The sequence below is a fragment of the Cucurbita maxima genome, unplaced genomic scaffold (assembly GCF_002738345.1).
Source record: "Cucurbita maxima cultivar Rimu unplaced genomic scaffold, Cmax_1.0 Cma_Scf00025, whole genome shotgun sequence".
Taxonomy (NCBI): Eukaryota; Viridiplantae; Streptophyta; class Magnoliopsida; order Cucurbitales; family Cucurbitaceae; genus Cucurbita; species Cucurbita maxima.
In genome coordinates, this window is record NW_019272041.1 from 768,399 (window position 1) to 892,774 (window position 124,376).

The following is a 124,376-nucleotide window of genomic DNA, read 5'->3' on the forward strand; positions in this document are numbered from 1 at the left end:
CAAAGTCTCTCCTACTTTTTTTTGCTGGAAAGTTCTTCTTCTTTGCATGATGTCATGTCGTTTCCTTGTATTTGGTGTCTTCTTGGTCAGTTAGTAACGTTTTACGTTATTGACGTGAACAACAGGGCTAGTCCACATCCATGGGAGAAATTGGATTCTATATGATGCCTTCTCGACCTTGTGGATAACTTTGACTGACACATAGAATTTTTACACAAGCTTTTTATTCTTGTTACTTTGACCTCAACTTGATCAGGACTTTTTCTCCATCTTGGAATAATCGTGGTCGATGCTTCTAATCGACCCTTCTTTTCATCCCTCTAGATGATACTTGTGAGTAAACATGTGTTGCTTTAGAGGTTTGTCTCGGTCTCCCTCCTTCAAGGGAGATGTTGGCTTGGTGTCTATCCCGAGTTGAAACTCCTCAATCATTAGAGAGAGGAAATGGGTTTAATCCAACTAGCAAAATGACTTCTAGAGATATTTTGATGGTGAATAATTGATAATTGTTTAAAAGTAGAGTCATATCAAGTCTTTTTGTATTTAATATGACACTCTTATTCCCTATTTTCTTATTATTTACCCTATTTATTCTACTTAGTGAACATGAAATCATTTATTGTAGTCCAACATGAAAGAAAAAAAAATATGATTTGGCATAAATCGATCTTAAGTGTACATTTAATTGAGTTATGTAGTAAAATTTCAGACATTTATGCTCAACCATGAGGGAGTAGCAAATCTGGAAATAAAGGGGGATGATATGGAAATTTTAAATCCACATCAGCAGCAGTCCAAGTGGGTCTTTGATTACCCAATGAGGAACATCCTATGTGCACAACTTATTCCTTTTTAGTCCTAAAGGGGAACCCATGCTCAATATAAAAGGAAAAGGAAGACCAAGAGGAAGGGATACACTTTTTGGGAGAAAAATCGAATTACACAGCAGCAGCCAGTGAACGGCTGTGAAACCAAAGAAGAAGAAGAAAACCCTAATCCAGCAGTTGTTGACAGCAGAAGGAAAAGGAGACCAACAATGATTGATTAGGGTAAAGAGGTGGACGTGAGAGCTCAAGAGAAGGGAACTTCCCTTGACGAACGACAACAAACCGAGATAACTCTCTATTTCCTTATTTTCTTTCCTTATTCCATCAATTTTACATGATGAAGATGCGAATTCCTCTGTTTAATTCAGATTGTATGGAGAGCTAAACTTAACAGGGGAGGCGAGAGAGTTTTATATAGTTTAAGTATGTTGACGGTATGATTTTAGTTTATTAAAGAGTTGTTGTTAATGATTTACATGTATGTTTAATTAGCTACTTCACATACATAGTTTTTCTCTTATTCGATAGTTGTTCTCTTATTCGGGAGAAGAGAGGGAGCAATGAAATCCTCTTTAATACTCTAGTTCCATAGCAAGGAGACTTGAAAGGTAATAGAAGGGTTAGGAATAATTCTCCTCCTATAGCCTTGTTAATAGAAATTACAACTATTATGAAAATAATCACCATTCATGACCCTCCAAAGTCGGCTTGAGAACCTATTAAAAGTAACTAAAATCTACCACAAAATTCAACAACTTATCTATTTAATCTCTCTTAGCCGAACTTTCCTCATTATAGTTGATTTTCAACAAGGACACTCTATTTTAGTTTTGTTTAAATAGTTAAAATCTCCAACACTCCATTCGAATGTTACTGAAAAACTCACTAATTTTCAGCGATAAAATTAACCAAAACGATAGGTTCCTGTGGAATCGATAATTTACTTATTACTTGCTACTTGTAATAGTGTATACTTGCACTTATTCTTGTCAATTTTACATCATTTTATTATATACATCCACAAGCGATCAATATTTAGGTCACGGACCATGAGAAGCTACGAGTTGGTCCCATTTTCTTCCTTAAGACGTCCTCTATAATTTTCATGAAGTGATCGGGGCCACAAATGCAACGTACAAGACTGTGGAGGAATTCTTTTCAGAGTTATCGAGCCACAAAAATTCGTCATCTTTCCCGACTGAAGGTTGAAGATGATGACGTAGCTAGTTCAATGAAATTAACCTCTTTGTAGAATCATTCCTTTTGCTTTCTAAAAGACTCCCTTAGGGTTCTGCTTACAAATATTTGGAGCAATTCGAATAAAAAAAAGCTCGAGAACAAAGATCTCGAATGTCACTCAATGAGGTAAGTAGCCATTTTGGTATTTTCATAGAAATCACTTGGAATTGAACTAGTAGCTTAAGATAACTAAGATTTAAAAGAATGTGGAAGGTTTAAGTACTAAAACATAATGTTTAGCTCAAGAATCTTTAGAATAACCCACTTTTTGCCCCTCATGAAAATTTAATAGAATGCCTAATATGACATAATATGGTTACCTATGAAATTGAGTGATTAAATATGACATAATATGGTTACCTATGAAATTGAGTGATTATAAATTAAGTCAAGAGAATAAACTAAAAGATAGGTGTAAAATGACCAAAATTCTTTTACCCGTTACCATGTAAGTCACTCATTTCAAGACCTAAATGAATTTTTTTACGTAAGTGACTATGAAAGGTTTCAAGACAATTGGAGCTTGTTTAGGGCCTACCAAGACTCGGGTGGTAAATGACTAAATTACCTTTATTAGAACTTTAACATATTTTAAAAATCATAAAGAATTTCAAATGATATGAAACTTTACAAGGGACTCATTTATGATATTAAGGGTGTTATGCAAGATTTCAAAGGCATTAGGACATATTTAGAGTAGAAACCAAGCATCTTTCCAATATTGGCTCTTTGATCAGTGATTCATTGGCCACTCAGAAGAGTCTCTTTCCAAAAGCTGAAATCATTAACGGGGAGAGATTTAAAGGAAAAATGAGAAATTTAAAGGAAAAATGATGAAATTATTCCTAATATAAGAATATATGGTTTTCATAAACTCCAAGTGACCCGATATGTTACATTTGGTCAAATAATGATAATATGAGGAACCACATGATTATGAAAGTTTATATGCTATGACTCACATGTTGGGTTAGAGCTTACACGTTATAATCTATGCTTTGGTTGTGCTTAAGTCTTGAAGAAAAAATTCTTAAAAGATAGAACCTAAGATGACACGCTAAGAAGAAGAAGAACCATGCCAAGAAAGCACAACCCAAACCTTAAGCCTACCATAATACTAAGAATTTTAGGTACCACATGACAGGCCCGCCACAGGCTAGCAACTAATGCGTACAAATGAGAAAAATATAAAATAATTAAATATTGAAAATAAAGTAAAATATACCGTAAATCAAATCATAAATAAAGAATATTAAGATATAATATCTAAGATATATTCCATAAATAATATATACTCTAAACACTTACAACCAAAAACTTTAAGATGGTGAAATGTAGGTGGTCATTTGTAGAGTGTTTCAAATGATGTTTGTTAGATAACAATGGTGATGGTGTTCTATTTATAAGATAAACCACAGTTAAAATGCATTCTCCCCAAAAATTAAGTAGAACCAGAAAAAGAAAAGACCAAGCTAAATTTAGAATATGACAATGCTTACGTTCTACGACTTCATTTTGTTGTAGAGTATATACATAAGTGCGTTGAAATTCAATGCCACAAGAAGTAAAAAATGGTTGCAAAGATAGGAACTCAGTCTCATTGTCTGATCTAACTATCTTGATAGTAGTATGAAATTGAGTTTGAACGAATTTAACAAAGTTTACTAACAAATGGTGTAATTCTGATTTGTGTTGCATAAGAAAAACCCAAGTACATCGAATTAAATCATCAACAACAACAATAGTGAGAAAAAAACGCAAACCATAATGGGTTGAAATTTTATGTGGTCCCCAAACATCATAATGTAACCGGTCAAAGGCAGAATGAGTTTTTATTGATCTTTTTGGAAAAAACAACCTAGTTTGTTTTGCTAATAGGAAAATACTACAATTATGAGAAAGAGTAGCATTATTAAGATGACTGAGATACTTGATTTGCTGAAGATTTGATTGGAGATGAAGAAATATGATAGAGACCTCCGAATTGTTTACCCGAGCCAATCATCTTACCCGTAGCCAAGTCCTGCATAACACAAGAATCAGGATAAAAGTTCACATAACATTTCAAGTCATTGATAAGTTTGCTGATGGACATTAAGTTTAGATTGAATGAAGGCACACATAAAACATTGTTTAATTTAAGATCGAAAAGAGACCAATAGAATAGGTGAAATCAGGGACAGGATTGAATATGCTTTACCTTGTTCAATCATTTTTACGGTCTTGGCCTGAGTGATCTCTGATTAAAAGAAACATTGTCGGTATGTGACACATGTGTTGTCCCTTCATTAGGAAAATTTATTGTAGATATGGTGGTAGCCTTTGGGTCAATCATAACAGAAGCTTTGGATACTATATGATATATAGCTCCACTATCGAGAATCCATGGATTAGAACTCGTAGAGTTAATAGATAATGCAGATACTGGAAACAAACCTGCAACATTGATGTTATTATCAGAATTACCAAAAGGATAATGATTGAGTGCAGATAAGGCTTGTACAATCTATTGTAATTGCTCAGAAGAAAAATTTGGGATGGTACTAGGTGACTGTTTTTTTGTATTCAACTGAGAAACATCGATCATATTTGCAGATGATCGATATCCTCAATTGTTGCGTTGATTGATTTGTACTGTTCTTCTAGAATTATTTTTCTATTGACATCGATCTTCTGTATGTCTTCTTCTATCACAAAATTTACATTGAAACTTAATGGATCGACACTCATCAATTGTATGACCACTTTTATTCAGTGTTCACATGATTTATCCTTGGTGAATTTTGAATATGTTGTTTTCTTCTACACTGCTGATGCAATCGAAAAATTTTTAGTAGGTTCAGAAGTTACCTGACGCTGCATCTCTTCTTGTACAAGTAATGAATAGGTTTGCCTCACAACATTAGGTAATGGAGTCATCATCAATATGTTAGATCTCACCGTTTTATAAGACTCATTGAGTCCCATGAGTAGTTGCATCAACTTGTCTTCTTCGCGTTGATCAACATGTATTTGACGTTGATTATAGGTAAATGGTGTGTGGTATGCTTCCAATTCATCCCATAGTGCTTTGAGCTTGGTGAAATATACTGACAGTGTCATGGTTCCATGTGACATCATTGTTATAAACTTTTGTATCTAAAAAATTGCTGGAGCATTCTTTTGTGAGAATTGATTGTGAAGATCAACCCACACTTGATGAGCTGACTTGGCGTGAGTAATACCCTCAGCGATATCTGCTTCAACTGAATGAGTTAATCAAGATAGTATCATACTGTTGCAGTGATTCCATAGTTCAAATTCAATTGAATTTGCATCTTGAGACGGTTCTTCAATGAAGCCAATTTTCTTTTTGGCAATAAGAGCATGCATAACTGATTTACTCACGGATTGATAATTTGTTTCATTTAATTTGATTGGAACAAGTGAATATCCTGACTGATCAGAGTGATGAATATGATAAGGATGTGCTAAATCAACATCCGAAATTTTGAAACTGGATTTAGCTGATTCCGCCATAGGAAAAATTTTGATATTTAAGAATACTAAGATGGTGCTCTGATACCATTTTAAGAATGAGAAATAAAAATAGAATTGGGAAGGTGTTTATTCTCATTGATATTGATATTGATATCCTTTAAATATAATACACGCTAGGAAATGCATACAAACAAAGAAAATAAAAAATAATAAATAAATAATATTAGAATATAATATCTAAGATATATTCTATAAATAATATATAATCTAAATATTATATCTCAATAAACTATGAGTTGTTCGAATATAAGAGCAAATTTGGAGCAAGAGCGGTAGAGAGTCAATCCTAAGGAACCAGAGCCTCCAATGGTTCCTATTTGTTGTGTCATTTTAACCCTTTATTTTGTTTAAGAAAAAATTTAAGAGTCCGCGATGCAAATCTGTGCTTCAAATAATTTTATAAATTTGGTCGTAAATAGAGAAATTCTTGGAATATTAAAGACTAAACTTATAATTTTACCTTAATTTTAAGATTTTTTTTTCTCGAACTACAAAGACTAAAACTAGGCATTTGAAAGTACATTAGAGCGGAATAAAACCGAAATTATTATTTTAACAAAATAAATAATGTGGGTATTTTTTTACCATAATTGAGATCGAAAATTTCAAATCTTTAATCATATGTAAATAAATAATAACATTAATTCCACCAACCTACACGCAAGGAATAACACATAGGAAGTTAATATTAATTTAATGGGTAATTTATAAAATATAAATCGCCAATAAATGGAATAAAAAGACAAAAAGAAAAGTTGACTAAACACCTTTTTTTGCTCAATTTTCAACCACTTGTACACTTCATTTAATCACCCAAATTAGGTCGCTTTCAAAACCAAATAAAAATATTTTATAAAAAGAAATATTTAAATAAAAAATCAACAAAGAATTTAATTAATAGTTAAAAAATACGATATAATTTTTTAAATTAAAAAACGACATAAATTAATTTACTATGTTTACGTAATCCTTCAAACTTATAATTTAACTCAAAATAGGTTTTAAAGGTCAAAAAATTCGTTCTCCGGCCGCAACGACGTCGTTTTCATCTCCGCACTGCAATTCAGCTCGGCTTTGTTGTAATCGTTGACTAGGATCTCCTCCATTTTGCTCTTTTGCCAATGCTCCGACCTTCATTTCAATGTCGTAATTCATCTATAACACAGAAATTTCGAAATTCGGAAATTCTATGTTCGAAATCCGAGCAAAAGCCTCATAAATTTCCCCAGTCAACGCTCGTCTCGCCAGCCTTTGTCCCTGAATTCGTTACTCCGATCTCAGTCACCTGTAGTAGCATCTGGGTTCGGCAATTCTTTGCCATTTCTCAGATGGGTCGTAAGCAAATCGACCAAGAAGCCTCTCGTTTAACCCTACCGATCCTAATTTTGGTTAGTTTCATCTCCTGCGCCGCCGTGTACACGTTTCTCCCTTTTTTGTTCAGACTCAACGGCGGCGATCCTTCGAAACTTGAATCGTTCGCAGTGATTAGAGATGGTGACGCCGGAAATTTGGAAGGTGGAGCCGAGGAATGTTGCCGGGGAATCGAGAATTTGGAGTATTGGGGTCCGGCTGTGAAGTGGGGTTCTGAATTTAAGTTCAATTCCTCTGAGCTGTGTTGTAAGGCTTGTAAAGCTATGTGCAACGGCAATGATGGGCCTTGCTTGTGTGATACTTGGGTGTATTGTGGAAATCGAACGGAATGTGGTTCAAAATTTGGTGAAGTATGTTGAAATCTTGTCTAGTTTTTCACTTTTTTCTTCCAATCATTGCCTTAATCAGGTTTTTTTCTTAGATTACTTTCTATACATGTGTATTTGGTTTGATTAGATCCTTTATTTCATAGTTCTGTTCTTCAAATTCTGTGGTTTCCATGACAGATTTTAAGCTCTGTTGAATTCATGTATGATTTTACGTTTATATCAACAGTGCTGGTTGAAGAAACAGAAGGATACATTGGCTCCTGATCGGCAGGAAGGAGGGACAACAAGTATTTGGACTTCTGGGCTTATCTTTGGAAGAGGAGAGGTTTAAAATCTCTCAAACATAAAGTTTATGATTGTTTTAACAATTGTTTGTATTGTTTTCAATGTTCTATCCCAAATTTTGTAGGCTTTTCCAGAAGGAAATGGCCATTTGTTTGATCATTAACTCTTTATATATATATCTATGGTTATGATATCTTCAGCTTCTTGCCTATTGATGAGTCTTCAATGGTTTGTTTCCTAGGGAATCGTTGCGTTGGAGACCGACCATGGCACGCTTCATATCAAGGTAACTGTCCTTGCTTGTATGTGCTCTTAGTTACCTTCATAACTCGTGTTCTTAGGGGTGAGGAGACTCGTGTTCGTTATTTGTTTTAATGCTTCTTATTCTAAGGAAACTTTCGTCTGTTCGTATTCGTCGATTGCATGACCGAACTGTTGAATATCAGAATGTTCTTGACAATAGAAACTTCAAGATCTTACCTATATAACTGTTCAAGTTACATTATCAAGCATCTGAATTGAAAATGTCAAGAATGATGACTTACATTTTTGTGCATTCTGAGATGGTGTTTTTGGTTATACCCTGTTTATGGACTCTGATAGCGTTTAGAACGCCTCCCCTGTCGTTTTCACATGTCGTTATAATGCGAAAATTTGCCTCATCCACTCGTGCAGCATCTATTCTTAGCGTTTGTGACATATTTCTGAACTTATGCAGCTCTTCCCCGACTGTGCTCCCCATTCTGTTGCCTACATTCTTGAGTTGTTGGAATTACGACATTGCGCTGGTTGCCACTTCTACCGTGCCGAGGGTCGAGGCCAATCTTGGGACTCGAAAGGAAACCCCATAGAAAACGTAAGGATGTCTTTCATGTAGCTCCTTTTGCACACATTACACTTTTAAAATGATAACTTAGAGGATGAACTAGATATCCATATGAGGTGCAACAACCATGTTCTTATTCAAATTTCTATGAACCACTAGGCTCCTTTAGGTCCTCCTTTTGCACTTATTCAAGGAACACTGGAAACCCAAGGGGAACCATTTAAGAAAATTTCCCCTGAAGTTTGCCCATACATAAAGCGCGGTTCGGTAGCGTGGGTTGGTTCGGGACCCGAATTCTTCATTAGTCTTGCAAACCACCAAGAATGGAACAAAGTGTACACGGTGTTCGGTTCGGTTCTCCCAGAAGACATGGAAGTTGCAGAGAAAATTGCTGGACTTCCTACCAAGCCTGACGTTTGGAACAATGTCAATGTTTCGGTGTTGCAAGAACACGTTCCGTTGCGGTTGAAACGAATGAAGAAGAGTCATGGAGACTGAACTTGAAATCAGATTGATATTTTGGTTATACCACTTCTTTTTCACATAATGTTCTTGAGTTTCTTTAAGTTTACTTATTTTTCTTTTAGCTGTTTCACTCTTATATTCCATTTTGGACAGTTTTTGTTATGCCTCATAAAGCTATAGTAGTTTCTTACTCATAAGAAAAAGGAAAGAAAATCATTTCTATTCCTACTCGAATTTCTAGTGTTTAGTACCACACTTTTAACGGTTTAAGAAACACTTAGATAGTCATTTCAAACAAGCCGATATCTCTTCACGATGGTCTCGTGACTCATGGGGTTGCTTTGGTCACATGAACAAGGTGAACATTTCAAACAAGTAGTATCTTCTTTGTGGATAGTATTTTATTTGATTTAGAATGGCTTCTAACAAGGTGAAGTTGAGATTCAAATTCAAATCTTTGTAGCAAGTTCGTATTGTTGTAATCTGTGTGAACGAGAAACATGAGGAAACATAGCATAGTACTCCAATTTTTTTTAGTGATCATGATCACGTCCTAAGATATTTATATCGGGTATGTAATTAGAATTTTGTTTCGTGTTTTTAAATTCATTTTCTTTGAACCTTGTCAATTATCGAGCTTAAAGATATGAACTTAGTGTCATAGTAACTTAGAACAAGCGAGAGGGATGTTGGTAGTAAAGATTTGTCATGATCTGTTGGTTCATATAGAATCCATGTCCTATTGTGTATCAAAAAACATGATTTTTGTTAAGTTAATGTAATAAAATAGAGTGAAATGGTCCACCCTGAAACTAATGGGGTACTAACTAAGAGCACCTCCTCGTTCATACAAACTACTAGATACCTATGTGGTCCCTTGCCCATCATGTAGGCTAGTTTATGAAACAAGAGGCCTGTTGGGGTATCCTAGTTTGTTTCCACGTGCAATACTGACACATTCATATCTCATAGAGCTCTAGTCTAAGTTTATCTCATCATGTTCTAAGTTCACCAAATTCTGATATAAAGGCACTACTCTAAAAGGACTAATCTATGTCTACCCCATGGTGCACAAGAAGAGATCTACCAATCAAGGTAAGTTCACTATTAAGGTTAGTTAGCTAGTCTTAATAGTCCCTACATGCCACCGATAAGGAAAGAAGACTAACCTTAACTCCGTTCATGATTCTAATCTAGGCATAGTATAGTTTGGGATACTCTTAAGCTACGTGGTACTTGGCTCGATCTCTTAAGGCCTTTTGATGATTCATGCAAATCCATGTGTTCTACTTGATTCTTACTCGTATCCTACAACCTTATTCTAGCTAAGAACATCATGTAAGATACCAATCTTATTCCTTAACAAATAAACAAGTTCAAACATGCTACTAGGAAATTAAACGTTCAAACACGACAACTCGTTACAAACATATATGCCTTAAATGTACTCAAAGGTTCACAAACAAGCTTTTATCAAGCGTATAATTGTACTCGTATCATTCAAGCTTGCTTTTCCTTTGGTTGGAAACTCCAAAATTCCTGAAAATTTACTAGTATGTCCTAATTCAAATGAAATTAAGGTCAGTATCGAAATTAGAACGATAAACAGTCGAATAGATCAAAAAGTGACACTCATGCGCCTACACACGCACATAGACGCGCCTTAGAAGAGGGGATGTGAGCTCCCTACATGACATGTGGAGCATACATATACACATCTCTTGGTCGCAAGTGGATAGGTTCGTGAAGGGAATGAACTCTTCATCCACCTAGCGGAAGCATTGGGAACCGTTTTGATTTTTATTAAGAATTAAAACAAAGCAATAAAGAGAAAAGTAAGAACTCTACCTTAGTAGAAACTCTAGCTTGCAAAACTCTTCCAACCATGCAGAAGTTCTTCAACATTCCATAAAACCTTCTTTATTATGACTTGAACACAAGGTCAAGGCTCGTGGGAGCCTCTTGAAAAAAAATTCCAAAGGGATTTGAGAAATAATTTCGAGAATTCTCTCTAAATCCAATTTCATTCTCTAAAGTAAGTGAGAGAGATTGATCTATCTTTGGCTTAACACAAGGGTCATATTTATAGGAACTCTTAGAGAATATTTGCCAAATAATATATTTGTATATTTAATATATTATGATATTATACCTTATATAAATCATATTTAGATATTATAAGATATCCTAATATGTATTTAATTAATTTGAATCTCATTCCAATTTCAAATATATTTTTATTTAATGTATCAAAATACATTAATTGATTTAATATTTAATTGTATCAAATACAATAAATATATTTTTCCTTTTTAATATATCTAATATATTAAATATTAATTTAACCTTCACATTAATATGTTACCTGATTTAATATTTAATTGTATCAAACCGAAATCAAATTTAGGGAAGCATACAATAAATATATTTTTCCTTTTTAATATATTTAATATATTTAATATTAATTTAACCTTCAAATTAATATGTTTTTTCCATTTATAGGTAACATATCTAATATATTAAATATTAATGTGAATCTTTCAAATTAAATCTATTTTCTCTATTTATTAAATATTAATTTTTGATTTTTCAAATTAAATTTATTTTCTCCTTTATATTTAATATATATAATATATTAAATATGAATATAAACACTTCAAATTTTCTTTCAAATAAACTGAATCTTTTAGAGTTACTATGAGTTAGAAAGGGGACCTTATGAACCTACCGATTATAAGTCACTCCACTATAGACCTAGAGTTGCACTCTTATGCATGTAGGACAAGTTATGTTCATCAATATAATCATTACAAGCAAGTCGATCCTTCACGAGTTGTTCATAATTACAGTTGGGTCAAAAGTTCGTTTTACCCATGTAATTACATCTTTTACCTTAAGTACCACTGATTCTCTAATGAACAATTTGTTTGTGATCCAATCATAAACCAACTTAATAAGAACAATTCACCTACTTTCCTTATGTGGAAAGGAGGAATTCCATTCATGATATTATGTTCCCAACTCCCTATTTGGTCAACTCCCAAAATAGTAGGTATATTGAATCTAATAAAGTCATTCTCACTCATGTAAATTAAAGGACAATCCTCACAGGCAAAAGTTCATAACTCACTCAAGATTAAGATCGAGTAGCATATGATCATTATGTGAAATATTAATCTTCTCAATTAACGAATTTATAAAAAGAGATTAAATATTTCTTGGTCCAGTCTCATACAAACACATTGTATAGGATACCCACTTACATGTCTCCACATGAATGATTTTGATCAAATCATTTGTAACGATTACAAAGTGGGCCGTATCAATAGTGTTATCAGTATAAGACACCCAACCTTATCTATATACTATAGACTCTTTAAGTTATTACTTGAACACGATCCTCTTGTATGCCAACCATGTTCAAGATTACATTAATAACCTTGGATTTTCATATAATGGATAACAATTAAATTACAAATAAAATAATATAAATTATTGTTAAAACTAAATAATTAATTACGAGGCTTTAGGGCATAAATCCCAACAGTTAGCAAGTGTTGAACTATGTCACTCCTCAGTTCCTGAGTCCGACCATGGGTTGGTTCACGAGTGTGAGTCAAAACCAGGCGACACTTCAACTGGTGCTTGACGCACTGGCCGCCCCTCTGCCTAACATCTCCGCCCTTCATCGGCTAGGGCAATCAATTTTCCAAAATCGATCCGTTTCATGATTTCTTCATATTTAATTTTTATAAATTCTCATAAAAAAACATGAATCAATTTGGTTCCATCATCAAAGCTATAGAGCTTTAATTCATCTTTACAAATATATTTTTCTTGTAATTTATAATCAAGTACAAGAAGAACCAATTCCAAAGTCGGTATAAAATACATAACTTATACTTTCTTGAAATTCGTAAAAACTCCAATTTTCAATCTAATTCAACTCCAGTTTCCTTCACAAAATTTGTGTGAATTTTCTCGAAGAACAACATTTAAAATATTGGAACCAAAACTCTCGAATTTAAAAGAAAAATTAGAGGTATTTTTTATAATGTTTAAAAAATAAAGTTTAGATGTATATATTTTTTTTATATATAATTTAGTCGATAATAAGAAGGTTGGGCTATGTTTTGATCGAGTGAATTAGGGTTTTCTTATTTAAAAGGGCAAGATTGTCTTTTCACTATCCTAAAAGGCTTGCCGCATTTGCCTTATTTATTTACTATCTCCCAAGCCCTTGCGTTCAAATCAGTTTAGTCTCCCAACCCAATTTCTCGGCTCTACTTAAGCCTATCGTCGGTCGGCATAGCAGTTTATCGGCGACGCCTCCTCAGTTTTCCTCACAGTCGCCGGGAAGAGCTGCCAGCCGCCGCTAGTGGTGACTGTCCGCCCTTTGCTGTTTGCTCTGTAGCTATCTCTTTCTCGCACAAAACGCAGGTTCATCTGACTCTCTCTGCCTTTCAATCTCTCAATTTCTTTTTTTCCCTCTCTCGCTGTTTTTCGATTTCTTCTGAATTCATACGGAGAACTTTTTCTTTGCAGATAGAAGACGCGAAAGATGCGGCATGCTAGCAAGGATCTTTTGTGTTTGGAGCGGAAAGATTTGCCCTCTTCGTCTTTAGGTAATTTTATTGTTGATTTCTTCGTTTTAGCATATATTGAATGATAGGTATTAGTAAGACTATTTGTTTATTAATTATTTTTTTCCTTAAATCAGAATCCTCACTGCTAGTTTGTAAAAAGAACTCAACGTCCAAGGAACCCTGTCGGAATGAAAAACCCATTACAGAACCAGCTCCAAAAAGCCAAGGTACATACTTTTAAATTCAGTTGTTTATGTTGAAGATGGTTGGGAGGGAGTCACATTGGCTAATTTAGGGAATGATCATGAGTTTATAGGTAAGGAATACATTTCCATTGATATAAGGCCTTTTGGGGAGGTCCGAAAGCAAAGCTATGAGAGCTTATGCTCAAAGTGGACAATATCATACCATTGTGGAGAGTCATTATTCCTAACCGTTTGAAACTTGGACACGAGCTTAGCATTTTTAGTGCATTGACTTTTAGCAGGCTAAATGCAGACATGGATATGTTGTTCTCTGTCAAGAAAAAAGGTGTCCTGGAAATTTAGCATCCACCCATTAAATCATTGTGTCAACAGTCTTCCCTAGTTTGTGTTAAATTTCGTCTGGATTGTAAAGTTTATGAAAGATTTGGTTAGTCTAGAGCACAATTTTTTTTACCAAGGATCCTCTTCCCAAAGGATGATAATGAATTTTATTGTCAAATAAGAACTGTGCTTGTTGCAAGATCTATGGATGGACATCTATGCCTGATGGATGGATAGGAAATACTCACTAGTTGGTACCCAATCTTGGTTGTCTTGTAGGCTGGGAAATGTATTGGTTTTTCCAGTTGAAAAAATGTTAGCTTTTGCGAGTTGTGTTTTGTGTGCTCATATACAATTGACGAGATGGATTTTGATTTGCACGTTATTGCAATGTAGCAGTATAATGTAGTTGGATGTAACATAGAGTGGTTGGAGAATTACTGACTATGTAACATTGTAGCATTGTTACTAAATATTTCTAACTTATAGCATTATTATGAGATGAAATGTAGAGACTGTTTGTAGCACTGTTTCTAACAATTTAACACCATGCACTTTAGCTGGAAACTTACCTCCCCCTTTTATGTCATTTGAAGTAGACAAATTACTTCCTGACTACTACATTTAGAACAATAGAACATGTCTGCATTATATTTGAATATGTTACAGTGCTTGTTCCTTTGGAGTTGCAAACATCGCTCACTTCCTTCACTTGTTGCAGTATTGGGAAGAGTCAAAGACTTCTTAGGAGTATTATCAGAAGCTAATAAAAAGCTGCAATTGGATGCAAAGGTTTGCATGTTGACCAATTACCACCTAAATTTGAATCTGAACACAAACAACTTTCATAGTTCTTGACCTATACATTCTTGTTAATTGTCATAGGACGATGCTGAAAAATATGATATCGAAGCCCTTAATGGTAATGAATCAGAAGTCATTGAATTGGTAAGTCACTCTTCCTTGTAATGTACGTGGCTGTGGATGTGGGAGCTTGGTTTTTCATTGTTCATAATGTCTTAATTTGATTTAAACAGGATCTGATGTTGGGCATTGCTGATCTTCATACTCCTGAAGCTGTGGCTGCTGCTGAATCTGCAATAATTGGTAATCAGCCTGTGATTCCATTGAATTGTAGTAGTAGTAGTAGTAGTAGTGAATCAGAGTCTGAAGAGAGTAGTGATGATAGCATTACAAGTGACAACAATGACAATGACAATGAAAAGAGTGACACTCAGAATACTGACCGTGGGAATCGATTGTCAGTTAAACTCAAAAGATCGAAGTCTAGAAGAGCCAATTGTAGAAGTGAAAGCAGAGAAAAAGGTAAATCAAATAAGCGACCAAAGATTCTAGAGCTTTCTTAAGAGCCATCTTTTGATCGCATCTGATTCGATAAAATGGATGTGTCGCTATGTTTGAAAGTATATGAAGTTTCTGATGCTTGCACTGACAAAATCTTCAAGGTTGATTTGCCTGCCTAGTCCTTTAAGCTTTTGGGTAGGAAGCGATTTTGCTCAAGCTATTTCTTTCTTAGTTTAGTTCATGTGCTTTCTTGGAAGGGAAGGCGCTGTCTTTATGCATTTCTCTTATAGGAACTGAAATATAGTTAAGTTGGAATTATTCTTGATGAGATTACCAATGTTGGTTTGTATACATGATGTCGAACGTCAATACTTCAGAAATAGCCAAATTAAGATATTTTTTGTTCTATTTGGCCCCTCTTCTTTCTTTCACCAGTTCTCATATGTTGTCATGCTTTCTAAGGATAAATTCACTGGTTTTTGCTAGAGATTATGCATAGGATTCTTCTTATTAAGACAAGTTTTTTTCATTGTAAATTGTTTATCTGCAGAAATCGTTCAAATTTTCAGTGCATAGGATTCTTGCACTTTGTAGGCCTCATAATAGCGTTGTGGTCTTGGATGTTGAACATTAGATGCAGTAATTATGTCAAGAGAAAGAACTATACTTAGTTTTTTACAAAAATCAATCCTTTCCTTTAGGGATTTGTTGAATGTCAGTTTTTAAAATAATGTAACTTGATGAGTCTATGTATCACATTTATTATTAGTATCTAAAAACTATAGACTTTGACAATCTTTGTGGCATTTTAAGTACTCCTAGGTTACGTTGTGGGTATATAATACATCAAACATATAGCATTGCATGCATATAGTTTTGGGAATTACATGCTACTATAATCTTATGAACATGAATGTCAATATTATAAGTCTATGCTTGTGTGAATCGTGATTTAAGACAAAACTTAGACATATTTCGAGACTCTTAAGCATGCAAACAACTCTTAGAGAGGATAAATATGTTCAAAGATTATATGTGTGCAAGTATAGGCTACTCCTTGAAGAGAAACAAAATAATATTTTATTTAATCCTAAATAGAAAAAAGTATTATATGCCAAATTTTAATTTTCTACTAGAAATATCAAATGAAATGTCATAAACCTTCAATAGAGTGAAATAGTGTTAATAAGTTAATTCCAGTTTCACTAGACCGTTGACAATTTCCTAATCATGAATTGGGAAAATCTCATCGTAGCAGGGAAGTTATAAGATGACTCAACCCTTGCAAAAACTTAATTGAATGTCAAGTCGTTATGATAGATGATAAAGTTGAAGGCTTATTGTATTCGAATAGTAATAAGAAATGATTGAGGTCAAAATCGTGATTCCCGTGTAGATCTTCCTAATAAACTTATAAATGAATCTACAAAAATGTATAAATACGAAGATTCAGATCTTCCCAAATGGCAAAAAGTTCACCTTTCTGAGTTTGTAGCTATGATATGTCAGCCCGATCAAGCATATCAACCAATGTCATTCTCCGTGGGAACCGCGGTGGAAGCCTCAAGATCATGGCATCTTCAATCTTTATTGGAATATGTGTCGCTACAATAACAATTCCACCTTTCTTTCTATGCTCTGCAATGATGTATTCCAGCAGCTTCACCCCATCATCATCTAATGCAACTGAAGGCTCATCAAGCAGCCAAATTGGTCTGTCAAGGGCCAACAATCTTGCTAGCTGAAGTCGTTTCCGTTGCCCCATCGATAGCATTCTCGCCTTCTCTTTTGCCAATTTTCCAAGCCCCATCAATTGGAGGGAAGGCAATGACTTTCCGTGCTTCCCCTCGAGCACCTCAAACCATTGAACGTTGTCGATGACGGTGAAGTTCTCTTTAATGGCATCTTTTAGTGAGAGCCAATTCAGCTGAAGCTTGTATTGATGGAACACTCCTGATTCTGTAATGTCATGGCCATTCCATAGGATCTCACCTGCAGAAGGCCGAGAGAATCCAGCTAACATTCGTAGGAATGTTGTTTTACCTGAACCATTGGTCCCGGTTAACACGAGCGCACTGCCATCATGGATCGAGACGCTAACATTTCTAAGGATTTGTTGGGCATTCCGCATGCAAGAGACCTGGTTGAGTAGAAGGCGAGGAAGTGGTGGCTTCCTGAGAGACATTGGATGATAAATGCAAAACTACTATTACTATTCACTGCAAAACACTAGAATTCTCCAAACTGTGCTCAGTCTCATAAGAAACTACACACGCCAACACTTCCTGTGGTAGAAAAGAAAGCAAGACATAACCGCATTAAGTACAAATGAAATAGTTCTTTAAGAAGCAAAATAGATTAGAAGATCCTTTGATTTCTCTTGATCCAAATCTTCCAAAAGCAAGACGTAACCGCACTACATAAACAATAAAATAGTTCTTTAAGAAGTAAAATAACGATCCTAGAAGGGTCCAAACATGTTTGTAATGACTTTTTAAGTGCTTACAAGTATTTTTAAACGCTTAAACCTCTTTTTAAGCACTTGAAAAATCGATCCAAATAGCTCCAAATCAATAAATTGCCATACATTAAACAGTCCAGCAAAACAATCAGCCTTTCTCAGCAAGCAACGAACAATCAAACACCCTAAAATACATCATTCAGGACGCCCGAGTCAAGATCAAACAATTTTTCTGTATAGCAAAAGCTCGAATATTGGTGGAAACTTTTATAGAATGCAAAACTAGGAAACAAAATTAAGATTTTGTTTTTCCCTGTTGAGAAGCTATTAAAGATATTATCCAACTCACTGCAGGGTGAATATATGCAGATGGGCGATGCCAAAGATGTAGAGCCAACAGGGAAAATGAATGAACACATAGAATAGATGATTTCAAATGGTGGATACAAGATTTGGCTTCAATGGATTGCCTTGAAAATTTTCCAGTTATGTACTAAAAAGATATTAAATCTAAAATTATGAGACAGTTCATAAACTTATTTGACACCTTCAAACCTGAGATAACTATTTGATATAAAACTAAATGCTCGATGAACTATAAGATCCGATCTAAAAGTTAGGATCAATTAGAAATAAATAAGAAATTTGAGAGACCAAACTAGCTATTTAACCAAAATTATACAAATCATATGCATGAGTGCAACGGAAAAGGAAAGCAAACCAACAATTCTGCATCATTGATCCTTTCTAACAATCCCAATTATCCAGAGTAATACAGATAGATGTATTAAATCATCTTCAAAATGACGAAGGAGATGCAAAGATTACCTCAACGAAGTTCTTCTCTCACATAACCTTGAAGCAATTTCACGATAAATGGATTCCAAATTCTTCAAACGAATTTTGAAACAGTATTGAAGCTGATTAACTGGAAAACAATTGAGAAATCCCAAGTGAGGTTGGTCTCAACAGAGAAATGGCGATGAGTGCATCCAGCGATCCGCAACTGGAGACCGACGGCGGCGGCAGCGGCGGCGGAGAGGGATATAAGAGAGAGGAAAGAAATTAGAACAGCGTATGCAGCTGCAGAAAAGATGGGAGAGGGAGAAAGCGGAGAAAAAGAACAGAAGATTGGTCTCGAAAGGCCCACCAAACCGGCCCAGCCCATTTTATACAACAAAGATCAAACAAAGGAAATTTCTTTTGCCCTCGCCTTCTCTTCCCATTTTTCGAAAGCATCGCCTAAAATCCGCAGCGGCGTCGGCGCCGACCGTCATTTCTCTCGGCAATCGGCTAAAATCTGTAACAGTTCGAAAGAGGAGATTTGGTGCTATCAATCAAGATGCCTCTTTACGATTGTATGCTTTTGATGAAACCCCATGTGAGGAAGGAGGCATTGTTGGATTTGGTTGCTAGAGTGGGCAAGCATGTGTTCAGAAGAAATGGGGTTGTCACTGACGTTAAGTCGTTTGGAGTTGTTCAATTGGGTTATGGCATTAAGAAGCTTGATGGAAGATATTTTCAGGTGATCTTTGATTTCTGTTGTTTTCTTGTTGAAGCTTTTATCATACTCCGTTTGTTGTTCTTGTTAGCTGGATGGTTTCTGTAAATCTCATGAACACTGTGTTAACTGAGCATTGGATACCTTTAATTAGCTTGTTCGCGTATTCTAAGTGGCTATGGTTAATTTAGTTGAAGTTCCCAGTAAACCTTTGTACTTAAGAACTGCAAATCATTGAAATGGTGGCTGTATTTGCTCATGGTTAATGATGTAGAACCAGTTTACTCTCATAAATTAAGCCTATAAACACTGCTTTAATTCATGAATTTTGTTTTGGTTTTGTTATCTAATCTCTATCAATATGTTCAAAATTCAAGCTTAGTTGTGTGAGATTCCACATCGGTTAGAGGAGAACAAAACATTTTTTACAAGAGTGTGGAAACCTCTTCATAGCCGACGCGTTATAGAAATTGTTAGGGGAAGTCCAAAAGGGAAAGCCCAAAGAGGACAATATTTGTTATTAGTGGGCTAGGGCCGTTACAAATAGTATGAAAGTCTGATATCGGGCAATGTACCAACGAGGAGGCTAAGCCCTGAAGGGGGGTGGACACGAGGTGGTGTGCTAGCAACGATGCTAGGCCCCGAAGGGGGTGGATTGGGGTGGGGTCCCACATCGATTGAAGAAGGGAACGAGTGTCAGCGAGGACGTTGGACCTGAAGGGTGGTGGTTTGTGAATTCTCACATCGGTTGGAGGGGAGAACGAAACATTCTTTATAAGGGTGTAGAAACTTCTCCCTAGCAGATGCGTTTTAAGAACCTTGAGGGGGAAGCCCGAAGGGGAAAGTCCAAAAAGGACAATATCTGCTAGCTAGCTTGGGCTGTTACAAGATTTGTGAGCTAAAAAGAACGTTTTTTTTTTAATAAAAAAATGGATTTTTATGAAGAATTCCGTAAGAAATTACTAGAAAGCAAGCATAAATTTCAAAAATAGAAAACTAAAGACCAAATCGTTATAAAACTAGATAATAGCTTTTGGCTTTTGATATTGGAATGAAAGAAATGTCGTGATTTTGAGATTTCTTTTATTATGAAGAAGTAGGTGAGTTTCTTCAGTTTCAGGCTTTTGTATGTTAACTCTATCTGATGCTTTCCAATAGAGCAGTGACCCTAATAAGTCCTCTTAGTTATTACTTACTACACATATTTCTTATAAATTGTTCATAATTCAAGGGAATCATTATCTATTCTCTTAATATGAATGGGTCGTCCGACGTTACTACATCTAGTTGCCAAGATAACTCGTAGGATATTATATTATAAGTAGATGGTTTCCATAGCTTAAACTCAGAACCACAAACCTCCCATCTATGTAGTGAGTTCTTCCTTCATGATTGTCGTCACCTCAAATGAAGCTTCTGATATCGTAGCTTCAGTCATCTAGCCACCTTATTGGGGACCTCAACAATAGAAAAGAAGAAGGTTGGAATGCTTGAGAAGATTACTCAGACTAGGTTAATTGGTCTACTCTTAAGCGGTCGTAATTATGCTATGATATGGGTCAAAAAACATGCTTACAAACCTGCATGATTTAAATGTTAATCATCCCCTGAATATTGACTCCTGACCCTATGATCCTTGTATATAACTTGATGGCTATTAGACCCAACTAGCTGAATATGACTCAGTTGGAACTACCAAAAGTCGAAGTCGATACCCAAACTCTGTTGTGTGTCATGAACACAATATCTTAGGAGTTCTAACTGGAGCTTGTGTTCATCTGATGTATTGTCAAGTTTCGTGACGCTTTTGTGGGATCGACGAAAAAAATTTGATCTATTTATTTGTAGTGGATGTCTGAATCAATCAATGACATTGTTATTCTTTCTTGTATGGTAAAGGGGCAACTTATGCAGATGACGATGATGGCCACTCCGAACATGAACAAAGAGTTACATTACCTGAACAAGGAAGATCGGTTGTTGCGTTGGCTTTTAGTGAAGCATCGTGACACAAAATATGGCCTGGAATTCCTTAGCGAAGACGATGGAAAGAATGAACTTAACAAATTTCCTCGATTTAGCATGATTGGTGATGACGACGCAGATGAAGAAGACGACGATGACGACGATGACGACGTGGAGCAAGAAGGAGAGAGGAGAGAAGAGTGAATTTTGGTTGTCTCTATTATGATAGCGCAGGTATGAACTTAGTGAAGGGACCTCTGGTACCATTCTTGTGATATTGTAGGCAGACAAATAAAGAGATGGGTGGTTTCTTTAGTTTGTCCATATCATCTGATTCTCTGAAACAAAGATCCATAAGTGCCTTTTGCCTGTTTGGGGGATGTTTTTGTTGAGATGTCAGGTCTTGGGTTCGAACCTCTAGATGAAAAGTTTATGTAATGAATATCTCATCTTTTAAAACTTAAAGGTAATACATGCATTAACAACAATTTTATTTTAAGTAATATCAATTCAAATATAGTTCCGTGGTGTGTAATATTGCTGTGAGGGTGACGAAAATAAAGTTCAATTTATATAAATTTCGTTGTGTGTGCTCGAAGTAGAACTTTCGTATAAATAAGTTCTTTTCTTTTTAAGATGTAGACTATATGTTCCATAATAGGTTCCATTTCTCTACGGGAGTCCCATTTTCTACACTTTTCCAAGAGTGATAACTTTTCTGTCTTATTGATTCTCGACATTAAAAGTGTTTTCTCTCTTTAGTTTGAGACCTCCCATATATGTTATTTAAAGTTGAGTGTAACAACCCAGATCCACCGCTAGCAGATATTGTCCTCTTTGGGCTTTCCCTTTCGAGCTTCCCCTAAAGGCTTTAAAACGCATCTGCTAGAGGAAAGTTTTCACACCCTTATAAAGAGTGTTTTGTTCTCCTTCTCAATCAATGTGGGACAACACATATAACCCGCGCACAAATCAGGGCATATGCAACGACCAGTAAAGAGATGGGAACATCTAGCACCATGGTGATAGGTACGCTTTCTATACTATGACACTTCGCATTGACGTTGTTTGATTCAGGTTCTACCCATTCGTTTGTTTCTTTGCCATTTGTTAGTCAAGCAGGGTTCGTAGTAGAACCCTTAATGCATGTATTGTCGGTCGATACCCAGCAGAGGTAGACCTAGTCACGAATAATAGAGTAAAAGACATACAAGTGGTAATAGTTGGACGAACCATCCACGTAGACCTAAAAGTAGTAGATATGATGGATTTTGACGTCATACTAGGAATGAACTGGCTAGCCAAAAACTTTGCTAGACTGTCATAAGAAAGAAGTGGTATTCACATCTCCAAATGGACTTACCTTTAAATTTAAAGGAACCTTCACAGGCACCACCCAAAAATAATATCGATCATGAAAGCCAGACACATGGTACAACAAGGGGGGTGGGCGATTCTAGCATGTGCAGTAAATACAAAAGGAAAGGAGAAAACAATAGATACAGTACCCATAGTAAACAAATTCACAGATGTCTTTCCGGAGGACCTCTCGGGAATCCCTCCATCGCAAGCGGTAGACTTTGGAATAGAATTGGAACCAGGAATAGGACCCATCTCTAAAGCCTCATACAACATGGCCCCAGTAGAACTAAAAAGAACTTAAATCACAACTACAAGACCTATTAGATAAAGGCTTCATTCGACCGATACCACTTGACACAATTGCACTTTTGAAGGCAGCGGACTAGCGATTGTGCGGCACTCACTTTCCAACGACAAGTGAGCTAAGTCAATTTGTTCTTGCGTTGCCAACGGCCAAGCAACGTATGATCGAGCCTCTAGCCTCGGTTTTAAAAGAAGGTTTTTAGAAAACGAGGGCAGATAGAGATTTTAGAAAGAGAGATTTTAGAAAGAGACGTTATATAAGCACTAAACAATGAAGAACACAATTCCCACAACAAGCGAATTTTCGAGCCGTTAGTGTTCTACAATTGGTGCATGGTGATTTGTGTGGTCCAATTACTCCAACAACTCATGGAGGTAATAAATTCTTTTTGTTGTTGGTAGATGATTTTAGTAGATATATGTGGATTGAATTGCTTAAAAATAAATCTAATGCATTCTTGGGACTCAAACGTGTAAAAAATAAAATTGAAACTGAATCCAGAAAGAAATTGCAAGCGCTTAGAACTGATAGAGGTGGAGAATTTACAAGTATTGAGTTCAAAGAATATTGTGAGAGCAGTGGAATTAAAAGATATCTAACAGCACCCTATTCTCCGCAACAAAATGGTGTGGTTGAACGACGAAACCAAACTGTTATTGCAATGGTGCGAAGCATGTTGAAGTGCAAAAATTTGTCGATGTATTTCTGGACAGAAGCGGTGAAGACAGCTGTCTACATCCTTAATAGATCCCCAACGAAGAGTGTAATTGAAGCAACTCCTTAAGAGAAGTGGAGAGGAAGAAAGCCTAATGTAGAGCATTTTAGAGTGTTTAGAAGTCTGGCGTATGCAAGAAATACAACACCAAATTTAACCAAATTACAAGACCGAAGTGTGTCAATGATCTTTTGGGATATGAAGCAGGTTCAAAAGCTTATCGTTTGTATGATCCTAAAGCGAAAAGACTTCATATCAGCCAAGACGTCAAATTTCTAGAAGAAGAAGAATATAAATGGGATGTGCAACAATTGGAAGAAAATAAGAAGGAAGGTGATAAATTCGCGGTTCATTATGGTCCACAGGTCTATGTGAATGACGAGGACATTTTAGAAGAGCGGGGAGAATCATCAGGGACTCTATTGGAAGACGATTCATCACCAGCAAATGATTTATCACCAGAAAAATTTCGATCGTTAAGAGAAATTTACTCTAGTTCTATTGAGTAGAATGAAGAAGCTGGGATGTGTTTTCTTTCACTTGAGGAGCCAAATTCATATATGGAAGCAAGAGAAAATGAGAAATTGCAGCAAGCAATGCTAGAAGAGTTGTTTGTTATTGAAAAAATGGCACGTGGGAGTTCGCAAAACTACCAAAAGGACATCAAGCAATCGGGTTGAAATGGGTATATAAGTTGAAGAGAAATTCGGATGGGGAGATCGTGAGGTATAAAGCCCGTTTAGTCGCAAAGGGTTTTGCCCAGAAATATGGAACGGAGTTTGATAAGGTATTTGCACCTGTTGCAAGGCTTGAAACAGTGTGAGTCTTGATTGCTATAGCAGAGCAGAAGAGTTGGGAGATTCATCATATGGATGTCAAGTCTGCGTTTCTTAATGGTGAGTTGAAGGAAGAGGTTTATGTAGAACTACCAGAAGGATTTGCTGTGGAAGGTCATAAAGGAAAGCATTGTATGGCTTATGTCAAGCACCTCGTGCCTGGAATGCAAAACTGGATAATTACTTAGTCTCTTGGATTTCAAAAGTGTCCTTTAGAGCATGCTGTGTATACACGTTGGAAAGAAAATAAAATTCAGATGGTTGGAGTTTATGTTGATGATTTAATTATTGAGTCAAGCAAGGATGATATTTTGAGCTTCAAGAAACAAATGAAGAATTTGTTTGAAATGAGTGATTTAGGATTGTTGTCCTATTATTTGGGATTATAAGTTAAACAAGATGTTGATGGAATCAGGTTATCTCATTCGAGTTATGCGGCAAAGCTTTTGGTAAAACTTGGAATGATGGATTGTAATCCGTGTCATGTTCCGGAGCAGAAAACAAAGCTAAGCAAAGTGAGTAATTGTCCATCTGTTGATTCCACTCTTTATAAGAGTATTATCGGAAGTCTTCGTTATTTAGTGAAAACACGACCTGACTTATCATATTTTGTCGGAGTTATGAGTCGTTCTATGGAAGCTCCGACTATGGTTCATATGGCAACTGTAAAGCAGATACTCAGGTGCGTGAAAGGAACTATTGATATTGGATGTCATTATGTGAAGGCAAAGCAAGTAGAAAATTGCTTAATCGGATATAGTGATAGTGATCTTGCTGGAGATATAGATGATCGAAAGAGCACTACGGGGACATTGTTTTTCTTATATGGCAATCCAATTATATGGACTTCAAAGAAACAAAAGATGGTGGCACTTTCATCCTGTGAAGCGGAGTATATTGCGGCGACGTCAGCTGCTTGTCAAGGAATATGGTTAGGACGTTTACTGAAGGAATTACATGGGAAGGAAGTAAATCCAGTTCGTTTAAATATCGATAACAAGTCTGTTATAGCATTAGCGAAAAATCCAGTTCATCATGATCGCAGCAAACATATAGGCATGAGGTTCTATTTCATTTGTGAATATGTGTAAAAAAGGAGAGATTGGAGTGGGTCATGTAAAAACTGAGGATCAATTGGCTGATATACTTACGAAGCCATTAGGACGAGAAAAATTTGTGGAGCTTTGAGAAAGAATTGGTTTGAAGAATATAAGAATGTGAAGATCGAAATACAAGATTAAGGGGATGATTTGTTAGTTTATTTAATCTTGTATTAACCATAATTCATTTGTATTTACGGTTTGTATTTCAAATTATGTAAGTTAAGGGAAGTTTAGCGTTAAGTGAAGTTATTAGTTAACGAAAGTTATTAGCACTTAAGGGAAATTATTAGCGGTTAAGGGAAGTTATTGGCAGTTATTAATGTGTGGCTATTTTGTCTATATATGTATCGTGTAACAAGTTGAATAAATGAGGAAGTTGGTTTTGTTTATTTTAAAATTATTGTCTTTCTTAGTTGTATGAATGTATTAGGACACCAGTGTTCCTAAAAGTAGCTCCTATGAAAGGTGTTCTAAGATTTGGACGTAAAGGTAAGCTAATCCCCCACTTTATCGGACTATAAATTCTAGAAAGAATAGGTTCAGTAGCATACAAACTGGCCTTACCACTTTCACTCTCGAGCGTACACGATGTATTTCATGTGTTCATCTTGAGGAAATATATTACAAACCCTACGCATGTGATAGACTACAAACCCCTCGAGATCGAAGAAGACTTATGTTATCAGGAGAAACTGATTAAAATCCTAGCTCGAGAAGTGAAAGTCTTACGTAATAAAAACAAAGATTTCGTCAAAGTATTGTGGTGAAACCACCAAATCGAAGAAGCAACGTGGGAACAAGAGGAGGAAATAAAGGAAAAATATCCCAAATTGATCCAGGAGTTCGAGACTTTCCAGGATGAAAGTTATTTTTAGGAGTAGATAATGTAACGGATCAGATAAAAAAACAAAAAAAAAAGTTGGCGGTCGTCGGTAGGACCGAAAACTTTTGCACACGACCCACAAAGCGGGCCCAACATCGGGGTCACCACAAAAACCAAACCGACCTCCAGCCACCTCCAAGACACCTACAAGAAAGAAAAATAGTGAGAAAATCGACAAAGCTCCAGAAAAGACAAACCCTACGAAATCAACGTCGAAACCTCCAATTTACGTAACGAAAATAATCATAGAGACCTTTACACACACTAGGGATAGATTTCGACGTTGCTTACACGTCGTACACCATCAGGTAAGGGAGACAGAACGTCAGATTTCCGAACCCTCTCAAATTCGAGAGTGTTAGGCCCTTACAAACCAAACAAATACCATAAACGGGATTAGGGGAGGAGGAGACTCAAAAACGGAGGAAAAAAGACGTTGGAACGTGATCGAGGAGAGGGAGAGTGTCACCAAAAAAATTTGCTGGTAATCGAGCAAGGAAGACGAAGTCCGACCCGATCTCCAACCCGCGATCCAAAACCTCTCAGCCCACCGAAACAAACCGCGGCCCAATAGTAAAGTTCAGCCCAGCCCACCGCAACCAAAACCTTGCAGCCCGTCACAACCAGAACCCAAGTCTAGAGTTCGACCCGCCCGACAGCCCGCGCGCTTGACTCGACGACCCACGCCTCGACCCGAAACCACTGCACACGCATCGCTCTCTGGTTGTGCCATGTGGCACGTCTGCAGCACGACACCCCCTCGGCTCCAACGGCTTGATTGGCTCAGCGACGGCTTCTCGGCTCTGGTGGTTTATTCGACTCAAGAAACCTGCTTTCGACCTGTTTGGTAACGTTCCGACCCTCTCGTACTTGATTTCGACCCTGTTTAAGGTAAAATATATCATTTTAAGGCCGTATTTCACAAATTCAAAGTTGGAAATTAATTATGTTTGTGAAATACTAACGAAGGTGTCAAATGATCCAATAGGAACCAACCACCAATTGAAGCGTAGGACGGATATGAGGAGCTAGGAGCTTACGTTTATATTTTAGGGAGTACTTTGGCTAAGGCCTATCAAGTAAGTGGCTCACCCATCGTAGGTTACGCGTTGTATGTTGTATGTTGGCACATGCCCATGGATTCACACGTGTCATTAAATTGTATGCTAGCCTGTTATACTCGATTAAGTACGCTTGTGAAATGTGAATGTATGCTGTTTAAATTGATATGATGTGCTATGTTTATGACGTTTATGATGTGTCTTGATTATTCTGGCTGAATGGTACTATAATTCTGAATGTAAACAACATGTAATGTATGACATGAAATCACGATAAATTGCATGAAATGTAACCCCGTTAGGATTATGTATGATACTTAGACTGAAAAATGAGAAATGACATGTTAAGCATGAAAGATGATAGCGGGGTTATATTCATTAATGATAAAAGTAGAAATATTGGGGACCTCATGCATTATGTGTGCTCATGCATTGGGGGGATTCCCCTACTCCATCACGAGGGTATGGACAGTACATACAATGGCAAGACAACGATCGTTACGTTTTGCATAGCGCTGCCATGTCGGTTACTAGTTCTAACGGGTGTCCGGTCTAAGAAGCTCCCAAAGTATGCTCACTCAACAAGGAAAGTGGCCCAGCGGTGTGCGAACTGACTGGTGAGCCCATACTCGCACATCTGGGTTGTGTGTAGAGTATATGGTACACATCCAAATTACCCCTTAAGACAGCACCGTAGGAAGACAGATTGAAATATAGGTCTCATCATCCCATTTGCATGTGATTGTTGCATAACCCCGATAGGGGATCACTTACTGAGTATTCTAGAAATACTCAAGCCTCGTGCTACTATATTTTTCAGATAAAGGTAAGGCACCCATGTGTGATCGACAGCGGCATTGCACATCCCAGAATCGTGGCACATGCATAAGATAGTTATTTTCCATTTCGTAGTATAGATTAGTATAGGTTGAATATTATTTGCATTCATAGTATAGGTTAGTTTAGGTTGAATTCCAGTTTGCATCATTAGTATAGGTTAGTTATAGGTTGAATTATAATCACATAATAAATCATAGAGTAGTTAGTATAAGACATTTATAACTTATGTCGCATTTATGATAAGAGCCCATTTAAGGTAAATTCCTCATTTAAAGTATAGTAATGACCTTGGATTAAATAGGTAAAATTTAGGGTCGTTACAGTTGGTATCAGAGCCAGACACTAGATGATGTGTCAGCCTTCTCACTGTTCCCCGAAGAGGGGGTAAACATGAGGTTGTGTGCCAGTAAGGACGCTGGGCCCAAAATTGGTGGATTTGGTGGTGGTCCCACATCGATTGGAGAAAGGAATGAGTGCTAGTGAGAACGTTGGGCCCCGAAGGGGGTGGATTTTGATGTCCCACATTGGATGGGAGGAGAACAAAACACTCTTTATAAGGGTGTGGAAACCTTCCTTTAGCAGACGCGTTTTAAAGTCTTGAGGGGAAACCCGAAAGGGAAAGCCCAAAGAGGACAATATCTACTAGTGGTGGTCTAAGTTGTTACAAATGGTATCAGAGCCAGACACCAAACACCAGACAATGTGTCAACCTTCTCGTTGTTCCCCAAAGGGGGGTAGACACGAGGCGATGTGCCAATAAGAACGCTGGGCCACAAAGGGGGGGCGGGTGGATTATGATGTGTCCCACATCGATTCCCACATCAATTGGAGGAAGGAATGAGTGCTAGCGAGAACGTTGGCCTCAAAGGGGGGTGGATTATGATGTCCCACATTGGTCGGGAGGAGAACAAACCACCATTTATAAGGCTGTGGAAACCTTTCCCTAGCAAACGCGTTTTAATGCCTTGAGGGGAGGCTCGAAAGGGAAAGTCCAAAGAAGACAATATGGGAAAGCCTAAAGAGAACAATATCTGCTAGCGGTGAATCTGGGCCATTACAAATGGTATCAAACCTAGACACCGGATGATGTGCCAACCTTCTCACTGTTTCCCGAAGGGGGGTAGACACGAGGGAAGCTCGAAAGGGAAAGTCCAAAGAAGACAATATGGTCCCTAGAAGACGCGTTTTAATGCCTTGAGGGGAGGCTCGAAAGGGAAAGTCCAAAGAAGACAATATGAGAAAGCCTAAAGAGAACAATATCTGCTAGCGGTGGATCTGGGCCATTACAAATGGTATCAAACCTAGACACCGGATGATGTGCCAACCTTCTCACTGTTTCCCGAAGGGGGGTAGACACGAGGGAGGTTCGAAAGGGAAAGTCCAAAGAAGACAATATGGGAAAGCCTAAAGACGACAATATCTGCTAGCAGTGGATCTGTGCCGTTACAAATGGTATCAAACCTAGACACCAGATGATGTGCCAGCCTTCTCACTGTTTCCCGAAGGGGGGTAGACACGAGGGAGGCTCGAAAGGGAAAGTCCAAAGAAGACAATATGGGAAAGCCTAAAGATGACAATATCTGCTAGCGGTGGATCTGTGCCGTTACAAATGGTATCAAACCTAGACACCGGATGATGTGCCAGCCTTCTCACTGTTTCCCGAAGGGGGGTAGACAGAGGAAATTTTTCAAAATATTTTTATTAATATAATTACACGATTGGCCAGTTTAATTATTTTAAAAACTTAGGAAGAAAGATAATAAATAAACTAAAAAAAAGTAATAAAAAAAAATGTATATATACATGCAAATTGAGGTGGTCCCCAACAAATTTGATACACAGACGTAAAGCGAGCCCATTATCCAGCCAGCAACAAAACCGACTTCAGAGTTTACCGGCGACTGGAGATTCACAAACAAGGTAAAAAAATGATCATCTCCGCCTCCACAAATCTCCCTCCTCTTACTTCCTCCGCCGACCGTACAACTCCCACCACCAAATGTTTCCTCTTCAAACCTCATTTTCCCATCCCCAACGCCGCCAAATTCTGCCGGACCATTCCCTCCGCCGTTTCCTTTTCTTCTTCCACGCATTTCACTTCTGGATCCTCCAATTGGGCGCCTGATTCTTGGAAATCCAAGAAGGCCCTTCAGCTCCCTGAATATCCCGACCCTAAGGAGCTCGAGTCCGTTCTTCGCGTTCTCGAGTCCTTCCCGCCTATCGTCTTCGCTGGCGAGGCTCGCAAGCTCGAAGAGAGCCTCGCGAAGGCCGCCGTTGGCGAAGCGTTTCTGCTTCAAGGTGGGGATTGCGCTGAGAGCTTCAAGGAGTTTAATGGGAACAATATTAGGGATACCTTCAGGGTTTTGCTCCAGATGGGTATGGTTCTTACGTATGGCGCCCAAATGCCTATTATAAAGGTTGATTTCTGTTGGATTCTTGTCTCTTCCTTTTGGTTTCTGGTCAATTGCCTGGAACTTTGAATTTTATAGGATTATCTCTGATTATTTTATTCATATTTTATTTCACTGTTGATGACTTATTGTGATATGCATTATGTGATCTCAGTCCATGATTGTGTTACACCTACCCTGCATTTCTTGGTATCTCGTTTTTTGAATTCATATTCACATTGGGAAGATATTGCAAATACTCCATCTAGATCTGTTCACTATCTTATCCAAATTCAATCAGTCCATTGTTTTCAGATTCATTGAATTTCATGAATTCTGGGTATTGTTATTTGGTGTATCAATTTCTAAAAGCTGTATTTGGATTATCTTTAGATTCTGCAACCCTGGAAGTGAAGATTTTGAAAACAACATTAGCATGTTTTATGCTAAATTTGCTACCAAACACATATTCAAGAACCGAGTATACCAGTCTGTCGTCTATTAAATCCTTTCAAAGATGAGAAATGTTTGAGTTTGGAATTTCTTTGATATAAATTTGATCAACCAACTATGTTCACAGGTAGGAAGAATGGCAGGACAATTTGCTAAACCCAGGTCGGATTCGTTTGAGGTTAAAGATGGTGTAAAGCTCCCAAGTTATCGTGGAGATAACATCAATGCAGATGCTTTCGACGAGAAATCTCGAACCCCGGATCCTCAGAGATTGATTAGAGCATATCTCCAATCTGTAGGCACGTTGAATCTTCTTAGAGCATTTGCCACTGGAGGATATGCTGCAATGCAGAGAGTTTCTCAATGGAATCTCGACTTCGTTCAACACAGTGAGCAAGGAGACAGGTCACTGTCATTTTACAATTTATGCTCTTCAATAATTGCCTTGAACAGATCAGTCCTGTAGACTATACGTTGTACGGCTGCGTCCTTAAGTTCTAAATTTATGCTCTTCATTATGAACTCAGCCTCTCCATCTTCTCAAAATGAGAAAGAAAAAGCTTTTTCCCTATTTCAAAAGGAGTGTCCAATTTGTTGGTCTTTTAGCCTCTTAATGTACTGAATGACCCTGAGGAGTGGCTTGGTGATAAGCACTTGCAAGATTTTGAGATGCTTCTTAATGTCTTCCGTTCCAATATTTCTATCTTCTAGAGTTGGCCTTTGGGTTAGACAAAACCGAGTCTAGTGATCGGTGTCCCATGAGCACCTAGTGTAATAGCTAGACCATGGACTATCCTATGATGAAGATTATCTTATTGGGTGCAGGTATAATGAACTAAATGAAGATTTACCTATTGGTTACAGGTATAAAGAACTTGCTCAGAGAGTTGATGAAGCGCTGGGATTCATGGCAGCTGCTGGAATCACTATGGACCATCCTATAATGAACACAATTGATTTCTGGACCTCTCATGAGTGCCTTCACTTACCATATGAGCAAGCCTTGACGAGGGAGGACTCAACGACAGGCCTCTATTACGATTGTTCTGCTCACATGCTTTGGGTAGGTGAGAGGACTCGACAGTTGGATGGTGCACATGTTGAATTCCTGCGGGGCGTGTCGAATCCTCTCGGCATTAAGGTACCCAACAACAGCTGTTATTACTGGGATATATTCACTGTTTGCATCTAGATACGAAGTGCTTGATCAATTCAAAATCTGGGAGGTACTTCGCTAGAATGTGTTTGATCAAGTCAGTGGCTTTGTTATGTAGGTAAGTGACAAGATGGATCCAGCAGAGCTTGTTCAGTTATGTGAGATTTTGAATCCTCACAACAAACCTGGACGTCTTACGATAATCACCCGAATGGGAGCCGATAACATGCGAGTCAAGTTACCTCATCTCATTAGAGCCGTGCGTCAAGCCGGGCTTATTGTCACATGGGTTAGTGATCCTATGCACGGCAACACAATAAAGGCACCTTGTGGTCTCAAGACTCGTTCATTTGATTCAATAAGGGTAAAAGCCTGTCTACCAACAAGAATCCACATTGCATACTCACTGGAAATCTTGATAGATATTGATGTTATCTTTTCATTTGACTTAGGCCGAGTTGAGAGCTTTCTTCGATGTTCATGAACAAGAAGGGAGCTACCCTGGAGGAGTTCATCTAGAAATGACTGGACAAAATGTGACAGAGTGCGTCGGAGGGTCGAAGGAAGTGACTTTCGACGACCTGAATTCTCGGTACCATACCCACTGCGATCCGAGACTGAATGCTTCGCAGTCGCTGGAGTTGGCCTTTGCAATATCCCAAAGGTTGCGGAGGAAAAGGATGCATTCTAAGCCTGGCTCTAATGGGATGCTTGTAGAAAATGGGTCTGTTGCTTAAGAATCTTCCATAATGCGTTATTTGCTCTATAATAACAACTTGCAACTCCAAATATCTTTTCTGTTGAGGTAATAAATTTTCTCAGCTTTTGTTTGTGAGAATTCCTTGAAAGCGGTGTTAGGAACTTTGGGAGATGGTTAAGTGCTTTCTGCCATCGCAAAATAAATCAAAATTCAGTACTTTATTAGACTTTGTTTCACAAAGTCAAATGTTCCATTTTAAAAAAGGGTCTCCTAAAAGTGTGGAATGCACATGTAATTTCTAATTAATAAAATAAATTAAAAAGGACAAAGTTGCACACTGTGATCCAAAACCATTTAAAACTTAACTTGATGCCTATATTTTATTCCTCCAAAACAAATTATAATAATACAGTTTGTAAGGGTTCAAAAAGTCATTTTTTGGTCGAAAAAAGTCACCCAATTATGAATTAAATTGTAACACTCGCTCATGAGTCTCACGAGATACTACTGACATAGATAATTTACTTCGAAAACTAGTGATAAAACCAAAATATGTTCATATATAACAAGTAAAGCATATGTATCCGGTGCTTTTTATAATGCAAATTTTCAACTGCAAAAGCACATGTACTCTAGCCTGGTCTCATCTTCGTTTGGCCTGCATCATCCATATCAAAAAAGTTAAATAATCTTCTCAATTGTCCTGCCCTGCATCATCTCAAAAACAATAGTTAAATAATCTTGATAAGTAATCCGTTCATAAGTAGCTAACTTGTCATTTTCAAATTTATAATTAGTTCATAGGCAGCTAATTTGTCATTTTCAAATTTATAACTTAACATTTCTACTAACATAACATCTTATGCATACACTCATATATTTATAATGTTCGGTTCATAAAATATTTTATTAATTATTTATAGCAATCACAATGTACAACTAAATATTCATATCATCAATGCACATATTGCTATATTAAGCTCTTAATTATGTAATCAACATGCTCGTGTTGCAAAACAAGTTAAGAACTTGTTTGAGAAACTCGATATACTACTTACTTGTTTTTTGAACTCTTTTTTCCTTGTAGTGTACGCTTAAAAGGTAATTCAACACAATTTCTCCAATTAGACCTATATTTCACAATTTTTCAAGATAAGTATCAATCTTAATAGAACATGTCAAAAGAAGTTGAACAAAAGAAATTGGGAGCCAAGATGAGGCCTCCGGCCTCCAGCACCCACACATGCTCGGTGTGCTTATCCCACTCGCCTAGACTGCCCACACTCGCGGTCTTCATGCTATGAGTGTCTCCCTGTCTCCCTTGCGCTCGTCTTCAACCTCCCGTTTTTTCTGGTAGATTTTTCCAACTTTTCATTAATACCGATTGTGTCCCAAGCCATATTCCACCTCTACAATCCGACCTTCATCCCGATTTCTTCTACAACTTTATAGATCTTCTTATTATGAAGCCAACAAGCCTTATTTTAATAGTTACGATGATACATTAAGTTATCGAGATTTACAACTTCGAAAATTATTGGTTTTCTTTACCTTTGTTTAAACGCTTGATTCAGCTTGAAATCGCCCTTTTTCCTTCAAGAACTTCTCGGCAACAACCTTCTCCTTCCTATTCCTGATTATTAATGAAGTTTAATCGAGCTTTACTCACGTTCATCACCAAAATCTCAAAATCCCTTCTCTATTTTTATTTTTCGACTTTTCTTTTCCTTCTTTTCAATCCTCACTAAACTCTTATAATTTTTACTTTACCAACTCCCGTAAAAGATATGGAACGTTTAGGCTAATGGTACGTCCTACAACCCTTCAACTCACAAACTCCTACAACCCTTCAACACCCAAACACCTCCGGCCCATGTGTAACACTTTTATTTTTCTTCCATTATAGCCGCTGCTGAATTTTTTTTTTAAATTATTATTTTTATTTACTGATTTCTATTTATTATTATTTATAAATAAACACATAATCTTGAATTCCAAAATACAATATACATATATATTTTTAAGATCATTAATAAATAGACTATGAAATTTGCAACAAATATTTATTGTAAGCTTAACCTTAAAAACTTAATTCAATCAAAGGGGTCTGCAGGGGCAAATGCACTATTCCATTTCAACAATCTAAAATAAATCCTACCACTTCATTGTGTTCATACGATTGTTATCTTATAATGTTGCATCAACATACTACTTGTGATCGAGGGGGTCACGGTTCGTATCCTTGTACAACAGATAGCGACTTCGTGTTTTCCCGAGTGCAGCATACCTAAAAAGATCATATAATATAAACCCAAACCCAGTTAGTTTACACTATATTGTAATGAGGATGAATAAGAACAAGTATAACATATATGCATTTGACTAACCATTGCGGTACAAAGGGAGCCATCCAAATGACGTCACCAGATTGAACAGGGTACCTATAAGAACAGCAATAATAAGAACAAGTGCGAAGTCCATGAGAAATATTTTGAACAAGAACGAAAAATGAATTGTATTTCTTTGATTTTAGTCACATGTCATAAGAACCCTACAGATCTTACAAGATAAAAGCTATGCATATCTATCTTATATTTAAAATACATGTTCGTTTGCTGATTTATTTGTGATGAATGGATGATGTCCAGAAGAGTGGAGTAAACAAGGAGAGGGGCGGAGCAGGGGGCGCCTCTTAGTTCTAAATCTTGTCTCTAATTTGCCCTCCTAAATTTTTAAAACCAAAAGATTTCTATGTTTTTCAACTTCTAACTTCTCTCTTGGTTGAGGATAGATGTCTCTACCTTGTCTAGTTAACCAAATTTAAAAGATAAGTGCACGAGAGGTTCAAATAAAAAATTTATCCCACCCTAAGAAAGTTTCCAGCTCTGCCCAAGAAAATGTGAAACTAGTTTCAAGCTTATATATATATATATACATATGAAAAGGCGATCAACGCCGAGCAAGAGGAATGAAATATTTACCAGTTTTCGCCCAAACGATAAATGCCCTGGCCCTCTAAGAGCAACAAACCATGCTGATTATAATGAACCTCCTGTCAACCATTCAACAAAAACTATAATAAAGAGGTATAACATAGATCCAATTTAAAAGGAATGTATTTTTCCATTGAATAACGTATAAACCGAATAATTAGAAGGAAGTTTAAAACCAACCAAAGCTAAAAAATGTAAGATTTGAACTTCATGAAATTACCTTAACATTAAGAAACTCCCCAGGCTCAAAATCCATGATCTGATGGGAAAAGATATTCAATAGAACTATGAGAAAGCTCATGACAGAGACAAAAGAACTAATCTTTCAATTGCAACTCATAACTTACATGGACATTGAAATCGTACACCATGGACATGGGAAGGAGCTTCCTAAGTTGAAAGATCTGGTAATGTGATACAACACAAGGAATAACTTTCAAATATATTATAGGATGATGTAAGAACATATCTGTAAGATGTTCAGAAGAACCATTTGTTCCAAGGATAGTTTATTAGTTTTTGTAAGTTTAAATCTATAGCAGTTCTTACTGAGAACTTGCATCTTTACTCATAATTTGCATATTATCAATGAATATGTGTTTCCTTTTCCAAAAGAAACTTTCAACGTTCCTATGGCAAGGAGAAACATCCTCGCTTACCTCACCAGGAGTTTCGAGGAGGGGCTGCTTGTCTGTCGAACCAATGATCTGCTTGGGGTGATGATTCTCCAGAGAAGCATACCTGATTAAATGAGACAATTCGAAGTCATGAGAGGTGAACTGTTTATAAGCAAATTATTAGCAATGTTATTGAAGTATTTCCTATGATATATGTGACACTAGATATACTGAACAGTTTCATAATCATTTCTTAGAACATTGGTTTCAGGTGAAAGAACAAATACTTACATGATGCAAGTATTGATAAATGCTTATCATGAACTGGAGTGAAGATGACTGGTGCACAAATGTGAAGCCATTTCATGTATATTATAGTTAATAGGTGGAAACAAACCTTCTTTCAAAAACCACAAGGGTAGCAGAAGAGTCACACTTCATGGAATGGTCGAAGTTCGGAGGTAGATAAGCAAACGAATCAACCTTCATTTCACAGATTCATAAATATCATCAGACTTCTCGACTATTGATCGTATCACGGGAGCAGTTTCACTCCGCAAACAATCCAATTATCAACCATAACAAACAGTCTACATGTGCACAAATCACTGTTTCCATTGAATAAAAATGAATCTATTTAGATACTTGTATTTCAATGTTAGATCTATAAAATTCAGGGTGCTGTTCTTATCTGTGAACTTCACTAGCAAAAAATCATCGGCCTTCCTGCTAGCCAACCATTCAAACAGGACAATGAAAGAATATGATGAGGGAATTAGGTACTTCATTCAACACAAACCTTCTTGTATGAACTGATTTGCAGCCTTGAAAATATCAAATGAAATCCAAATGTATGAACTATGAAGAATGACTCTTATAGACATTTCTAGGAATTAAACCATTAAATCTTATTCTTAACTACAAAGAAAGCATCTGACACTGGAGAAAAAATATGAACAAGTAAATTGACAACTCTGTCTCACCGTAAGTCTTTCGCTTATGCCTGACGAATTGGTAAGTTTCACTGCTCCTTGAACGACAAATAAAAATCTAGTATGAAGACCATAGATGAAAAATTGAAATGTCAGTTGCATGATATAGGTATTAGGTACATATCAATTTCTCTGCAATGGGACAACATAAAGAAGGACAAAGAAAGTACACCTCTCAACATCATGTGGGGGCAATCCTGATATTGATTTCTCTGCAGCTCAATACAATAAAAGTAAATATGAATAAAATATTATGAAAAATACTCGTGTATACATGCGCATTATGTAAAGGTTCATGGCAAGTTTAACTAAACCTTGCATCTGCGCAAGATACATCACAAAATGTGCACCAAGTGCTGGTGTGATTAAATATGCGCCAAGTGTTTTAGTCCTGCAAAGGATAAAAAATAATACAGGCCTTGCAAAGAATCATTAACAAGAATGTTAAAAAGTAAGATGATGACCAAAGTTACCACCCGGGTAGAGGACTAAACACTTGACTTTCCGGTGTTATCAAGGCATGATCCCTTTTGTAAACACTGCGAGTGTAACCAGGCAAATCTGCAAATAAAAAACAAGTGAAGTCGAGATAGCAATACATAGTTATCATACTTTCATTGTAAATTATTCAAATCAAGTCCCCAAAAGTAGAAGTTCCGGTTTACTGTTACATTCTTGAAAAATAAAGATCATTTTTTTTCCTTAAATTTATGAATAACGAAACCCTCATGGAGAACAAATGAAAGAAAACAAGAATACAAGCCAATCTAAAAGGAAATTGGCCTCCGATCCACGACGCTTAATTTCTTAATGTCGTCATCAAAACATTGTTAAGAGTTTTAAGACATCTCTAGAGCTTTGGTAGGATCAGTTTCTACATTTCGTTTCACTTTAAAAAATGTTAATTAGTTTCAAGCAGTTTCCATCTCGTTCAAATAGTAACTACATTCTTCTTTATTTTCATTTTATCCTTCTTTTGAAATTTATGAGCATACCTTCACTGATCACACGAGAAAATCTTTGATTTCACAACATTTGGTTGTCAAGAAAACACGAGGTATTAAATTCTAGGTAGGTGGTTACCATGAATTGAACTCTCATCAAATTTTCATAAGGTGTAGATCAACTAGTGGGAAGATTCTAACATTATACTCCACATAAACTGTATCAGAAAAGCCAGAGGGTGGTTAATAAACTGGAAAGTTGCAACAGCATACTCCACATAAGATGAATTGAATACTCAATTTCACGCCAAGAACTAAGTACTTGATCAAACTAAATAAAAAAAATTGAAATGCCGAAATTCTGCAAAACCCACTTCATAACAAGAACAATTTCTCACCACGTCTTTGTAACTGTTCATTTGATCATAAAGCCCCATACAAAAATTACCAACCTTGCAGATGAGAAGGAGAAAGAGTAGGATTGGTCACTTTATAATACAAAGGCTTCGAATCGGCACCCGAATCGATAATGGAGGGCGCTGAACAAATCCCTTCTCCACCAAATGTAACTCCAAGCAAACCTGAAATAAATTACAGTAACATGAGTTTCAATTCGCCGCAATGCAATCGATAGAGAACGCATTTCCATCTTAGAAAACAAAAGATTCAATTCGCGATTCTTCAAAGTTGAATCGGGAATCAAATGGGGAAGATATAAAGAGATACAAGAGATGGTTTACTTGAAGTGGTGATGATAATTAGAAGAGATGCTCCATGGGAGTGCGCTGAGAAGCTCCACATATCAAAACGGGAGACGGATTTTATCTTCTGATTCTGTTTATTGAATTCCGATCGAACTTTTTTTCTTTTTGATCAGGACGAATTAGAATTGGTAGGAATAACAATCCATGGTGGCGCTTTTTATTGGATGCTCGAGGTGGAGAAATGGCAGCCGATGAGCGACAGAGGGCTTCACATTCACTGGTTGATTTGAAGTCACGTGATAATTTCTTGTTTTTTGACGATGGAATATTTTATATATCTTGTTTATTTAAATTTAAGGTTGTATCTTAGATGCTTTCAAATTTATTCTATTTAAATTTTCCATTTTTTAAAAGTTTTTTTTCCTCAAAATTTTTAAAATATCTATTTTAGTTTTTAAATTTAATTTAAACGCATTAACAACAACTTCAAAAATATAACAAACTTGAAAGTTTATGCAATCCACGAGAGTCCAATGCAAGAATTGCTGCCTGCCACATGTTACAACATGAACGCGAGTACATTGATTTTAGCACAACCCTGCCAAGCGGCGGAAGTACAATTACAGTCAAGTCAGGCTTAGGTATGATAGTGTAATACGTCGAGACAACCAAGTATCACTATCATGTGTGAAAAAGGCCAGGAGTCTCCCAAACAGGACATATGTGTCATAAACTCGTCTTGGAAGGGGTGTAAGACGATGTAGATAACCTAGTAGTTGGCCTAACACACGAGGGTTGCTCCCCCAAATTCAGAGCGACTCTATGGCCCAGTGAAAGGCTGCTAACTAACCTTTTATAGTTGATGTTTAGATCAGCAATATGTCATACTGTCCTAACAAATTTTATGAGGTAGCATATCAACTCCAGTTTTAAACCATCTATTGCGATGCAAGTTGACTAAATCTAATAACAGAAAATTAGTTTACCCTAAAAATGAGATTGGTCACCTAGAGGATTGGAAACCCCAAAAATGAATGAATCACCTCTAGACCAACGGTAGGTTTGTGATGGTTATAAGAAACACTCGAAACTTTGAGGCTTACCTAGAAACTCAGATAACTGTAAAATTAGGCCTGAACTTCATAGAACTTAAAGAAAAGCCGATGGATGCTTACTAGGTTAAGGTTGCAATAGGGGTCTACAAGTAGCTTAATAACATTTTGGTTCCTTTAATTACATGGTGCACTCTTGTTTTAGTCATCTTTCAGTAGCTCCTTTAATTACACGCGGTAAATTTTTATCGTCGAATAATGAGAAGTGGACTAATTCTAGAAAAATACACATTTCTTCGTCGTTAGGACCCAAAATCTTCATTGTAGTTTTGCTACACTACATACATGAATGACAGATGAAGTTGAAGCATATATGTAGGTGTATTCGTGCCAGTGAGACGTCAGCCATGATATCCATCACTATATTGAGTGAATCACGAGCATTCACATCTCGAGTATATATATATATATATATATATATATTACTATTAATACATAAGAAGCCTACATAATTTATACTTGGTCTAGAAGAGGGATTAAAAAGTAATAATTTGTGTTTGGTTTTTTCACCTTCCAAGAGAGAGGGAGAGAACAACCGGATGCAGAAGCAAAAACCCTAGGGTTTATGATTCCGACCGTTTGAATTGAAAGCATTTCCGGCAATTATAATTTAGGCATTAAATTTGATACCGATTATGAAAGTTTTTTAAGATTTTTTTCACTTTCAATTCATCATTTTTATTTTTATCTGGTTTAGTGGAAAATAAATTATTTTTAATATCGAGTTTTGACTGTTCTAATATCTACGATAGCTTCTAAATTAAAATATAGTAGATTTGGAAGAACTCTTATTATTTGAGAAGTTTTTAACCGTTAAAAAACACGGAAGAATTCTTATTATTATTTCAAATTCTAATATATTTATTATATAATTCCTATATATATAATATTTTTAGATAACTTTTTTATAGATAATTTAGAGTTAAACTAACCTAGTTAATGATTTCAATATAAATGTAAATAAATACTATTTAGAGAAATTTTTCTTCATAATTTCTTTTAACTAATTATTTTTTTCTTAATATTTTTCTTACTTGAGACGTAATAAGTTGGGATGAATTTGACACATATGTTGAATTAAAATACGAATCCTCGTGAAGACATTTAAATCATTACGTGAAAAAATTAAGTTTCTTCCGATATTATTCAAATAAAGAACGCTGAAGTTTGATGAATTTAACATATATATTGGGTTAAAATATGAAACTTAAGCACTCCCTCAGATTCAGAGTCAAATTCTAAAATTTGTTTAGATTTGTGTTTGTTTGTAAACTTTTAATATATTTTATTTAAAATTAGGTTTAATAATCATGAATTATGAATAAATAAATTATTTTAAAAATATTTTTTTTTGAGTAACTTGACAATTTTAAATTTTTTTTTGGATGGATCTAAAAAATTCTACCTATGTACCTCTTACTTGGGAATGCATTTTTAGGCGGAAAAAGAATTTTAGACAAAAAAAAAGAAAAAAAAAAGAAAAAAGAAATGGGCAGCAAAAGCAAAAACCCTAGGGTTTATGAATCGGACCGTTTGAATTGAAAGCATTTCTGGATATTGTCCAATTGTCGCGGAGATGTCGAACAACAAGAGTTTCTCGATGGCTTCTGTTTTCTGTTCACTATCAGAAAGCTTCCGGAGAGTGCCTCCAATGGCAGTTCCAGCTATTTTGGATTGCATTTTTGCTTCTACTGGGTTATCCCCATCCGAGCTTTTTGATTCGCTTCTTGAAAATTTTCCGAAAAATATTGATGTACTTCTCTGATACTCTCCACTTTATCTGCAGGCAAATACATATTATTTATGGGGTTGAATAACTTTCTATATGCATGTGCTATGTTTATTGCCTGCACGAAGCTCATCATGGAAACTGTACTCTATGTATTTATCCATGCACGTATGTAGCTTCTATATATGTTTTTGTTGAGTTTTACAGTAACGACTTCCTTTAACTCAATCTAGAGGATGGTTGAACTAGAAAAGAGATTTGATAACTCAAAAGTTGTTTAATAATGGGGAACGGGCAGAAAGATAATAAAAGTTGTTGTCTAAGCTGGGGTAATTGTTTTGAATAGGATGTCACCACGGAGGGAAAGCTTGATGCGGATCAATGTAATTACATCACATCTTTGGTGTGCGCGCTCTGCCACATACTTAAAAAAATTGGTCAGTCATCATCTTCACTCAATAGTTTTCCAAATGCTTTACCTTTTTAATCTGCATCAGAGGGTTCCGTGTTACAAACGAGGAATGTTAGTTATTTCTTATTTTATGGTTTATGCATTACATTCCACTAGTGACAACTCGACCATCAGAATCGAGTTGATTTGTTGGACCTCTGCCAGTATATTATCTTAGAAAAAAGGAAAGGAAAGAAGATTTACATGTCTCTATACTCTGTTAGAATGGAGGTTTGTCAACAATCTGTTAGGATTTCATTTGGGCCATAATGTTTGTTATTACTTCAGCAATTGGCATTAGCTGGATATAATGTTTTAGGTAGTAACGTGCTGTTAATCATATGGTCAACTGATTTAATCATTAGGTGCTGATCCTGATGCTTTGAAGTCATTTATATGGAAAAGTTTTGTTCCTTTGATAAATAAGGCGGCTACATTGAATCGGGAAATGCTTAACCAGGTACTATTTTATAAAAGCTAATCTCAGATGATAATTGTACCTGAAATTTCCAAGCATGCTTAACCTGTTGACTTGATTTCTTGATATTAGGTCTTTGGATCATTCATTGATGTTGTCACTGAGACGAACTCTTGGCCAATTGTTGAAGCAACTCTAATTCCGTTTTGTATAAGTTCAGCTATTTATTCCCCGAACGTGCTGCAAAATGAAGAGTTGAACACCTTTGAGGGTGATAGATGTTCTGTCATTTTGGACTCAACAATGAAAGCCTATGGCTTTCTTCAATTACCATTAGCGTGCCACGTGTTGGCTGTAATGTTAGATGCTGTCCTTGGTAATAGACAAGCACCACTAGCATCAGGTGTAGTGGTGTCAAATGGGAGCCAAAAAGCTGAGGAGTTTACTGTTAAACTTATTTGGGATATTTGCAATTTATCTGAACAAATGCTCTTACAAAGCTCGGATCATCGATCTTGTGCCATTCACTATCTTCTTCCAGTAATCTTTGAAGCACTTCTTTCTCACCACTCCTTAGAGGTCTCCATTCAAGGGCAGGCATGTAGTATCTCCAGGTTAGGCTTACATGTTCTTTGAACTTTATGGTCCAAACGTGTAGCATGTTCTAGTTTTAAGAATTCTGTTTCACCTCTTTATTTTCTTATTGCACATGATTGTCTTACAGGAGTCGTTTCCTCATGAAAATATGGAAATGTTGCAAAAAACTATTTTCATTTGGAACTTTGGAGAGAAGAGATGCCTATAGGATTTTCTCTCTTTATTTATGTTTTTTCCCTCACACTGAAGAGCTTGGAGTTGCTGGAATGTGTGATGATGGAGAAGAATCTGACATAGCTGATAAAGATTTATGGGAAGAAATTAAAAGAGGCTTGGTAGTCAAACATACCTTCGATTGTTTATTGTTGATTGAGATTCATTTACTTGTACAATTAGGGATTTTAGAATGACTTGTAACAATTTTATTTCATGTTTATTTGTTGTATTTATTTCATATTTGTGGTTAGGTTGATTATGTTTGTTTGCTGAGCCTGTGTAGGTGGACAAGGAGAGCTTGGTGAGGAAACAATCACTACATATATTGAAGAAAGCACTATTGATAGATGGAAGAGACAATGCATCAGCAATTCCAAATACAATTTCAAGTGAAAAAGATAGTAATGCTCGAGGTATTACAAAAAAGGAAAGATGGGCCAATAAGGAAGCAAAATCACTGGGTGTAGGGCAAATTTGCAGCCAACAGGAGCCTGTAACAAATAGCCGGCAGCAACAGTGGGAAGCATTCATACTTCTATATGAAATGCTTGAAGAATATGGTTCACACTTGGTTGACGCTGCTTGGAATCACCAGGTTCATTCACATTTAATGCTTTCTCAATATTCTTCATCAGTTTATTATTTTATTTTATTTATTTATTTTTTGTAGTTATCATTGTTTTTTTAACTTCCCCTCCCAGTCTTTTATTGAGATTCAGTCTTAGGAGGATGTCTAGTTCTCCACTTTTTTATACATCACCTTGTTTTTTTTTTCTAAAATTGATGTGTACTTCATGTTGTGTATGTATCTGCCATGTCCATGTGATATGTATTTTGTATGCTTGTATGCATGGTAGTATCACATCCATTCTTTTTCTTTGTTAATATTATAAATCAAACGAAGTCTCACTTTGACAAAACACTGTTTAGACGAGCTAATGTGGAGGAGGCAAATTTATTGTGTCAGTGCAAAAGGTAGTCAACATTAGCCAGTTTTTTTGGTCCAAGTTCAAACGATGGAATAATTTTTTATATTGTAAGGGGTGCGTAAATGCTTGATATGTGGATGAGTCAAAATTCATAGCCTTCTCCTTTCTCTGTGGAGGGTGAATACTTTAAGATGAATAAATATAAACTTAGTGGCTTTATCAGATATTCAAGGAAAACAATTTGTCTGGAGGGAGTCATTGAAATTAGAGGCAATTATTTTGCCTTTATCTCTGCTGTTATCAGATTAGAGAATGACAAAGGGAGTAAGTTTTTCCATTGCAATTAGTGGTCCCATTCCTTGCTCTGTTAATGGCTATTAGTGGTTTGCGCTTGGGGATGTTTCTTCTTTGAGGCAGCCATCAAACTCTATGATGAAGAAGAAAGTCCTTGCCTAATGGCAATGGGTACTAGATATTACATGTACTCGGTGGATAAAAGGCATGGGCACAATTTTTCTGGGTTGCCAGTACAATAGTACTTTGGATGCGCAGAAGACAAAGGACTGGTTAAGGAGGCAAGTGCTTGAGTTCCAATATTGTTCAAATTTTTGGCAGGAAGGAAAATGATAGCCGTTAAGTATGGTGGGCCCTGGAGCACTTGCAAATTGTAAGCCCATTACAGAAGCAAGAAGTTGAAACAACGAATATTCTGCTGAAAGGTTAATGAAGTCCACTAGCCCCGATGGTTTCAAGTCAAACCAAAGGAGTTAGACTGTTCAATAATCGAATGGGTAGTTCCATTGTAAGCATTTGTAGACTGAAGATTCAGAGGGGGTTTGAAAATGATGCAAGCGGAACACCATCCGTTTATTGTATGGTTTTATCTCCACGTGATTATCTTTTTTGGGTTAATGCTATCAAAGGTTTAATTTCAGAACTATGGTTTGAGGGAATCCAAAGGATTTTGAAGACAACTCTAAAGCTTGGATGCAAAAATTCATTATCACTATGTTCAAAGCATCTCATTGGAGTTCTCTACCTAATTTGTTTGCTAATTATTCCCATAGTGATATTTGTACGAATTGGGACATGTTTATTTTTCCTCACTACGTTTTAAGCTCAAGTTTACTCATGTTTTTATTTATTATTTATTTCATTCCCCTTGAAGTTTGTTTCTCTGAACATTTTTGTATTTTTTTCATTATTTTAATGAGAAGTTCATATTTTGTTCAAAAAGATATATATTTGAGGACAAGGGTATTGATGCTTTTGATCCCTTTCGCTTCATCCTCAGATATATCTCACTTTTCAAATTCTTCTATAATTTCCCTTTTCTTGTTTCATTTCAATTGGTGACGTTTGAATATCCTGTCTTTGGATGATGGAAGATGCCTTATCCTTCTCTATTGATTATTTCATACATGGAATTTCCTATATAAACAAGAATACTTTGGTGTATGAATGGAATGTATGATAGCCCCATCTAAGAAACGTAATGAGGCTTTCCCATCCCAAGAAACTTAATGTGGCTAAGGTGGGTGGTTTAGGCTTATGCTTACTTGTAGTTTTGGATTAGGTGTTTAACTATCTTATCATCAGCTCAAGAAAGTTTTGTTTTTACAACGGGTGTATATTCATTTCTAATTTATCTAATAAAAGGTATTGATTGCTTTAATAAATCGGTTCATTACATTTGCTCGTGTGCAATCTGACCATCCTCAAGCTAAACTATTTTTTCTTACCACATAGTCATTCCGATGGAAATAGAGGGATATTGTAATATTGTTCATTATCTAGATTAATTTTTAAATGTCAAAGTATTGATTATTTTTTATATGCTATTGTATTATATATTGTTTTAAATAAATCCAATCAATTTCTTTTCTTGTTGAAAAGTGAGAATAGTTATTTATTGTACAAGAGGTTAGATATTTTCTTGTCGATGTGCTATTAAAGTTTTTTCTGGTTTCTTTGAAAGGAGAAATTATAAATTCAACTCCTTAGAATTTGTGTGATCTTGTACAGCTCTTGGCCACTACATAAGTTCCTTTTAATTACTCTATTTTTACTCGTAAAAAACTCTATTCATACCATCTACTTAGATTTGGAGGGCTTTTGTTGGACCCTTCCAGCTTTGGAATTGGAACTCCTCTTCCCTTTGTTCTTTGTCTATTTTTAATGGATTCGTCTTGTTTAAAATAATAATTTTTTTTAAAAAAAATCAAGATAATTTAAAAGTTTTAAACGTGTGTAGTTTCCTCAGTGTTGTTTCTAACTACCAATGTTTGCTGGCAGATATCCTTGTTACTACAAGATCCGACATCTACTAATTTTGACAGCTTCACTAGTGGCTTTCATCAGAACCAAATCAAAATGTCTGGCGAAATCTTTAGTTGGATAACAATCTTGTGGGTTCGGGGATTCCACCATGAAAATCCTTTAGGTACCACCAATCTGTTCATTAGTTAATTGGATGGGTGGGAAAACTGGAACTCAGATGTCATGCATCTTTTTGGATTAAAATTTTAAGTGTTTTGTTCGATGAATTATGTCATTCCTTATTGTTTAATGCAGTTAGATGCTTGATCATGCAGTCCTTTTTAGCCATTGACTGGAAGAAACATGTACCCTGTTTAAAGTCATTGCCAGAATTTTTTATTATTGGACCTTTCATTGAAGCACTCAATGATCCTGTGCAGCACAAAGATTTCGGTCAGTCCATATTATATTGATGCCGTCTGGGCTATCTTCATGTTTTAAGTGGGCTGGAGCCTGTTATATTGAAACAATGGATTCTCGTTCCATCTAAATAAATAGTTCGCTCAAGACATTGTCCACATAAATAGAAATCTTGTTCGCAATTGGATGGGCAGTAATTTTGTGGTGGATGAAAATGGGGATGTCCAAATTTCGTAGTAATTATTTTAATGGTAGCATTATGGCCCCAATTGATATGATGACGTATATGTTTGTTCAGGTGTAAAAGGAGTTTACTCATCCAAGACAATTGAAGGTGCAGCCCATTTTATACGTCAATATGCAAATATTCTTGATGCAGGGTATGTATAATATTCTTTTCGGTTGGTAAGAGTTACTTTGTGGCAGAGTTATTTTGAGGGAACTGACTGACTGTGACAAAACATTGAGGCAGAGTCTTCCTCATGGTGTTCTCTCTTCAAGCCTGTTGCTTAGATTTCGTTATTTGTTATTATTTTATTTTGGCTTGCTTTTATTTTTTCTTTGTAATCTTTTCTTTATACATTCTTGTTTTTTATTACTCCCACCTGGAGTTCGCACCTTTGAGGCATATATATATATATATATATATATATTTTTTTTTTTAATGAAAAAGTTTTGTATCTCCTTAAGAAAGGATAAATCCCACCTAAAACTAGGACGAGTCAGAGGGACAAACAAAATTGTCATAACTAATGGTAATTTTTAAATTCAAGTCAAAATTTGAGCAAAATTACAAGTTAATGTTTGCATTCAGACCAAATCCTAATAACAGACGTTGTATTCTATTTTGCAAAATTCCTCATGATAATCAACCATTTGTTTGGGTATTTTTGTCACAAAGTTTGTTTTGAGATTTGATGTGATTGTTACATGTTTTATATTCAATATAAATGTAGGACGAGAGTGGTATTTTTGCAGCAGCTCACATCGTTGGCTAGGAAGAAATCACTTGGTCGAGTTGGGTTGATCAGCCTATCTGAATGCATTGCTTCAGCTGCTTCAATATTTGGATTCGACAACAATAGGGAAGGAGAGTGCTTTAATGGCTCTTCACTGTCAGCCCAAGGAGATTTGATAGATTCTCCGGGGTGCAAAATGGAATTGCTTGATGATCTGAGATTTGTGGTTGAGAGCAGCAAACAACACTTCAATCCTAGTTATCGCATTCAAGGTTTATGGTTATTTCATATGGTTAAATTGTCATTCATGTTTTTCCTTAATGGTTGAAAATTTAAACTCAAATCCGTAGATGGTCAAAGAGTGAATAACCATTTCACATTCATTGGTGTTAGTTTGTGCAAAAGCTCTGGAGGCTGCTGCTTCTGTCTTATGTACATCGGACTTGGCTTTTGAGGCTGTTCTGCATTTTATTTCAGCACTACCACGAGAGGCTACTGACTATGGAGGTGAGAGATAATTTCTTCATTTTATGTTTATATCTCTTCTGCTTAATTTCTTGTACCCATTCTTACTGTTATTCAGTGCTTCCTGTGATATTTGCTAGAATCAAACGTGTATGGTAAAATATGTTCTGTTATATGACTTCCTTTTTGGGTTTATATCCTTGTATACATTATTGCTTTTAAATTGAGCTTGCATTTATATGATAAAATCAAATATATATGGTAAAATCAGTAGTTTTATGTGCATTTCCTTGTTCATCTCAGTGTTGAGGACATTATAATTGTCTTTCATCTGCTTTTTGTGGCTTATTCTTATCTCTGTCCCTTTCTTTTCTAGGTTGCTTAAGGGGAAAAATGCAAAATTGGCTCTTAGGGTGTGGTAAGAAGTGCTGTAGTGGCAGTTGCTGCAGTACTGAGACAAAGTTTATGAAGAGTCTTATTGAGTTTCCTAAAAGATTTACTAGTCATAATCATTCATCCGATGCTTCTGTTACTTACGATGACGAAGAGTTGGAAGCATGGGAATCTGAGGCAAAACGATGGGCAAGAGTGGTTTTCCTTGCAGTCAAGGAGGGACATCAATTAATACATATACTGACGGTTCATCATTAATTTCTTTTTTCTATTATCTTTATAATGAATGAGTTTACTTTTGAGGTACATTTCTTAGGAACGTAGACATATAATACCTTTCAATGGAGAATAGGAAACCACTTGTTAATTGCGATGAGAAATTTATTCTAGAAGATCTAAAATAAAGAAATATATATTGTTATTATTATTATTTTTTTTTATAGTAAATGGAGAAAATTTGAGTTTATATGATGCCAGAACGGGCTTCATTCTTTTGTTTTTCTTTATAAGAAAGCTTAGAATATGTTTATTACTGACAAAAAGGAAAAAACTGCCTTGGGGCCAGGAGAAGAGGGATACTTCTCCCCAGAACAACTAAAAGAAAGCTTTCCAATTGTATCATGAAGCCACTTTTATTACAAAAGAATTTTGTGTCTAAAATACCTCCAAATATTTGCAACCGTTCTTTGATTTTTTTTTTTTGTGGATAATTTTAATAACAAAATTCATTGTAAATTCTTTTTCAGTCTAGTTGGAAGTAAATCTCATCTTCATAACTATAGTTAAACTTTGTGTTTTAAGATAATAGTGTTACTATACTGAATTACATTACTAAATGTTAGATTATCGTAAAAATATTGAGAGAGAAAGAAGGAAATCTGATCCTTTGAAGGTGCCTTATATATCCTCCTTTCTTGAAGTTGTATTTGCCTCTCGTAATTCTGCTTTGTACTTGTTCAATAGCCTTGCCTTTCACTGTTCTGCCCAGAGGCTCCTGTCTGTGTGCACCTGCTCATTGTTTTGTACTTACATTTCCTTTGTTGGATGAAAGTTTTGATGTCATCTGTATTATCTTGTGTAGTTTATTCTCAACCGTGGTGTAAATATTTGCAAACAGAAGAGTGATTTGGAAGGTATACGTGTGAAGTTTCTAATACTTATCATGAGCTTGGTTCAAGAACTTCAATTAGTTGAGGAGAAAATTTCTCATTGCAACTTCAAATATGAATCCAAGGATGAGTTTACCTTGTCTCAGCCAAGTGACTGTCGGAGTTATGCAGAACCAACTATCTTGATCCAAAAACTTCCCAACCTTTTTTCGTCTCTACAGGTATTGGAAGTCAGTTGCACTTATCTCAAGGGGTTTCCTTTGGCAGTTTGTATCTTTGAACACTTCCCTTTTCATTAATCAATAAGACTTTGTTTCTTGTTCAAAAATACCTCCGGGGTTTTCCTTTTATGGAGCAAAACCTACTAATTACTAAATGTATGTACTTTTTGGCTTTCAGGTAGAGTTGGTTTCTTTTGCTGCCGTGTCTTGTTCCATATTCTGGTCCGAAGTCAAGTCAGATGAGACAATTTTACCAGGTTCTGTGAAAGGGAAACTTGGAGGCCCCAGTCAACGTCGGTTACCATCCTCTATTGCTACTTCCGTTCTGCTAGCTGTATGATCTTCAATTCTCTTTAGCTCTTAAGTTGTGGATTTTATCCATTCTATTAATGTGGCTATCAGAATCTAATAAATAAGATTACAGGGTCTAGAGGCCTGGACATGCATGATGCAGTTACTTGATTATTGGGTCTACACCATTTCCATTTATGTGGACTTTGAACAAGAAAAAAACTTTTCATTGAATAAATGATCTGAGCTTAAACTTAGTTCTTTAGAGTTATTGTAGATTTTTTACACATGAAATCGTTGTATTCCTCTATAAATTATTGTACACTGATTAATACAGGCCTAGCTTTGATGGAGAGGATTTTGTTAGGTATCTAACCCCTATAATCTGTAATCATGTAGAAAAACACAAACAACTGATATATTTATAGTTCTTCAATATACAGTGGGGTTGCAGCCGATTGCATTACCAAGATTAAGAAACACAAGGAAAAATACATCCAAACACTAGCTGTTTGAGAGAGGTGGAGATCTTTCCTCTAGACACAATTGTCCACAAAATTCCACACTCCCAACAAAACACCAAAATCCCTACTAAAACCCGTCCCACCTTGACCATGCAACAGATGCACAATCCCTTACGGTCCCGTTCTAACTACATCTCCTTACTTTCCCTTTTGCCACTTTCTCTGATATGCATGCATAATAGGAGGTCCCCTGGGTCAAAAATACACGTTGTCCTCTAGGTGGAAATCTGAAAACAGTCATTTTATGAAATTCGGCTCTTCCCATGTAGCATCACACTGTTGCTGTCCTTTTCACTGCACAAGCCACTCTTCCTAGTATAAATCTGTGTTCCAATAAGTTAATTTCATTCATGGGCTCTACACTCCACTCAAAGCTATCAGACAGTATAGGGACTTGAGGTGCAATGATGTCCTGGTTCCCTAACATTCTTTTCAGTTGTGATACATGAACAACATCATGGATCATTCCCGGGGGGGGGGGGGGGGGGGGGGGGGGGGGGGGGGGGGGGGGGGGGGGGGGGGGGGGGGGGGGGGGGGGGGGGGGGGGGGGGGGGGGGGGGGGGGGGGTGTTTAAGTCGTTAAGCTATAGCCCCAACTCTTGCCAAGATCTTGGACCAAAGTACTTCGGAGCCAGGTCTTATTTGAAGCTTATTTCCATTCCGACACCTTGGAAAAAACAAAACATCCTGGACCTGATGGTTGTACAGCATAGTTCTATAAAAATATTGGAACATCTTTAAAAGAGACATGATGAGGGTCTACAAAAATATTGGAACATCTTTAAAAGAGACATGTGAGGATCTATAAAAATATTGGAACATCTTTAAAAGAGACATGTGAGGGTCTATAAAAATTGGAACATCTTTAAAAGAGACATGATGAGGGTCTATAAAAATATTGGAACATCTAAAAGAGACATGATGAGGGTGTTCCAATAGTTTTTTAAGACTGCTATTATAAATGCAAGCTTAAATGAAGCTTACATTTGTCTTTTCCTGAAGGTGGGTGCACATAAAGTTGGAGACTTTCGATCCATTAGCCTCATCTCTTGCCTTTAAAAAGTCAATGAATGAGTGCTATCTTAAAGGCTTAAAAATGTTATTCCTACCACGATTACTAAGTATCAATCCGCCTTTGTAGAAGGCAGACAGATTTTGGACACATCGTTGATTACGGATGAAATTGTGGAGCTATGTGCCAATAGGAAGAAAAAGGGCCTAATGGAATAAGCAACACCATGCTTGGAACCTTCACATGAGAAGAAACCTCAATGATGATGAATTAGAGGAATGGATTAGACTCATGAACCTTTTACATAGTATCCACCTTTATGCCTCAAAGGACCGATGGATCTGAAATTTGATTTCAGTATTTTCCCTTCATGAAGTGCCCACCTTTCTGCCTCTACCTCAAAGGACCGATTATGGTGGCTAGACCTAGACAGAAGCTCAGATGCACTCTTGCATCCCCTTCATGAAGCTATTTGGTCGGACTTTTATTCTAAGAAATAAAAAATTTCCTACGGAGCTTGGCCACAATGGCATCAATACCTATGAAAGATTGGAGAAAAGGTCTCCATATATGGCCCTTTCTCCTCATTTCTGCACGTCGTGTAAAGTTGATTCTGAATCTCAGAGCCATCTGTTCATCTTGTGCCATTTTGCTGCCAAGTTTTGGAAGGAGCTCTTCGCCTCCTGCCGTTGGTCTACTGCCTTTCCTAATGAGATCAACAACCTCCTTATTTATGTTTTCATTTGACATCCTTTTTTCCAACGATAAAAGTCTTATGGATGCATATCATTTGGGCTTGCTTAATTATCACTTGGAATGAAAGGAACAACCGTCTTTGCAAGGAAAAGGAAAGTTGTTTTGATCGTTTCTTTGAATAAATAATCTTTCTTGCTACGTCCTGGTGCAAATATTTTTCATTTTGTAGTTCTTACTGTCTCTCTACACATTTGACCAATTGAAATCCCTTTTTAACTCCTTTGGATTTGGGTTTTGTCCTTCGTTTGTAATTTCATACATCAATCAAATTTGTTTGATGATGAAATGCCATGCTCTTCTTTAACCATGATTGGCCATTATCACTCTGGTTCTTTATGATTTCTTCAACTATAGCCCCTAGAAGCCTTCTCTTAAGTAGCCTGCTTGGTAATTTCTTGCAGCACAGTGCACATTTTGATGCTCTTCTTTTCGTCATAGGGATGAAGAACATGGTTCCCAGGAGGCAACCAAAAAAGAAGATGCCTAAATTAAGACGTATATGATTTGTCAAAGAAGCAACAGTTGGCGATCCGATTAATTTGCTCTGGCATTCAGTTCTTAGGTGTACACATTTTCACCGTTGATACAAACAAGTTATTTACTTCTCTTGTAGTTCGCTGTTTCCTTTTTCTCGGATTTACTTTGACTTCATTGTTGTCTTCTGATTAACTATTATTCAAGTTGAGCTGCTGGATAATAGGTCTTTGTACTTGTGCTCCGAAGAAAAGAATTGGACTTCAATTGTTTGAATTAAGTTGGAGCTTCCTTCTGGGCTAAAAAAATGTGTTCCTTGTATTAAAAGTCCATTCCAGAAATGATTGAAGAAAATATTGCCCCGATCCAACACTACGGAGTAAGGGAACCGAGGAAGCGTTGCAATCTGATGAATAGTGCAACTACTTCTTTAGTTGAGAATGGATGTTTAGGAGTAAGGAAATGCCCATACATAATCGGAAGGCCCTCAATGAAATCCATAGTTCTGTCCTCCCAAACTCTATCCAGAGCTGGCAGTGGTTGTAATAACCCAGCAGAATACACAGATCGTGCCTTATTATGTTGACATACTGAGCATTTCTCAACATTGACCTTCATGTTTCTCCAAAATAACTTTCATGCGAGATTCTTGTAGGTACACAAAAATTCAGAATGCCCTCCCATTGCTGAATCATGAAAAGTAACGTAGAATAGTGGGAATGAGTGATTTTATCACCATTCTTCCTTTATATAACAATCGACCTTGCTGTACAGAATATTTGAAGTGGTTTTGGGATCAAGCTAAAACTCTTACACAATTTTCTTTAATTTGGCTTCATTTATATTTTCTTGCTGCAGTATGTTCACATCTATGATACTTGGTGTAATAGCCAAAAACTCAGCTCCATGGGATATTTGAGAAAGGGCGTCTACTGCTTTTTTCAACTGATTAGAGTTATATTTGATCTTAAAATCATATCCCAACAATGTAGATAGCCATTTTTGGTACTCTAGGTTGAATCTCTCTTTGCTCCAGAAGATGCTTGAAGGCTTGTTGATCAGTTAATACTGTGAACTTCTATCCCAATAGATAATATCCATTTTTGAACTGCCAAAACGATTGCTTTGAGATCTCTCTCATAAATGGATTCAACTCGATCCTTGTAGATTAAGCTTGATTGAAAAGCGTAATGGGTCTTTGCTTCTGAGATCAAATAGCTCCTACTCCCTCTTTCCCTATTTTTTCTCCCCAACCTTTTGCTCCTATGAAACTAAAATAAAGGAACTTACTGCCGTTCAGTGGGGAGGTTGGTTTGTGGCTATTATTCTTTATTTAATAATCTTGAAATGTCATACAATATAGTTTGTGTTCATTATTGCTTCATTCCCTTCCTTTTTATTTGGGAGAGTAAATTTGTTAGATTATACTGATGAATGTTTGTACCCTTCCTTTGTATGAATGGACAGGTAACATCAGTGAAGGCTGTTGCATCTGTCTTGTCATGTTGCAGACAGTTTAGAATCCCTTGTTCAAATGATTCTGGTATCGAATTTTTATTGATGTTTTTGTCGAAGACTGTTTCATCTTCAGTTTATCACTCAGAGGTATAACGACAATTTCATGGTTTTTTTCTTGTTCAGTTAGATGCTAGATTTTTTTTTCCTATTTATATTATGATGAAAAACTTAAAAATATCTGTTATTTTAGAAAACCTTATAGCATTGCAAAAGTTTCACGTTGATCTTTTTGTATTTTGCACATTTTCAATATAAAAATCGTTTTGTATCTAGAAAGAAAAACAAAAGCGTAAACCTTATATTTAATTCAACTACTCAAATGTAGAATGGAGCAGAAATATGTCTTGCAGCATACGAAGCGCTAGCCTCTGTTCTCCAAGTGCTCGTGTTAGAGTTTTCTTCTGAGGCTTTAAGATTTCTACACGATGGAAGTACAATCCTTAATCAAGGAGTAGAAGGACGACCATTGTTGGACTCTCTTGTTCTTACTTTTCATCAGCATGTAAATGGTATACTTGATGCGGGCATTTTGGTTCGAACTAGAAGGGCAGTTCTACTGAAGTGGAAGGTGGTTTTTTAAGCTTCGCATTTGTCTATCCTTTATATTTGTTTTATATTAACTATTTTTACTAACCTAAAAATGTTAGTAATAGTACTTGTAAATTTTCTATTTTAGAATCAAAATGATTTAATATGACATTTTTGGAAAGGAATTGTATATAAAAGATGAACATCTCGTAAACTACTCAAAGGGACTCCAGTCTAACAAAATCAAACCAAGATCATTAAAAGAAAATCTCCGTAAGGAATCACACACAGACCCTAGTGTCTAAAAAGATAAAAATAGCTAAGAGTTCCAGTCAATATCGACTGAATAAGAGTAAGCCCCCACCTTTCGAGAAGAAAACCTTCCTCCAGTGAAACAAATGCCTCTGATTCTTTTATCCAAAACCGGGTTCCAAAACACAATACTCCTCGAGTTTCCACCCACTGAAAGACCAAAATAAGAGAGTGGAAACTAACCCACCTCACAACCAACCATAGAGGCCCAAGATCGGAGCTTAGAAGGACAATAATCAATACCAAAGATGGAACTCTTGCCTCCGTTAACTTTTAACCCAGACATGGCTTCAAAGGGCCATTAAGGTTAACAAAATAGTTTTCTTGCCCCGATCCAAAAAATAGGGTATCATCTGCTAACTGCAAATGAGACAAGTGGACGGGCTCAAACACCATCTTAAACCCCCCAACCACCTCTGTCTTCACTATGAGTGGCACAATATTACTTCAAACATCCACCAAAAAAAAAAAAAAAAAAAAAAAAAAAAAAAAAAAAAAAAAAAAAAGAAGCAGAAAGGTTGAGAGAGGGCCTCCTTGCCTAAGCTCCCTAGAAGCAAAATTCTCGCCATGGGCTTCCCATTAAAAAAAAAGGAAGAGAAATTTGCCTTCCCTCCTAGCTACAGAGGCCCCTTGAGAATTAGAAATGGTAATAGGAAGTTTTCTCGGCCTAACCGCCAAGGTTTTAGCAATGATCTTTTATAAACTTGTGACGTAACTAATGGGCCTAAAATCCTTCACCTTGTTAGCAAGCATTGTTTTTCTTAGGAATTAGGCATACTCACTCATACTTGGTTCGATAATACCCCTCTTAAAAATTTCCATAAAAACTTTCACCAATTCCTCCTCGACACAATCCCAATTTTCCTGATAGAAGGGCATAGTGAACTCATCCGGTCTAGGAGACTTATTCCTATCCAAGCCAAATACCACCTTACGTTTCTCCTCTAAGGCAAAAGAGGCTTCTAACTTGTGCTTTTCCCTAACTAGGATAGGACACCAGACAAGGGCCCTCCAAGAAGGGTCTAGGTACCCAACCAGGGCCATATAATTTGGAGAAAAAAGAGGTACTCTCTTCCTCAATTTCTCTATCCTCCCTCACCACACCATCATCTTCACTAAAAACTTAGTCAGATTCTTGTTCCTCCTTCCCTTCGCCACATTATGGAAGTAGGAGGAATTTTCATCCCCCTTTTTCGCCCACTTCTCCTTCGCTTTCTATCTCATGCTACTATCCCCCCTTTCCTTCAAGTGCAAACTCTCCCTTTTGAGCAGCTCTCTCCTCCGTCATATCCCTAGACAAAACCCCTTCCTCCTCGAACTGATCTACCACCTTTACCATTTTCACAATCTTAGCTCTTCACCTCTTAGCATCACCAAAAATCGTAATATTCAAGTACTTCAAGATGCCCTAAATTGTACCAAACTTCTTAATAAATGAAGTCTTCCCACTTACCAACAATTCTCACACTTCATCAAGATTAAAAAGACTCCTTGAACTTAGGATGAATTGACCACATATTCTCAAACCTGAATAGGCTTGACCCTACAACACTCACCATTGGTTTAATATGACATTGTACCATAATAGTTAAGTCAAACTGACTTTATTTGAACAACTTTCAGGTAATGTCAAATAGCAAACTGCTTCTATCCTTGAATGAATCAAGCTTGGTTTCTTACCATTTGTTTTTGTACTCAGTCCTTGTGGTCTCATACCGTTCCAGACTTATACTTCTTAATTTCATGTGTTCATGTAATGATGATTGTATCATTGTGGGACTTAGACTGATCTGCATGTCTTATGCAGTGGCTTTGCCTAGAGTCTCTTTTATCAATTCCCTATCGTGCTATTCAAAGTGGACTCAATTTAGTGGATAATAACTCTTTTTTGTCTGAGGCAGCTCTTCTACAGATATTTAGTGATCTTGTTGAGAGGTAAGATCTGAAATTTGCTTCCTGTCATCAATAGTATTGAGTGCATAAATAACCATACTGGGTGCTCCTGTTGTTTTATATTTTTTGCCGGGAAATATTGTAATGAACAAATTCGTCAGTTTCTGTTTACTAAATGTTGCTTGTGTTCTATAGTTATTTATTCTCAGTCATTAGCAAATTATAGCAATGAGAGTTGCGGTTGTCAAAATTATATTTACCTTTTGTCAAATCCTGGTTTCTATCTCAATTAGTTGCTGAATTGCTTCATCTTGCTCGAGAAGATATTCACTTTTCTATTCAGCACTAACCTGCATGGATTCTGTTGAATTTCAAAATGTATTTGAACACTCATAATTCTTCAAAATGCATTTCTCATTTCAAAAAGATTAGAGGCGAAATTAGTTAGGGGTCGTTTGGTTTGAGGTTTTGTTAAAATACTTGGGAATAGGATGTCTGGAAATCAAAGATAACTGTGTTTTGTATTGCATGAGAATGCTTTCGGAATTTCATATGTTTGGTTCTACAATTACATCCAACAATTTTATTACATGAGTGAATTTTAGATAATTAATTGTTGTTAGTTAGTTTACTTTTATTAAGCCCAATGATCTAAATAATTTTAACCAATTAAATTTTAATTCATGAATAGCTATATTTAAAACAATATGTATTAAATTTTAGGTTTTGAGTTTATTTATCAATCAATCTTAATAATTATTCTCAAATAATTGAATATAAACGTGTAATCTTAAATAATTAGTACAATAATCAAATTGAAGAATTAATTATACATGTTATATTTAAAAAATCAAATGCCATCAACATCAAATGATAACCAAATATAGACAATGTAAACATTTATATTAGTAACAAATAAATAAAAGATTATTAATGATCCTTGGTCAGTAGTAGCTAATAAAAAATTACTGAAGCATACGTGAGGGAGAATTTGGAAAGTAGTAAAAGATTAAAAAAAAAAAATAAAGACAGAGAAGAAGAAGAAAATGGAAAGTAGTAACAAATAAAAAAAATGGAAAGCATTCCTGGGAGAATTTCAGCAAGCCTACCTTTTATGAATGATAAACAAAACCCTTGTTTCTAGCTTAATAATGATCCATGGAAAAAAAGTATTCCTAGGCAAATAATCAAACCCATCAACCAAAGGCCGATACCCAAACCCATTCCCTCCTCTTAAAACCCTCAACCAAACGATCCATTAATAGTTATAGACCAATCAATCTCACTTTTGTTTCTGCAAAATCTGCCTATGTAATTTTGTTTTCATTGTACCTTTTTAAAATCTTTTCATCAAAGAGAAGTTCCTTTGAACATTTTTTATAAGTCTTTTGATTAGTGACAAGTTCTTTTTTTTGTCAAAAAGGTTTTTTTTAATAATAAAGATTATTGTAGTGTATTCTTTCAAGATTACTCCTTAGATACTACGTTGCACACACACAACTCACTCTCTCTACATATTCCTGTGTACTTAATCTCTTCCTTACCAGAGCTTCTGAGGTTTCATGTTTCACTGAATGTGTCTGTATGGAATTTCTTTGGAACGGTGCTCGAAAAGGATGCAGTCATTTGGTAAATTGGACTAAGATCCTGTTCCCCTTTTGTTCGGGTTGTGTTGGGGTTAGCAAATTCAAAATCAATGAATTACTCTTTTCCTACAGAATGCATTTGGAGATTTCACCCCTATTAGAAAAGACTTTTGAGAAAAGTGATAATGACAAAATATGGCATCTCCAATGAATAATGTTTGTCTAGTAATTCCTCTCTTCATATTTCTTTAGGTCCCTGGTGTTTCATTTGTAAACTTCAAGCCTTAATATTCACTAGGATCAAGTGCACGATTGGTAGTGGTGTCGATACTACTAGCGTTTGGAAATATTTTTGGATTGGTTATGGCTTTCTTTATTGGTAGTGGTGTTGATACTAGCGTTAGGAGTCATGCTCTCAAAACGGAGAAAAAGATACTTCGGTCGCAACTTGTTAGGGTCTTCTTTTGGAACCCATAGCCTGAGAAGCAATAGTCTTTTTACGTCGAAACCTCTTTTGATCTTTTTTTGCGTAATCTCATTTTTGTGGTGCTTAATGTAAACTTTAGGACACCACTTTTTCCTTACCATTTGAGATCTCTTTGTGCCATTTGGAAATTTTTTTTGTGTTCATTTATTGAATGAAATTAATTTGTTGTAGAAAGAACTTTTCCATCCAAATTGATTCTGCTAAACTTGCAGCCTCGAGAATGCTGGAGAATGCTCTATTTTACCCATGCTGAGATTGGTTAGATTGACCTTGTGGCTATTTTGCAAGGGAAAGTCTGGTCTGCTTGTTACATCGTGTAATGGCGTGAATGCAGAGGTTAACACCACATTCTCTATTTTGTTCTTGATCTCATATATTATTCCATTCTGTACCATGATATAGGTGCACTTAATGTTGTGTTATCTTATCTTTGTGGAGCTGTATATGGTGTTTTTTTTCCAAGAAATCTTATCCCTACGATTACTGGTTCATAGTGCACTTTATTCAATGGTTAGTTCAATTTTCTTTATATGAAATAATTTATTGATGTATAAATTTAAAAAATGTGGGGAGAAAGACCTCAATTCAAAGGAGTTATAACAAACTTCTCCCATTTAACAAATGAGAAGAGCAACTATAATAATTTAAAAGAGATAAGCATTTACAATCAAGATAAATGCATGCTATTGTCTCAAAAGAACGATCAAAAGCACATTCTTTGTCATCGAAAACCCTTTAGTTTCCTCTTCATTAATATAATGAGAAATGGGATAGAACGATCAAAAGCACTTTTTTTATAAAAAAAGAAAAAAGAAAACACTATATTAGACTTGGGATATGGGATAGAACTTTATATACCTAAGTCATCTTGTAAACATAACAGACTTTTAACAATCCTTTGGATGAACTTTGTGAGGGCTTTCTTTTGGACAACATCAATGGCAAGGAACCAGGAGAGGGCACTTTTGAACGTTTCTTTTGATGCTATCGTCTTTTAGGTTATTTTTTAGGTTATTTTTTTTGTGTAAATGCTCCCCTTCTTTCACCACTACAGGTTTAGGTTATTTCTTTGTGTAAATGCTCTCCTTCTTTCACCACTATAGGTTTTCTTATAGATATCAAGTTGAAGAGGTTTTCTGCAGCTCCCCTTAATGCAGTTGTTTCTTATAGAAAGAAATTATAGATTGGAATAAATTATGGGCCGACTAAATAAAATAGATCTGCCGTCATAAACTGAGAACAAGTAGAGATTATTAGAACTTGAAGTTATGTGGAAGGTTTTCTGTAACCTTGTTTATTCTATAATTTCAGATGATGTGGCGTTTGGTGCATTCCTCTTGGATATTGCACGTCAGCTGCAACAAGAGAAGGGTTGCACATATTGCTGCGCTTCTGTCTTCTGTTCTGCATTCTTCCACATTTTCTGAAAGGAGTATGCATTTAAGTGAAGGTGAACCAGGACCTCTGAAATGGGTGTGTACCTGGAAAAGTTCTCACTTTGGTCACACATACTTTCTCACAGTTTTATTTTCTCCTCACTGTTTTTAATCCTTATTTTTGCAGTTCATCGAGAAAATTCTTGAAGAAGGCACAAAAAGTCCTCGAACATTTCGTCTGGCTGCATTACATTTGACCGGCATGTGGCTCAGTCATCCATGGACCATAAAGTATTATGTTAAAGAGCTGAAACTGCTATCACTATATGGTTCTAGTATGTTTTCATAGCATATCTTATTTGTGATTCATATCAAACATATCATACAATTTCCTCATTGGTTAACGCTGTCTCTGAAATGTGAAATCACATGCAATTTGACAATTGTCTTTTTCAGTTGCTTTTGATGAAGATTTTGAGGCCGAGTTAACTGATTATGATGCACAAACTGAAGTATCATTATTGGCTGGAAGTCCAGACCCTGAGCTCACTGAAGTAAGTCTTACATCTGCTAACATTCATATAGTTTAAAGTTAAATAATTCCCTATTAACTCGATACGAAATTCACCTTGACGTTAAATCTTTCCCATCTTGGAACATCTCATTTATAAGCTTTTCTTCAGTAAAAATATCTTTCGACGTCTGCTACTGTCATTTATTTATTTTTTTAAATTGTTTCTTGTTAATTACAAATCTATTCTACAGTAGTATTACCACTGCAGTTTTATTTATTTATTATTATTATTTTTTTAAATTGTTTCTGTTAATATGAAATGGAAGTGTTTAGGAAACAAACTCTCTGAGGGGGCATTACTTCTGCAGTTGTGTCTTAGGAACTTTTGTTGATATCCTTTTTCCCGTATTTTATTTTTCCAACCAAAGAAGTGCACGTTTCTTGAGCCATTATTCTTTTCCTTTTGGTATTCGTAATCCAACTTCTCTAGAGCTTTCTAATTGTTTGGTGAAAAATTCCCAGTTGCACATCTCTTGTGCTCTTCCTTTCTTACCATTAGCAAGATTGTGGGATGATTGTAATGTGCACCGGTTGGGTTTTACCTTCATGGAGAAGCTCAAGATTTTGGAAAGTTTGTTGATCAGATAGAACAAAGAAATTTCTGGTAATATTGTACTTCAGCACTACTCCCTTTGATTTGGAAATGACTCTGCTTCCAAGAATGACAGATATTTTTCTCTTCCACATACCTCATAACTGAAGGAGGTTATTGTGTTTGCTTATTGCAAGGTTTGAGCAGATTTTGGGTTACACTTTAGGAGTATTGGGATTAAATGATTTAGTCATGTGGCGGTTTATGGAAAAGATGCTGTTGCAAGTGTAAATTATTTTGCTTACTTATCTTATTGTTCTAAAAGTACTTGTGCATTATAACAATACAAAAAAAAAAAACTAAATCCCAAGATACTCATTCATAATACAGAAAAATAGGGAAGTAACTAATTCCTTTATTTAATAGGATTACAAAAATATTTCTAAAATTAAGGTTAATAATTACCCAAGTATTCCTTAATTTAAGACAATTCCTTCAACATTTCCCCTATCATCTATTCTCAGTTTCATCTATTCTCAGTTTGGATACTAACTCATGGAACATTAAGGTCTGAAGTTTTTTGTTAGCACATCTACCAAGTGAAGTTATAAAAGTTGTAAGGGCACATAACTAATACATACTATCCTCTTCTCCCATTTCTCCTTTATAAAATGTCAATCAATTACAGTATATTTTGTCCTAGTATGTATATTTTGTCCTATCATGTTGGATAGGATTAAATGCAATATTAATGGCTGATTTGTTGTCATAGTACGACTTATCATACCTTCTCCTTTAATATATAAGTTATCAAGGATTATCTTCAACCATAAGTGTTCGCATTACTCTTGTGCAATAGCTCGGAACTCCGATTCAGTAGATAATCTAACCACCACAATTTGTTTTTTACTCTTCCATGGTAAATTACCCCATGGTAGATCTTTTGTCCACTATTAATCTGGCATAGTTAGCATCTGTATAAGCTTCCAAGGCAAAGGAATTGTTCCATTTAAATAAGATTCTTTTTCCTGAAGTCCCTTTTAGGTAATGTAACACTATATATGTTGCTTTGGGTCATGCATAAATTGGTTAATTACACTAATTGAGTGTGCTAAGTCAGGTCGAGTGTGAGCTAGATATGTCAGCGTCCCCACTAGCCTCTAGCACATGTTCTTATTTTATTGTAAGTTCTTTTATCTCTTCCAATTTCTTATATGGATCCATTGACGTCGGTAAAGGTCTACACCTACTTTTTTCTGTTTTCATCGATAAATCTATCACATGTTTTTGTTAAGATATGAACATCGCCGTGAGCTGAGTAACTCTATCCCATATTTTTGTAAGTTCTTTGATCTCAAATTCTCTCATCAATTTTCTTCTAAGTTCAATATTTTCTTCTTCCTTATCTCCGGTGACTATGATATCATCTACATATACTAGAAGTACTGTAACTCTCTTTTATTCCAAGTACTTGATAAGGAGAGTGTGATCTGCTTGAGTTTGCTTATGCCCTCATTTTTCATTACCTTCATGAATCTTCTTAGTCCATATAGGGATTTTCTTAGTGTACACTCTTTACCTCTTGAGTTTCAAATTCGGGAGGAATGCTCATATAGAGTTCTTCATTTAAATTGCCGTGAAAGGGTGCATTCTTCATATCGTTTTGTGAGGGCTGCCAATTTAAGTTGGCAGCCAAAGATAACAGTATTCTACGTTGTTCATCTTTGCAACTGGATCCAACATCTCCTGGAAGCCTATTCTGTAAGTTTGAGTATATTCCTTAGCTACAAATCTTACCTTCTACCTTCCCAACTTTCTGTCCCTTGTACTTTATTGTGAACAACCATTTGCGCAGAACTATATTTTTTTCCTCTTGGTTTGTTCACAACTTCTCACGTATTATTATTTTCTCGAGCATGCATTTCTTTTCTCGTAGCATCATGCTATTCTATTTTGGACAAAGCTTCAGAAACATTGATAGGTATATCAATAGGATTTAGACTCACAATTAAACTCTTATGTGAAAAGTCTTTCACGACAGATATAGTTTGATAGGTGGTATAAGGTTCTTTTTGTGCATTCTCTAGTGGATTTTCGGAGAGTTATTGATCTATCATCTATTGGTACCAGTGTTGCTTCTTCACTTTGAGTCGAGTCAGATGTTTGAACTTGTATTTCTTTTGAAATGAGTTTCCTTTTTGCATGTACCTGAAAAAACAATGGATTTGACAATGGAGGTGGAATGGATGGTTTAATCGGTGACTTCATGGTAGTAGTAGCGAACTCATGATTGGACTTTGTAGTAAGAGTGGACTCAATAGTTGGTCCTATGTGCTGGTTATTTAGTATGTTCGTGTGTTCATCTGTTTCGAAGGACTCTCTTCAATCACTACGTTTTCCCTCTCAAGAGATTCTTTAGAGATATACAATTTATGCTTGGTGAATGTCATATCAATTGATGTACCCCTTTGTGGTCGAAGAATACCCGACACATTGTATTACTCTTGGATCGAGTTTGCATATTTGAGTGTTGTGTACATGGACAAAGGTTACACACTCAAATATATGAGGTGTGAGACAATTTTATTTTCAAAAGTGAGGATAAAATTGGTTGAAGGCTTCCATTGAGCTTATAATATTCGACAATTAATCATGTGTTGTAGTAAGAACCTCTTCCCTGTAAGTCAAGCATGTTTCTGTGAATAAGCAAGGCTTGGGGGGTAGTGTTTAAAAGGTGTCAATTTTTCTCTCAACCACCCCATTTTGCTATGGCATTAATAACACACGAAGAGTTGTGGGGTTTAGCATTTCAAGATTGGTTTGAGCCTCAAATTCTTTGCAACCTTGTTCTTTTCAGTTTCTTAGTTCATTATTGGGGCATGGTTATATTCTTTTTGTTATCCGTTATCCATTTTTTTCTTTTCTTCACTCCCTTGTGGTGTTAATATCTCTAGAGAATTTGTCTCTTTCCATTTATTCAATGAAAGTTTCGTTTCTCGTTAAAAAAAAAATACTCATTATTAAAAGGAAACCTATGCAATTGAGTTTAGATAATAAGACCTCAATGCTAGCTTAGCATCATATATTGAAGTTGTGATTCGTTATTTCCTTCCTTCTCTTTGACTCCATTGTAATTTTATCTGGTCGATTAGGTGTTTATCAATACAGAATTGTATGCACGTGTATCAGTTGCTGTTCTGTTTCATAAACTAGCTGACTTGGCTGGTATTGTGGGATTGTCTAATGACCATGGGAGTTGCTCCGATGCTGTTGAATCTGGAAAGTTGTTTCTGCTTGAACTCCTTGATTCTGTGGTATGGATTTTTGTGACTCTAGATTATGCGTTGTGAATATATTAATTTATTTTTATAACTACTTAAGAGACATGTAATAATACATAAAGCTTAGAGTCATTTAAGTTTTTTTATTTAGAAATCATCATTTTTATGACAACTTCATTTGATGTAGAAGATGATTTATACTTGCCGTAAGTCTTTGTTAGGGTTGTTTAAAAATAATTATGTCTTATTTTATTGGATACATAGGCACGCAGTTTACTGGTAGTGAGGAAGAAGAATGAAAGAATTACACTCTCGTTAGCTAAAACCAAATGCAGTCAAGTATGATATATACAGCTACACATTAGGTCAGATCCAAAATACTAGATTTGAAAAGCTGACAATAGCATGATAGGTTGATTACTCCTATGCTAGACAAGTTTAGGGAAATCTTCCTCATGTCACAAAATGGTAATATTTACCAAATGAGGCTATGTATCCTTTCCCAGATTCCAAGTGCACTTGTAATAGGCAAGATTAAAGAAAGAAACATTGATATATTTACCAAATGGTTGTGGAGGTTTACCCGCACTCAAGGTTGTGATTAAATAGATATATATATATATATATATATATATATATATATATATATAATACTATGACACTATTGGAAAAGGGGGGTCGGTTAAATGCTCTTGTAGCATGGAGAGTATCGTCAAGGAGTGAGCATGTGTTTCTATCTGATAGCTTCTTTTATATGGATGTTTTTTATTCTTTAACAAAAGTTAACTCTCCTGTTGATTTGGAACTGCGTTTAATGTTGATTGCATCATGTATTGGTACAGGTAAACAACAATGACCTTGCAAAGGAATTGTATAAGAAGCACAGTGCGGTGAGTATTGATTTAAATTATGGAGTAAATGTAAGATTAGGAGGGGTAAGTGCTAAACGTTTAAGAGTAAGAGAATACTCTATTCCATTCACAGGAGGTATATATACAAGTGTAGTAGGTTAACCTAAATATGGAGAAAATAAAGACACTAGAGGACAAAAACAATTACTATATTTACAGAAAACGTAACTATACTAATATGACAACTATAACATTCCCCCACAAGTTTGAACATATATGTTAATCATGCCCAACTTGTTAGAGTGATAATCTATTCGTATTCCATTTAGTGCTTTTGCGAAGATATCTTCTAATTGCTCTCCAGTTTTCACATATATGTAGATACTAACGTTAATAAGTATTGAGAAATTACTACACATATTTTAGATTAGAGAGTCAAATATATTTAAGCACACTAGAAAACCCTATACTAAAGAATATACAATTACAACAAAAATAACTATACAGAGGAATTACACAGCCTCCCCATGCTCTCTCCTCCTCCCTTCTCAGTTCTAGCCTCATTTCATTGTCGGAGTTAACCCTCCCGCTCATTTAATGTTAGTGTCTGCTTCTTGTTTAAATATCATGGAATCAGGGAGTTGTTGTGATAATAATGTTTTTTATTGTATTTGTTTCGAAGATAGCAAGTTTTTTATCGAGAATTTTGATTTTAAGAGATTGTTTCCTCTATTTGAATCTCATCTTTGTTTGTTTGAATGTTCTTTGGTCGAGCTTCTTCATATTCCAATTTGTTCGTCGTATTTTAAACATGATAGAAATGAGAATGAGACTTCTCGTTTGGCTGAGTCCTGTTATCTTCCTCGCCTATTTTATTGTGTCATTTGGCCTCCCACTTGTGAAAGTAAGCTTCTGCGTATTTTTTGATAAGGACAAGTAAAGTTGGTTTATCTTCTGTGAAATGTTGAGGGTCTCTCATCGAAATATGAGAAAAAGTTGAAAGATGTTTCTGTTTTAGCTCAAACTCCTTTGGTTCTTGCTTCCTCCAAACCAGAATTGATCAATGTTAAGCTGTTTTTATTAGTTATGTATAGTAGTTTGGTTAAAGAAGGGTGTGTTTCACTTCAATCATCCGTCTTCAAGAGTAGGGTCTGTTAACAGAAGATGATGTCTTGTCAATGATTTAGTTAGCTGCTGGTAGTTTCAAGATTATTTGCCCACAATTCCTTGTAGTTTATAGAGCAAATATGTCAACCATGCCTAACTTGTTGCAAAGACAAGTTATTATTGTTTCATTTAAGTCTTTGTGACAAATATCTCCCAATTTTCTTCAGTCTTCACATATCATGAGGACACCAACCCTTGTTGTATTTGTCATAAATGAAATGACAATTCACTTCATTATGTTTAATCGGATCATGAAACACTGGTTTCGATGCAATTATAACGGAGAAAAGATGTTAGCCTTTCCATTTATATTGAAACAGTTCAGCACCTGTTTTTGTGATTGTTTATGTACCCATCTTTGGGAAATATTTCAGCATCCATCTTTTCTTATAACGGAGGAAAGTTGTAAAGCCTGATCATTGATAGTGGAGCTTCCATTTATTATGAAATACTGATAGAAAGATTATGAATATTGTAGCACCTGTCTGGTTTATTGATTTTGATCTGGACCTGTTTACCAGATCCATAGACGCAAAGTACGTGCTTGGCAAATGATATGTATTCTGTCCGCGTTTGTCTGCCAAGATATAGTTCAGCAAGTTACTAATAGTTTGCATGTCTCCCTCTCTGTAAGTAAATCTTGGATCTACTTCAACACTCCAATTATTCACTGCTTTGGTTGCCATTGATTTATTAAATTTCGAGGCGCTGCCTAAGTTTTAATAAAATAAATCATGCGAGTCAGTTGTTGAGTTCGTAATTTTCAGGTGCCAGTATAGATTCTTTTTAACCGCATGATATTGCGATAGATCTTCATTTGAGCCACTGTCTAATGATATCATCATTTGTTCGCTTGCTTCTCCGTAGTGCTATTAATTTTATAGCAATTTCACCTGCATATACGTTCTCTTTTAGCAAATAAAAGGGAAAATAGGAAAAACGGTATTTAGTACCTGGTAATCTTGTGTTAATTGGAATGATATTCCCGTTGTGGATTCCTTCCTTGTTTTCCATTTTCTTTTCCTTCATTTTGTTCTTTCTCACTCGGCTAGAGTTTGCATCGTTTGAATATTTTTGTTTCTTTTTATTAATTAAAGAGAAGTTAAAAACAAAAGTAAAAAGAGAAATCTCTTAAATTAAATACAATACAGTCTTTTTTATACCGGTTGTTACTTTCATTCTTTTTGATATGGTGAATTAACAATGGGTTGTGTGAGAAACCTATTTCGTCTTCACAGCGAAGATAGTGATTTACATGACTTCTGCCTTATAGAAGTTGAATAACAAGATTCAGTTTGATTGCTTTTCTTAAAACCATTTGTTTTGAGTGTGAAGAAGGTTATTTTATCAACAGCTGTGTTTCTCATATTTTCTTTCCTTTCCTTTCTCTCTCCTCTTTCAGTTTTTTTACCATTGCCTATTGATTATTTATCATAATTTCCTAAGCATATTTTATTGTCGTTGTACCATCAGAAATTATGGAAAAACATGTTTCTTCTCGAATTTACCTGGCTAAAACTCTGTTCGTCATTTTTTGTATTGAATTCTTATCATTTCCTTCATGTCTTTATTTACAGAGAAATAACCTACCTTCAGTTCGTCAATACTTGGAAACATTTGCAATCAGCATTTACTTGAAGTTTCCAACATTGGTAACATAATTTATTTCTTATATGTTAGTTGATTGTTTCAAGAAGTTTTCTAGTGGGTAAATAACATTTTTAAACATTCACTCAACCACAGGTTAAGGAGCAATTGGTTCCTATATTACAAGATTATACCATGAGGCCTCAGGTAAAAATTCAGCAATTGCTGGGCTCTGCACAGTGAAAATTGATAATTTAGTGTTAAATGACTAATCAACCCAAAAACTTGAGCTGATGGGTTATGATAAATTTAATATTGTATCAATACTTTAACATTTCTCCTCCCTGGTGAGCTAAGACATTTGTATAAGATCTAACAAATGAAAATCAATACTAATTGGGGAGAAAATGACATTACAGGGGTTCAATCACTGGACCTCCTATTATAAGTCTAAATTATCTTGCCTTCTTTTCCTATTAAATTTCAAAGAGGTACATGTGCCTTTTATAATGGAGAAAAGTTAACTAAATCCCTAGATACTAGATAACAACAAACCTAATCTAAATAAATCCATCTAGTTATAATATATCTAAATTAGGGAGGGTAACTACGATTATTTAATGGGATTACATAAATATTCGTTAAATCATGATTATTTCTTCAACACCTCTCACTTTGATACCATGTTAAATCACTAATCAATCCAAAATCTCAAGTTCGTGAATTATGGTAAATTTAATCTTTACCAAATCAAATTTCATCTGAACCCAAAATCTTAAGTTCTGGGAATTGCTATATATAAGCTTTACCAAATCAAATTTCATCTGACTTTGGTTTTTTTATATCAAGTCAGTAAATGAAAAATTTCTCGCAAATTTATGTCAGAATTGAAATGCAGGTACTCTCTTCTTATGTATTTATAGCTACAAATGTAATCCTCCATGCAACTGAAGCAGTTCAGTCCAGCCATTTGGATGAGTTGCTTCCTCCTCTTGTTCCACAATTGACCTCCCATCACCACAGTTTACGAGGTTTTACTCAGGTTGGTTTTTCTGGAGCATATAACCTCATCTCATCCGAGTAACCCTGCATTTTATACAATGTCTTTTTGTTCTCTTGCAGTTACTGGTGTACCATGTTCTTTGTAGATTTTTTCCAGCAGTGGAAAACGCACCCACTGCGAATATGCCTTTAGAGAAAAGATGTTTCGAAGATTTGAGATCATACCTTGAGAAAAATCCTGACTGTGTTCGGTACGATTACTTAATTTAATGCTCTGTTACTAGATTGTGTGCGTATACCTTTGCCATATGAATTCTAAATATATGGAAGCATACCTTTTATATTCTTTTCTTATCAGGAGATGTTCTTCTTCTATTTAAGAAAACATTGTATTTGATTTTAAGTATAGAAGAAATACAATATCCTCTTTTTTTTGGCTGTTTATTTAAAACTGGTATGTCTTAAATTCTCTTTTTTAATCCTATAAAGATATGACATGCTCCAGGTTAAAGTTACGCGTTAAATCTTAGTTTTCATGTTAGTTTTCGAACTTACAGTTCGATACATTTATCTTTCAGATTACGGGCATCAATGGAAGGATATATTCATGCCTATAATCCTGCACTATCTGTCACGCCATCTGGAATTTTCTCTAGCAGAGTTAAGGTCAGCCGCATGCTGAAAATTGACCAATTTTACTATCATTGTGCAATTTTTACTGAATTGTATTAGCCCCCATTTCAAAGTAATTAATTTTATCATGCCTTTTATGAAAGGATCATGAGTTCGAGTGTGTCCCAACATCTCTCTTGGAGCAAGTTCTTAACTTCCTAAATGTAAGTAATTTTCATATTTGTCTGTTGATGTCTCTTTATACCCTACATGTGTACCTTACTTCGGATGTTTCAGGATGTCAGGGAAGATCTCCGGTGTTCAATGGCAAATGATTTGGCAGCTATTAAAAATGAGAGCTTCAAAACTGCTGAAGATTACAACCATATGAACATATCATCTGACATAAATAAAGAGAATTTTACTTCCGAACTGCCTTTAGCAACTTCTTTGGATTTTCAGAAAAAAATCACTCTCTCAAAACATGAGAAGAAAGGCACCGATACTAGATCCTCCTACTTGGGCAGCAAAGAATCTTACAAGTTCCTTAATGGTACGTTTATTATTTTTTTATGTTTCTACTTGTTTACTGACTAGTCTCCTAGAAACATTATATGATCTGAAATTAAAGAAAACCATTATATCTATGCACCTCTTTTTTAAAAAAATTCTTATTTGAAAAGATAGAACCTGGTCCCTCCTTCCAAAACTAATAGTTCATTATTAGAAGAAAACATATGAGTCAGATGATTTGTATAAAGCAAGTGGTGTAGTCTAAGTGACTAAGGAGAGAATTCTCCAAAAGTCAATCTCTAAATCTTCTTTCTCGGTCGTTTGTCTTTCTCGTTGTGGATTCCGATTCATGTGGAAAATGGAGCAAGGCAAGGGAGAAAGAAGTTCTCACTCCAGCAAAATGGAGTTGCAGAAAGGAAGAAGGGTGAAACTTGTCGAAGCATGATGCATGCGAAGAACATACAGCCGCAGTTTTGAAAAAAAGAAACCCCAAGCAAAATTAGCTTTTGAAATTCTTTCCCGTAGTGGATGTTGGTGAATCAAACACCAGATCCAGCTCAATAGGTCTTACATTTCTTTCAATTTCTCTTCTGATTGAGAGAAACCCAGGGAACTCGAGAAAATTAACATAAAAAAAATACAAAAGGATAGTTAAAAGAGGATTAATCAAGGAATTACTCTAATTATGCAAGATTAACCTACTTCTATTTCACCAATTCTATCCCTCCCCAAAAAAAGCTTGTCCTCGAGTTTTAAAAAGACGAAGAAAATTAAGATAGATAGGAAAAACAAACTGCCCGAATAAAAGCCTGCTTTAGTCGATGATTGCAAAGTACTCCAACTTAAAATTTCTGTCTAAATTCAACAAATTGCCAATAAAGCAAACCCAGCTAGTCATTGCTTATCATCATGGAAAAGAAAAATTCCTTGAAATGCAAGTTCTGAATCAGCTGCTTGTGGTACCGCTAGAATTCCACAAAATATACAAATTTGTTCACAAAATTAGTTTGCAAAAGAGCGCATGTGTTCTTTGTGGAATGTTCAAACTTTCTCCATTTGTTGACAAACCAAAGAACAAATCCTTGGTTCTTTAACTTCCTCCCTGGTGGCAGTAATTTTACCAAAGTGACTACTCAGAATATGCGGTTCCTCTTAACACCCACATGTAACAACGTAGAATCAGATGTGTGAGGGAATTTTCTTAAAATCTTCTTGATGTTCCAAATGCAGCCATTTTGGTTTCTCGTAAATCTTTTTCCACATCAACCCAACAGCCTAAACGGATGGGTTATGGTAATTTAATTGTACCAACACTTTAATACTCTTCATCTCTTGATCTTGAATGTATAGTGTATTATATTATGCATCAACGAGAGAAAATAAATCATTGGGTTGAGCAAGGGAGGATGGGGGAAAGTATTGAATTTCTCAACAGCTTAGGCCTTCCCAAAGTTGCTCCTAAACTAAGAGACATTGATATTTACATGCTTTGGACACATTGGACAGATGATTTGGAGTGTCCAATTTCGTTTTATTTCTTTATATAATATTAATTATGCCTCCTGAATTCAGTAATGATCTTTTAGAAAATTATGTCTCTTTATCCATGTTGTGTCTTGTCCATGTTCTTGTCCACACTTCCTATCTTAATAGCATCATCCTAGGACTCATGATCGTAATGGGTTGGTCATTATTTTAGCATCACGGTTTTATTGTTTTGTTATCTAATGGTCTTTCGTTTGGAAACTTAGTTGTTTTTGTATTTTCAAGCCTCTGGTTGGGTTATTTTTCCATCGTAAGCTTTGGTAGCTCTTATTGTAGTTTATCCTTTAATTAATGCAATTTTTTTTTTTCTTAATGACTCTCGTAACCTTGCAACTTTTGGTTTGAAGAAATTTTCTCATTTACTATCTTGTTTCATTAACTTTTTTCCTCTAATTGGTAAGAGCATTGAATCCCTCATGAAAATTCTTTATATGACGTTCTAAGTGTAATTCTTTTCCTTTATGATCAATTAAATCTATATTTTTAGGAAAATCCAGCCTGAATATGATCAATCAAACTTTATCATATGTTAATTAGTTTGTTAGTTCTTAAATGTAGAAATGGAGGGGGAGGATCAGCTTCTTAACCAGCTGTTGCATTCCAGAAGTTTGTCATTGGAAGATTTAAGAACAAATCGACAGAGCCTTATCCTTGTAGCATCTCTGCTTGATCGCATTCCAAATCTAGCTGGTCTGGCTAGGACTTGTGAGGTGTGTTGTTGATGCTTACATATCTTTATCGAGCCTTGGGATGAAGCTTTTTATATCTTATATTCTAATCAGCTCAGTTTTCTTTTTACACTAATCTCTGTTTTCAACAGGTTTTTACGGCTTCAGGATTGGCTATTGCAGATTTAAATGTACTAAGTGACAAACAATTCCAACTCATCAGGTTTGTTTATGTCGGTTTATTGAGCTTCGGTTAAAAATAGGATCTTTTCTATCTAATACTGCATTAAGAGTTACATGCTGATATCAAGAATTTGAATATAAGTGTTTCTTAAAAGATTGTTCTCTCGTTCATGTATTTGATCTCATCAAAGAAAAATAACACATTTAATAAATGATTGTTTTTCCCAAAAATTCTTATAGATTTTTGAAATCTAATCACTATAAGAGCTACCGAAAATAATGATCCATATAAAAGAGATGCGTAACCCAATAACCATTATACTTACGTGTATCATTAACCAATGAGATTGGAAAGCGGGAATTAACCGTTCTCTCTCTTTAAAGTATTTTTATTGACTGAATGTTAATGAAATTGTTATTTTGGAGCGCAGTACTTTTTCTGATAAACGAAGTCAAGTTCTTATAAAAGAATAATTTTATTTATTGAAATTACGTGAACTCTTATAAGAAGACATTTATTTTAAGTGTGCTAGAAATTTATATTTCTGTTTCTCTTTCAGTGTTACAGCAGAGAAGTGGGTCCCAATTGTTGAAGTCCCAGTGAACAGCATGAAACTTTTCCTGGAGAAAAAGAAACGGGAAGGCTTCTCCATTTTGGGTTTGGAACAAACAGCTAACAGCGTTCCTCTTGACCAGTTTGAATTTCCCAAAAAGACAGTAAGTATAAACGTGTTCCTGATGTGTTATTATAAATTCTACAACTTCCAACAAATTGTTTATTTCATTTTTGTGAAGGTGAAGACACTATCTACATATTTATAATGCTGCAATGAACTAGAACAAATGATGCATAATTATAATGCTGCTATGAATGTTTTATTCTTTAATAGCTACGCTTATAATTCTTTAATCACCCTGGTAGGTATTGGTCCTTGGACGTGAAAAGGAAGGTATACCCGTTGACATAATCCATATACTTGATGCATGTGTTGAGATTCCTCAATTAGGAGTTGTCAGATCTCTGAATGTTCATGTTAGCGGTGCCATTGCACTCTGGGAGTATACTCGACAACAAAGACACCACTGATTCATCATCATCTTTCTCATGGTATTGTATTATCATTTGCCTATGCCGGGAAGTTTCAAACATTAAGGTTTAAACACATGAGTCATCATTTATATAAAAGAGTCATTGTTTTGTTGTCAAATAGTAGTTTTTCAGAATGATGATAGAGTTTGTGTTTATGTTTATGGTTCTTATAAAATAGCGAATAGTGGATTATTCCAAGGCATACACTAAGTGCATGTAAATTTCAATAGTCTTATCCTTCTAATTCTTTTATTATCATTAGTATTCTTGGTAGATCCGCTGCTTTGGTTCTGCTTTTGTCTCTTGTTTTTTGGCTGAAAACTCGTCAAAGCCTTGTGAGACCTTTGAATCAGGTTGCCGAAGCAAGAGGTAAATCTGGCACCCTTGGGCTTTGCACGAAGATTGACGAGCTATCAAAAAAGGAAAACTTTAATTCTTCGTCACAAACATGATATAGATGCCAGGCTATATCCTTCCAAAACAAGTTATATACAGGAGAAATGATTGGGTTTGATATCATCTCCTCATCTATAGTATTACAACACTGGTAACTATTTCAAGTTGTCATGTTTTTGACTTAAAATTATGGTCGAATGACCATGGAGATGCACATCCAAAACTTGACCACTTGAACAAATATTACTGCAATATATCTATTCAAATTTGAGATGTTCAGATGAATTTGGTGTATAGTTGGGTTACATTATTGTTGAAGAAAACTAAATTGATTATCATACTTTCTCACTAGGTGGGTTAGATTATTGTTGTGTGTTGATGATTATTGGGAATGCTGGAGTTTTGCATTGGCTAATTAGGGGGAAGATCATGGGTATATAATTAGGAGACACTCTCTCTATTTGTATGGAACCTTTTAGGGAAACCAAAAACAAAATCACGGGAGTTTATGCTCAAAGTTAACAATATTATGTCATTGTGAAGGGTGGTTGTTCCTATAAGTGGTATTAGAGCTATACCCTAATTAAGTTATGTCACTAGAATCCTCAAATGTTGAATAAAGAAGCTCTGAATCTTGAAGGTGTAGTCATAGTGGCTCAAGTGTCAAACAAAGAAGTTGTGAGTCTCGAAAGTGCCGTCATGATGAAGATTCATGATTGAGTTTTATTGGACTAACAATGTGCTCTAGTGAAGAGAAGCCGTCTAGAATAGTATTGGACAGATAGATAACTATTTAAGGGGAGACTCAATGTTGTAATTTGTTTGAGGGCTCCAAAGAAAAAGGAGTCGTCAGATGAGGCTCAATGGTTTACTTTGTTCGTGGGAAGGATTATTAAGAATTGTTGATTGTTCGAGTCTCGCATTAGCTAATAAAGGAAAATATCATGGTATATAAGTAAGGGATATTATCTTCATTGGTTTTAAGGTCTTTTGAAAAAACATGAGAGCTTATACTCAAAGTGGACATTATCATGCTACTGTGGAGGGTCGTTCCTACAATATGCAATAACTTTGTTATATTATTATGGAAGAAAACTAGATTGCTTGAACAGGAATTCTCGAGTTCTAACAATAATAAACTCACAGAAAAGGAAGAGCATACATACAGGATTAATCGGTACGTTTCTTTGGATCGGTTGCTTGTTCGTTACAGAAATCAGCTCCGGAGTTGGAAGATATGGAGATGCAGGTGATTGTGCAGATTTTCGCAGGCGTTGAGAGTACTTAAGGAGTTCAGTTCTCCTATTGTATCCTTTATTAGCTATTTCTTTCTTCCACTGATTCCTCACTGTTTTGTTCACATCATCACGTTGGAAACGATTTACTGCAACTCTTGGTTCCTGCCTCTCTGTATACACACTCACCAACACTTTGTTCTCTTTTGAGACCTTTGCCTAAAATTCACAAATATCACCACACCATGTCAGGACACAAACCTTAAGTTGCAGAGTATTAGAGATAAGAGAGAATTCACCATTTCAGTTGACAAGTTGACAGGAAGAGAGTTTGAGCTTGACGGAGATGGGAATATGAAGTATTCTAGAGCTTTGAAAGTGTCCAATTGGTGTTTGAAGTATTAAAAAATCTTAAATATTACTTGTTTTATTAGTTGTAAAATTGGATTTTGTGTTTAATAGGACTACAACGTGTGTTTAGTAGACGCTTTCTTATAATCAATGATCTCTTCGACACAAATTTGTATATATATCACCTTGTATGTATCACCTATCACCTTGTGAGTATCACTTAGTGTGTGCAAAGTGATAATATACAATATTTTGGGGTGATACATACAAGGTGATGTATATGGTAAATTGTATATTATCTTGCATTCTTCTAACTTCAATTTGCTTTTCTTAATCGTTTGTTAGTTTCTTGACGCGTTGAAATTGGAATAATGTCAACGAAAAAATCAACACCCAAATCACAATCCAACCAACTAATCTTGATAGAGGAAGAAATGTGGTTTTTCAAAGAAATCCCCGATATTATCTACTTCCTAGAAGCATGAATGACAAAATTGAATGAAAAAGTCATGGGATGTTACTAGTTGTCAAATTCTCTCACCCAAAAAGTTATATGTTATTTAAGTCGTGTGGTTGTCTTTTATTTATAGTTATATAACGTTACTTTCAAATCATCCTTCATTCTTACTTTCAAACTCATTTTAGAAAATCTCTCTCACTATATTTTAAAATCTTCTTCTCAAAACAGAGTAAAAAACTTGAGCGTTGACTGGCCGTAGGCAACACGATAAATTGTCAAGAAAATTACGATTGTGACAAGATATCTCTCCACAAAAGATGTAAAGGACGGAAGAAGTGACGAAATTTGAAGCTGGTGTTGGAGCATACTGTAACACCTGCTCATGATAACGCGATTAACAAGAGTTACCACTGATACCGATAACAAACTCTGACAATCAATCATAAATTTCAAAATATTTCCATATACATCAAGTAAAATACTTAAAACCAATATTATTAAAACTTAAAACAACCAACGTAAATTTTAAACAGCAAAAGCATAAATACACAAACAAACCCAGACATGGATTCCTTGCGGTCTCTAGCCTGCTGGTCTCGTCCTCAATTGGCCTGCATCATGATGAGTAATTAAATTACCTAGTAAGTAGTTACTTACCATTCACAAGTTTATCACTCATCTTTCTAGCTGTTTTTAAGTTTTATTCGCCAATTAACTCCTAGTTTCTCTTACTAGGGTCATCTGTTCATTAATGAGGTATTTTAGCTTCCTCCAGCTTAGGTTATTGGCTCTCTATATGCTTATCTAGAATTTTCGGACTCATATGTAAGACTCGCTCTCAGTCAAATACGCCCGTCTACTAATTTTTCTGGTGACCTCTACATCTCATATACCAATAGTCAGGAGTACTCATTCTTCCTAACTTAGCACATACCAATAGTCAAGAGTACTCATTCTTCCTGACTTAGCACACAGCGCGTTGGTCAGGAACTCTGTGGGAATTAGTAGACTACAATACTCATATACATAGGTCATGACTCAAAAATCTATAAACATATCCTAGAGTCATAACATTTCCATTAACATGCACAGTGTCACAACCATACTATGAAGAGAGTAGGTTGTGACCCTCACGTCATGACAAGCAAAGCGGCATCCCTCAAGAGAGCACATCCGGCCACATGCGGGCCAATATAGAAGAGTGTCATGATGCGATTGAGGAGGACGATGCATCATTCAACACACCACCACGCGAAGTGGGCATTGAAGACAAGTTGAGACATAAGCAAGACAGACATTGAATAGACACGAAGAGCAAAGATAGGCTTGTTGAAGGGCCGGGTAGGGCCCCGGGCCTTAACCTCAAAAGTTGAGGTTTTGGAAGGAATTTGGGCATGCGGTTCGGGAGTTAAGTCCGTCCATATGAAATATGAATGCTCGCCAAGTTTGGTGTCAATCGGACATTAGATGGACAATGCACGACACCGTATGACCGTTCACCAAAATCATGTCTACACCTAAAAGATTGAAAATTGCTCAAAAGTACTATATGGGTACCATGGTATTAGCTCTCCACCACTCCGGGGCCCTGTGGCCTAAGTGAGCTACCCTGTGGCACATACCGAGACAAGTGTTTTGGGTGACTTTCTTTGAAATGAGTTTTTGAAGGACAGTACCAGATGGCACGGGTGTGCCGGTATTGCGCCCCAACCCGAGTGTTGGAGGTTGCTACATACACCCACTATCCGGCACGATATCCGTAAATGACACGGCATTGGCACGGGAGGGCTAATGCCTCGATAGAACCTAAATGGATGTTCGAAAAGTCCCCATGAGATGAGCGACACGCAGGCCCATTCTCGATGGCATGACTGAACGAGTTGTGATGGCCGACGACATCCCGAGACTCGAGATGGCGTCAAGACATATGGACCATGTCGATGGAGATCGAGATGACAAGATGAGATGCGATGTTGCATTGAGAGACCTTGGCCCGAGCAGAGGCAAGGTCGAGCCGAACGACTTGGCCTAGTGTAGAGGCAAGTCAGTTGTGTCGCAGACGACTAAACATGCACGCATAGGCGGCGTGTGTAGATGGACAAGCTTGGATTCTACACAAGCGATGTTCGAGTGGTGAAGACAATCCTCGCCTAAGGTCCGACGAAGCCACAAAGCCGAGGCGAAAAATATATATGGGGTTTAATTCCCCTTAAGGTTGGTCGTTAGCGTGTCAAGATCACGACGCCGCACGATCTAAAATGTAGGACTGTGACAGTTGGTATCAGAGCCACACTTTGTGCGTCTAGTCGGGCAAGACAATCAAGAGAAATGAACCCAAGAATTGATCGAAGACCTTGCAAGTGTGTCAAGAGTGCCATAGTGGGAAGGATAGTTGCCGGTCAGAATTAGAATCAGTTGGGGGTTGAAGTCAAGACTACCCGAAGTTCATTAGTGTTGTGTTTGACACTTCAGTATGGGGAGATCTACCTATTAAATAAAACTAAGCTCATTTGACAAGAGCTTGTAGTTCCGAAGTGGACAAGACAGATGAAACAGAAAGTGCACCTTGACAGTGCCCTTCAAAGAACCATTCACATTAGAGGAATAGTGTTAGTGGTTACAAGTAGAGAAGCCGAGAAACGAGAAAAGACAAGCGTCGGCCAAGTGCGAAAGTTGAGTACAATGTAAGTCCTTATGGGAGGACAACCTTGCTGCAAAGAGGCAGCTGAGTTCGAGTTGGGGAGAGTCGAATCAATCTCTCACCCCATAAAGGTGCTCTAACATGCGAGCATGCGTGTATTCCTTGAGCCACCACCTTGTGCCTAAGGTGGATGACTCCACAAGAGTTGTCGAGACCAGTATCCACTTGAGAAGTGAGCATCAAGCTGGAAGTGGACATAGAGAAGTGAAGATGCGAGAAGATCGTGAGAAGTTCAAGTGCAGCAATAGCCACACGAAGGTGGCAAAATACAAAGAGTTGGTTGAAGGTTAGTGCCAACAATAACTGAAGCGACTGTGTCAAAAGTTGACTTGACTCAATAGAAGAAATGGCTGCGACGAGAAGATGTCGTGGTCGGGCTTACGAGCCCACCTTGTGCAACTCAGAGGATACACACATTGAGGCCAAGTTGGCCACAACAGGGCAAAGTGCCCATTTGAAGTCCATAGTCGTCTGGTGAGTGTCTGCAGAGAGAGTCAGCCTCACCCACAGCTATGGGAAACACTGAATAGCCACGTCTACGTTGCGAGTCTCAGTGGCCGAGTCCAAGATGGGCGAACAACAGAAATAGGTCCGAAGGGGGATAGCCCGTAGATAGTGTGCACAAATTTTCGTATTCGTCTGAAGCACGTTTGTTTTCTAGCAAGTCAATAACAAGTCGTCTAAACTCCGCTCCCATTGTATTTAGTACCGCAAAGAATAATATCGTGGTTGGCTTGTGAGCCACACCCCGTGGGGTGTACCGTTATGTGTCACTTAGAAAGTATGCAGATTGGCCAAGAGTAGTGCCAAGTCAAAGTTGAGGCAAGTTCACCCAACAACTGACCAAGTCAAGAGTCAGAACGTGGTGTCATATGACAAAGAGAAGTCAGAAGCATCCACTCGAACTTGTCCCCAAGCTGACAGAAGACGTCAGGAAGATGAGCATTATGACAAAAGATAGTCAGGTGCTTATTAATTTTATACTTTTCTAAAACACAACCAATTCTAGCGAGTCGAGTCGGCAACAGTTACAGAGTTCGGATCGTTAGCAGGACGATGTCGAGATTGAGTGGGGGAGAATTTCACAATCAGTGGGGCGAATGCGCTCCGAGAAAGTCATCGAGGACGATGACTAAATTAAGTGGGGGAGAATGTCACAATCTGCAATACAGTTGTGCCTCGAGTAAGTCATCGAGGACGATGACTAAGTTAAGTGGGGGAGAATGTCACAACCATACTATGAAGAGAGTAGGTTGTTACCCTTACGTCATGACAAGCAAAGTGGCGTCCCTCAAGAGATGCCCATCCGACCACATGCGGGCCAATATTAGAAGAGTGCTATGATGCGATCGAGGAGAACGATGCATCATCCAACACACCACCACACGAAGTGGGCATTGAAGACAAGTTGAGACATAAGCAAGACAGAGGCATTGAATAAACATGAAGAGCAAAGATAGGCTTGTTGAAGGGAGGTAGGGCCCTGAGCCTTAACCTCAAATGTCCGGGTTTTAGAAGGAATTTGGTCATGAGATTCGGGAGTTAAGTCCGTCCATATGAAATATGAATGCTCGCCAAGTTTGGTGTCAATCGGACACCGGACGGACAATGCACGACACCGTATGATCGTTCACCAAAATCATAAGATTGAAAATGGCTCAAAATGTACTATATGGGTACCACGGTGTTAGCTCTCCACCACCCCTGGGCCCTGTGGCCTAAGTGAGCTACCCTGCAGCACATAAGTGTGTCACAATGTTGGCGAGCGTGCTGAGACGAGTGTCTCTGGCGACTTCCTTTGAAATGGGTTTTTGAAGGACAATACCGGACGGCACGGTTGTGCCAATATTGCGCCCTAGCCCGCGTGTTAGAGATTGCTACATACACCTGCTATCCGGTATGGTATTTGTAAATGACTCGGCATGGGCACGAGAGGGCCAATGCCTCGATAGAACCCAGATGGATGGATGTTTGGGAAGTCCCGATGAGATGAAAGACACGCAGGCCCATTCTCGATGGCATGACCGAGCGAGTTATGATGGCCGACGACATTCCGAGACTCGAGGTGGCGTCAAGACATATGGACCCTGTCGATGGGGATCGAGATGACAAGATGAGATGCGACGTTGCATTGAGAGACCTTGGCCCGAGCAGAGGCAAGGTTGAGCCGAATGACTTGGCCCAGTCTAGAGGCAAGTCGGATGTGTTACAAACGATTGAACATGTATACGCAGACGACGTGTGTGGTTGAACAAACTTGGATTCCGCACAAGCAATGTTCGATTGACGAAGACAAACCTCGCCTAAGGTCTGACGAAGCCACAAAGCCGGGGCGAAAAATATATATGAGGCTTAATTCCCTTTAAAATTAGTCGTGAGCGTGTCAAGATCACGACGCCGCACAGCCTAAAATGTAGGACCGTGGCACACAACATACTCACATTTGATGCATACTTTCATATATTTATAATGTTCGACACATAGAACATTTTAGTAATCATTTATAACATGCTTAGCTTTTTGGCCCTTAATCTCATATTAATAGAACATTTTAGTAATCATTTATAACATACTTAGCTTTTTGGCCCTTAATCTCATATTAATTAATTTTAAATAATTAATTGATTGATGTTTTGATGATAACAAACATACTTTTAATTATTAACTATTTTCAGTATTTTGAACGGTTCATAGTATAAGGTTGAGAATAAAGATTTTAACTACTTTTCAATCACTCAAATGAGAGCCAAAACGCAGAAATTACAATAGATACAACATACGACTTGATGATGTGGCAACTAAATTAAAATGAGGACAAATCAAAGTATGACACTTATCATTTTGGAAGAGTGACAAATTGTGGAGTTTTTCTTATTATTATATTTTTAAATAAAATTATTTATACATACTATAAATTTGAATATAATTGTTATTCACACCGATTTTTATTATTACTATATTATATTATTATATTTTGAAATTGGGGTGGTTACTCACATAATCTTTATTATTATTATTATATTTATAATAAATTTTGAATTTGTCATTTTGACTGCTCGATTTTTATTATTTTTATATTATATTATATTTTAAAAAATATAATAAAGATAAATTTAGAATTTTTTTTATTATTTACTTTTTAATCTTCACCTTCCATATCACGTTTAACACAATCCAAGGGTCAATATTATTTTCTAGTCTTGGACACTTTTCTTCCCTATTTAAACTCATCAACTTCAGTATTTTCAACACACAACTTCCATAATTCTTCAATCTACAATTTTCTAAAGCCTCCATTTGCTTACTCCAAGCTTTCAATTTTATTTTTATTTATGAGATTTTTTTTATTGTACTGTAATATGTGATAGGAAATAGTTGTGAGTGCTCCAAATTGTAAATCTAGCTCCAAATTGTAAATTTACTCTTTTGTAGAGTTTATGTGTATTCCTACCAAATTCAAATACTTGTATCAATTTGATCATGCACCGTGTAAAGAATTGATTTTGCTCTTGAACTCGTAAAAAGAGCGGGGTAGTGGTTGGGATCTAATCCGTGTACAGAGTTGGGGTAGTGGTTGGGCTCTAATCCATGAAAAGAGTCGAGAAAGTTTTTTATTCAAATTCACAAAGCACTTGTGGAGTGGAGTAGGTCGAGTTTGACCGAACCACTCTAAAACTACGGTGTCATATTTTCTAACAGTAAATTTTAAAATTATTATTATCATACGGATCCAACGGTTACATTAAACATTTTCTAACTCTTTACTATTTAATTTTAAAATTATTATTATCATATGGATCCAACACTTACATTAGACAAGTAGTCACAATATTTAAATAAACCTTCAATATCATTGAAGCACGTATTGTTATTTTTAAGCTCTTAAAATGTAAAAAATATGCTCATATGTTGCAAAAACAAGTTAAGATTCTCCATATGCTACTTACCTAGTTTCGAACTCCTTGGTGCTTGGGTGTACGCTTAATAAGGTATTTCAACACAATTTCTCCTGCACACCTCCATCAAGCTGTTGTCGTATTCTTCTTTTCTTGTTTTTATTTTTTGCACGTACTTTCAAAATAAGTGATTCTAGTCGAACAAAAAAACAACACACAATCACTTTAAGTATTTTATTTTCTTTTTCTTTAAACAACGACACTACAACAATAGTCAAATGGAAGGTTGTCGCTCTTCTATGACTTCCATATCCACTCATCGACTTCACACCGTATCAATTTAGCCTTTGAAGGTGACAATCTAGAAGATAATTTTTATCTCTAAGTTTCAAACATTATCCAAATTCAAGTTCTCAAATCTGATCAAGAAGATTGTAGATATAGATAAAAAATCACAACAAATAAATGACCTTTTTCCGCCTGAAACAAGTAGCTAGTTTGTCAAAGAAGATTGTAGGCAAACTTTCAATATTTCTTTGGACATGTACCGGATGCTTGTTAAGTGAGTTATTTATTATTTACCATAAAAACGAACTACGACAAAAAAAAAAAAAAAATACAAAATAGAAAGTTTTGTGAACAACTTCTTTGAAATAACACGTGTGAATCATTACCAAAAAGCTCAGCAAAACCCTTTCGTGTCCCATTTGGTTTGTTTTGTTGTTTGGAAATGGCAATTGGACTAAAAACTTGGGTTTTCTTGGGCTATAAGAGAAGTGTTTGATTTTGAGCTACAAACAAAGGAATCTAAAGCGAAATTATAGATATAGATAATCAACTTCTTCAGCTTAATCCTCCCAAGTTGCTCGCCATTGCTTGTCATACAAGCTTGTCTCGTCAATCAACTTCTTCAAAGTCTCAATATCTTCATTCTTTCTGATCAAAACAACTCCCACCACAGCCACAAACAACAGGGTTTTGCACAAGAAATTGCCCGTTTGACCTACTACCCCTACCCCACTCAAGCTATCAACAAAGTAAGCCATGAAGAACCCCACCATCGCTGCACGCCCTGCGTCCAAAACCCATCACATCACTCAAATTCGCATCAATATGGTACCACATTCATATTCAAACCGCTACCAACAAAGAAGAACTTAGATATTAAACGTGTGTTTATACCATTGAGTGTCTCAGCTTCAGGGAGATGGTAGCGCTTAATCCAAGCCCACCATGGAATTATGGATGTCCCAAACACCACGGGATCCTCATTACTTGATGATTCTGGATTCTTTTCCACCCATTTTCTCCTCCTAGCCTCTGATCGAAAAACTCAATTCCAAAATCATGAGATTACACACAATTTGAACCTAATTTCAGTTATTCAATTGAAATCAAAATCAACAGAGAATCTAGGATCTTAAGGAAGAGTTGCTTAATTTCTCATTTTCTCAGATCCAAAGAAGATTGAGATTACCGGAATCAATAACAGAATCCCAGTCGATACTTCCGTGTTTCCTGAACTGATTTAGATCCCAAGTTCCATTAATCCACTTAGCGTCTTCAAATTTGGTAACGACCTCCACTTCTTCAGCAGCCGCCATCGCGCCATTGGCTCCGGGGAGGCTCTCCTGGTCTTCCGTTAAGGACTTAGCCGGCTCCGGTTCCGCAGCGGCTCTGATGGTGAAAAGTGAGGAAGAAGAAGGGTTCCTTCTGGTTCTGAGAGAAGAAAAAGGTATGGAGGAGAAGGAATTTCTGTGGCGTAATGAAGAAGAGAGAGTGGAAAGATGGGAAGGAGGAGAAAACAAAGCCATGGAAGAAGACATTGTGATGGAGAAGAGAGTACAGTTCTCCTCTCCTCAGCCTTGGAGTTGTTATGGAAGACGAAACTCTGCACTTGTCACTCCTTTTATATATTACTTTTCACTTGTCACTCTCCTAATATTTTAATTTTTTTAAATTGTAACAGAAATAAATTAATTATTTTAAGGCTAAAAGGTAGATTTTTAAATTTTAAATATAATTTTATGATTAATAACTCTTTAATATATATTTAAAAATAAAATAAAATTAACCGACCTAGTCTATTTATCATTACTGCCGGGACCGGATCTGTGAGTTTGTTAAGTCTGGAAGTTAGGAAAGGGCAAAACTAAGTTGTAGTCATGTTCGGGCCCTCGACATATTCACCTCGTATCATTCCAGACCGAAAGAAAGAGGGCAGAGCCTCGACCCGACTTGTGAGTCCGTTGAGCCTGAAGTTGTAATTTAACCTATAAATTATTCGGTTGTAGGGAGAAAAACCATTATTGAGTTGTAGTCTTGTTGTTCATTGCCTCAACGTATTCACCTCTCTCTCCCCGATATCGTTCCACACGGAAGAAAGAGGGTAGAGCCCCAATTCAACTTGTGAGTCCGTTGAGCTTGAAGTTGTAATTTAACCTATAAATTATCATCTCGTCGAGAGAAAAACCAAAATTGAGTTTAAGTCTTGTTGTTCACCACCTCGATGTATTCGCTTTGTTCCATGACATTGTTCTACATAGAAAGAAAGAGTGTCGAGCCACCACCCGACCTATAAGTCCGTGAACTTGAACTGACTAACCAAAGACACTTTTGGATCGACGGTTCTTTTCTTAGAGTCATTGTTAACCTATTTTTTAATTTTAAAAATTATGTAATAAACCTGTTTATTTTTAAAACGATTAGAGCTGTAATTAATTATAAATTTAGAATTCCCTTAGCTAGAACAACATTATGGATATTAATAATATTAATTATAAACTTTTAAACTCGAGAGATGAACAAGTGATTTGGGCTGGGCCTATAATAATTGATTTAGAATGAAATGATTTGGGCTCGGCCCAAGATCTTAGCTACCTTCAAAAGCCCACGAATCTTTCTTCTTCCAATTAACTTCTATCCTCGGCTTCTTCTGTCAGTCTCATTATCGCTCGGCTTCTCAAGGTTTTCCAGTCATGGAGGTCGCCACAACTGCCTCCACCTTCTCGCTTACTAAGCGAATATCGCCATTAACTGCTTCTTCCCATCATCGAAAATCTACCCGAACCATGTCCTTGTCGCCCTCCTCTCTCAGAACCAAGCCACTTTCTACTAATTTTCTCATCCCATTCGTCGGTGGGAGTGTTTCCGGGGACTTTTCAGGCGTCAAGCTCCGTCCGTCCTCTCTTAATCCGGATTCTTTCCGTGGATCCAAGGGCAAGCGGGGCGTTGTTACTATGGTAAGTGCCTGAACATTACTGTTCTTCCGGTGCCATTGGTTGTTTTTTTTAACAACTTTGGTTCACAATTGTAGTTTATGAGTCCTCTTCTGGCGAGAATTGCGCATATTGGGTTGAACTTTTGTTGCTTGTTTGTTATTTAACTTTGGTTCACTAAATTGTAGTTACGAGTCCTCTTTTGGAGGATTTATGCGATGCTTTGTGAAAAGTAGGGCAGAGATTGAAGATGTTTTACGTAGGTGGGTGTGCTTAAATACTAATAAACGAATCTCTCAATTTCAAATAGGCGGGGAGATTATATTGGAGTGTAGAAGACAGATTCAATTGGGAAAAGTTTTGCGACTTCAACTACCTATCAATGTATATGTTGGCTTGAAAGAACCGACTCCTTTCTAAATTTAAACGATAAACGATGATTCTTTACTGTTAATGGCTTCCCTTAAACTCTAAAATGTTCTGTTCGGATCCATTCTCCATTCCTGCTTGTTTCTTGTGTCTGATCTACCTAATTTCTTTGAATAGGTTATTCCATTTTCAAGGGGAAGTGCATGGGAGCAACCTCCTCCAGATTTGGCATCTTATTTATACAAGAATCGAATTGTTTACTTGGGCATGTCTCTTGTTCCTTCTGTCACGGAGTTGATACTTGCTGAATTTCTTTACCTTCAGTATGAGGATGAAGAAAAGCCTATATATCTCTACATTAACTCCACAGGAACAACAAAGGTTAACCATGTTTAAAAGTTTATGCAGATTAGCTTTGTCTGGATGTCTAATTTTCTCTAGCTTGAAATTTATGACCTTGGTTTTTTTTTTTCCTTTTTTCTTCTTTCATTTTTAATGGTCGTGATGAAGCAACTGGCACAGGCTTTTGTTGAGTTAATTACTTGCGCCAATCGTTTATAGTGATGAGACAACATGAGGAGTAGGGAAAGTTGTATTCAATTTCCAGTTGCTGTTCTAATAGGAAAGCAGCGCTCCAGTTTTTCTTTCTTGAAAAAAAAACAACATGCACAATGATGTGCTTCGATCTTTCATCCTCCCCTTCCTGTTTTCTACGGTCTTGTAAAAAATGCAGCTGACCTTTTTTAGAGAAAATGTTTGTCATCTTTAACTTGCGTGCAGAAAAATGATTATTACCCTTTTGTTCTTTTCCATTTTATAGTAGATCATAATGAAATGCTTGTATTTTTCAGGGTGGTGAGAAATTGGGCTATGAGACTGAAGCATTTGCAGTATATGATGTTATGAGGTTGTGATGTGAATCTTTATATATAATTGGTCTGGTTTACGGTTATTTAGAATCTCATTATTGCGCATTCAAAACTTTTCGAGGACCTAATGGAATATGTTTAATGTCCATCACTATTTTCCACTGCAGGTATATTAAGCCTCCTATATTCACATTATGCGTTGGTAATGCTTGGGGAGAAGCATCACTTCTTTTGTCAGCTGGTGCTAAGGGAAACCGTTCTGCATTGCCCTCATCGACAATAATGATGAAGCAGGTATTCTATATCAGAAACTGATGTCTTTTTTTGTTTTCTCCCCTTATTCTTCTATTCATTTCCTACCTTCACAAAGCTGTTTTTATCTTGCTTAGACTCGTTTCACTGCATTTAAGCTGATATTTTGATATATTTCTGTGCAGTCTAATGCTTTTCCCCCTCTTTCAATCTGCAGCCAATTGCAAGGTTTCAGGGTCAAGCAACAGACGTTGAGCTTGCTAGAAAAGAAATACGAAATGTGAAGGCAGAGCTGGTAAGATCATGGCTCAAACTTGTATACTGGATTTCCTTTTCTTCATTGTCATGCTCTATTTTTGTCCTCGTGAAATGAGCAGTGTGGATGTGCATTTGTTATTGTAGAATCGGGTTCTCAATTGGCCGTTATTATTATTATTATTATTATTTGGTTAAGAAACCAAAATCATGTACAAAATAAGGACAAAGGTTATAGAAAGGGGAAGGACTTGGAGGCATCTTCCGAGCTCAAATTAGGATTTACAGGAAGTCTACCTATTTAGATTACAAAGAAGGGCTAGTTACAAAAATGCCTATCAAGAGAGGCAGGAAGAATTTGCTAAAAAGTTAGTTCTAGGCACTGGCAACAACATAAAGGAAGGGGTCCATGTAGCTGTTGCACCTGCCCCCTCCTTAGTCAATGGGGCAGCAAGTTCAGCATCCACTAGGAAAGAAAGAATCCACTTCAGACAACCATGCCTCTGCTAGGCCGCATGTGGAATAGCCAAGAGCTGACCTTTTTGGATATATAATCCAAGTCGAGAGTGGAGTTACGCCCCCTTCTTAGTCAATGGGGCAGCAAGTTTGGCATCCACTAGGAAAGAGAGAATCCACTTCAGATAACCACGCCTCCGCTAGGCAGCGTGTAGAATATGCGAGAGTGGACCTTTGTGGATATATAATCCAAGTTGAGTGTGGAGTTACGCCCCCTTCTTAGTCTATGGGGCAGCAGGTTCGGCATCCACTAGAAAAGAGAGAATCCACTTCAGATAACCACGTCTCAGCTAGGTAGCAGAGAGCGGACCTTTTTGGATATATAATCCAAGTTGAGAGTGGAGTTACAGAAACAGTCGTCTGATGAAAAACAACTTCTATTTGTGTTTTAGGGTTGTTTCAGGAAAGTTGAGAAGTTACATTGTTCCCTCTAAACAAATGTAGGTAAATGAACTTACAGTTCTTTACATTTTAACATTGATATTGAAGGTTAAGCTTTATGCAAAGCATATTGGGAAGTCGCCTGAGGAGATCGAAGCTGATATTAGGCGGCCAAAATATTTTAGTCCCAGCGAAGCAGTTGAATATGGTATCATAGATAAGGTACCTGAACTGCACAGTGCTTACTAGTTCATCATATGTTATTGAGATTCGTTTTAAATTGCATATCATTTACTTTCACCAGGTGCTATACAATGAAAGAGGCACTGAAGACCGGGGGGTTGTATCTGACCTGAAAAAAGCACAATTGATTTAGAAAAAGGGATTGCTCATTACAAGGAATACCAAGGTAGTAAAGTTTAATTACACATCATAGAGAGGTATTCCAGAAATTGCCTTGATTCATGATTATGCATTGCTTATTATGCTTGCCACGAGACTTTCATTTGGAGCCATGAACACCGAGGGTATTAACTCTTGTTTAAGCACTTAGAAAGACGTTTCAAACCGCACCCTTATAAGCTAAGCTAAACCGTTAAAGGACATAAACAACCACCCTTCCCTGTTCTTGTTTTCTGTTGTGAAATTGTAAAAATCTTCATCTGGGAGTTTCGAAGTTATCTAATAGTTTGTTCCTACTTTCTCAGATTGAAGTTTGGACAAATAGTGGGATCTGAGAAGTGAACTGAAATCTGGAATCCTGAATTTGTTGCGCTGAGGAAGTTTCTGAATTATAATACCTCTCTCTCTGTAGAACAATGCTACAAAAAGGAAAACTGATGAGCATTTATTGATGTTGCTCAATCTTCAACCAAGAAATTCTTACCTTTTATTTGCCCATCTGTTGAATCTTAAAGATTTGGTAATGTGCAGTGCAAATTCTTCCATCTTTCTCGTATCGAGGAAAAAGGCTTTCGAAGCTTCATTTGCATTGACTGAATTTAATTGATGTGCGAACAAGAATTAGTAAAATAAATGTCTGTTAATGCTGCAGGATGAAGTTTCATGAAGTGGAACGCAGTATTTATGGTTTTATTATTATTTTATAATTATTGTATTCCACTTTAAAATTCAATGGAATATCATTTACAAAAACATTACTGGTATTTTTTTCAAAGTGAGTTATAGCATTAAAAATTTATCTTAAAATGGAGTCAACTTGTCATTTTGTAAACTAGGTTCTAAATATCAACGAAAATTGAGTTCATATATATATATATATATAATTGAATATGTAAACATTAATTAAAATTTTATTAATTTTGAACCATTTTTAGGACTTTAGACTTTGCATACATATGTATATCCAAACACTTTTTTAGATTTTTTTTTTTCATCCCAAAAGTCGGTCTAGAATTTTAGAAAGTCGAGTTGCTATACAAAGTATCTTTTAATACTAGTACAATTCAATCTATTTACATGATTTGACATATATTGTTGTTAGTACGAGCTTAGTGCATAGCAATCTAGTTATCATGTATCTTCCAAAAGTTCGTTTAGGATTTTAATTGATTTCACTTCAAAACATGTTTGAGAACTAAATCATATATTTACTATATTTTTTTTAAAATAAAAAGGTTATGTTAATAACCAAATTTAAAAAATAAATAATAATATTTATATATAAAAAAAAAAATTTGTCTATTTTTGCCTAAATATATCCCTACTAAGAATAATGAAACAAATGTACAAAAATGCCAAATTGAAATTTGAAAGAAGAGAAATTAATTTTCATAATGAGATCGCCCACCGTGGGGTTCGAACCCACGACCACAAGGTTAAGAGCCTTGCGCTCTACCAACTGAGCTAGACGGGCTTGCTGATAATTTAGATATCGTTTTACTTAAGTATAAAATACACTTAATGATATGAAATGAAGAAAAAAAAAAAAAAAAGGATAAATTCGGTCTCAAAAAATTTAAATATGTATATAGAATAAACTTAAACTTTTTCCACTAATATTTAATTTATATCTTAAAGAAAAAGAGTGGTGTAATTCCAAACCATGATTTTTTTTTTTTTAAAAAAAAGTAAAAAATGTATATAAATTAAAAAAATCTTATACCTTCTTAGAAGTTTACAAAAAAAAAAAAAAAAAATAATAAAAAAAACTATCAAGTTACAAAATTTTGGTGGTTATTTGAAATTGTCAATGACCCACGAGTTAAAGATTTCTTAAACTACTGCTTGCTTGTTGAGCATAATAAGTCAGGTCATTAATGTGTTATCAGATAATGTACTCACTCTTATTCATATGCTATAAATACTTTAAATTATTATTTGATCTGGATAGGTTTAAATTTTCAATACAAGAATAAATGGTAAATGAAATAATTAAATACGAGATTTTATTGCATAAATTAGTTATAAAATAGATTTCCTAGGCTGATGTAGAAGACAAAAAAATATATGGTAATTTTTTTTTTTTTTTTTTTTGATTTCTACCTACCTAAAATCTCTACTACATACCTATCATTATCATTTTATGCCGAAATAATCATTTAAAACTTTATCATAAAACATTCTTATGGACTTGTATTAGTCTACGAAATTAAATGCAAACTATTTTATGCATGTGTTATGGTTTCCTAAGTTGTGATACCACTGTCAACGATACATGGGAGCCTTGCTTTTATCTGGAAAATAAGAATAATACATGGTTTAAGTATTTTAAGAAATACTCAAGAAGTGACACCGCTATTAGGGTTAGAGACAAGCACATACAATCATGAGTGAGACTTATCATTTCAGTCTATATTCTCATAGACAACTATCCTAAGCATGTAATTGGATATATATTTACTATTCTACACTCGGCCCACACGTACGAGTATGAACCCACCAGTCGATTTGCACACCTCCTAGGTCCTTTCTTGGTTGGGTTAGCAGTCTTTGGAGCTGTTGTCGGACACCCAGTAGGAATAGTGACTGTCGCAACATTATAATAAACATAATGATCGTTATTCTACCTTGTAATGCACGTGTTCGTACCGTCATTAAAAGAGGGTTGCATGAATACACAATGATGCATGAGGTCCCAATATTTTTATTCGTTATCATGTAAAATAACCCCTTTAGTTTTCCTTCATATCATATCAATTTTATCATAATCTTCCATACATATATTGGAGTTGTGCATCATGCCAAAACATTGTTACGTATCATTCATAACCTATATCTCATCATGTCAAACATGTGTCATGTCATAAACATATCTGTCTTCCAACATATCATATCATAAATCATGTCACAATATGCGTAGTATCGTCAATCATATTATATCACAACATATCATATCATACACATATCATATCACGAACATGTCATCAAGCGTATCATATCATTCACATATCATATACTAAACATATCATTTCATAACTTTTCATATATAACAAGCATATGAAATGTGCAAATCTACGGGGCACGTGTCATCATACATGATACAATTTCTAACCGAATCGTTAGTAAGACCACTTACTTGATTGACCTTGGCCGATGCTCTCCCTAAAATAATTGCTTGAGCTCGTCCTTTGGATTTTATTCCAAGTGTTGCCGAGATGTTTCCATTAGGAAATTTGCTCAATTCTCTTAATAACCCTAATTTCCTAACCAAGAACTTTAGCATTCTAATGACCTTAATCACATTTGATAAGGTTGAAATCAGTTTTGGGATGGTCGAAAAGGTGGAAAATGGTGGAATTTCCATAAACTTAGTTGAGAAGCTACGTTTTGAGTCGAGAAGCCACATCGAGCTAAGTCAAGCCGACTGAGCCTAAGAAGTCGCTGGTTGCAGGTGCGACACGTGGCAAAGGGAGGCATTGACACATGCGAGTTTACAACTTTAATGTTTTCCCGAAGACTATCAAAAAACCATTTCTTCCCTATCGTGACAAGAATGACACTCTCCTCTTTCCAACCGGAGAATTTGTTGGAGTGTACTATACAGAGGAGTTAAAGTATGCTAGAGGCCTTGGCTACACCGTGCTCCCAATTTCGGGCTACCTCTTTAAGAGGATGGAAAGCCCATTCACGAGCTTTGTTAGCTCACTCTTTGAGAGCAGGTTAGAAGCAAGGAAATCCGGTAATGAAGCAATGTGCTATGTTTACAAGATACTAATGAATTCCCTATACGGAAGATTTGGCATTAACCCTAAAAGCACGACAACAGAGATCTGTGATGAATATCGATACAAAAATTTAATCAGGAATAGTGAGTTTATATTCGGCAATATGCTTAGCGAAATTACCTACATCGTTGCCTACCGTAGCAATACCGAGAAGGACGATGATTATTGGAATCCACCGAAGAACTCAGCAGTCCAACTAGGTGCAGCGAGTTTACAACTTGAATGTTTTCACTTTCCACTTTAAAATGACCTCACTGTGAATTTGGTAATGAACTCAAATCAGACTTGCTTAAAGCACAAATCACGCATGGAGTTGACTCGATGGGTATAGAAAGACAATAAAATAAAATTGCAGAACAAAACATGAAATATTTAAAATATAATATACATTTACATTTAAATTCATATCAAAAGTAGTATTAAACAAAAAAAAAAATAAATAAATAAGGAACATACACAAAAACATTAAGACAAAAAAGAAGTTGGAGGTTACGGTGAGGCTTGTCTATGACACCTGCTGCTACAGACTCTACTCTCGTCTTTGACTAACTTCTTGTACCTAAAAAACATAAGAAACATGGAGTCAGAACAAAAACATGATTAAGAGCCTACAAGTAGGCTATTGTTGAGTTTAAGGTATGTTAAGGTACCATGTTTATTCTTTGTCATGTTTTTGTCCTTGTCCTTATCTCTTATTCTTGAGTCATTTGGTTCTTCTTTCAATCGGGTACCTAAAAAACTTCATGTCTTCGGAAAATTTAGATTTGGATGTTCATGAGGTAGTCTCTAGGTTGCTTAAAAATAAATGATTTACATAGAGCTCATCTTAATTTAGAGAATGTACCGGTTACTTAAAAAATTAGTGCTAGTCTAAAGTCTATAGTGAGATAGTAATTTGAATGCTTAAAGCACTTTGAACTCGAGTTAGGTTAGTCTCTTGGTTGCTTAAAAATGAAGGACGATCCTAAAACTTTTGAGCTCTTCTTGAGTAAGGTAGCCTTCTAGTTACTGTTCTAAATACTAAATTCGAACTTGGAGAAAAAGGGATTCAAACCCCACAATCACAAGGTTAAGAGCCTGGCACTCTACCAACTAAGCTAAACAGACTTGTTAAATAAATTTAACATAAGTTTTAAAAGAGCCATTAAAGTAATATTAAAAATGTCATAAAAATTGAATGACTTGCTCAAGAGGTCCTCCTCGAGGAAGAATAAGTGTAAAATATTCCATAAGCACCTGGTGGTAGGCTCTCATGAAAACTTCTCATATTCAATATTTCTCAACCTCTGATCACGGTCTTAGAGTTGGCAAAATTGGCTCTAGTTTATTTTTAGCCATTTTAGTCGCTTAAGGTCCATATACCCTACACATTCCTATTCCAAGGGTGTAAGTTACCCATCCAGTTATGTGCGGGTTTCAGGATGTACTTAAGCTCTCATTTCCTAGACCTCAAGGTCCAACTAGTCATTACGTCTCTTGCACATAAATTTGGGTGTCCTCATATATCATAGGCTCTAGGAAAGTCTAATAGGCATGGAGTTATCACTGCTCACTATAAGTGACCTCACAATCTTCCTGTATCTCCATACGTGTCTACTATTGAGCGCTAGCTGGAAGCTCCCCAAATGGCACCCAACAATCTCTCTATTTCCATGTCATTCTAGGTTAGAATAGAGCAAGACAGACTTCACTCTAAACACAATCGAAGTTCTCCTTGTAGTATACTTTATGTGTCACGGGCACTAAGTGGGTGACTTCACAATCCTATATACAAGTAGACCGTAGCATGTTGAGGTAAGTACACGATTAGGGGTTGCACCCTAATCATCCCTTTTTTGTAGCAGTTAACTTAAAACAACCATTATGGACCCTAATCATGGCTTAAGGACCAAGGAAAAGTTAACACATATGTTAAGGCTGGCTAATAGGTCATACGTATCCTCTAGGAACATAGCATCTAATCCATACATCAATCAACACATACAAAGGTATTCACACCTCCTAACATGCTTCTAGTGATATAAACGATATTAAATCATAAATCATGCATATATGCACATTATACACCCATACCGGGTAAGGTACGGTCAACCATAACATGAATCAATCAAAGTCACCTTTTGCATTGCGGAAGTCCTAAAATGTACAATCGAGCTAAACCGTCATTAAATCATGAATTATAGGCTTAACTATTCATTTCATTTTCAATTCATCCTTAAACGATGCTAATTGTTCCTATGCCCCTCTAGTTGATTTGACGAGTATTTCTTGCTAAAAAACTAAATGGTATCTTACTTGGTTGGCCGACTTCTCGGAATTAGTAGATATATAATCCAAGAAGAAATATATATGTCGATCAAATTTATGGAAAAAAAAACTAAGCTTGTGAGAGATTAAAAAAAAAAAAAAAAAAAAAAAAATCTATGGACAACAAAAGATGATAAAATTGATTAAAATAGTTTATTTACTTCTCAATCAAAATTGTTCAATTTTGATACAAGAAATATATTTAACAAATAAATATTTGTTCAATTTCAACAGCAAGCCCGTCTAGCTCAGTTGGTAGAGCGCAAGGCTCTTAACCTTGTGGTCGTGGGTTCGAGCCCCACGGTGGGCGATTTTGTTTTTCTTGTTTCAATTTAGCCCAACGTATTATTGTTTATTTATTTATTTTTTTTTATTAAATTTGTAGTTTAGGTTTTAAGGAATATAAATTGATTTTTTCTCTAAAATAAAAGTTAAACGATTAATTTAGCTCTATCTATTTATAAAATTTAACACATTGTTTAAAAAAAATGATTTCTTATAAGCGTTAATATATTTTACTTAAATGCCTAAATATGTTTTTTTTAAAATAATTTGATGACACATTAATTGACATTTCTTTTTTAAATTTAAACGGATTTACTCAAGCTACTTTTATAATTTACAAAGAATAAGATATAATTGAATAAAATTAAACCGTAAATGAGTAAATTGAATCTTTTAAAATAATTAGGACCACACGTTACCAACTAAACATATATGTAATATTTTAAGGTAATTCTTTAACAATAAAAAAGTACTATTAATAACTAAATTAAAGTAATATCTACTAATTTTCTTTTAAAAAATAAAATAAAATAAAATAAAACAAAACAAAAAAAAAAATTATCGCCCACCGTGGGGCTCGAACCCACGACCACAAGGTTAAGAGCCTTGCGCTCTACCAACTGAGCTAGACGGGCTTATTGATAAAATTTAAGAAAAAAAGTATATAATTAGTATAAACAAGTTGAGTTATGGTATTTATTAATGTATTTTAAGACTGATGATTAATTATAGTAAGTATATATTGGTTAATTATGGTCATAAAATAGGAAATTACAACTTTACTTTATGGGTTTCTGAAATAGTGTAAAAAAAGGTGCTTCGAATCATTACTATTTGATTCGGACATGTTCTAAAAAATTTGAGGGATTTCGAATTGTTTGTTGACACGGATAAAGTCAAGGAAAACCTCTGAAATTATTTTAATATTGGATCTTGGACATATAATAGTTTCGAATCGAATCTCGAATTTTTTGTTGGTCTCATGCTAGTTTTTATTTTGAGGCTATATAAAGTCATGTAAATGCTTGAAGAGTGTAGTAAAAAGAACATTTGTGCTTTTCTTTAGCCAAGTTATAAGTTTGTTAATTGTAGGTCGTTTAAATTGCTTGCATGTTTACAATCATTCTAGTTTGACATGATCAATCTTACTTGTTAAGTAATCTGAATCTCAAACAAGTGTTATTGCCTTAGAGAGATATTCAATAATTTAAATATTATTTTTCCTTAGAGTGATTTACCACTACTTCGCTAATAAATAATTTGTTTATGACTTACCTATAAAACTAAGTTCCTTAAGAACTAAGGAGAGGGTGGGACCCATTGTTCAACTCGAAATCAATACTTACTCATCTACTTACTATGCGAAAAAGAACGAAGAATGTCACATGTTTTATTGTACTTATGTATTGTTTACGACCACAAGGTTAAGAGCCTTGCGCTCGAGCAAGACGAGCATTTGGGAAAATTTCAACAGAAACGTTAAACTTATTACACAAACTTGTTCTTGTTCCTTCTATTATTAAACCCCAAGTAGGTATTTCATTTCTTCTACCATGATTTGCCTAGTCTTTGTGTATTTTCTTCTTTATTTTTTTAAAACAAATTATAATTCAATACTTTCCTCGGGCGTAGGTTTAGCTCCTTGATTAAAACGATTCGAAGAATTTTGGAGTTTGAAAGAGCGAGAGAGTTCGTTTTGGAGTAGATGATCAATACCACTTCCTTCTATGAGCTATTACAACGAGATAGTCTATTTAGAACTGTTGGTTACAAAGGTCTAAAAGAGCGGTTGAAATGCTTTGTTATAGAAGCTGAAGCTCTAGTACAAGTTGTGTTCATTGATATAATCATTACAAGCAATTGGATCCTTCATAAGATGTTTGTAGTTACACTTACAATTTACACCTCTGGTATCACTGATTCTTTAATGAACAATTCTTTTAATGATCCAATTATAAAACTAAGTTCCTCTTGAGCTAGTAAGAGAATAAGGTCACATTGTTCGAATCTCAAAATCATCACTTACCATATATGCTAAAGAGTGAATCTCATCTCATGAAATTATGTTTCCAGCTCTATATTTAGGTCAAGTCCTCGAAATGGTAGCATATGGTTGGATATAAAAGTCATTTTCACCCACAAACCCTCACAAGTAAGAATTCATAACTTACTTAACACTAAGATCGAGTCGCATAAAATCATCTTGCGAAGTATTTATCTTAATTAATAAATTTATAATACTCATTGTATAAGATATCCTCGACCCACATGCTTTGACTTGAATAATTTAAATCAAATTATTTGTAACAATTAAAAATTTGGTCAATAGTGTAGGAGAATAAGGCACTCCACTTTATCTATATTAGACTCTTTATATTATTACTTAAATAATATCTTCCTCCGTCTCATCTACACATTATTTTAAGATTATACTAATAACCTTGAGTTCTTCAAATAATTAATAATATTAAATTACTAATAAAAAAATCAACATTATAACTAAGAATTAAATAATTTATTACAAGATTTTAGAACATAATTCAAATAATTTTTCTATTGGACGACATTTTTAATGCTTTCAATCCCATTAGATATTTTGAAATGATATTTTGAACCATTATGAAATCTTATTGTACGTACGAAAACTTAGGATAATTTTCCTATTTGTGTGTATGAAAATTATATTGGGACGTAAAACTCCATATACGTGTTCATAGGAATTATAGTAATTAACTATCGATGTACATGAGAAATATGGCTTTGTTGGCAATTATATGTCTGTGTGCATGAGAACTGTATCACCTCTTTGTAATATATGTATGATAATTACTTATTTGTGTGCATGCAATTGTATTAATGCTTTGTGATTTTGACATGTGGCAACTAGTTATATGAGTATGAGAATCGACCAATTTAAACAATTTGTGAGTCATGTGAATTTTACATTAAGAAGAATCAAGCTATCATTCAGTCAAGGGTTTCCTTTTAAGGTTATATAAGCCACGTAAGTTATCTTTAACAAGGGACTTAAAAAAAAGCAGTAAAAAAATGACTAAGTTTCTTTGCAAATGATTGCATGCTTATAATCATTCAAACTTGACATGATCATGCAGTGATTCGAATCTCAAATAATAATTTTTTTTTTTTTGTCATTAGGACTAAGTGTTCTTACTTTTTCTTTAAGCCAAATGCTAAGTTTTTTTCTTTGTGGAGTGGCTCGAATCTCAAACAAATGTTCTTGCCTTGAGATATTCAATAAAAAAGGTAATCTGAATCTTACTATATCTTTCAAGAAAGAGCAAATACGTATAAGGGCCACAACAAAATTAAGAGCCTGGTGCTCTACCAACTGAACGAGACGGGTCAATAAAAACTCAATAAACAACTTTAACTTTTAACTTTTTAAACAAATTATAATTCAATATATGATATTAAATTAAGAAAAAGAAAAAAAAAATGAAATGGTGCAACTTAAGCTAGAAAGAAAATCAAAACATTATTGTAAAAATTTACCGCCAGTGTACATAAATCTAAACCTTATAACTTCTTGGAAGGGAGCCATCTATTACAGTCATATTACATTCAACAATAGCATTTACAAAAGAAAGGGAAAAAAAAACCTACCCAAATCGACCCTTATAGATGCAAGTTTATAACGGTGATTCGAGGGTAAACACGAGAAATCAACCATAACCCATATTGAGACGGTTCTCATTTCCAGCTTCATCGAGCAAGAAAAGAAATACGCTTTTTTAAGTTATAAGACTTTAGAATATTCAACGATGCATAAGTCGTAGATTTATCGAACTACTACTATTGCTTGCTTGTTCACCACCAAAACTCAGGAGTTCCGCTTGTGGGAACGAGCTGTTCGACCTCACATCGAGCAAGAGATCCTGGTCAAAACTATCCTCATCAAAATGTAAAGATTCCAATGTGAAGGAACTTCCATCAGATGGCAAAGCAAATAAACTTCTTGGACTAAAGCAACAACTGTCGTCAATGAGTTCCTTGCTTTCTACGCTAGTCTTCGTCGTCACCCTTCTCGGACTCATCATTGTAATCCTTGTTTCTGAAGATGAAGATGTAGCTTAGTTACGCTAACGATTCTCGAGAGATGTAAAAAAGATGCAAGACTCTATTCCGCTATTAGAAGCATGCACGTGCGTATACTAAATGCAAGATATTCACCAACCTGAAAACTTTTTGTTTTGAGCATCAAGCAATCTCTTGTCATCCACAAAGCTAGTAGAACATTTCTGCAGCCCATAAAAAAGTTGTCAATCACAAGATCACCATGATTCCCCATAAGATAAGATCGTACCTTAAGTCGATCGTATTGTTCCACCCATTTTGATTTAGACAAATCCCACAACACGAGTCGACTCAACGTCTTGCAGTCTTCTCTTTTCGCACCCAGAAAGGAGAAATCAAAGACTCCTTCAGTGAGCAGCTGCTTAAATGAATTCAAATTCTCCTTGAATTGGGGGCTTTCAAACATGCTATTCAAGCTGCATTAAAGAATATATTGGTTATAACCACAATATGAGTGCTCACATGGATATAATATTTTTCCTGATCAACAAGGAGGAAGATCCTAAAAGTATGTATAAAGATTAACCTGTCTGGAAGCTCTTCAGTATCAACAGAAGGCAAATACTTCATTAATTCTCGTTGATCTTCACACGTCAATTGCTTCGTAAACTCTCTGAAGTTTAGAATGACCTATTACCAAACATGGAGCGGAATTATGACAATGGAGATGCTCCATATTTCAACAAATACATGTAGCAAAAAATATATATATCTGCGTGTGCGCGTGCGTGTGAGTGTGAGTGTGAGTGTGCGCGTGCGCGTGCGTGTGCGTGTGCGTGTGCGTGTGCGTGTGCGTGTGCGTGTGAGTGTGAGTGTGAGTGTGAGTGAGTGTGAGTGTGAGTGTGAGTGTGCATGCGTAGTGTGCAGTGTGCGTGTGAGTGTGAGTGTGAGTGTGAGTGTGAGTGTGAGTGTGAGTGTGAGGGTGCGGGTGCGGGTGCGGGTGCGGGTGCGGGTGCGGGTGCGGGTGAGAAAGTGAGTTTTAATTGAGAAAGTTGAAAGAATGTACAAGGGCATACAAAAAACAAGTTGAACAAAAGGGAGTCCCACAAGCTAACTACAAAATGGCCGAGTCTCCGACGCCCACAAGGAGGGCATCGAACATGACCACCTTCCGAAACTACATCACATAGCCTCTCCGCCCCTCTAAAAATATGCATGTACCAAATATTAAGGTTCGTTATCCATGCATATATTTCATAATAATCAACGGATTCTTCAATGATCATTTCGACCATAATTCAGAACAACTTTCCAACTTCACATTAAAAAGATATATATATTAGGCCACTTGTCTTTCGATCAAACGTCGAGCTAAAACCATAAGAATGCAACTTACAGTTAGATCGATATTACAGAGAGGCGAATTATGATTCCCAAGCGCTTGCACTTTTTCCAATTGAGGCCTGTCCCTGATATTACAAACACGAAAAATATTAGTTCTTGCGCTCATAGCTACATACTCGAAAATATTTGAATTCAGTTTGGTCCTAAGCTTACTTTTTGATTTGTTCCTGCAAGAACGCCTGTCCATTAGAGTGCTTTCTCCCGATTCCAAGAGTAGAAGGAACGATGGACGACTCTGAATAAGCCTCGTTTACAGAGAAATGTTTATGATCAACTGAAAATGAGCTTGCTTCCGACTCCTCCTCTCGAGCAATGGAACTTGGATGCCTCATGAGAATGCTTCCATGACCTATCTCTACAGAGACCATTGGAGTTTCACTCTCGAAAAGCAAATCCTCCTCAGAAGATCCAGAGAAGTACGACTGCTGTTCACGTAAAATGGTGTATAGATCTTTAGTGAGTTTCTCGACTGCAGTAGACTTCGGATGATCAACACAGGTCCTCTTTCTCGAAGGCACCATCGACTCCCAAGCTGTCGACTGTGAGGGTCCTGGCGAAAAAATAGAAATAAGCTACAACTGAGATATCCCATACATACAACAATGCTAGGTTAGTTCGTCAATGAAGTAGCTGTATTCATAAGAAAGGCAAGCATAAGGTCCAAAAAGCTGTCATACAAACACTGCTCACATATACGTCCAATTGGGGCGAGAATTTGAACTTCCAACTTCAAAAAATGAATTCGATTCCTAAATGATTAAGCTATGCTCATGATCGTAAGATTACTGGACTTATTCACGATCATCGAATACACAAGTACGCCATTTGATATTTCTTGCAGTTCTATTCTAACTTCAGCAAACCCACAAACTAGTTGTGCACGAACAAATTTTTAATTCTCATATGTCAATCGTATAGCGGACCAACCTGTCAGATCACTTCCATCGGCGCCACCGAATTGTGCACAGCTCTCGGAATTTGATATGGCTGATCCAGAACTTGATCTATTACTTGTATCTTCATCCACTGCCTTGTGGAAGCTCTGAGCATGATCAGGGATAACCCCAACCACAACTTCATGATCTTGATAATGCTTTCTTTTAAGCAGTTTCACTTCTTTGTTCTTATACATGGACGAGTTCTTCAACCTAGAGAGCCTTTTATCATCGTACTCATCAGGATCTGCCCGAGCATGAAGAGGAGTATAGTTTGCAAGACTTCCCTTCGTCCTCCATCGAGATCCACATGCGTTGCACAATACTGGCTTATCGGGAGGCCCATTGCGCCAGAGTGGTGTGCCTGTTTCAATTTTGTTATATTAGGATCTATTGCTAAAGAAATAACTCATGCAACAAAGGCAACATCGATACAAACTAAACTCGAGGAGACAGTTACAGATACCCAATCACTAATAAGTTCTATGTCAGCTAGAACGGCCAACGTGCAGCTCTCAAACAATGGAAATGGCTTGTGGCCATTACAATGACATAATTCAAACCTCTCAAATAAATCACAGCTCAATTGAGTTACTGAAACTAAACTTGGAAGGCTTGGTTATAGAAATGAAGGACGAAGAACCCAAAAGTTAATAACTCTAATGAAGATGACGCAACGCTCGACTGAAACTCTAAGTGGAATAGACAGAATCAGAACTAGTCATTCACGTCCCTTCACGAAACTTGTTTGTTTCCAAGTCAATGACCTCGTGTACATATTTCGATAGTCAATAACATGATCAAAGAAGCATCTCTACCGATCAGTCCTTATTGTCTTCTTCATGCCATTTCACTCTCTAACCTCGAAAAGTCAAGCAGGCCTGATAAAAACCAGCAACTATAAAATCGGAACAAGCTCTTGCAGCAACTTGATTAAGGAAGATATCAATCAATGTGTTCAAACATTCACAAGAACAGCCATAGATATCAATCAATTCTGCAATCCAGGAGGGTGGGTGTGCATATTTAACAACTTGAGAGCCTACCAGTGATACAAAGGCATAGAAGTCCATTCATGTTTTCAAGTGAATGCTTAAAATTGAAGTTTATTTAATCATGAATCAAGAGGGATAGCTTAAAAGTAATTCAGAACCAAACATACCAGCATTACAAGGGGATACAATGTGGGCTTCACTAAAAGATTGTTTTCTTTGATGTAACTCAGAAATTAATTCAAACATAACATAACGCTAAACTTCATCTTTGGGTTCATTGGGGATTGAAATTGACTCAATATGATCTTCGAATTTCTAAGAACTTGCAGCTAAGACAGAGTTTAGAACGAGCAAATGAGTATCAAGGGAAGGGAAGGGAAGGGCAGGACAGGACAAAAGACATCCACTATAAACTCTTTGGAGAGGGGAAAATCATCAAATCTCACTGGGTTTCTAAGATTGGAGCTGTTTTAGATATCAAAATCAGAAACAATTCTAATGAATTTCATAACTGATTCAAGGAGTTTCTTATGTTCTTATTCATGATTAAGATCATTTCATAACCAAATTACATATACACATCACGTAAAAACAATTTTCAAAACGTCTAATGAACAAACAATAAATTAGAATAAAGTTTGAAACCCTTGTTTACAAAGAGAGCAGGGCAAAAAGGAAAACCAAAACTGGAGAAACAAGAACTCACTTGTAACTCCACAGTGATAGCAAGGCCCTTGCTTGCCCATCTCCTTCTCTTCCTTTTACAAATTTCTCCACAAGATAAAGCAAATTACAAAAGAAAAATTGGGTAAAAAACAAAAATATTCACAAAAATTACACAAAAATGGAAAAAAATGATTGGTTTGTTCTTCAAGCCTTTATATGAACGCAAGGCTACAGGGCACAAAACCCTTTTCTGCAAAGAACCCAGAAAGGGGAATTTGCAGAAACAAGCAATAGCTGAAAGACCCAGAAGAGTTTTGCCTAAAAAAGTATGAAAAACCCCAACAAAGATGAATGAAAACAGAAGAAGAAGAAGGAGAAGAGCAAAATCAAAGCAGAAAAAGCCCAAAATCAATCAAAAGTGAAGAGATTAAAAGGGTTATTAATTGGGAATCTGTACAATCCAGTGGAAGAGAAAGGAGCAGTGCAAGAATCTCACAATGGGTGTAGGAAAAAGAGAGGAAAAACAAAAAAAAGAAAGGCAAAGGGAAGGTGAAATGGTGGGAGAGGTGTGGGTGTCTGTGTGTGACTCTTCCTTCCTTGTTGTATTGTATCAAGTAAATAAATGTTCAACTTTCCTTTCCTTGATTTAATTTTGGTGGGTTATTGAAAATTTCTTTTTTTTTTTCTTTTTTTTTTTTAATTTCCACCCAAATTTATTTTACAAACACTATATAATCTCAAATTATTAAAAAAAAAAAACAATTTTTTTTAGCTTATAATGGCAAGTGAGGTGTAGAGGAATATTATAATTATAAAAAATGAATATTATTATTGTGTATGTACTTGTTGACTATCTGAATTTCTCTACCTCACGTCTTTTCTTTATTTTCCAAGCACACCACACAAATAGAGGAAATTAAATAAATTGTAACTAATTGGGATATCCCATAAGATTTGGATGCTAATTGATATCACGTATTTTATTTTATGAGATTTAGGTTTTTCCTATTGTCAACTTTTGATTTTGTTTTTAATTGATTTTTTTAGTATAAAATTACGGTGGGAGAGATCGAACGATCACATTTTAAGATGGTAAATTGGTGTTTTTTCTATTGAAATATGCTCGATTGATAGTGATATGTTGGTTGAATTAATAAAAGCTTATTAGTTGGGCAGGCTAATGGCGTGAGTTTAAGCTCGAATTGGAAACTTGAGTTCTCTAAGCTCGAAATACGTCTCACTAGCCTATTTCGGTCTTAAAGTTTATACGTTAATTAGTTTTTTTTTTTTTTTTTTTTTAGAGTTTATTAGAGCCGAGAAATAATTTTTGATGAGTTGAATATGTTATGATTTTGAAACTCATGAATTAGGTAAAAAGTGTGCCAGAGTTAATGATTTATTGTAACGATTCTACTTTTCTTCTTAAGTATAAAACGGGTGCTACATGTTTGTCAGATGCTTCATGTTGATTCAAACAAAAACTCGTTTAAAATCTTAGAGACTAAGAAAACATTTCAATCGTTTACTAAATTCAGTGAACCTAAATAAGCATAATAAAAGGTATGTCGTAAATAAGTATTCAATGACTCTTTAACGTGGAATTTAAGATTGGAATGCTAATATACTATTCTATCAATAAAAATCTGACTAAATGCGAATAAACTTTCTAAAGATCCTCGATCACCGTGCATCAGACTCTTGCTTTTATTTCAAAACATCTTAATGAAAGGATGAGTATTTAAAAATACTCGGTACGTGACTCCACCATTGAAGTCGAAAAATTCACTCACATACAACATGTATAATGACTATTGAGACATAAATTTGCGACTTTTCTTTGAGCTCTACTTTCTTTTCTAATTAGGGTTGGATGCATACTACTTCTTTACGCATAGCCCACGCATATGCACATGAGCCCACTAGGCGGACTTGTTAGTGTACCCATTGGCCTAACTATAGACAAGTGTACACTCATGCTGTCCAAAATGAGAGGGAGACAAAGGAACCTATATAATAGCATGGGTATATGGGTTGAAATTTACATAACTTAAAGAAGTACTCTATTATCATATGAGTATACAACATACCTGAGATCTAGCATATAAATTCATGGTTCAACGAGATAATGCATATAGTTCTTCTCTACATAACATAATTTAAATTCCTTGCAAGATAAATATACATAGTCATGGCATTGTGATCATTCTGACAATACATTCTACATCATGATTTCTTGTATGGTATAAACATGGTCATAACATCATATCCGTATACTCAAAGGTGGACGTTTGCGCTAACATGCTTTGGTCGCGAGGCCTCGTGGGTTCATCGGCTAAACCTTGTTGTTGGATTTGTGTGGATGTGGGTTGAACGACCAATGGTTGGGTTTGACTTGGAATTGGATTATGAGATGCATGGAGTTCGTGCATTTAGTTTGTTAGGTTAGACCTTAACCCGACGTAACCAGTGGATCTCTTCTTCTTTGCCCGATTGTCTATGATTTTTGCATACATACTTCGACAAGCATTTTTTCATGGTGTTGCAAGCATTTTCAATGGTTGTCTACAACTGTAATGTAATGCGAGTTCAATTAGCACGAATTTGCCAACTTTTTCTTTTAAATTTTAATTGATTTTATTGAGGTCTAAACTTTTATTTTCTTTTTCCTTTAAATTCGTAGATTTTCTTGAGTATTAGATTATGAAAATTATTCGAGATGTGCTAGGGAAGTTATTTTGAATAAGTTTGGTGAAGAAGATTGATAAGAGAAATTGATCAAAAGTTAGAGTTCTGATCGAGGTGTAAGAATAGTAAGTTTATAGGTTTTGAAAGTAGGATTGGGCGCACATGAAAAAACAAGTGTCGCAATGAAGTTAATCGGGAGGAAATTTCATCGGGGCTTGAAAATGAATACGCTACACACGAAAAGGGCCACATGTCAAACAAAGGAAAATTGTTGCATTATGCAAACGATGAGGTTCAAAACTTGGATGAATGGAAGTGCAAGTACACGAGAACCCTAGTACATGTTAGCCTCTTTGCTCTGCTCGTGCATGAGGCGTAAGAGGGTTCATAAGGACGTGAGTTTTTGCCCGATTTGACCTTCATTTGACTGTTTTCACTTCGATTCAATATTAAGCTTAATGTAACTTGAGTTAGGTTCCACTAGAGAATTTTCTAGAAATTCAAATCACCTAACAAGCAAAAAATGAGCTCAAAAAAGGCACACATGCCCAATAAAGTAGCCATTCGGACTTGCCTAGAGCAATACTTGTATAGATCACTCGAACGTGCTAGGTGCTGACATAACCTACCATATGTGGTTAGATTATACATGATTAGGGTATTAGGTGAGCAATTTAATTGAGTATGCAATGTATGTTTTGAAAAATGACTAAAATGCCTTTAGTATAAGATTTCTAGAAAGAATACATGTAGGATGGGATGTTATGATTTGTGCTTAGATAATTAATGGATGTTATCTCCCTATTGAATAGGTATGAATATTTGAGTATGATTTATATGTTACACGGATTGATTGTGGATCTCCCAATTTGAGAATGCATGTTTGTACTGAGTTAAGCTAGGACTATTCTATGTTGACTTAAGTCAAAACGCCTTTAGACATCGAGCACTTAGGAGCATGAACGGTGATCAGCAGTCTAGACCTTAGTGCTTATAGACCAAGCGAACCCTAAAGAACTAGTTCAACTACTATTGAGATGAGAGTTCGAGTTTCGGGACACCTTAAGAACTTAGTTAACCTCCACGACACCTAGGCATGTTTAAAGTAGCTCATCAGGCCTACTAGCAATGTGAACGGTATCACCAGAATCTCTGCTCTCTATCTTATTTAGTACTTCGTCTGTGTTACCAGTAACCTACGTTGAATCCAATAACACCCCTTCGAAGTGGTAGGTTTATAAGGAGAGATATCATCGAGCTTGTGCATAGGTCAAATAGGGTACTGTGTTGAGGCGACTAAGAGATATCACCTTGTAAAAATGGTCAGTAGTTTCCTGAAAAGGGCTTTTGCGATGTAAACTCATCCTAAGAGAGAGGGTGTGGGATCACAAAGGTTGACATAGTAGCTACCTGGTGTCACAATCGCACTCTTTTAGCAGTGGAGTGAAAATCAAACGTGCAAGCAGATAATATCAATGTAGTCTTTAGCCTTAAGTCATGTTTTGAGAGAAAAATATTTTTAAAAAACGTGAGCGAGGAAATGAATTGAAAACATGTGGGCATGAGAGCCACTTGGTCGGGGAGGTTTAATTACTATTTGATCCCCTATAATTCATATTGAGGTATTTCATATCGGGTAATAATAGATATGATTTTATCAAGATGACACAAACACAAAACTTATAATAATAAAATAATACAACCTGAAAGTAGATAAAAGTTTTTGGCATGACATGGACATGCGACCATAGACAACACGCTCTAAACAAGTATGATCGTGATATCATCTCCAACCTAATTGGCTGACTTCTTTGTCAACCGACTATGCTTGAATTTGCCGATGTAAATAGCTGTCAATTCCTGGTCTTGTGGGTACTCCCATCGTGTCTCTTCTATACGAAGGTTCTTCTATTTGACAAGGAATTCGAAAACTCTCTTACATGCCTTTCCACTTTTCTGATCTATTGACTAGAATCTCTTCGATCTCTTTAACATCTTTTTATTTTTGGTCAATTTCAAGTCTGATAATGTAATTGTGACTATCATTTTCATCCATGTGAATAGTTCCACCTTATAAGAGGTAAACCATACATTTTTGAAGACTTCTATGGGCCCTTTATACTTCCTATCAACTTTTTATTTTTTCGGCTACGAAATAAGATATATTTTAGCCTGATTTTGACGATAACTTAATCTCCAGCTTGAAACTCGAGAGGACAACGCCTCCTATCCTCCCATTTCTTCATGTATTTGGAAGCTTTTCTCAATAAGCTCAATTTATATTTGCCAGCGATTGTATTATGAGGAGGTCTATCTGTTACTCATTTTGGTCTATCGTTCCCTTTCACTTTGTTTCTATGTGCCTTCATTCCTTTCACCCGTAGGCTTGGAAGCTCAATTTATATTTGCCAGCGATTGTATTCTGAAGAGATCTCTCTGCAACGGCAAGATCTTGAACCTTTTGTTTGTATAGCTTTGTTTTCGCCCATGGTTGCAGTCCCTCGACAAAACAGAATACTTTATCATTCTTAGACATATTCTTAAGTCTATCATCATAGCTAAGAACTGCTTGACAAAACCTCTTATACCCCTAGTGTGTTTCATTTCTCGTAATTTTTGCCTCACTGTGAATTTGACATTTTTAGAGAATAACTAAGTCCTCAAAAACTTTCTTAAGGTCTTCTCATCTACTGATGCATGACTCATTTTGAATATCGTTCACCTTTGAACATCATCATAGTTTTTGCATCGTTTACTAGATGCATTGTGGCTAGAGCATAAGTTCCTATGGCCTTAAAATACTGTTCAACATCAATGATGAAATTTTCGAGTTCTTTTGCATCATGATTCCCTTTGAAGGCTTTGGGTTTCGAGATCTTCAGCTTGTTGAACCTGACATGAGCTTGACTCAAGGTTTTGTTCTCTACAACCCACATGGTCAAATTACTTAAGTATTTATCTCGGACATCTCTACCTTGATGGCATCTATCGGTGCTCTAAATTCTTCAGTCAACTTGTTGAACCGTTTCAACTTAGTCTTGTGTGAACTATTTAACTCTTAGAGCTCTCAAAACTACCTCGCATTTAAAGCTACTCGATCATGTAGCTTTCTCTTGTAGGGACTCAACCCTAAATATCGATTCTTTAATTGGAAACTTATCCAGACGTGCGCTCATAACATTAATTCCATCGACTCTTTCATCTAGTTCCACTAGTTGACTTTCTATGAACCGAACAGTATCAAAAAATTTCATGAAGAACATCATTTGGTCTTCTATCTCAATAAGTCGGTCGAAATGCGATTTAGCTAACTGTTTTATCCTCGATATTGTTTCGATCTTAACAGACAAGGAGCTAACTTAGCTCTGATACCACTTGTCATAATGCATTGTTTTGGCTGTAGAACAACGATTGTGCGGCACCTGAAGAGATATCCACGAGGTTGAGAATTTTTTTTTTATGAGACGTGAGTGAGGAAATGAGTTGAAAAAAAATTTACACATTTTCAGTCATGGTTGAAATGTTTATAATTATTTTAACGATTAGATTATTATTCTTAAAAAAAGATATCTTCCTTTCTAAGTTTTAAATAAAAAAAATTTAACATAAATAAGGATGATTAGTTTTTATTTTATATATAATATATGTGATATAAAACAAAATATTTAATACAAGGATGAAAAAAAAAGTCCAAAAATGTAAGTATTAAAATAAAATTACAAATTATAGAAAATATTATAATTTTATTTTATTTATTTTTTGGAAAAATATTGATATACCTACAAAATAAGAGAAAGAAAATAAAAGAAAAGGAAGAGAATGATTGGCTTCTTCCTTATATCATTGCTTTGTCATAGTTAAGTTTTTTTTTCTTTTATTTTTTTTATTAATAAAAAATGTGGAATCAAATTATTTTTACCCATCAATTACTGGATCTAAGTTACAGCCTCGTTATCACGGTTTATGGAAAAATCGACTGGATAAGTCCAAAATTTTAAGTTGGTGACGTGAACCATCCAAATAGAGATCACAGACCAACCCAACTCATTAATTATTTATAAAATTTATTTATCCACCATACATGTTAAATTAATAATTAAAATTTCAAATGTCAAATATTCACCGATCATAATAATCAATGTAAAATAATTTAATTTTTATAATAATTTAAAAGTATGGTAGGTAAGCCGTGAGTTGTAACTCTATTTTTAAGTTTGATGAGTTGATTAGGTTTAAGCGACAAATATAAACCCATGAACGGACTCAAATTTTTGATCTTTTAAAAATTCAATCTAATCCAAACTGGAATTCAATTTCAGCCAATACAATATTTATGGTTTGGATCGAGTAGTTCGAGTTCTCGAGTAATTTAAACACCCCTAATAGTCTCAAATAAGTCGGGTAAATCTATTAAGAATCATTTTAATTTTTCTATTAATTTTTTCTATATAAGATATTTATTAACAACTAATAGATATACTAAAAAATCTCATTAAATCTCTCTTATAAATAATTTTTTTTTAACAATAATTTGATAAAAACAACAAAATATTTTGTCTCGAATACAAAGTGGGAATCCCATGAATTTGACGTGACTTTTGTTTTTTTTTTTTTTTTTTCCTTTTTCATTTTAATTTCTTTAATTAATTTCTCTCTCTTCCAAATTATATAAAGAGAGGCCCTCGGCCGTTGGATTAGGTAGCTCATCACAACAATGAAGACTAACTAACCTTCGTCCAAATTCACATCCTTAATTTATTTGTTAATTTCCTTCTTTTTTTTTTTTTTTTTTCCTTTTTCATTTTAATTTCTTTAATTAATTTCTCTCTCTTCCAAATTATATAAAGAGAGGCCCTCGGCCGTTGGATTAGGTAGCTCATCACAACAATGAAGACTAACTAACCTTCGTCCAAATTCACATCCTTAATTTATTTGTTAATTTCCTTCTTTTTTTTTTTTTTTTTTCCTTTTTCATTTTAATTTCTTTAATTAATTTCTCTCTCTTCCAAATTATATAAAGAGAGGCCCTCGGCCGTTGGATTAGGTAGCTCATCACAACAATGAAGACTAACTAACCTTCGTCCAAATTCACATCCTTAATTTATTTGTTAATTTCCTTCTTTTTTTTTTTTTTTTTTTTTTTTTTTTTTTTTTTTTTTAATATTAAATTGGATCCGACAAAAACTCATTATTCACGCCGAGCAACATTATTTTTACCTAGTCCTACATGTGNTATCTTCTATCCATATTTTAGACTCTTTTGGTCTTATCTTTCAATCTCAACCGTCCATCCAATCCTATTCAACTTTTTTTTTTTTTTAATTTTATATCTAATAATTTTTTTGATTTTTTATAAGTAGAATAAGAAGAAGAAAAAAGGAACCGATCGAGGCTATTTTGCTTTATCTCTCTGTCCTTTTCATTTTTTCAAGTTGGGTTCTCGCGTGTCTTGGATCTAATCAGATCAACTAGCGATTGGTTTACGGAACAAGGAGTTAAGCAAGGACTAGGAGATTGATAGAAGAACCCTAAACCCTAAACAAAACATTCTGACAATTTAAATGCAAACAATTAACTAAATCTCGAACTTCAAAATTAGACTTCGATCACATGGTACGTGGGTGCCTTGACTTTTCTTGAAAATAATAGTACCAAAATTAGATATTTTAAAATATTTAGTAAGTAACCCCACTGTTTGAGTCGAAAAATGCATTCACATGTGACCTATCTTTCCATAAAACTTCTCTTTGGTTCTTACTTTCCAATCTGAGTAAGGTTGGATTTGCAGTACTTCTCTACGCATGATCCATGCACACGCACATGGCCCCATCGGGCAGACTCGTATACGTATCCCTTGGAGCATGACTACGGGCTAACACATGCTCATGCTACTGGAAGCCATAGAGGAAAGAAGCGCGTATAATATCATGGTGTCCACGACCGTACTAATCATAACAAAAAAGTATACTTATGCACGTGACAAATAAAATGCATGAGGCTCTATAGTTTCAAACTATGGTACATACTTATGATGCAAATTATGCCTCCATTCTTTTCAAGACATAACGTTCATATGAGACATGCATAGGTATACCTATCATATCTTTCCTAGTTAACCTACATGAATTTTAAATGTCTCATAAGCAGTGTGAACATGTTAAGATAAAACATATGGTGTGACATGTGAAAGTACATGAGTCATATAACATTTGTCATATAACATTCAGTTTGGTGGGGCTACGTATATGAGATATTTTAAGAAGTGAACATCTTTCTTAGTCGCAGGGTCTGGGGAAAGAATAGGAAATATGATTTCACTATATTTCTGACTAAGAACGCGCCCTATCACAAGAATATTTTTTTTAGTAGGACGATACCTCTATCACTTTAGTTATTGCAAGATTTCATTTCAATGTAAGGTTCTGACACTTCATTTGAGTGCAAGGTTTCGGTTTGATGCAAGGCTTCAGTTCAACACAACTCGGTTTAGACGATTTGATATTTTTTCGATTTTGGTTCTGTCCAACAGGTTCTATGTAATGATTGTTGGGAGTTCAACCTAAATGATCGGAAGCTAAAGGAGGATCATAACTTATTGAAATTTTCTTATCGAGAAAAGTAAACTTATTGGTGGAACACCTTACGACCTGGTTAGATGAATTATTTGTCGTTTGATTAGCATATACCATAACAATAAAAGTCACGAGTTACTGAAAAATTGAATGTCGTATGACATATGATTAACACATGCTATTACAATCATTAGTTATAAACTGTTTTAGACCGATAGCCATGTACAAAAAAGTGACGGACTCATATGGATGATTAAATTTTATGTTGCACCATATATCGATAAAATGTTGATTTCGATGAATAAAAAAAATTATAATAAACATTTCCCTAAAAAAAGTTGAAATTTATTATTATTAATAATAGTTCCATATTAGGTATTTAAATTTTATTTTATCAAAATTATTAGACAGGTAGAAATGCCGAAATGTGTGGTTTTTGCCACTTTTAAAAACTAAGGTATACACGGTTTTCATTTAAGGAAATTTCATCGCATTATTAATTTGATTTATATTTTGCTAATTTATTATATCTCCATTTTATATTACATTTTATTTCTATTTTAATGGTTAATTTTTTGAAACATGTTTTAATTATTACACCTAATATTTTTAATTATGACCTCATAATATTAAATATATCATTTCATTTAAGGAAATATATGCCTAGAGAGATGTTCACGAGGTGGGACGGAGATGAGAAACACTCTGCTTCTCAGTCCACGCTTTCTATTTCAATCTCACTGAATACGAGACAAGAAAATCTAAAACCCGTGAAGAGAATAGATTTTATGGCAAGTTTAAAAGAAATGCAACATCCTAATTTGGGGAGAAGATTTTGATAGAATCCCTTTTAGAAGCAATTAAACGTAAGCAAGCAATTACGGGAGCCCGTGGGGTGCTCTATTTCTTCTCAAATTGGAGATTTTGTGTGTGCACGGTTGAGCGGATGACATTAGCGAGAGGTATGTATGTAAGTTGGGATGTCTTTTCCTTCTTGTTTATCTTTTTGGTTTCATCTTTTTCTCGCCTTTCATCTTATGTGAGAATATTTGTTAAAATCACGGTATCTAAAGAGTGGTGAGAGTTTTCTATTTATAATCAATCGAATAAGACCAAATAGATTACAAAGGAAATGAAAAAAGTAATAGACGGATATAGGATGTCCGGCCCATAAAGTATCATGGCATTCTTGAATGAGTTTCTTCCTTAGTTCTCATGTTCTTGGGACGTATAACTTGTTTCCCATTGTCATTAGAAGGTCTCCCTCGACCCAAAACTGGCGTGTCTTTCTAGCTTTGGCTAGTTCAATGACGGCTTTGGCCGACAGGTCTCTATGTAAATATTCTTTGATGATGTCACGCATCGATCCATCGATCTTACTTGAGTGAATATAGGCTAACATGCACAGGGCCACATGTTCATTCTTCCGACTCAGTGTGTCGGCTGCTTGGTTACTCCTCCTTGTCTTGTGTTCAAATTTAAAGTAGAATTCAGCCAACGACTCTTGCCACCGAGCTTGTTTTTCCGTCAACTTCTCGAAGAAGTGGCAAATGGCGGTGTTATCCGTCTTCACCACGAATTGTGATCCCAAGAGGTACTGTCTTCAGACTCATAGGCAATGGACCACAGCTAGCATTTCTTCTTTAGAGACAATGTATCTCCTTTCTGCATCATTGAGCTGAAGGTGTTAATATAACACATGCGGAAGCAATTTAGATCTTAAGCCCTTTTAGAACATCAATTATAGTAAAACTTAATGAGTTTAAATACTAACCTTTTGTAGTTCAAATTCATTTTTCCTCACGAACTGGTTTCGAACCACCACTAGTGTCTTCTCCACTATCCTCCAGCCTTAAAACGGGATTGTGGAATCCGGTGAGTGACTAAACTTGGGAGGGATTTTGTATATATGAAGAGAGTGTTTGTGAGAGGTTTTTCTCAAGGTTTTTCACCAAGAAGAAGACCTTTCATGTATTATGATCACTCTAAGCATGCATGCTTGAGTTAACCAAATTTTGTCACTCAAAATTCCACTTCAAATTTGTGGGGCTTATTTGGCAAGCATGCAAGTTTGGTTAATAACATGGATTTTTACATTAAATGAAGTCAACATTTTGACTTTCTTAATTTTTATTCAACAACCAATTTGAATTATTAATTTCAAATTAAAGTAATATTAAATGATTAATTAAACTATTTAATTAATATTTAATATTAATGAAAATGTCAATCCCAATTAATTTCGACATCTATTTGATTAAGATATTTAAATATTATTTAAATAGTTCAAATTCTCTCTTTTTGTTTAATTCGCAAATAAAACAACAATGCAGTTAAATATATCGTATATATGTAGCGCATTCTCCTTAATTTGAATTCGAACACTTCGAATTCACTCATCACACTATTCTATGGTTTAGTCCGATATGAGCTAGCAGAGGGACCTAATGAACCTATAGATCATGGGCTCCAACGATCCAAACTTAACCGGTTAAACTCATTAACCTTGTTAACCAACATTCGTTAACAATTAGGACATTCCACTATAGCCTAGTAGTTGCACTCCCCTCACTATAGATATATTTATGTCCATTTGATATAACCATGATTAGTAAGCCGATCCTTCACAGGTTGTTCGTAACTAGAGCTGGGTCAATTTACCGTTTTACCCCTGAAGTTACTTCTTGTTTCTTATGTCTCACTGATCCTCTAATGAACAATTGATTTGTGGTTCAACCAATAAATCGAATCTCTCTCTGGCCATTGAGAGGGTGGGGCCCCTTGTTCAAGATCTGGAGTCAGTACTTAAGGGAACTACCTCTCTTCTATCCCTAAAAGTGGGTAGGAGTGAATTCCATCTTGGATCCCACGTCCCTAGCCATTTACCTAGTCTTACCCCTGAAATGGGAGGTCTATTGAGTCGGTGAACTTGAGCCACTCTCACCCATGCAAATCTAAGAATAATTCCGAATAAACAGAAGTTCATGGTTAGCTCAAGAATAAGATCGAGTTACCTAGGTCATCGAATGAAAAGAAAATCAATCCCAACAGTAAACGGCATTATAAAGTGAGAGTAATTTTCTTCATGGTCCTATCTTATGCAATACTCATTGCATAGGACGCCCCCACTCACATGTCTCCACATGTACAATTTAGTGATCACATTGTTTATATCATATACAAAAGTGGGTCGCATCCATAATGTCCCCAGAATAAGGTACTCAGCCTTATCCTTATACTATAGATCATTTTGACTATATACTTGAACTTGATCAACTCTTATGTCTCTACATATAGTTCAAATAATCATACTATAGCCAGAGTGTTCTTAGTTTATTGGATTTAGATTAATGATCGTAAAGTTCACTCTATTCAATAACAATCTTTATTGAATAAACAATAATAATAACTTTATTGAAAATAGAATATGTTTTTTGTTTACAAACTATGAGTTTTAGGACATAAAACCCAACATGAGCTTCCGACTTTCATAAGCGATGGGGTTGTCACCTTGGATTAGGACACCGCCTAGGGAAAAGTCAGAAGCATCTGTCTCTATTTCAAATGGTTTAGAAACATCCACCAATCTGAGGACAAGACCCCTCGTCATGGTTGCCTTCAGAGCTTTGAAGGCCATTTGACATTCATTTGACCACGACCAAGGGTGGTATTTCTTCAGAAGTTCTATTAATAGGGCGGCTCGTCGTGAAAACTCTTCGACGAACAACCTATAATAGTTTGTCAATCCCAAGAAGGATCGTACATCAGATACGTAAGTAGGAATTTTCCACTCTTGGGTAGCTTTTATCTTGTTGCTATCCATACCAATCTGTCCACAACTGATGACATGTCCAAGGAAGTTGATACACGTTTGTGCGAAGGTACATTTTTCTTTCTTTACATACAACTGATTCTACCGCAGCTTGTCGAACACTAGCTTCAGGTGCATCTTGTATTCCTCTTGGGTTGCGTTGTATACAACTATGTCGTCGAGGTATACCACGACGAACTGATCCAAGTATTCATAGAAAACCTGGTTCATTAACGTGCAAAACGTAGCTGGGGCGTTTGTCAGGCCAAAAGGCATTACCAGGAACTCAAAGCCAAGTATCTTGTTACGCATGTCGTCTTGGACTCGTCCCCTTCAGTGATACGTACTTGGTAGTACCCTGCTCATAAGTCTAGCTTCGTTAAGTATTTGGTCCCATGAAGCTGATCAAACAAGTCGAATATTATCGGCAGTCGGTATTTGTTGTGTACAGTCACCTTGTTTAAGGCTCTATAATCTATGCACAGACGCAACGTCTCATCCTTCTTTTTTTGAAATAGTACAAGGCTCCGTAAGGTGTCTTTGCAGGGCAAATGAATCTTGCTGCCAACAACTCATCTAGTTATTTCCTCAATTCGGCTAGCTTAGGGGGGAGCCATCTGATATGTGTTCTTCATTGGGGGTTTAACCCCGGGGAGGAGTTCAATTTCGTGATCGATGCCTCGACGAGATGGTAATGTTTGTGATAAGCTCTCTGGCATTATGTCAGCATAACTGTCTATTACATCCTTGATTTTTCTTAGAAAATTTCCTCAGCGGTCACTTCTTCCATCGGGGTATAACCATAAATGTGAGTTCCTCTCATGCGAGTCTCTTTTCAATTGTATGGCAGCGTTCATTCTAAGATTACCTGGTTGTTTGATGCTTGCAGGTATTACTGTGAGGTTGTGGTCGGTAATCACCAAGCATTTCGCTAGTGGCATTGAGATAACTTTGTGTTCTAGGAGAAAGTCCATCCCAAGTACCACGTCGAAGTCGTCCATACGAACCACGATAAGGTCCATTTCTCCTGACGAGGCCCCTAATTTCAAGGGGACACTTTTGGAGACTCTCACGATAGGTAAGGCCTCGAAGTTGCCAACTTTCATTCTTTCGGGGTCTTTTTCTACGGTGAGTCCTAATCTTTGGGCTTCTTGGTTAGCGATGAAGTTGTGGGTCACACCTGAGTCTATCAAGGTGCTCTTGCTCAGTCGTGAGTTTATTGTTGTGTCTATGAACATGAGTCATTTCTCTATTATCTTCTTTGGTTCGACCTTCCGTTGGAGGGCTGGATGACAAGAATTTAAGTGCACCCATTCGGGGTTGTCTCGATCTTCCCTCTTGTCTTGCGTAGTCTTGACTCTTGTGTCGTTGCTCTCTTGAATGGACACTTGGAGGGCACTAAGAGAGGCCCGGTGAGGACAGTAGGATAGTTTGTGGGGGCCTTTACACAACAGACATTGTAAAGGTGTCGTTGGGTAGTCCTTTTGTGGGTAAGGTGCTTGAGATGTCCCTGCTTGGTTATTCTGAGGAGGTATATCTACCCATCCATTTGCTCTGTCGTTACTTCTGTTTGGCCTATTGGGGCCTTCGTTTCGATGACCCGGCGGCTTATATGCTTTGTCCCCAATGTTTGGGGTTTGTGTTGTTTTACTTTGAAAACTCGCTTCGTATCCAAAGTCTAGAAGTCTTTCGGCACTGGCGATTGCGGTGGCTAGGTCTTGAACCATTTTCTCGTATATTTTTGTTTTGGCCCACAGTTGCAACCCATTTATGAAGATAAATACCTTGTCTTTCTCTGACGTGCCCCTGATATCCAGCATCAGGGTCGAAAACTGTCTAATATATTTCCTTATGCTTCCAGTTTGTTTTAGTGCTATTAATTTTTCTCTTGCTATGTATTCTACGTTTTCGAGGAAGAATTGGTCCCTCAACTCTCTCTTGAGGTCTTCCCATAAGTCCCATGAGTCGATGGTGCATAATCCATTTTCAATGTCTTATACCTTCGAACGCCACCAAAGCTTTGCTGGTCATTGAGATGCATCGTGGCTACTGTAACTTTAATGTCATCGGTACAAGTTGGTGTGGCTTTAAAGTACTGTTCAACTTCAAAGATAAAGCTCTCCAACTCTTTGGCTTCCCCCTTCCCTTTGAAGGATCTGCGGTCTGGGAACTTCAGTTTGTTGAATCCTGTGTAAGTTTGTCCTGCCGTGACGTTATCCACAGCTTTCATGGTCACCCCAATTCGGGTGTTCATCTCGGCTATCTTTTCTTTGATGGCATCGTTCCTTGTTTTGAATTCGTCAGCTAATCTATTAAACAACTTCATCATGGCATTTTGTAGCTCGTCGAACTCTTCGCCACGTCCCTCCTGATGGTGTTAATATAACACATGCGGGAGCAATTTGGATCTTAGGCACTCTAAGTACATCAATTATAGTGAATTAGCTAGCATGTTCAAAAGCATTAAAACTCAATGAGTTTAAATACTAACCTTTTGTCGCTCAAGTTTCTTTTTCCTCACGAATCGGTTTCGAACCACCACTAGTGTCTTCTCCACTATTCTCCGGCCTTAAAATGGGATTGTGGAATCCGGTGAGTGACTAAACTTGGGAGGGATTTAGTATATATGAAGAGAGAGTTTGTGAGAGGCTTTTCTCAAGGTTTTTTCCAAAAAAACCAACTTTCCATGTACCATGATCACTCTATTTATAGAGTCATGTTTGCATGTTCATGCAAATTTGAGATCACCAAATTTTGACACTCAAAATTTCACTCAAATGATTGGGATTATGTGGCAAGCATTCATGCTTGAATTAACCAAATTTTGACACTCAAAATTCCACTTCAAATTTGTGGGTTTATTTGGTAAGCATGCAAATTTGGTTAAACCAAATTTTGACACCTCAAAATTCCACTAACATGGATTTTTCCATTAAATGAAGTCAACATTTTGACTTTCTTCATTTTTGATTCAACAATCCATTTGAATTATTAATTTCAAATTAAAGTAATATTAAATGATTAATTAAACTATTTAATTAATATTTAATATTAATTCAAATGTCAATTCCAATTAATTCCAACACCTAATATTTAAATCTTATTTAAATATCTCAAATTCCCTCTTTTTGTTTAATTCATAAATAAAACAAAAATGCGGTTAAATATATCGTATATATGTAGCGCATTCTCTCTAATTTGAATTCGAACACTTCGAACTCACTCGTCACACTGTTCTATGGTTTAGTCCGATATGAGCTAGCAGAGGGACCTAATGAACCTATAGATCATGGGCTCCAACGATCCAAGATTAACCGGTTAAACTCATTAACCTTGTTAACCAACATTCGTCAACTACTAGAACATTCCACTATAGCCTAGTAGTTGCACTCCCCTCACTATAGATATATTTATGTCCATTTGATATAACCATGATTAGTAAGCCGATCTTCACAGGTTGTTCGTTACTAGAGTTGGGTCAATTTACCGTTTTACCCCTGAAGTTACTTCTTATTCCTTATGTCTCACTGATCCTCTAATGAACAATGGGTTTGCGGTCCAACCAGTAAACCGAATCCCTCTCGGACCAATGAGAGGGTGGGGTCCTTTGTTCAAGACCTAGAGTTAGTACTTAAGGGAACTGCCTCTCTTCTATCCCTAAAAGTGGGTATGAGTGAATTCCATCTTGCACCCCACGTCCCCAGTCATTTACCCAGTCTTACCCTTGAAATGGGAGGCCTATTGAGTCGGCGTCGGCGAACTTGAGCCACTCTCACCCATGCAAATCTAAGGATAATTCCGAATAAACAGGAGTTCATGGTTAGCTCAGGATTAAGATCGAGTTACCTAGGTCATTGAATGAAAAGAAAATTAGTCTCAACAGTAAACGACATTATAAAGTGAGAGTGATTTTCTTCATGGTCTAATCTTATGCAATACTCATTGCATAGAACGCCCCCACTCACATGTCTCCACATGTACAATTTAGTGATCACATTGTTTATATCATATAAAAAAAGTGGGCCGCATCCATAGTGTCCCCAGGATAAGGTTGAGCTATAGATCATTTTGAACTTGATCAACTCTTATGTCTCTACATATAGTTCAAGTAATCATACTATAGCCAGAGTGTTCTTAGTTTATTGGATTTAGATTAATGATCGTAAAGTTCACTTTATTCAATAACAATCTTTACTGAATAAACAATAATAATAACTTTATTGAAAATAGAATACGTTTTTGTTTACAAAATATGAGTTTTAGGACATAAAACTCAACACCTCCTTGTGCGCGACAGAGCTATCAATCAAGGCTACCAGCAGGTCTTGAGCTGCTCGCAGGAGCAACTCTTTCTTCAAACGAATCCACTCGAGACATTAGTTCTTTGATTGGCAACTCATCCAGGCGGTTGCTCATTGCATCGATTTCTCCGACTTTTCTATTCAATTCTGTCACTTGTGCTTTCAGGAAGCGGACAGTGTCAAGGACTTCCTTGAGGAACAACATTTCTTTCTCTATTAGAGTAAGTCGGTCGACTTGTGATTTGGGTGTCGACTTTGTCATCGACTTGGTTTTGGTCTTTACTATGTCTCGAAGCTAACAAAGCTCTGATACCACTTGTCACAATCGCACTTTGATGGCAGTGGACTTTCTCTATTAGAGTAAGCCAGTCGACTTGTGATTTGGGTGTCGACTTTGTCATCGACTTGGTTTTGGTCTTTACTATGTCTCGAAGCTAACAAAGCTCTGATACCACTTGTCACAATCGCACTTTGATGGCAGCGGACTTGCGATTGTGCAGCACTCACTCTTCAGTAACAAGTGAGTTAAGCTTATTCGTTCTCACATCGCCTACGGCCAAGCGACGTATGTTTGAGCCTCTGGCCCTGGTTCAAGAAGGTTTTAGAAAACGGAGCAGAGATATTTTGAAAGAGAGTTTTGAAAGAAAGATATGAGAAATTGAAATTGGTGTTATATGAGAATGTAAACAAAAAGCAACAACGGCTTACTGCATATAACTATCGGGTAAGGAGAAGTTGTCAACTAGTCATATCCCCCTATAGTACATTTTGAGGCATTTGATGTATGGCAGGCCTATACATGATTTTTTCAAAAGGTCATACTTTCTAGAAATACAAAAGTAAAACACTACAACATGCAAAAACATAAAGGGTTTGGTTTGTCATAGGCATGCGACCATGGGCAACACGCCTTGGATGTGCATGACCGTGACACTACGCTCCAACACATATAGCCCTCCATCCTTTTTACCAGTGGCCACCACTCTTCCTATTTGACTATTCTCGACAATAAAAATATTATTAGTAAATTTAAGGGAGAGATAGTTTAATAATTGAAAGAATATTTTTAGTAAGACGAGGGACTCTGTGAATATTTAGAACAAAAGAAAAAGTACCAATGTGGGTAATGGGTAGAGAGACACCATTTTCTACAATCATATAATTCTTACTCGTGTAATTTTTGAACCAATCCAAAATAGTACATACATGCGTCATGTATACATGACAGTCATCAAATAATCCATCACATAACTTACATGACAATACATAACATGACGTACATGGTGTAGTGGATATCATATACATACATATAAGAACATCATATGTCATTACATAGAACACAAGCATTAACATAAATAATATGATGCATGTAGAGTCCACGAGGCATGCACCACCATATCAAACCCTTGGATTTCAAAGTACATAATCAAACTTTCACTAAGGGGAGTGTAATGCTCTAGTACTTGTTACTCACAAATAGTAACTATGAAGCCGCAGCCTGAAAAATCGTTTCTCCCCTTGATTCGTTCATGAAACTTAAAAGATGGTGTTACGGGAAGAGATAGGGATTAATCTCATACATTCTCATGTATTATATATTATAGCCTAATTTATTCACCTCCAAAGTTTGCCAAGAATTCTTTTCCTTATAAAATTCCTATTGGGCAGCCGATTCTAGAGCTATTCAAGGCTCGATTTTTTCTTATTCTTTCCTCTAGCTAAAGAAATTATTTTGGATAAACATCTTTAAGCGTGTAGTAATAATTTTGGATTTGTTTCCTCGGTCTACAGCTCACCAAAAATACCGAATTTTCGTTTTCTTGGACAGCTCGTTCTATGACGTATTAGCTAAAGGAATGCTCAATTTTAATAAAAATGGATTGTAGATAGGAATTCAATCCTTACCCCTAGTTTGAGCCCGTAAACGACTTTCTTCAAATGGGCACGCTCCATGACTTGAAGGTGTAGAAACCGAATGAGATTGGCCTCTCTCGATGAATTTGCTTGTAGGCTCGAATTGAAATTTGAAACTTCAGCCTCTTCTCTTTAATGGCGGACTGGATTGGTAATTGATATTTGAGGCTCCTTTAGCACTCGATTCTTTCATCAAACTTGTGGGTAATCTTGTTTAGAAGGAGTAAGAACAAGTTTGAAGGGAAATAGTGGACTATGACTCAAATTAGAAAGAAGTCCGAGATAGGAAACCCAAAATCTCAAAGGCTATAACTTTAAATTGGAGGCTTGAGTTAGCTCGATTCTTATTCCAAATGAAAGCCCGTGTTTTAGACTTTATAGAGAGAGCTTAAACCGACGTTAAAACCTCTAGAATCTTCATGAATTGAAAATTGAGTTTTCTAGTTTTTTCGTCGAAAATA

General features: G+C 36.0%; 10 protein-coding genes and 3 non-coding genes across 22 annotated transcripts; 7 read left to right on the forward strand and 6 right to left on the reverse strand.

The window, feature by feature from the left end:
* The first annotated feature begins 6,634 nt into the window (after window positions 1-6,634).
* LOC111498415 lies at window positions 6,635-9,107 on the forward strand. The gene is made up of 5 exons (XM_023149659.1): window positions 6,635-7,327; window positions 7,533-7,631; window positions 7,833-7,877; window positions 8,310-8,447; window positions 8,577-9,107. The coding sequence occupies exons 1-5, from the start codon at window positions 6,728-6,730 to the stop codon at window positions 8,913-8,915; spliced, it is 1,221 nt and encodes a 406-aa protein (XP_023005427.1). The 5' UTR covers window positions 6,635-6,727; the 3' UTR covers window positions 8,916-9,107.
* Window positions 9,108-13,129: 4,022 nt separating this feature from the next.
* LOC111498503 lies at window positions 13,130-18,317 on the forward strand. 4 transcript variants are annotated; one of them, XM_023149784.1, is made up of 7 exons: window positions 13,130-13,322; window positions 13,428-13,507; window positions 13,603-13,695; window positions 14,717-14,787; window positions 14,881-14,943; window positions 15,033-15,102; window positions 18,116-18,317. In XM_023149784.1, exons 2-7 carry the CDS (start codon window positions 13,444-13,446, stop codon window positions 18,118-18,120), a joined length of 366 nt encoding a protein of 121 aa, XP_023005552.1. In that variant the 5' UTR covers window positions 13,130-13,322; window positions 13,428-13,443; the 3' UTR covers window positions 18,121-18,317. The 4 variants fall into 4 exon arrangements, with proteins under 4 accessions (XP_023005552.1, XP_023005550.1, XP_023005551.1 ...); XM_023149782.1 differs by lacking the exon at window positions 18,116-18,317 and adding an exon at window positions 15,895-15,986; XM_023149783.1 differs by lacking the exon at window positions 18,116-18,317 and adding an exon at window positions 15,851-15,959.
* LOC111498491 (ABC transporter I family member 1) lies at window positions 16,618-18,828 on the reverse strand. Its single transcript, XM_023149760.1, has 2 exons — window positions 18,590-18,828; window positions 16,618-17,585 (listed from the first exon to the last, which is right to left on the reverse strand). Exon 2 carries the CDS (start codon window positions 17,483-17,485, stop codon window positions 16,796-16,798), a length of 690 nt encoding a protein of 229 aa, XP_023005528.1. The 5' UTR covers window positions 17,486-17,585; window positions 18,590-18,828; the 3' UTR covers window positions 16,618-16,795.
* A 115-nt stretch (window positions 18,829-18,943) lies between these two features.
* On the forward strand, window positions 18,944-21,692 carry LOC111498530. Its single transcript, XM_023149822.1, has 2 exons — window positions 18,944-19,286; window positions 21,162-21,692. Exons 1-2 carry the CDS (start codon window positions 19,104-19,106, stop codon window positions 21,429-21,431), a joined length of 453 nt encoding a protein of 150 aa, XP_023005590.1. The 5' UTR covers window positions 18,944-19,103; the 3' UTR covers window positions 21,432-21,692.
* Window positions 21,693-30,168: 8,476 nt separating this feature from the next.
* Window positions 30,169-33,147, forward strand: LOC111498388 (phospho-2-dehydro-3-deoxyheptonate aldolase 2, chloroplastic-like). Its single transcript, XM_023149610.1, has 5 exons — window positions 30,169-30,748; window positions 31,302-31,579; window positions 32,039-32,315; window positions 32,449-32,694; window positions 32,783-33,147. The coding sequence occupies exons 1-5, from the start codon at window positions 30,260-30,262 to the stop codon at window positions 33,065-33,067; spliced, it is 1,575 nt and encodes a 524-aa protein (XP_023005378.1). The 5' UTR covers window positions 30,169-30,259; the 3' UTR covers window positions 33,068-33,147.
* Window positions 33,148-35,069: 1,922 nt separating this feature from the next.
* On the reverse strand, window positions 35,070-39,377 carry LOC111498454 ((S)-ureidoglycine aminohydrolase). The gene is made up of 13 exons (XM_023149713.1): window positions 39,317-39,377; window positions 39,029-39,157; window positions 38,106-38,193; window positions 37,947-38,023; window positions 37,805-37,844; window positions 37,624-37,690; window positions 37,038-37,123; window positions 36,683-36,764; window positions 36,371-36,427; window positions 36,244-36,282; window positions 36,012-36,082; window positions 35,418-35,471; window positions 35,070-35,317 (listed from the first exon to the last, which is right to left on the reverse strand). Exons 1-13 carry the CDS (start codon window positions 39,375-39,377, stop codon window positions 35,239-35,241), a joined length of 930 nt encoding a protein of 309 aa, XP_023005481.1. The 3' UTR covers window positions 35,070-35,238.
* Window positions 39,378-41,866: 2,489 nt separating this feature from the next.
* Window positions 41,867-75,414, forward strand: LOC111498319. 5 transcript variants are annotated; one of them, XM_023149476.1, is made up of 36 exons: window positions 41,867-42,145; window positions 42,468-42,558; window positions 42,938-43,032; window positions 43,123-43,604; window positions 43,715-43,922; window positions 44,087-44,398; window positions 47,028-47,175; window positions 47,307-47,444; window positions 47,710-47,791; window positions 48,368-48,642; window positions 48,764-48,877; window positions 49,212-49,474; window positions 50,310-50,558; window positions 50,737-50,892; window positions 55,082-55,219; window positions 55,458-55,700; window positions 57,780-57,907; window positions 60,151-60,274; window positions 61,250-61,411; window positions 61,502-61,649; window positions 61,771-61,868; window positions 65,573-65,734; window positions 66,544-66,591; window positions 68,241-68,348; window positions 69,297-69,371; window positions 69,463-69,513; window positions 70,205-70,348; window positions 70,429-70,559; window positions 70,887-70,974; window positions 71,085-71,144; window positions 71,218-71,473; window positions 73,537-73,688; window positions 73,799-73,869; window positions 74,390-74,546; window positions 74,752-74,937; window positions 75,251-75,414. In XM_023149476.1, exons 1-35 carry the CDS (start codon window positions 41,969-41,971, stop codon window positions 74,914-74,916), a joined length of 5,499 nt encoding a protein of 1,832 aa, XP_023005244.1. In that variant the 5' UTR covers window positions 41,867-41,968; the 3' UTR covers window positions 74,917-74,937; window positions 75,251-75,414. The 5 variants fall into 5 exon arrangements, with proteins under 5 accessions (XP_023005244.1, XP_023005243.1, XP_023005245.1 ...); XM_023149475.1 differs by having other exon boundaries at window positions 75,260-75,414; XM_023149477.1 differs by having other exon boundaries at window positions 75,273-75,414.
* Window positions 75,415-84,589: 9,175 nt separating this feature from the next.
* Window positions 84,590-85,872, reverse strand: LOC111498485 (light-harvesting complex-like protein 3 isotype 2, chloroplastic). Its single transcript, XM_023149754.1, has 3 exons — window positions 85,436-85,872; window positions 85,141-85,278; window positions 84,590-85,030 (listed from the first exon to the last, which is right to left on the reverse strand). Exons 1-3 carry the CDS (start codon window positions 85,782-85,784, stop codon window positions 84,807-84,809), a joined length of 711 nt encoding a protein of 236 aa, XP_023005522.1. The 5' UTR covers window positions 85,785-85,872; the 3' UTR covers window positions 84,590-84,806.
* A 1,017-nt stretch (window positions 85,873-86,889) lies between these two features.
* LOC111498455 (ATP-dependent Clp protease proteolytic subunit-related protein 4, chloroplastic) lies at window positions 86,890-90,797 on the forward strand. Its single transcript, XM_023149714.1, has 8 exons — window positions 86,890-87,200; window positions 87,723-87,926; window positions 88,397-88,452; window positions 88,582-88,708; window positions 88,884-88,961; window positions 89,927-90,040; window positions 90,123-90,227; window positions 90,526-90,797. The coding sequence occupies exons 1-7, from the start codon at window positions 86,937-86,939 to the stop codon at window positions 90,192-90,194; spliced, it is 915 nt and encodes a 304-aa protein (XP_023005482.1). The 5' UTR covers window positions 86,890-86,936; the 3' UTR covers window positions 90,195-90,227; window positions 90,526-90,797.
* Window positions 90,798-91,621: 824 nt separating this feature from the next.
* Window positions 91,622-91,694, reverse strand: TRNAK-CUU. The gene has a single exon. It is a non-coding gene; the product is annotated as a tRNA-Lys (tRNA).
* Window positions 91,695-96,549: 4,855 nt separating this feature from the next.
* TRNAK-CUU lies at window positions 96,550-96,622 on the forward strand. Its single transcript has one exon. It is a non-coding gene; the product is annotated as a tRNA-Lys (tRNA).
* Window positions 96,623-97,159: 537 nt separating this feature from the next.
* On the reverse strand, window positions 97,160-97,232 carry TRNAK-CUU. Its single transcript has one exon. It is a non-coding gene; the product is annotated as a tRNA-Lys (tRNA).
* A 2,886-nt stretch (window positions 97,233-100,118) lies between these two features.
* LOC111498389 (GATA transcription factor 26-like) lies at window positions 100,119-105,235 on the reverse strand. Of its 3 annotated transcripts, XM_023149614.1 has the most exons (9): window positions 104,673-105,234; window positions 103,790-103,852; window positions 102,964-103,335; window positions 102,190-102,586; window positions 102,029-102,101; window positions 101,219-101,322; window positions 100,922-101,108; window positions 100,793-100,856; window positions 100,119-100,669 (listed from the first exon to the last, which is right to left on the reverse strand). In XM_023149614.1, the coding sequence occupies exons 3-9, from the start codon at window positions 103,166-103,168 to the stop codon at window positions 100,374-100,376; spliced, it is 1,326 nt and encodes a 441-aa protein (XP_023005382.1). In that variant the 5' UTR covers window positions 103,169-103,335; window positions 103,790-103,852; window positions 104,673-105,234; the 3' UTR covers window positions 100,119-100,373. The 3 variants fall into 3 exon arrangements, with proteins under 3 accessions (XP_023005382.1, XP_023005380.1, XP_023005379.1); XM_023149612.1 differs by lacking the exon at window positions 103,790-103,852 and having other exon boundaries at window positions 104,673-105,235; XM_023149611.1 differs by lacking the exons at window positions 103,790-103,852; window positions 104,673-105,234 and adding an exon at window positions 104,134-104,651.
* Window positions 105,236-124,376: the final 19,141 nt, after the last annotated feature.

Bases quoted from the DNA above. Each gene is read 5' to 3' on its own strand.
- LOC111498415 (XM_023149659.1), top strand. From the start codon at position 6,728: ATGCTCCGACCTTCATTTCAATGTCGTAATTCATCTATAACACAGAAA. The intron at 7,328-7,532 runs GTATGTTGAAAT...TTATATCAACAG, and splicing joins GTGGTTCAAAATTTGGTGAA to TGCTGGTTGAAGAAACAGAA. The intron at 8,448-8,576 runs GTAAGGATGTCT...ATGAACCACTAG, and splicing joins AAGGAAACCCCATAGAAAAC to GCTCCTTTAGGTCCTCCTTT.
- LOC111498503 (XM_023149781.1), top strand. From the start codon at position 13,444: ATGCGGCATGCTAGCAAGGATCTTTTGTGTTTGGAGCGGAAAGATTTG. The intron at 13,508-13,602 runs GTAATTTTATTG...TCCTTAAATCAG, and splicing joins TTTGCCCTCTTCGTCTTTAG to AATCCTCACTGCTAGTTTGT. The intron at 14,788-14,880 runs GTTTGCATGTTG...TAATTGTCATAG, and splicing joins AGCTGCAATTGGATGCAAAG to GACGATGCTGAAAAATATGA.
- LOC111498491 (XM_023149760.1), bottom strand. From the start codon at position 17,485: ATGTCTCTCAGGAAGCCACCACTTCCTCGCCTTCTACTCAACCAGGTC.
- LOC111498530 (XM_023149822.1), top strand. From the start codon at position 19,104: ATGCCTCTTTACGATTGTATGCTTTTGATGAAACCCCATGTGAGGAAG. The intron at 19,287-21,161 runs GTGATCTTTGAT...TGTATGGTAAAG, and splicing joins TTGATGGAAGATATTTTCAG to GGGCAACTTATGCAGATGAC.
- LOC111498388 (XM_023149610.1), top strand. From the start codon at position 30,260: ATGATCATCTCCGCCTCCACAAATCTCCCTCCTCTTACTTCCTCCGCC. The intron at 30,749-31,301 runs GTTGATTTCTGT...CTATGTTCACAG, and splicing joins CCCAAATGCCTATTATAAAG to GTAGGAAGAATGGCAGGACA. The intron at 31,580-32,038 runs GTCACTGTCATT...TATTGGTTACAG, and splicing joins CACAGTGAGCAAGGAGACAG to GTATAAAGAACTTGCTCAGA.
- LOC111498454 (XM_023149713.1), bottom strand. From the start codon at position 39,377: ATGTGGAGCTTCTCAGCGCACTCCCATGGAGCATCTCTTCTAATTATC. The intron at 37,124-37,623 runs GTGAGACAGAGT...TGTGAAATGAAG, and splicing joins GCATAAGCGAAAGACTTACG to GTTGATTCGTTTGCTTATCT. The intron at 36,428-36,682 runs GTAAGCGAGGAT...TCACATTACCAG, and splicing joins TCCTCGAAACTCCTGGTGAG to ATCTTTCAACTTAGGAAGCT.
- LOC111498319 (XM_023149476.1), top strand. From the start codon at position 41,969: ATGTCGAACAACAAGAGTTTCTCGATGGCTTCTGTTTTCTGTTCACTA. The intron at 61,412-61,501 runs GTGTGTACCTGG...TTATTTTTGCAG, and splicing joins AACCAGGACCTCTGAAATGG to TTCATCGAGAAAATTCTTGA. The intron at 69,514-70,204 runs GTAAAAATTCAG...ATTGAAATGCAG, and splicing joins ATTATACCATGAGGCCTCAG to GTACTCTCTTCTTATGTATT.
- LOC111498485 (XM_023149754.1), bottom strand. From the start codon at position 85,784: ATGTCTTCTTCCATGGCTTTGTTTTCTCCTCCTTCCCATCTTTCCACT. The intron at 85,279-85,435 runs GTAATCTCAATC...TTTTTCGATCAG, and splicing joins GGATTCTGTTATTGATTCCG to AGGCTAGGAGGAGAAAATGG. The intron at 85,031-85,140 runs GTATAAACACAC...TTTTGGACGCAG, and splicing joins TGAAGCTGAGACACTCAATG to GGCGTGCAGCGATGGTGGGG.
- LOC111498455 (XM_023149714.1), top strand. From the start codon at position 86,937: ATGGAGGTCGCCACAACTGCCTCCACCTTCTCGCTTACTAAGCGAATA. The intron at 87,927-88,396 runs GTTAACCATGTT...TGTATTTTTCAG, and splicing joins ACTCCACAGGAACAACAAAG to GGTGGTGAGAAATTGGGCTA. The intron at 88,962-89,926 runs GTAAGATCATGG...TTGATATTGAAG, and splicing joins GAAATGTGAAGGCAGAGCTG to GTTAAGCTTTATGCAAAGCA.
- LOC111498389 (XM_023149611.1), bottom strand. From the start codon at position 104,212: ATGTTTGAATTAATTTCTGAGTTACATCAAAGAAAACAATCTTTTAGT. The intron at 102,587-102,963 runs GTTGGTCCGCTA...TTTTTTCGCCAG, and splicing joins CGATGGAAGTGATCTGACAG to GACCCTCACAGTCGACAGCT. The intron at 100,670-100,792 runs GTTGGTGAATAT...CTTCATCTTCAG, and splicing joins TCAAAACAAAAAGTTTTCAG to AAACAAGGATTACAATGATG.